Here is a 124,063-nt window from a genome sequence, read left to right on the forward strand (position 1 = left end):
CACAATTCAGATGCCCACTCTCAGCAGTGTTCTCAGAGCTGCAGCTTCCCACCTGCCTGTGCTCATCCTGGTCATGGTCCGGGTGGGGCACGTCTTCACTTTCCCAACCCTGGGTCCAGCCCCCTCATTCTCTCTTGCCAACCTGAAGCCTTCCACCTTTGACCCTGTCCCCTTCTGCAAGCCGGCTGCACAAGCCGATTTCCAGGCGACTTCCCAAGCATCCCCTTCTCACCGAGGTGGAAGCAAAGGAAGCACCCGGGGGCAGGGTGGTGGGGGTGGTGGAGCCGCCCTCCCCGGGGGGTGAAACGAGTCTCTGCAGCCAGAACAGAACGGGCAGGAAAAAGCCCGGTGGAGGCTGGGATTAGGGACAACAGGAAGTCCCTTCCAGATCCCATTCCCCACTCGGTTGCAGCTTTACAGGGTTCCTGGCTTCGAGGGTTCCGGTTCTGGGGTCCCTAGCCGCGGCTGCACCTGCTTTTGGCTTAGGAGATAGGGTCAGATGCACAATGTTGCCTCTCAAGGCTACCCAGCATTATCTATGAACACTGAAACAGAAAAACAAGATGCGCTGGGCGTTGTGGTACATGCCTTTAATGCCAGCACTCCGGCGACAGAGGCAGGTGGATCTCTGAGTTCGAGGCCAGCCTAGTTTAAAGAGTGAGTTCCAGGACAGCCAGGGCTACATAGAGAAACCCTGTCTCGAAAACAAAACAAGCAAATAAAAAAGATACTTTTTTTTTTTTTTTTTGACAGACTTGAGTATTTGATGACTCAAAGGCATTGCAGTCACCCTTGAAGGAGTGGTGCTGCACGGAGCTAAGTGGAAGAGGCAGGGCATTCTCTCCAGCACACCATGTCAGATGGTACACTCTCTTTGGAGTCCCTGGGTTCATTTACAGCTCTTAGGTTAAGAGACCCTCTGGGTCCTCCAAGACTGGCACAGAGTTCTTCATCCTTGAGTGCACTTAGGAAACAAGATGGGAGCCACTGCAAGATGCCCTCATCTATGCAAGATGGGGGGAGAAATTGGGTTTTTCAAGAGTCATTCAGGTTCATCAATAGAGGGGCATAGAGACTAGACCAGCATAGAGGCCCAGTAATAGAGAGGCATAGACTGGCCCAGGGTGGATTTGAGAGGAGTAGGGAGAGTGAGGGAATGAGCATGATTAAGCTACATTGTGCAAAATTCTCAAAGTGCTAAATAAAAAATATTACTTTTTGTTTGTTTGTTTGTTTGTTGAGGCAGGACCTCACTATGTAACTCTAGCTGTCCTGGAACTCACTATGTAGACCATGCTGTCTTCTAACTTGTAGAGATCTGAAAATATTATATTTTTTAAAAGACTAAGGTAGGAGCACGCGCCTTTAATCCCATCACTCGGGAGGCAGAGGCAGGTGGATTGCTGTGAGTTTGAGGTCAGCCTGGTCTATAAAGCAACGCCAGGACAGCCAAGGCTACCGAGAGAAACCCTGTCTTGAAAAACAAAAAACAAAATTAAACAACAACAAATAAAGACTGGGGTGGGATGGAGGGGTGGAGGGGTGGTAGGGTGGAGGGGTGGTGGGGTGGAGGGGTGGTGGGGTGAAGGGGTGGTAGGGTGTGGGGTGAGGGGTGGGTGGAGGGGTGGGGGGGGTGAGGGTGGTAGGGTGGAGGGGTGGAGGGGGGTGGGTGGGTGGTGGGTGGAGGGGGTGGTGGGGTGGTAGGTGGGGTGAGGGGTGGGGTGTGAGGGAGGGGGGGTGGAGGGGTGGTGGTAGGGTGGAGAGTGGTGGGGTTGAGGGGTGGTATAGGGTGGAGGGGTGGTAGGGTGGAGGGGTGGTGGGGTGGAGGGGTGAAGGGGTGGTGGGGTGGAGGGGTGGAGCTGAAGTTCAACCACCAGCAGCCACATCGTGTTATTCCCAGGAGATCTGACAGCCCCTTCTGAACTCCAAGTGTCCTGCATGCACATGGTGCACAGACGTATATGCAGGCAAAACGCCTATACACGATAAAATACTAATAGCTTTTTTAAAAAAGAGGCTGACACAGCTGACCCTGCAGACCTTGAGACCTAAGGCTCCAAAGAGAGATGAAAGAGGCTGGACTTCTCGTTCTGGACAAAGCTTGGGAGTGTCAGGAAAGGCGTGGGGTCCTAGCCTGGAGTGGGCGTCCATCCTGTGCCTCCTGGCTGTGGCTCGTCTTCTGAGACTGGCCCCTTCACCCTAAAAGGCAAATATTAATAGCTGAACATAGAGGCTTGTTCCTATAGTCCCAGTAATCAGGAGCCTGAGGCAGAAGGAGTGCTAAGAATTTGAGGGTAGCCTGGGTGGACTGCATAGCAAGACACTGTTTTAAAAATGAACAACAAAGCCAGGTGGTGGCGCACGCCTTTAATCCCAGCACTTGGGAGGAAGAGACGGGCAGATCACTGTGAGTTCGAGGCCAGCCTGGTCTACAAAGCGAGTCCAGGACAGCCAACACTAACACAGAGAGACCTTGTCTCAAAAAACAAAAAAAAAAAAAAGGAAAAAAGATCAGTACAGCCCTGGTTGTCCTGGAACTTGTTTTGTAAGTCAGGCTGGCCTCTTTCTATCTCTGTGCTTGGATTAAAGGCATATGCCACCACCACCCAGCCAAATTTGAATCTTTAATAAATCATACCATTGGGGTTGGTAAGTTGCCTCAGCAGTGAAGGTACTTGCTGTGAAATTATGGTAATTTGAGTCTGATGCCTAGAAACCTTATAAAAGTAGAAAGAGACAACAGACTTCACAAAGTTGTCCTCTAACACCTGCGTGCAAGCACACACATGCACACGCACAATTGTTAAAAATCAGAACATTTGCCAGCACTGGGCCCTCCACTCACGCTGAGCTTTGCAGTGGCCACAGCTGGCTGGCCCATGTAGCTTCCGGTTAGCAACTCTGCTCCAGGATTTCAAGATGTTTGTGGGGATGGGAGGTAGCTCAGTGGTTAACAGTGCTTCTGGATTGGTTGGTTGGTTGGTTTGGTTTTCGGAGACAGGATTTCTCTGTGTAGTCTTGGCTGTCCTGGACTCACTTTGTAGAGCAGGCTGGCCTCGAACTCACAGAGATCTGCCTGCCTCTGCCTCCTTAGTGCTAAGGTTAAAGGCATGCGCCACCACTGCCCGGCAGAGCGTTTGTTCTTACAGAACACCCAGCTTGGATTCCATTTCCAGCACCCAAGTGGTGTCTCACAACGGTCAGTAACTCCAGTCCCAGGGGACCTGATGCCCTCTTCCGACCTCCTTGGGCATCAGGCACACAAACGGTATACATACATACGTGCAGGTGAGACACATAGGCAAAAAAATAATAATAATAAGAGAGAGAGAGAGAAAAAGCAAGAGGAGGAGAGCACAGGAGTGAGTGCAGGGACCATCATGCAGAGAAAAAGGTTGTACTTGGCTTGATTCTACTGTCAATATAAAAAATAAATTTACAGCTGGGAGTGGTGACATACTCATGTCATCCCAGGACTCAGGAGGCAGAGGCTGACGAATCCCTGCGAGTTCAAGGCCAGCCTGGTCTACAGAGGAAGTCCAGGACAGCCAAGGCTACACAGAGAGACCCTGTCTCGCTAAATAAATAAATAAATAAATAAATAAATAAATAAATAAAATAAAATAAAAAATTTACTCTGGAATTTGTCTCTGGTTAGTATGTCCAAGAGTTTGAATCCTCAATGCAAAGAGAAATATACTTAATGCCATTTTCAAACCAGAGACAGCTATAAATACACACACACAAACCGGGGGTCCTAGCATAGACGGCACAGTGTACTCAGCCCATGAGGAGCATCGAGGATTATGCAGGACAAGGAGACTCACTCCTAGGGAAGGCCAGGTTACCTCATACAGTCCCTGAGGGACCAAGTCCAAAACTGTACTGTGCCCTAACCCCTAGGTAAAAGTTTGCCACCAAAAGAGGCTACTGCAGGTATATTGAGGGACAGGGTGAACAGAGGTGTGAATCCTACCCTGAGGTCCCCTAGTGTCGACAAAATGAAGTCTGAGCATACTTGATCAGAGAATTTGTTTTTATTTTTGTTTTGGTATTAGCCTTGGCTGTCCTGGACTCGCTTTGTAGACCAGGCTGGCCTCGAACTCACAGCGATCCTCCCGGCTGGAGAATATGTGTTGAATACTTCATGTACAAAAATTATTAACTGTTTTTTTTTTTAAGAATGAGAAAAATTAGCTGGATGTGGTGGCGCACACCTTTAATCCCAGCACTAGGGGAGACAGACACAAGTGGATGACTGTGAATTCCAGGCCAGCCTGTTCTACAAAGTGAGTCCAGGACAGCCAGGGCTACACAGAGAAACCCTGTTGGGGGACGGGGGAGAAAGAGAAGAATTCATTCCATGGCTATCTTTAGGACCCAGCAGGTCTGGGAGAAAAGATTAGCAAAGTTGTGTAAGGTGGACACCCTGAAAGAGTTGGAGATGCTCCAGGAGAAAGTGAAGGAAAAGATAGATAATTAAAAAAAAATGTGGCTGGGCAGTGGTGGCACATCCCTTTAATCCCAGCACTCAGGAGACAGAAGCAGGTGGATTGCTGTGAGTTCAAGGCCAGCCTGGTCTACAAAGCGAGTCCAGGACAGCCAAGGCTACACAGAGAGACCCTGTCTCGAAAAACAAAAAAAACAAAAAAAGAAAAACAAAAAAAGAGTGTGATGATAAACACCTGTGATTTCAGGACTTAGGAGGCTGAATGAAGTGAAGGCAGGAGAATCAAGGGTTCAAGGCTGTCCTCAGCTACATGGAAAGTTCAAGGCTAGCCTGGGATACATGGACAAACAAACAAATAAAAGAAGCATAGCACTCAGGAGGCAGAAGCTGGCAGATCTCAGTGAATTCAAGGCCAGCCTGGTCTACAAAGTGAGTCCAGGGCAGGGCTCTATTACACAGAGAAACCCGGTCTTGAAAAACAAACAAACAAAAATAATAATATGAAGAAGGAAAGATTTGAAGGACCTTCAAGAACCAAAATTTATTTAGAGGCAGCTGTGAGTGATCTCTCATATTGCCAAAGTAGGAATTTTTAATAAAGATTTCTTTCTTTCTTTCTTTCTTTCTTTCTTTCTTTCTTTCTTTCTTTCTTTCTTTCTTTCTTTCTTTCTGTAAGTGCTTCACCTGCATGTACATCTGCAGGCCAGAAGAGGGCGCCATATCACATTACAGATGGTTGTGAGCCGCCATGTGGTTTCAGAGAATTGAACTCGGGACCTCTGGAAGAGCTACACTCCTGCCCAAAATTTGAATATTTTTAAAGATAAGCAAAAGAAATTTCTATTTCCATGAGAAGTTTGACTTTTAATTGATGATAATGTTAAATTTGAGATCCCAAAGCCTGGGCTATGAGATGGTGGTGCATGCCTTTATTCCCAGCAATTGAGAGGCAGAAGCTGTTTGAGGCTAGCCCGGTCTACAGAGTGAGTTCTAGAAGAGCCAGAACTACACAGAGAAACCCCTGTCTCAAATAAGCCAACTGGGAGCGGAGTGGGGGAGGTGGGGGTGTGGGGGATGGGAGGGTGGTGGGTGGGGGGTGTTCCATAGACGTCTACTGCCTGCACCAGCTCACCGGTTACTGGGGTACCCAGTAGACAAAGGCCAACTCCAATACTCCGAAGCTGCTCTGAGCTTGAGTGAGAACAGGACACTGTGTTCAGTAAATAAACTACAAGAAACCTTCAAAGGTCTTAGGGAATAATGGGATGAGAAAGAAGAACCATAAGAGAATCAAAGAGAAAATACTTACTAGTTAAGTTAGCAAAGCAAAATTGGAGACTAGGACGATACAGGGAAGGCAAGTGATAAGAATGGGAGAAAATAACAGAATCTCAAAGAAATAAAGAAAAAGAATGGGAGATGGAGAGATGGCTCAGAGGGTAAGAGCGGTAGCTTTTCTTCCGAAGGTCCTGCTGCCATATGATAGCTCAAACCCATCCACAACAAGATCTGGTGCCCTCTTCTGGCATGTAGACATATATGCAGGCGGAATACTAAATACATACACAAATCTTAATAAAGAAGAAAAATAATAGGCCAGCTGGGCGTGGTGGCACACGCCTTTAATCCCAGCACTCGGGAGGCAGAGGCAGATGGATCGCTGTGAGTTCGAGGCCAGCCTGGTCTACAAAGCGAGTCCGGGACAGCCAAGGCTATACAGAGAGACCCTGTCTCGAAAAACCAAAAAAAAAAAAAAAAAAAAAGGCCAGACATGATAGCTCAGGAGGCAGAGGCAGGAGGATCTCTGTAGGATGGCGGGCAGCCTGGTCTACAGAGTGATTCCAGGACAGCCAGGGCTCTGTAGAGACTCGGTCTCAATAATAATAACAAACATATTATATTACATTTTATATATAATTATTCTACATTACATACGGTGATGATGATGACAATGATGATGGTGTTTCAGATGCTACCCAATAGGTATAGTGAACGTCCAAACCCCCTGGTTGGATCACCCAACCAAATAAGTTGGACAATGTGTATGCTTGCGATTTTAGCACCTGGAAAGTGGAGGCAGGAGGATCAGAAATGCAAAGTCATCCTGAGCTACACAGCATCCTCAAGATCAGCCTGAATAACAACAACAAAAGTAGTTGGACTGAATAGGCTATTTTTTTCCTTAAAGAACACGAATTTGGGAAGACGGGGATGGGGAAACCGTGGATCTGGGAGGAGTTAAGGGCAGGAGGGGCTGTGAATATGATCCAAATACATTGTATTCAGTTCTCAAAGAATTAATAAAAATATACTAAAATCATAAATTGGGGCTCCAGAAATAGCTCCTCAGTTGAAAGCATTTGCTGCTCTTTCAGAAAAGCGGGGTTCCATTCCCAGCACTCTCATGGTGGCTCGGGGTTTCTGTACTCAAAATGTGAGAAATCGAAACCGAGGGATACAATTTTAAAAGTAGAAAATCATATAGTTCAGCGGCACTGGTGTAGGCTTTTAATCCCAGCACTAGGGAGGCAGAGCCAAGAGGATCTCTGTGAGGTCGAGGCCAGCCCGGTCAACATAGTTGTGAAAGAGATGGAAGAGAAAAAGAAGAAAAAAAATCACTAAAATCTTCAAAGACCCTGAGATGCGGGGCAGCCCAGTGAGGTCCTCCCTGTGCTTTCACAGCACAGAAGCCAGGCCCAGAGCCCAGAGGACTCACTCTGGGGCCTGGAAAGAGCTCTTCAGTCTGGCGCACGCCTTTAATCCCAGCACTTGGGAGGCAGAGGCAGGCGGATCACTGTGAGTTCGAGGCCAGCCTGGTCTACAAAGTGAGTGCAGAACAGCCAAGACTACACAGAGAAACCCTGGCTCAGAAAAAAAAGAAAAGAGCTCTTCAGTCTGTAGAACACCCACTTGGGGGCTCCCAGAGCTAGTCTACTGAGCTACTCCGCCCTGCCCACGCTCCACAGCAGCCTCTCTGACTGGCTGCACCCCGGAGGCCCCGCCCCTCCTCTCCTCCAGGCCCCGCCCACTTGCTCTCCCTAGGCAGTCCTGTCCTACTGTCCTAGCAGCGGGCCCTCTCCGGTGTCTCCGCATTTCCTGTCCGGCTGCCCATTGCAATTTCCGGTTTGCCCATCTTTCTCTCGCGTTGACCTACGTATCCTGGAGAGGAGGATGGCTTGCGAGGATGGTGCTGTCCTACAAACCGAGGCTGTGTGCAAGCCAGAGAGCCCACCCCTAGAGAGCGTAGAGAGCCCTGCGGCTGTTTCGATGCCTGGGACATTAAGAACTAATTAAAGAGCCTTCAGGAACAGAATAAAAAAAAAAAAAAAAAAAATCGGTACAGGTTCGGCGCGCCCTCGAGTCTTCCGAACCTGCCTCTGTCCCACGCACACTTGCTCACTTTACATAGGGAACTGCTTTTAGAAAGGGAAGTGGGGATGGAGTGGTCCAGTTCAGTGATGGGAGACTACCCAACGTGTAGGGACTGAAACTCTGGATGCAAGCCCAGCACCTCAAATAAAATTTTAAAAACTAAAAATGGAACCAGAGGGGGTCGCTCAGTCAGTGATGTGCTGCTTGTCAAGCACGACGTCCTGAGTTCAATCCCCAGGACCCTAGGGTAAAAGTTTCCTCAGTTTTGTGTGCCTGTAATCCAAGCATACAGGAGGATCCCAGGGGCTTGCTGGCTAGTCATTCTAGCTTCTGCATCAGTGAGAGGCACAGCCTGAAAAAATGAAATGGAGAGTGACTGCCGAAGACACACATATACACAAAGGCACACAAATGCTTTTTTAAAAAAAATATAGTATCTTTTTATGATGTATTATGTGTACAGGGCTCTGCCTGCATGTGAGCCAGCAGGCCAAAGGAGGACACCAGATCTCATAGGTGGCCATGAGCCACCATGCTGTTGCTGTAAATTGAACTCAGGACCTTTGGAAGAACAGCCAGTGCTCTTAACCTCTGAGCCATCTCTCCAGCCCCCACAAAGTGTCTTTGGTTTGGTTTTGGTTTTGGTTCTTTTGAGACAAGGTTTCTCTGTGTAGCCTTGGCTGTCCTGGACTTGCTTTGTAGACCAGTCTGGCCTCGAACTCACAGAGATCTGCCTGCCTCTGCCTCCCAAGTGCTGAGATTACAGGCGTGTGCCCACCCCCACAAATTGTGTTTAAATAAAACAAACAAGCCAAAAAACAAAAAAACATGGAAGGTCTGCTGTGGTGACACAAGGTCACCCAGAACTTCTGGCCCTGAGGCAGAAGGATCTCAAGTGTGACACCAGTTTCAGCTACATAGCAAGACCCTCCGCAAACACTTAAACCACCATGGGGCACCCACGAGGGAAGACTACTCGGACACAGGGGTAAGCCAATAGAAAGGGTTCACTGTAGGAGGCAATTGTCGTCCTGCACTGACTACACTGGAGGTTCAGGATCCCAGTGGCGTGAGTTTCTCAGGGCAAGTGTTGAAATACAAAACCATACCCTGAATCAACACACCGCAGTCAGCGACAACAGTTAGCCAGAGGCAAAGAGTACATTTAGAAACGTTCTCCGAACGATGGACTTCAGTGGATTAGGTCTTTGTTTTCGTCTTGGCAGGTGGTGTCGTCTACTTTATGGTTTAGATGGTACTTCGGTGATGTTGTTGGTTGTGTTAAGGTCTGGGTCTTGGGCCTGTTCCGAAACCATATACGGCTGGCCTGCTCACTTTGAGTGTGTGTGACATACATCTTAGAATCATTCATCATTAAAAAAAGGAGAAGAAGAAAATGCTGGGCGTGGTGGCGCATGTCTTTGATCCCAGTGCTCTGGAGGTAGAGGCAAGTGGATCTCTGTGTCAGTTTGAGGCCAGCCTGGTCTACAAAGTGAGTCCAAGACAGCTAAGGCTACACAGAGAAACCCTGTCTCAAAAAATCAAACCAAACCACACACACACACACACACACACACACATATATGATAAATGCATGTTCTGCTTGGATTAATGATAAATAATATTCTATTAGAGTTAAGGCCACAACATCTTACTATGTTCCTTACTCCCAGAGAGCTGGAAATCCCCCAAGAGCTTCCCTACCCTAAATCTCGGGCAATCAGCTTAAAATGCTTTGTCTAGCTACCTGGCTCAGAGCAAAATTGATTCTTCTTGTGTTTAGCTAATCAAAATAATGTCATGCCGCCCTCCCCTTGCTTCCCACCTGGGCACCTGATTATTACCTGGTTATGGTTTTTCTTATAAAAAGCCTGCCTTCGAAGCAGACCAATATTACGGTCTAATACCCGAATTTGAACCATGGCTCTGACTGGTCAGTTGTTACCAGTGTCACAGTCTGAATTTACAAGGTACAGCCCTGACTGGCCAGTTGTTTGTTTGTTTGTTTTTTGAGACAGGGTTTCTCTGTGTACCCTTGGCTGTCCTAGACTCTCTTTGTAGACCAGGCTGGCCTTGAACCCACAGCCATCCACCTACCTCTGCCTCCCTAGTGCTGGGATTAAAGGGATGTGCCACCACTGCCTGGCTACTGGTCAGTTCTTGTTCATCGTTTAAATAAACTTCCATCAATCTGAATCTGGTGCTCGAGTGGTCAGTGTGTGGCTATTCCTGAACCCTAACATTTGTACCAGAGTTTTTACAATCACTTGGCCTTCCCTTGTCCTGGTCAAGCACCAAGAGGACAGGAGGAACCTTTCAGACAGCAACGTCAACGTCTTCTATTTCTGACTGTTGACCGCAGGGTCAGCTATGAAATTCTGGACCAGAAATCTCCAAACCTCTACACCCCAGTGCCCAGAATACTACCTACGCAATATCCTACAGTGCAGGCACAAAGGGACATCTGTTATGGAAGTTTTGGTTCAGGATGTGTAAACATGTTTGTGTTTTAATCCCAGGTGTGGGATATGGAAGCTGCTCCAGTTTTTCCACAGGTGATAACTGCCTCATGAGAGGGAGTGTGATGTTTGTCAGCTGGGAACTACCTCATGTGGGGGCATGGTCTTGGCCTGTGGGAATAAATGCCAAACCCAGAGAGAGACTGGGGGATCCAAGAAAGAAGAAGGCTGCTGGTGCTGCCCGCCTGCTGCTCCTGGTTGCTGTTGCTGCAATGTGATGAGTAGTCGAAAATATCCTGAAATGAGGATTGGACTTGCCTCAAGGAACCTGGGGACCCAGAACAGCAGGAATTAGCCAAGAAAAACTATGCCCTGTCTCCCAACTAACTGTGTTTCTCTCCTACCTGATGTAGAGGTGTTGGAAGGGATTAGGGTGAAGAAGGGAGAGAGACAAGAAAGTAAAATAAAGATAGATTTTACATGTACGCCAGCAGAAGTCACTGGAACTAAGCTCAAAAGCCACTCAGGCTTGAGGGCTGCCCTTCAGGGTTGAGAAGTCAGTACGTTTGTAGGAAGCCCTAATCCTGTCATCATCCTGAAATACTTTTTGTTGCTGTCACCACCTGCTATGTGATACCTAGAGTGTCCCCATGTTGGCTTGACTTTCAAGCTGTAGTCATAATTAAGTTAGACTCTGAAGCAGCTGGGCACGGAGGCCCAAGGGCACTCTGATCAGCTCAGCACCAGAGCGCAGGTGCCCAGGCACACACTGTGAGGCCCTCTTCAGCAGGGCTCCGCAGTCTTTCCCTTGCTGAGGTCTGTATTCCTCCTCTCAGCCTGTGACTCCCTTCTCTATATGTCAGGCCATTTGTTTTTCAAGACAGGGTTTCTCTGTGTAGCCTTGACTGTCCCGGACTCACTTTGTAGACCAGGCTGGCCCCAAACTCACAGTGATCCACCTGCCTCTGCTTCTCAAGTGCTGGAATCAAAGGCATGTGCCACCACACCTGGCCAGAACACCTATTTTTCAAACAAAGTGTGTGTGTGTTCATTCTTACCTTGGAATATAAAAACATGGGGACAATATTTTTTTACTGGTGTTTTTTTGTTTGTTTGTTGGACGCTAGGCCTTGCTATGAACCCCGGGGTGACTTCAAACTTACTCTATCCTCAGGTTGGCCTTAGCTCCTAAGGGCTAGGGAGACTGATTAGAAAGACTGATCTCTCTGGAGCATTAGACTGGTGTTAGGTACTGATAAAATCACTAATCGTGCTGGCTCACGTGCAGGCAGAATACTGTATAAATATAAATAAATCTTTTAAAAAAGAAAAAGAGGGCTGGAGAGATGGCTCAGAGGTTCAGAGCACTGCCTGCTCATCCTGAGGTCCTGAGTTCAATTCCCAGCAACCACATGGTGGCTCATAACCATCTATAATGAGATCTGGTGCCCTCTTCTGGCCTGCAGATGTGCATACAGGCAGAATACTATATACATAATAATAAATAAATCTTAAAAAAAAAAAAAGAAAGAAAAAGAAAACAGGCTTAGGAAGCCACGAGGAGCAAGGCAGTAAGCAGCACCCCTCCATGGTCTCTGTATTAGTTCCTGCCTCCAGGTTCCTGTCCTGACTTCCTCCTTCCTTGAGTGATGAACAGCAATATGGAAGTGTTAGTCAAATAAACCTTTTCCTCCTCAAGGTGTCAGGGCCTATGTGCTAGGTTTTTTGTTTGTTTGTTTTTTGTTTTTGTTTTTTTAGTTTTTCAAGACAAGATTTCTTTGTGTTATCTTGGCTATTCTGGACTCGCTCTGTAGACCAGGCTGGTTTTGAACTCACAGTGATCTGCCTGCCTCTGCCTCTCCGGTGCTGGGATTACAGGCGTGCACCACCATGCCCGGCTCAATGTGCTGGGTCTTAAGGTTAGAATGATGCCTCTAACACGTGCTATTGATTGTGCTATGGTCTGGGGCCCTGGTACAGTTGAAATCAGACTTCCTTAGAAAAATGGCTTGAGCTGGGCAGTGGTGGTGGACGCCTTTAATTCCAGCCATCAAGAGCAGAGGCAGGCAGATCTCTGTGTTAAGATGCCAGCCTGGCCTGCAGAGACAGTTCCAGGACAGCCAGGGCTACACAGAGGAACCTTGTATTGGGGGTGCGGGGTGAGAAGAAGCTGGGAGTGGTGCTGTACGCCTTTAATCCCAGCACTCGGGAGGCAGAGGCAGGCGGATCGCTGTGAGTTTGAGGCCAGCCTGGTCTACAAAGTGAGTCCAGGAAGCCAAGGCTACACAGAGAGACCCTGTCTCAAAAAACCTAAAACAACAACAACAAAAGAACAAGAACAAGAAAGAAAGGAAGAAAGAAAAAAGAAAAACGGTTGGTTCTAGAATAAGCCAGGAATATACTACATGGACGATCTAACTATACCAGGAAGCCAAAAAATGCTAAGTCAACAAAATAAAAAGGTGTTGTTTTAAAGAGATATAGGGAGCTGGGTGCTGGGTACATGCCTCAAGTCCCACCCACTCAGAAGACTGAGGCAGGAACACCTAGTCAACATAGAGAGCACTCTGGCAAAAAAAAAAAAAAAAAACCCACACACAAAAAAAACAAAAACAAAAACAAAAAAACAGGGAAGCTCGCTGAACTCAGTGACCATGCCCCGGCTCAGTCTCCAGCGCTGAAAAGTAAGTAAATAAAGTTAAAATAAGTTATGCAGTTATTGTCTTCTCCAAGACGGAGGGCATCACTCCCCACTCCTTAGACACTGGTGTGTAAGTGGCTTCCTTCTAAAAAGTGAGGTATATACTGGGTGGGAGTAAGTTCCCAGGACTGAAAGCTGAGAAGACTTCTGTCAGGTGACCAAGATCTACATCAACAGTGAGTGCTCAGACTGCTGTGCCCTTGATGTGATGCAAATGACACTTCATCTGTTGGCAATCTCCTCTACTCTGCGCCCTGTTTAATTGTGACAAAATGCCAAGACAGAATCCCTGAGAAGGGCCGGGCGTGGTGGCGCACGCCTTTAATCCCAGCACTCGGGAGGCAGAGGCGGGCGGATCGCTGTGAGTTCGAGGCCAGCCTGGTCTACAAAGTGAGGTCCAGGATGGCCAAGGCTACCACAGAGAAACCTGTCTCGAAAAACCAAAAAAAAAAAAAAAAAAAAAGAATCCCTGAGAAGCGCGGTGTGCCTTTGCTTATATTAGCTGTGACCACAAACAACTAGGGGAGGAAAGGGTCACCCTGTACCTTACAGCTCTTTATAAAGGGAAGTCAGGACAGGAAGCTGGAGACCTGAACGGAAAGCTGGAGACCTGAACGGAAGCAGAGGTCATGAAGAAACAAACTGCTCACTGGCTTGCTCCTCCTAGGTTGCTCAACTTACTTTCTTTTTTTTTTTTTCTTTTTCTTTTTCTTTTTTCTTTTTTTTTTTTGGTTTTTTGAGATAGGGTTTCTCCGTGTAGCCTTGGCCATCCTAGACTCACTTTGTAGACCAGGCTGGCCTCGAACTCACAGCGATCCGCCTGCCTCTGCCTCCCGAGTGCTGGGATTAAAGGCGTGCGCCACCACGCCCAGCTCGACTTACTTTCTTATAGGACCAGGACCCCTCGCCCAGGGGTGACAGCATTCTTAGTGAGTTGACTGGCCACACCAATCATTAATCAAGAAAATGCCCTACTGAGCTGGGTGCGGTGGCACACTCCTTTAATCCCAGCACTCTAGAGGCAGAGGCTGGCAGATCGCTGTGAGTTCGAGGCCAGCCTGGTTTACAAAGTGAGTCCAGGACAGCCAAGGCTGCACAGAGAGACCTTGTCTCAAAAACAAAACAAAACAACAACAACAACAAAAAAAAAAAAGAAAGAAAGAAAGAAAGAAAGAAAAAGAAAAAAGAAAACGCCCTACAGATGTAACTATGTGATAGAAGTATTTCCTCTACTGAGCTTCCTCTCCCAGATGACTCTATCTTGTGTCCATATGACAGGAAACTAGCCAGCACAGACACCCTCCAAGTAACCTGTTTCTTTTCAGAATTGGCCAGGTCATCAAAAATAACAAGTGGGACCCGGGAGATCCCTTAGACAACACGGTGCTTGCCGTGCCAATATGAAGTCCTGAGACCACACTTTCACCATCGACATTAAAAGCCTGAAGTGTCGGTATACTCGGCTTCCCTGTACTGGGGAAGCAGCCATAGGTGGATCCCTGGAGCTCACTGGCCAACGAATCTAGCCAGTTATCCAATTCCAGGTTCAGTGAGAGACCTCTCCAAACACAAGGTGGAGGGCTGGGCATGATGGCCAGCTCAAGGCCAGTTAAGACTACATATCTTAAAAAAAAAAAAAAAAAAAAAGCCAGGTGTGGTGGCCCAAGCTTTTAATCCCAGCACTTGGGAGGCAGAGGCAGGAGGATCACTGTGAGTTCGAAGCCAGCCTGGTCTGCAAAGCGAGTCTAGAACAGTCAGGGCTACACAGAGAAACCCTGTCTCAGAAAAAAAAAAAAAAAAGGTAGAAAGAGCCAAACATAGTGGTGCATGCCTTTAACCCCAGCACTTGCAAGAAAGGCAGAGGCAGGGGGATATCCTTCTGTGAGTTCGAGGACAGCCAAAGCTACCTAGTCTGGGGCGGGAGGTGGGGGGTTGTAATCAAGGAAGTCAACTTACAGATTTTCAGCCTGCACACACATGTGAAAACATGTGTACCCGTATACACATGTGCTCAGCAGAAACACACACACATAACCAATTTGGGTTTTGTTTTGTTTTTTCTGAGACAGAGTTTCTCTGTGTAGCCTGGCCTGTCCTAGACTCACTTTGTAGACCAGGCTGGCCTCGAACACAGCCATCCTCCTGCCTCTGCCTCCCGAGTGCTGGGATTACAGGAGTGCACCACCACGCCCTGCCGCATAACCAATTTATAAGAGAGTCGTTAGATGCCTTGCATCTCTATACCTGAGCACAGTGGAGGGTGTACCCACTCTGCCCCCATCCACTTCCTCAGTGTTTCTCTGGCTTGCCAGGCCGGAAGCAACAGTCTGGGAGGAGAGGCTTTTTTGACCCACCATTTCTCTGATCCCTCCCACCCATATGACCTTGGTTCTCCTAGGCGATCACACAAGATGGCTTCTGTGTCCCAAGGGTGGGCGGCTACAAGAAGCAGGGTAGGCCCTAATACAGGGCTAGTGTGTGAGAGGGCACATAGGCGGGCTTCCGCCATGCAGGGAGGGCGGAGTTGGGGGAGCCTGTTTACGTGAGTTTTAAACGCCTCAGGCTTACACTCTGCTCTCAGAACCATTGCTACGTCTCCCCTCCCCACCCAGGCCACCGCAAGAAGAGATAGGCTGGATTCCACCCTCAGCTACTCCAGCTGCGCCTCCCGAGAAAGCCACGCCTATTCCAGAACGCCCCACCTCTCTTGAGGTGGAGCTTCTAAAGAGGAGTCAAAGTTGCGGGATTGTGGGAGGAGTCTGCAGCCGGAAGGGGAGATGCTCTGAGATTGAAAACCTGGAAACATCTGGAGTACGGTAGCTGCGATCTGCTGTCGTTCACTCTTTTTCTGTGTCCTGAGTGCCGGGTGCTGGGCCCTGTGCCGAGGCCGTAATGCGCGTAAGAAGACTAGTACCTCCTGGGTGGTCCAGTGAGATCCATCCCAGACAGTTAAAAATAAGTTTTGGTGCTGATGCAAGCAGGGGGAACTTGAGAGCAGCCAGAGCAAGGCTGTGCCTAGTCACAACAGACTGAGTAATCAAGGCTGTGGAGCGACCAGCACCTCAGTTTCCTTGCCCCTCAGAGTAATGGAGAGCAGTCTGGGGCGTGGTGGACACACCAGACAGCACCACTGAGTCCCGGAAGTGCTCCTCTCTTAGGGAGCAAGGTAACAAGAGGGCCATCAAAGCAAGCAGGAGGGCTTGACTTAGAAGAAGTGGGTTCCAAAGCAGCCTAGGAGGTCACTTCCCCTGAGGGGCGGGGTGAGGCAGAGGGCAGTGTCAGTAGGACAAAAACCAGATCCCGGGGGGGACCTTAGAGAGCTATATAGACTGAGTAGTTCTTCCTTTGTTAACTCATCTTACGTCTCCCCCTGTGTGTTGGAAGTTTTACCTTTTCTTTCTTCTTACTACATGCATTTATTTAGGGGTGAGGTGGAGACACATGAGGAGGTCAGAAGACTTGTGGGGGGTCACTGGCCCAGTGTTTGTTTTCTGAGGCAGGATTTCACGTAGCCAGTCTTTTTTTTTTTTTTTTTTTTTTTGGTTTTTCGAGACAGGGTTTCTCTGTGTAGCCTTGACTGTCCTGGACTCACTTTGTAGTCCAGGCTGGCCTCGAACTCACAGCGATCTGCCTGCCTCTGCCTCCCAAGTGCTGGGATTAAAGGCGTGCGCCACCATGCCCGGCTCACGTAGCCAGTCTTATCCCAAACTCCATACTCAGCAGAGGTAGGCCTGAACGGCTAAGCAGACAGGATCTCATTAAGTCACTCGGTGTGACCTGGAACTCACTATGATAGACCAGGCTGGTTTTGAACTCGCAGAGTTACAGCTGCCTCTGCCTCGTGAGTCCTGAGATTAGTGTTCTGGCGCTCGGCCTGGCCTGGTTCAATTTCTTACTACTGCTGTCTTTCCTGTTCCTTGGCCTGCCCCTACACCCCAGAGGCAGGGTCCTGTTTCTCAGTTCCTCAGTTCCTCAGTTTAGCCCTTTGCTCTTAGAGCCCGCTGTTTGATTCACAATGTAGATTAATAGTGGTTACATGAATGAAAATCAAGCAAAGAAGCCTGCACACAGCAAGCACTTAAAACAGCAGCTCTTGTCCCCAAAAGGGCACGCATCTCTCCCAGTTTAGAAAGGGAAGCTCTGCCTTAGCGTAATTTGACTCTCACCCAGCCTTGGCAGAGTTGGAATCTGGATTCATCACCTTTGTCTTGCTCTTTCTGGCCCCGCCTTTCCCACCCCACCCACCCGAACTGGGAGATAAAGGGTTAATTCCTGGGAGCCCCTTTATCCCCTTACCTGAAAGGGATGGGGCAGGCAGGGAACTTCCTGTTCCATTTCCCCGGAGTCCTTCCCCAGGCTGGCCCTACACTGGCTCTTGTCCGTGATCCCTCCGAGGACCCTCCCCAAACATCTCAGCCTCGGGAGTAGGTAGGTACCTTGAGTGGTGAGTCGGAGCGCTGGGTTACCAGCTTACAGCAGTGTGGAGAGTGGAGGAGGGTTTCGGGCCCTACTGATGGGGGTTCCCAAGACTTTTGGGAACAAACAAGTGGGCAACTGTGCTGGAGACACCAAAGCCAGACAGCATGAAGCATTTGTGGCCTTGGGGACACGAGGGAGGGTTCCAGAGGTCACGGTGCCATGTGTTCCCAGGTGGACTGACCAGCACCAGGAGGGGAGCCAGGGTCTAAAGAAACCAGGCCAACAAGCTCAAGCAAATTAAACCACTCGCTGGGAGAGGGGGGCCTTTATTTCGGAGTACCATTCTAGCTTCTGATCCACTCTTCCCCCCTTCCCTCCCCCCTCCCGCACTCCCCAGTGTAGGCAGGTTCTATGGCAGTATCTACAGATAGATTTAGCAGCAGATTTCACTGAAGGACTTTCTCGCCCCACACCCAACCAACCCCCTACAGAGATGCATAGTAATAGGGCTTTTGTCCTGGAGACCTGAGAAGGGGGAGGGACAGACTTTCTACGGCCAACTCGCCTGAATTCCATCTCCTGGAAACCGATTTGGGGCCGCACTTAGAAATTCCAGCAGTTTTCTGTAACTAGCTGGGGTTTTTGGACATGAATCTGGAATTCTCCGTTTCTCATCCATGCTGTGATACTCCAAGCTAATCCTGGCAAAATCTCCCGGAGGGGGCCGGAAATAATGGACCCAGAGCCCCATTTTCACGTTAGCAAGCAGTGTAGCTGTGAGCGAGTCACTCTTGGCCTCTCTGAACTTGTTCGAGTTAAAGGTTGATGTAGCACGTGGGTTGAGCTGGATGAAGAGGGCACCAGAGCGCTGCTGGCTGGGCTGAGGAATGTTCGGTATTCACAAGCAATCCACTGCAACAGTGACGTCATTCTCTGGTTGTCTTTAAGGTTTCCTTATTTCATGTGTGTGGAGATTTTGTTTGCATGCAGGCCGGAAGAGGGCGTTGGATCCCATAAACAGTTGTGAGCCGCTGTGTGGGAGCTGAGAATTGAACTCATGACCCCTAGAAGAGCAGCCTGTGCCCTTAACCTCAGAGCCATCTCTCCAGCCCCTCTGTTTTTCATACGCTTCTCCAAATGGCGGAATGAAATCCTATTTCCTGTGTGTGAAAGAGAGATTAGGTTAGGGCTTGGTGTGCTGGCTAGGCAAATGCCCTACTTCTTTTTTGTTGTTGTTGTTTTGTTTGTTTTTATTTTTTTTATTAATTTATTCTTGTTAAAACGCCCTACTTCTAAGATGCGTCAACCCCTCTTTTGTTTTTTCTTTTGAGAAAGAATCGCACTACGTTGTCGGGGCCAGCTTTGTACCTCACTCTAGGTGTAGTCCCAATGTGGCTCTCAAAATGGCCTTGAACTCGAGCTTACTGTCTCTGCCCTCCAAGTTCTGGGGTTTGGGGCATGTTCCAGCACCCCTGGTATATGCACGCCGGGCATTGGGCCCAGGGCTTAGTTCATGTTTGCCGATTCATTGCACGTGTTCAGTCTTGGAAGTAAGTCACTTTAAACGTCAGGCAAAGACTTACTGAACTAAACACATGCCTCTTGCTCAGGGGAAGAGATTGCAGTGAACAGTGATTGGGGTACAGCAGGCAATCGGGTGATGTGTTTCGGGGTTTCGGAACAGAGGCTCCAGTGGCGGAAAAAAATTGCAAGCCGGGCATGGTGGCACACACGCCTTTAATCCCAGCACTGTGGAGGCAGAGGCAGGTGGATCACTGAGTTTGAGGCCAGCTTGGTCTACAAAGTGAGCCCAGGACTGCTGAAGCTACACAAAGAAACCCTGTCTCTCAAAACAAAACAAAACAAAAAATGGCAATAGAAAAAGCACCTAGGGAGCGAATGTCTGAATTGCACGAAAGAGCCGGGGTGTGCGTGGGCGGGAAAGGAATTTGGGGGGGGGCGGACTGTGACCAAGGGTTGGGGGCTAAGTCCGGGCGGGGGTCATCATTTCAGCACCACATGCCTCCTCTCTTTTCCCAAAGCCAGCTTAAAATCTGAATATCCTTTATTCTGTGACATCCCCACACGGTACAAGCCCTCCTACGAAGAACTCTCCACCCTGGACACACTTTGTCCTAAATTCAGGGCAGAGGCGCTTTCTCCTGATAGCCGGGGAGCTCCCTGTGTGGCGCCGCGCTGAGCCGCGGCCAATGGAGTAGAAAGTTATGCCTGAGGCTCTGGTCCCATCCCCCTTTCGGGACTCCCTCAGTTAATGGGAAGGCTTGGGGTCAGCTAGGGAGTGGCAGCCAAAGTGCCAGCTTGTTCTAAGGCAACTTAACCCGGTTGACTATGGCTTATAGATGAATATTTGCCTAACATTCCTGAGACTCTGGGTTCCATGCCCAACCTGGAAAGGGAAGCTTAAAGCCTTCTGAGTAGTACTGATGAACTGAGCTGGACTGAATTGAGAGAGTCCCCAGTCCTTAAAAAGGAAGGCGCAGGCCCTCTGAATTTAGAGGAAAATGAGGGAGGGGGAGGGGCCTGTGCTTGTAGAACTAGTGCCCCCTAGTGGACAGTCGTTGCTAGCTGGAGAGGTGGTGGACAGAGAGAAAGACCTGTAATCTGACTTCGGAGGTGAGGTGGGGCTGTGAGTCCAAAGCTAGGTGGCGGTACTCTCGTTACTGCACAGCCCACAGCTCTGTTGTAATGTACCCAATACACTATTTTTCAAAAGGAAAAAAAAAAAGGGTGTGTATGTGTTATGAATCTGCAAAACAGTGTCCACCTAGAGGCATGTATGTACATACGCATGCATTTATTCTTTTACTTACTGACTGTGAAGAACCCAGATTCCTTCTTGAAGGTCTATGGGGAAGACAGAACTTGTTGAATTGTTCCTCCAAGCTACAGACCTGAAAGGACTGAAATGAAAAACAAAATCTTTTTTTTAAAAGATTTATCAGCCGGGCGTGGTGGCGCATGCCTTTAATCCTAGCACTCGGGAGGCAGAGGCAGGTGGATCACTGTAGGTTCAAGGGCAGCCTGGACTACAAAGTGAGTCCAGGACAGTCAAGGCTACACAGAGAAACCCTGTCTTGAAAAACCAAAAAAAAAAAAAAAAAAAAAAAATTTTTTTTTTTTAAATCTATTTACTATTTGTACAGCATTCTGTCCACATGTGAGCCTGTATGCCAGGAGAGAGTACCATTATAGATGGTTGTGAGCCACCATGTGGTTGCTGGGAATTTGAACTCAGGACCTTTGGAAGAACAAACAATCCTCTTAAGCTCTGAGGCATCTCTCCAGCCCCAAAAAACAAAATCTTAAGAGATTTGTTTATTTTTATTTTGTATGGACACATGTTTTGCCTTCGTTCGTGTATGTGCGCTGCATGCTTGCCCAGTGGGGCCCAGAGGGTAGAAGAGAACATCGGCTGGCCTGAACTGGGCCATACGGATGCTGGGAACCAACCTGGGTCCTTTACAAAAGCAACACATGCTGTAACCACTGTCTCCAGTCTCGAGAGACAACCACTATTGAGTCCTTAATCTCTCCCTCGGGACTCCAGGCCCCCAGTGGCTGCATCAGAGGAAAGGGTAGGTGAAAGAAATGCCTTCTCTCTGTGGATGTACAACAGGATAGTCATCCAGAACGGTCCTGCTTCCTTTTGTGAGTGTGTGTGTGTGTGTGTGTGTGTGTGTGTGTGTGTGTGTGTGGTGTATGCACCTGTGTGTGCATACCTTTGAGAGTGCAAAGAAAGACAGAATTGTGTATGCTCCACTGTCACCATTTGCCTTAGTTCTTTGAGTTGCGTCTCTTCCTGACCCTAGTCCTGATTTTAGCTACACTGGCAGCCAGCGCGCCCCATCCATCCTCCGGTCTCTGCCTCTCACACTGGCAGGGTTTCAGACGTGTATGGGAACACGTCTTGCTTGTTAAGTGGGTCCTGAGATCCAAACCTCGCCCTCTCATGACAAATGCTCTCCATCACCAAACTATCTTTTTTCCTACTTTCACCAATCCCTGCCCCCTGCCATCCCAGACAAAGTCCTAGGCCGGGTTAGTCTAAAACGTCATGTGTAGCCGAGTGTGCCTGTGGACTTCAGGTCCTCTGGGCTGTAGACCTGCCCACCATGCCCAGTGCATGCAGTGCTGCTTGGGACTGAACCCAGAAGTTTGTGCACGCAAGGCCAGCATGCGACCAGCTAAATCACATCCCAACCCCCCAGAGCTACCTTGTTTGTTTGGTTGGGTTTTTGATACAGAGTTTCTCCGTGTAGCCTTGACTGCCCTAGAGCTCACTCTGTACACTAGGCTGGCTAGAACTCAGAGATCTGCTTGTCTCTGCCTCCCAAATACTGGAATTAAAGGTGTGGGCCGCCACCTCTGCTCTGGAACTGCCTGGCTTTTCCACCCGTGCATGATGGCTCTGTCTGGGCCTTCCTACCATTGTGAGTCTTCACCCTTGACAGTGGGAAAATGACTTCTTTTTTTTTTTTTTTTTTGGTTTTTCGAGACAGGGTCTCTCTGTGTAGCCTTGGCCATCCTGGACTCACTTTGTAGACCAGGCTGGCCTCGAACTCACAGCGATTCGCCTGCCTCTGCCTCCCGAGTGCTGGGATTAAAGGCGTGCGCCACCACGCCCGGCTGGGAAAATGACTTCTCAGAAAGCCACATTCAATTAAAAAAATTTTTTTTATTTTTATTTTTATCTTTTATAGGTTTGGTTTTTTGAGACAGGGTTTCTCTTGTAGTCCTGGCTGTTCTGGACTTGCTTTGTAGACCAGGCTAGCCTCAAACTTACAGAGACCCACCTACCTCTGCCTCCTGAGTACTAAAACTAAAGCCATGCACCACCATGCCCAGCACCACATTCGATTTTTAATTTTTTGGTTTTTAGATTTATTTATTTATTGTGTGAAGGTGTTTTGTCTGCATATGTGTCTGTGCAATGAGAGGTGTCAGAAGTCTGACAGTGAATTATCACAGACGGCTGTGACTTTAACCCAAGACCTCTGGAAGAGCAGTCAGTGAGCCATCTCACTAGACTCACCCTCTGCCTTTTTTTTTTTTTTTTAAAGATACGGTCTTTCTATTTATTTCTGGCTGTCCTGGACTATATAGACCTCTATGTGAGACCCACCTGTAACTCAGGTAGGAGTTAGCCTCCCTGCGTATATCTTGTTTTGTGAGCCCTTTTTTTTCCCCTTATGTAGATAAGGCTGGCATTAAACTCCTGATCCTCTTGCCTCCATGTCCTGTGTGCTGGGAAAACAGGCACCTGATTTTTTGTTTGTTTGTTTCTTTTTGTTTTTCAAGACAGGGTTTCTCTGTGTAGCCTTGGCTGTCCTGGACTCACTTTGTAGACCAGGCTGGCCTCGAACTTACAGAGATCCGCTTGCCTCTGCCTCCCGACTGCTGGGATTAAAGGCGTGAGCCACCACCGCCGGGCCGGGGCACCTGATCTTAATGCCCTTTCTTTGGGTCCACAGGTGTGGAAGGAGCTGAAGAAAGAAATCTAAGAGCCGGTCCGATCACAGGAGTTTTGAAAGATGCTGGCAGAACCAGTCCCAGGCGCCCAGGAACAAGAGCCGTTCGGAGCAGTGAAACTGGAGGACGATGAGATTGTCGGCGAGGAGGACCCCAGGCTAGCAGAGGCCCGGCCTAGGCCCGAGGTGGCCCACCAACTCTTCAGGTGCTTCCAGTACCAGGAAGATATGGGGCCGCGGGCGTCCCTGGGTCGGCTCCGGGAACTCTGCAACCACTGGCTACGGCCGGCTCTGCACACCAAGAAGCAGATTCTGGAGCTCTTGGTGCTGGAGCAGTTCCTGAGCGTCCTGCCCCCGCATGTGCTGAGCCGCCTGAAGGGCCAGCCGCTCAGGGACGGCGAGGAGGTGGTCCGGCTGCTGGAGGGCGTGCCCAGAGACACCAGCCACGTGGGGCCACTGGTGAGATTGTAGGGCCGGGGGGTTATGAGAGCTGTCTGGGTAGGGGTGAGCGGACAGAAACTGCTTACCTCAAAGAAGAAAGCTCTGCAAATTCCGCTTTGCCTCAGTCTGTGAACTAGAATCCTAGAGTTCGTCTGCCCATCACCACAAAGGCAGTGGGCAGAGCTCCGAATCCAGTCTTTTTTAGTGGCGCTTTTATACAGAGAGCTGCTGCTTAGAGGGCAGCCCACTAACAGCTTAAGCAAAACAGGAAAAGTGCCTCCCTGTGTCATCTCCAGGCGGCAAGAAGGGGGTGGGGCCTCCAGGCAAGCCTGTCAATCAGACTTAGTGTCACTATTCTGTGGTCACATTTCTTTTCGTTTTTTTGAAACATAGTCTCTCCATGTGGCCTTGAGTGTCCTGTATTCTATCTGTGTAGACTGTTCTGGCTTTGAACGCACAAAGCCAGCTTGCCTCTTGCCTCTGGTCACATTTCTAATGTTTGTCGTGCCTGAATTCTATCACCCCACACTCTTTTCTTGCTCCATTTCTGCTGCCATCAGTCTCGTCCTCCAGAGGCATCTGGTCCTGCACAGGGCTTAACTTGGAACAGACCATTAACAGTGTTGTGGTTGCTAAGCTATTACTAGAGTGTACGTGTAGATTCCTGAGTAGGAAGTACAAATGTGCGCCCCTCCTGCTCTCCTGTCCCTTATCGCACCCACCAACTCGTTCTTACCTTAAAAAAAAAAGATACAATATCTTGCCTGTATGTGAAGAGGACACCAGATCTCATTATAGATGGTCATGAGCCACCATGTGGTTGCTGGGGATTGAACTCAGGACCTTTGGAAGAACAGCCAGTGCTCTTAACCTCTGAGCTATTTCTCTTCTCCAGCCCCTCGATCTTACCTTCTTAAATGTGTGACTGACCTGTCTTCCTGTCCTGTCCTGGTAGACTCAGTAGACGATGGATGTAAGGCAGCCTGTCTGCCTCCTGAGACAGATGTTTTCAACAGGATTTTAGCTTCAGTGCTGGCAAGAGCGCCCCTGCTGACATCATCCCAGAGGACCAAAATAGCCCTTCCCAGGTCCCCAGCCACAGCCCCAAAAGGGAGATGCCCTCAGAGGACTCTGCAGCCCTGCGTCCATTGCATGAAGTGTCCCCGTCTCAGCCAGTGCCTGTCAGGCCTGCTGAACCCGAGGAGTGGACGCTCGCCCCAAGTTCAAACTGGCCAGTGAGCCCAGAGCCCCAGGAGACACTCCAGGACCCTCAAGAAAGCTGTGAGGAGCTGGTGACCCCGGCGTCCCCGGGTGTGGGCTGGAAATCAGGGAGGAGTGTGTGGTGGGAGAGGCCAGATAGGGCCATGGTTTTGGAGGATGGGTGGTCATGTCTTTAAAGCCCTACATTGCTGATAATACTGCCTTCTAACATCAAAGTCTTCTCCCAATGCTGTCAGACCCCTCCCAGGGCCCGTCATGGCTTGAGGAACATTCCAGAGACCAAGAGCTGGCAGCGGTGTTGGTAAGTTGAGCTAATCCTTATCGCAGGCTCTTCTCAGGCCCCAGGGTGTTCTCTACGCTCTGCCTTTTAGCGCTTTTCTTTTTTCTTTTTCTTTTTTCTATTTAATCCCAGAAAGTCTTTCCATCTCACTTAGGCCACAGAGCCTATTCTTCACTCAGAGGGATCTTGGCTCTCGTTGCAGGAGTCCCTGACCTTTGAAGATACCTCGGAGAAGAAAGCTTGGCTTGAAAACCCTATTGGTAAGTCCCTCCGTGGTCATGGCCCCTGAAGGCGCTTTGCTCACAGTTCCGGGCACCACCTGGCTTTCTAACCTTTTGATGGGTGGATGCTGACAGAGGCTTCTATTTTGTTCGCTGATTTGTTTACTGAATCTAGCAACTCTCCCCTTGCCTTTTTTGACAGCTCTTTGACAACCTCCGCCTCCCCCCCCCCTTTTTTTTTTGTTTTTTTTTTTTGAGACAGGGTTTCTCTGTGTAGCCTTGGCCATCCTGGACTCACTTTGTAGACCAGGCTGGCCTCGAACTCACAGCGATCCACCTGCCTCTGCCTCCTGAGTGCTGTGATTAAAGGCGTGTGCCACCACACCCGGCTCCCCTCCCCCCTTTTTTATAAAGCAGTTGTTATTCTTAGACATGGTCTCATTATGTAGGTTGCTCTTCAACTCAAGACCCCCCTGCCACTGCCATCTGCACACTGAACTAGAGAGGCCTGCACTGCTACGCCCAGCCATGCCTCCTGGCCTCCGTGGACACTTCATGCCCATGGTGTGTGCGTGCATACATACACACATGCAAAGTACCTGTACACTTACAAAGAGAAAAAAAAAAAAGGAAAAGAAGTGGTCAAGAAAGAGACTGCTGGGCTGGAGAGATGGCTCAGTGGTTAAGAGCACTGTCTGCTCTTCTGAAGGACCCAGGTTCAATTCCCAGCACCCACATGGCAGCTCACAACTGTCTGTAATTCCAATTCCAAGGGACCTGACACCCCACACCAAGGCACATAAAATAAAGTTAAATAAATTTAAAATAAATAAAAAAAATTAAAAAATAAAAATAAAAAAGAAAGAGACTGCTAATGGATGTGAGATAGCTGTGATTGTTGCATGACACTGTGAATTTATATATTTTTATTTATTTTGGCATTTCAAGACAGGGTTTCTCTGTGTAGCCTTAGGACACTGTGACTATGTTTAATGGGCCTAAGTTGTATGCTTTCAAAGGATGTGGTGGAGCCAGGGCGTGGTGGTGTATGATGTAATATCAGTATTTGGGAGGCTGCCGCGGTGGGACTTGTAATTGCAGGCAGTGTGGAGGTGCTGTCTGAGAAACAGCAGGAAGCAAGGAGTGGCGATCAGAGACCACCTTGTTTGTGCTGAGGCTCTGTCCATCACCGGCTTTGCAGGATCCTGGCTTGCTTTCTGCTTCTGGTCCCATCACGTTCTGATGATGCTACTGCTTGTTCTTATCCTTTGCTTCTTGGCTATTGCGTTGTGAGGCAGGGTCTCTATGCAGCCCTGGCCGTTCTGGAACTGTCTATGTAGACCAGGCCAGCAGCAAACTCACGAGTCTAGGGGCTGGAGAGATGGCTCAGCGGTTAAGAGCACTGCCTGCTCTTCCAGAGGTCCTGAGTTCAATTCCCAGCAACCACATGGTGGCTCACAACCATCTATAATGAGATCTGGTGCCCTCTTCTGGTGTGCAGGTGTACAAGCAGGCACAACACTGTATACATAATAAATCTTAAAACAAAAACAAAAACCCTCACAAGTCTACTTGCCTCTGCCTCCCAAATTGCTGGGATTAAAGGTATGAGCCACCATTCCCAGCTCTCTGCATTTGCTTCTTTTACAGGACTTGGGAACAGAGCAGCTGACAAGGAGGAACTGCACGCTGAAAAGCATAAAGTGACTGCTTGGCCTGTCGTCACCTTACCGGAGTCGCAGACGGAGAGCCCTGGAGTTGCAGGAGAGCCTCTTACCCAGACACTGGGGCAGGAGACAAGCAGTGCTGGCTGGGAAGGGACCCCTGCTGACAACAGTGAAGCTACAGCAGTCAGAGGAGTTGCAGATGTCCCACAGTCCCAGGCAGACACGCGGTTCATATGTACAGAGTGTGGAGTGAGCTTCCCGCAGCTGTCCCACTTAAAGGCCCACCAGCTACAATCTCATCCTAGCTCTCGCTCTCACCCAAGGTCCCGTTCCTTCCAGTGTCTGTGGTGCGGGAAGACTTTCGGGCGCAGCTCCATCCTCAAACTGCACATGCGCACGCACACTGATGAGCGGCCGCACGCCTGTCATCTCTGCAGCCACCGCTTCCGCCAGAGCTCACACCTGACGAAGCACTTGCTAACGCATTTCTCTGAGCCTACCTTCCGGTGTGCCGAGTGTGACCAGGGCTTCCAGCGTCGTTCCAGCCTCATGAAGCACCTGCGGGCACACGCCCAGGAACAAAATCCCAAGCCAGACTCAGATGGTAAGATAAAAGTGCCAGAAGTGACGGTCGTTCTCTGCACCCACTGCGGGCAGACCTTCCAACGACGCTCTAGCTTAAAGCGTCACCTGCGCATCCATGCTAAGGACAAGGACCATCAGTCATCAGAAGACCCTGGCAGCCTTAACTCTCGCCAGGAGAGCAAGCCCTATGTGTGCAATGACTGTGGTAAGGCCTTCCGACGAAGCGAGCACCTCATGACTCATAGGCGAGTCCACACCAGCGAACGACCGTTCTCCTGCCAGGTCTGTGGCCGCTGTTTCACCCAAAGTTCCCAGCTGATCAGCCACCAGCAGGTGCACACAGGTGAGAAGCCCCATGCCTGTCCTCAGTGCAACAAACGATTTGTGAGACGTGCGGGCCTTGTTCGTCATCTGTTGACCCACGGTGGCCTCCGGCCTTACCACTGTGCCCAGTGTGGCAAAAGTTTCCGCCAAATGCGAGACCTGACCCGCCACCTGCGCAGCCACACGGGAGAGAAACCCTGCCGATGCAGCGAATGTGGAGAGGGGTTTAGCCAGAGTGCCCACCTGGCACGCCACCAACGCATCCACACTGGGGAGAAGCCCCACGCCTGTGACACTTGTGGTCACCGCTTCCGCAATAGCTCCAACTTGGCCCGCCACCGCCGCAGCCACACCGGCGAAAGGCCCTACAGCTGCCCAACCTGCAGCCGCAGCTTCCGGCGCAATGCGCACCTGCAGCGCCACCTGGCCACACACAACGGGTCAAGGCAAGAATTGGAAGATCCCCAGGAGTGCCCGGAGTGTGGCAAGAGCTTCAATCGCATGTCCAACTTGCTGCGCCACCTGCTGGTTCACACAGGCGCAAGGCCTTACTCCTGTGTGCTGTGTGGACGTGGCTTCAGCCGCAACTCGCATCTGCTGCGCCATATGCGAACCCATGCCCGGGAGTTCTAGCAACTTTGTCCCGTATGCACATCCGTCTGTGCGTGCGTAAGATTCCCTGTGATGGCCCCTTCACACATACTTCCCTCCTGGTTCCTCCACATTTGGCCTCCCCAACTTTGACCTCTTTCCCTGACCCCAGGAATGTGTTTTCAGAGACTTAAAGTAAAGCTGCCGGCTCAAAATTGGTCCTCCTGATTTTTTTTTTCTTTCCTTTTTGGGGAACAGGGTATCGAGTAGCTGGGGTGACCTTGGGTTTCTAGTCTTCCTGCCTTTACCTTCTGAGTGTTTGGATTACAGATATGTGCCACCATGTATGGTTTATGCAATGCTGGGCATCAAACCTAAGACCTTCAAGGCCAGCACCTAAGCTACTGACCTGCTGAGGATCCACCCGATGTACTGTGGCACTGACTGAGCTATCCTCTTTTTTTTTTTTTTTTTTGGTTTTTCGAGACAGGGTTTTTCTGTGTAGCCTTGGCCATCCTGGACTCACTTTGTAGACCAGGCTGACCTTGAACTCACAGCGATCCACCTGCCTCTGCCTCCCGAGTGCTGGGATTAAAGGCATGCGCCACCACACCCGGCGACTGAGCTATCCTCTTAACAGCTGCTTTGTTTTGTTTTCCTGGCCTCACTCTGTTCACAGAGATCTGCTGCCTCTGACTCCCAAGTTCTGGGATTAAAGGCATGTGCCACCACCACCACCTGGTCGTCCCCCCCCCCCCCTGTCTGTTTTTTTTTTTTTAAGACCAGCAAAGTGCCATCAGTTACCACATTCCCCCCTGTAACATGGTTCCATTTTTCTCCTTCATGACTGCAGAAGGTCCTGTAGCAGGCTGAAGAGGTGAGGGTAACAAGCAGCTGAGGGTAGAAGGCCCAGCACTGCCATCCTGGGCTTTTCTCTGTCCTTTTCCTGAAGTCACAGTCTTCCTGTGTCTCTTGGAACTCATTAAGATAGACTGCAGGGTAAAAGTGGGTACAGTGGGAAACTTGGTGTGGAGCCCTTGAAACTTTCCCAAACTGAGCATGCCGGGAATTGAACAAAACCTGCAAGCAAGGCAAATGGGCTGCCTGTTGAGACCAGCTGACCACCCGTAATCCTGTAATCCAATGCTGGGTTCGACTTTGGCCCTATACCTGGATGCCACACATCAGGAAGTCTTGGCTGCCTCCTTGCCTGTAAGTAAGGTGACTTATGGGGGGAAAAACACACACAGGATAAGAAAAAGGAAGACACACAGACACCTTTAATCGCAGGAGGCAGAGGCAGCTGGATCTCAGCCTGGTTGACAGAGTGAGTTTAAGGATGGCCAGGGGTACACAGAGAAGCCCTGCCTCCAAAAACAACAACAACAAAGGAAGAAGCATGAATCTAGAACTCCTGTCATGTTCTGCTTTTGTAGTTGGCTACTTTTCTTTCTTTCTTTTTTTCTAGACAGGGTTTCTCTGTGTAGCCTTGGCTGTCCTGGACTCACTTTGTAGACCAGGCTGGCCTCAAACTCACAGCAATCCACCTGCCTCTGTCTCCCGAATGCTGGGATCAAAGGCGTGCACCACCACCTCACGGCGAGATTTCCTTTATAGCAGGACCTGAACTCTACCCAGGGCCCTGCACCAAGAACTGACCACAAATAATGAGGAAGTACAAACTGTGTGTGTGTGTGTGAGAGAGAGAGAGAGGATCTCTCTATGTGGCCCTGACTGTTCTGGGACAGTCAACTATGTAGACCAAGTTGACCTCAAACTCAGACTCGGGGGCTTGGGCTAGAGAGAGGATGGCAGTGTCTGCCCTCCCAGAGGTCCTGAGTTCAATTCCAGGCAATTACATGGTGGCTCACAACCATCTATCATGAGATCTGGTATGCAAATGTACATGCAAATAGAGCACTCGTATACATTAAAACAAACAAACAAAAAAGAGCCAGAGGCCTTTTAAGATGTGGTTCCCACATCAGAGCTCTGTTTAGTTAACTCCAGAAAGCCTCACCATAGCTATGGTTTTTAAATATACCGGAAAGATGCCTGCGGAACCTAAGGTGGTGGTTCACCGAATTAGAGTCATGCTTTCCGATCGTAAAGTAAAGTCACTGGTGAAGGTGTGTGTCAATCTGACCAAAGGCACAAAGGAAAAGAACCTGAAAGTGAAAGGATTGGTGCGCATGCTTACCAAGTCACTGAAAAAGGTCAAATGTGGTGGCGCATGGCTGTCATCCCAGCACTCGGGAGGCAGAGGCAGGCAATCACTGTGAGTTCGAGGCCAGCCTGGTCTACAAAGTGAGTCCAGGACAGCTAAGGCTACACAGAGAAACCCTGTCTCAAAAAAACTAGAAGAAGGGCTGGAGATATGGCTTGGGAGGTTAAGAGCACTGACTGTTCTTCCTAAGGTCCTGAGTTCAATTTCAAGCAACTGCATGATGGCTCAACCATCTATAATCAGATCTGGTGCCCTCTTCTGGCATGCAGGCACACATGGCAGAATACTGTATAAATAAATAAAATCTTTAAAAAAAAAAAAAAACCTGTGGAATGCAATCCATGTATCATAACGATGAACCTTAAAAAAGAAAAGAAAAACACCTTGAAGCAGAGGCCTTGACAGGTAGGGAAGCAGGAAAAGAGTTTGTCCTTGCAGAATGGGGCTGCAGCCATCAGGAGGCTGGGACCTCCAGCAGCTCTCCCTGTGCTGGATAGAGGGGAGCTGCCTAGGAGCTGTAAACAGAATGCAAACCGGTGGCCGTGCTTGGGGGAACGGGTAGGGTGTGCAACAGCCTGGAGCTCTTCGCAGGTCCTGCCACCAAACAACACTGCCTATCCCCACCATCACCCTAACTCTGAGAGGCAGCAGGATGTCCAAGATTAAGTCATTTTCTGGACCGAGTGTCCTCAAGGTATTAACGTGCTCCGTGCTGCTGCCACAGGAGGCTATGATGATGTCCATGATCAAGTTGCCAGGGATCAAGTTGATGTCACGGATGTGGAAGTCCATGATCACATTACACGATCACATTACAAATGCTTGTGAGCCGCCATGTGGTTGCTGGGAATTGAACTCAGAACCTATGGAAGAAGAGCAGCCAGTGCTCTTAACCTCTGAGCCATCTCTCCAGCCCCAAAAGGAAGCCTTGTTTCCAGTAATATCTATGACTACAGTCTCATAATTGAGAATTAGAGGCATTGAAAGATTAGTTGACAACCCCCAGGCCCCAAAGGAAGCCATTGAAAGCAGTCCTTTAAATCGCTTCTCAGCCTTTTGGCTAAGATCAAGTGAAAAGAGTCCTTTAAAATTGTCAGAGATGCTGAAGTGCGGTTCTTCACAGTTGATGGCTTCTGGTCGGGGAGGGGAAGGAATCATGTTCCTTTTTTTTTTTTTTTTTTTTTTTTTAAGATTTATTCATTTATTATGTATACAATGTTCTGCCTGCACATATACCCGCAGGCCAGAAGAGGGCATCAGATCTCATTATAGATGGTTGTGAGCCACCATGTGGTTGCTGGGAATTGAACTCATGACCTCTGGAACAGCAGTCAGTACTCTTAACCTCTTGAGCTCTCTCCAGCCTTTTTTTTTTTTTTTTTTTTTTTTTTTGAGACAGTTTCTCTGTGTTAGCCTTGACTGTCCTGGACTCACTTTGTAGACCAGGCTGGAAATCAAGTATCTTTAAGAGGTTGGCCGCTGGGAGTTTGACCAAGCTTCAGTGACTATATGGGCAACACAAATTGGACTCGGTTTGGCTTTGGGGGTGTGAGGGGGACTTGGGAGGAGTGGGAAGTGAGTGTGATTGGGGTACATTGTTTGGCATTCCCAAATAATTAATACAAATATTGTGTTGAGGAGAACACCTTGTGGTGAAGGTTCCAAGATGTGGGATCATTTCCAAATGAGAATCCACAAGCAACTCATTGACTTACACGGTCCTTCTGAGATTTGAAACAAATTACTTCTACCATTACTGAGCAGGAGTGAAGGTTGAAGTCACTATTGCAGATGCCTAAAGTCAGCTTTTTTGTTTTTCGAGACAGAGTTTCTCTGTGTAGTCTTGGTTGTCCCGGATTCATTTTGTAGACCAGGCTGGCATCGAACTCACAGAGATCCACTTGCCTCTACCGGAGTGCTGGGATTAGAGGCATGCGCCACCATCCCCAGCTCTAAGTCAACTATATTAATAAATTGACTTATCAATTTTTTTTTAAATCCAGAGGGTCAGAGAGTTTGCTGTAAGATGTAATAATATCAGAAGCTAGACCCACAAAGTCTCATCAACATGACTGCCCAAGTGTGAGCTGAGAAGAGAGGCCACCAGTGAGCATGCCAAGTGACACGGCGTAAAGCCCGTGGGACTTCAGCCCTACACAAAAACTATAGGCAGCAGAGTAAGGCTGGGAACAGGAGCTGGTCTTGCCCAGAGAAGAGCACACCAACCAGATCTCAGCAGCCAGTCAGCTCTGAAAACACACATCCAAGTAATATTATAAAGACTGAGTAGGTTATATTCAGGACCATGTATGCATATACAAATACACACATATGTAAATGTTATATATGCATATACATTCATATATGTATGCAATAACAGTCGATTTTTTAAAAAGATACCAAGCTGGGCGTGGTGGCGCATGCCTTTAGTCACATTACTTGGGAGGTAGAGGCAGGTGGATTGCTGTGAGTTCGAGGCCAGCCTGGTCTACAAAGTGAGTCCAGGACAGCCAGTGATATACACAGAGAAACCCTGTCTCCAAAAATAAAACAAAACAAAAACAAACAAAAAAACAAAGAAACAAAAAAAAAGCCAAGATGGGCATCACTGCCCTACACATCAAACTCCGGGCCACAGGAGGAAACAGAACCAAGACTCCTGGACCTGGAGCCCAGTCAGCCCTCAGAGCTCTTGCTCGCTCAGGGATGAAGATTGGGCCAATGAGGATGTCACTCCCATCCCCTCCGACAGCACTCGAAGGAAGGGAGGTCGTCGTGGTCGGCGTCTGTGAACAAGACTTCTCAAGTTATTTTCTGTTAATAAACGACTTTGTATGAGCTAAAAAAAAAAAGCCAAGAAGTTGAAGGAGAGTAGCGAGGGTTATATGGGAGTGTTTGGAAAGAGAAGAAATGTTGTGATTAAAATAAAATCTAAAAAAAATTATTAACTAGAGATAGAGAGATAAACAGAGACAGTCTTCAGACAGGGGCGGATTCAGACCCACACAACAGGCAGACAGAGGATGGAAGACACAGGGAGCCTAAAGTAGAGAACTCAAACCCGGCCTTGCTCATGGTTAAATAAAGCCAAGGCAACCTGCTTCAATTTCTTTCCTTACTGTGACAATGACGCACTAGGGACTCAGAATTAATAACCAGTGCTTTTAATCCACGAAGTGGCACTGTTGGGGTAGGGTATGTATGCAGCTTTTCTGGAGGAAGCATAGCACCAGGTTCAGACTTTGAGAATTCATAAACAGTCGGGTTTTTTTTTTTTTTTAAAGAATGCTAGGAGATAAAAGGGGACCAGCACTAATATCATTATCTGCTGTTTAGAGTGAAATCTAAGAACAATTAAACTTTTTTTTTTTTTCAAGACAGGGTTTCTCTGTGTAGCCTTGGCTGTCCTGGACTCGCTTTGTAGACCAGGCTGGCCTCGAACTCACAGAGATCCACCTGCCTCTGCCTCCCGAATGCTGGGATTAAAGGCGTGCGCCACCACTGCCAGGCTAAAGTTGCTCTTGTAGAGGATCTCAGCCCTATATCCATGACCCAGGACTCAGGACCACTGCAGCTCCAAGAGGACCCAGCACCTTTGGTCACCTCAGGCTCCTGTATTCACAGGCATATAACACCCCTTCTTCCCCCCCCCACCCCCGACACAGAATTACAATTAAAAGTGTTAGAAGAGGGAAAGGCAAGCAGAGGAGGACGCAGCAGCAGCAGTAACATCGCTGAGAGGGTCCTGTTGATGCTTTCCCAGCTGCACTGTACAGATGAGAGCCAAGCTGTTCTAAGAGGCATCATAGGATTCCTTCCATTTGAATTCGGGCAATCTTGAATTCATGGTGAACCCCCAAGTTGTGTTCTGGCCTGAGGCTGATCTGACATGAGATCCCATGCACGTCAACGCTGATGTCAGCCAGGATTTGCAGCATGCCTGCTTGTTCTATGTCCCGACCCTCTGGCAATGACTGTAAAGAGACGCGGAGGGAGTGGAACACGGTAAGAAGGCTCGGGGACATATTCGGCGGCTTCTGGAGGTACTGGGGTTCAATGTCCAACCATTTAGTCAAGGTACAGTCACCGTCCCACTGTCACCAGTATGACCAGTTGTGGAGAATCAGAGGAGTGGACAGTCCCAGAAAACCATTCAGCTCAGCCGAAGGCAGCACACAACCTGGGGTGCGGTGTCCCCTTCGTTTGAGGGGCAAGCGCTGGGTGCCCAACCTGCAGTTCTGGCGGGTTCCTAGTTCCAGCGGCTGACAGGGGCGTGTCCTTCTTAGCGACGGAGAGGAAGGGTGCACATCGCCTCCTGGCGGCCATCCCGACTGTGGCCACAGCTCCTGGGCCCTAACTGCAAGCAGGCTCCGGGATCCCCGCGGTGTCTGCGAGGCTTCTGCTGGGAATCTCTGTCCCGCGGTGGGAACAGATAGCGAGTCTCACGACCCTACATTATGTCTAGCTGAGGGAGACTCCTGCTCCCCGAGCTGATCCGCCAGGAAAGACCAGGTTTCAGCAAGAAAAGCCGGCTCCAGCCAGCAGGGGCAGGACGGGCAACAGGAGGGTGGACAACCGCTGCTCTGAGGCTTGATTAAGTTCACAGTGACAATCACAGTTTCCGGTTTGAGGTGTCGTTTTGGGAGGATTGGGGACCTGAGGGTCAGAGTTGGGGGCAGGACAATCCAGCCACTTGGGTCCCATGGGCTGGGGGGAATCCGGCTCAGATTTGACACTGCCCTTCGTAAAGCGCCAGAAATGAGTGCCTTTGAAAAAGTAGGTGTCACCTGTAAGGGGAGGAGACACCTCAGAGCCTTGGTCCAGGCCTGCCTCAAAGCCTCTGCTCCGTTTTTTCATTCCAATTCCGGGTCCCACTCCGTAACCTCCCATTCCTTCTCCAATACCCCTCGCGCCCCCCCCCCCCCCGCCACTCCTTTCCCTCAGCCAGGGACCACAGCTTGCAGATTAGGACTTCCAGAGCACCCCACACCTGTATTGCTGACGGTGACATCATCCGGAGCGGGAGGCGCGCCCTCCCAGAGACTCAGGACGCGAGGGTAGCCAGGGTCTAGGCGAGCGGCCACTTCGTCATACCGCCAATACTGCTGGCCTCGGATCAGGTACGTCTTGCCATTGAGAGGCCACGAAAACACAGCATCCACTTCTTCTCCCTGGGGCAGCCCAAACTCTACCAGTGGCCGCGCTGTGCCCTCCAGCTGTCGGTCTCGGAACACCCAGAACTGCTGGCCTTTGGAAGGAGGCGTGTTGGTTACTGGGGAGGCGGGGTTGGGAGAGCTACCTAGCCCTGACCCATGACCCCTACCCACCACTGAAGAGGATGATGCGGCCATCTAGGGGCCGAGCATAGGCAGCCTGGATGACCTTCACGTAGGCTGGCAACCCCTCCCAAAAGCGGTGCAGCCGAGCAGGACGGGGTGACACTAGCTGTCCTGAGGGTTGGAGGCGCCAGAACCATGGGCCTGTAGGGGAAGAAAGGGATGGGGAATATGACATGGCAAGACATCTTGTCCCTTCCCTAATGTCGCTCTATCCAACCCAGGGAGGGGCTGGGTAGGGGAAGGATCACTCTATATATTAAATAATCAGATTTATGATGACCACCCATTGCATGGCTTGCCCAGGATAACACCTCTGCCCCCAATGATCCCACCTCCCAGGAAACTTTGCAGCCTAGGTGTGTAAGAAGCCATTTATGCAGATCCAAGGGCCATTCAAAGGGACTTACCTTTGAAGAAGAAGATTTCCCCTCGGATGTTGGCAATAGCATCAAAATTGCCCTCACAGCGATCAGGCACAGGTGTGGAGGGCCTGGGGAAGAATGGGAGTGGGCAGGAAGTAAGGCTCCCCTGTTCCTTGCTCTTGACTACAGTGGGGCATGGAAGATTGCTTCCCGTGCCTGTCTTTTGTATGCTGGTGTGCATGTGTGCGAGCCAAAGGATGACAATGTCTGTCTTCCTCGACTGCTCTCCACCTTGTGTTTCTTGGGCTTGGCTTTGTTCTTTGAGACAGGATCTCTCTGTGCAGTGCTGGCTGTCCTGGCACTTTTTAAGGAGACAGGCAAGTCTTGAACTCACAGACATCCGCCTGCCTCTGACTCCTGAGTGCTGAGATTAAAGGTGTGCACCACCACACCCGGCTTCCACCAGCTCGCTTGCTGATTCAGCTAGGCTGGCCCTGCCAAGGAGCTTCAGGGCTCTGCCTGTCTCTGCCTCCCTATGTTATGGGATTACAGACTGACACTTCTGGCTGTCACATAAGTCCACAGGCTTGTGCAGCGGCCACTTCACTAAAGGGACCATCTCCCTAGCCCTGACATTTTTTTTCCATTATGTTTGTGTATGCAACAAGCCTGTGGCTGTCCGAGGTCACAAGGAGTCAGATCTTTCAAAGCTGGAGTTACAGGTGGTTGTGAGCCGCTTGAAGAGGGTGCTGGAAACTCAACTTGGGTCCTCTGACCAGGGAAGCAAGTGCTCTTAAACTCTGAAGTGTCTCTCCACTACTTCCGGCCCCTTTTAATGGAGGACCTTGAGCCAGGATCTGGTCACACAGCTGATAGGGGACTCACCTGTCAGGGGGTAACACTGGAGGTTGGAGAGACGGAGGCAGGGGTTTCCTTGTGGGCTTGTCACCCGGAGGATGGGACACTTTCCCTGTGGGGAGGTTCAGACAGACAGATATGGCTTCCCTGCATCTGCTGTATAGACCACAAAGAAGCTACGCCTGGGGACTGGTTTCAGGGCACCCCCTTCCCATACCATAGAGCTGCTGCAGTCCATCACGGTCATCCTGAGACAAGCGGTACTTGTCAGGGTCACCTACTGGGCCCTGATAGAAGGGCCGCATAATGGAGTTGGGGGCAGATGAGTGGCCGAGGCCCAGGGCATGGCCAAACTCATGAACTGCTACTGCAAATAGGTCGATTCCTTCACCGTCTGAGGAGAGAGGACAGGGGGCTGAAGCTGAGGCCACCCCACAGTGGGAAGGGAACACAGGGATTGGGGCTTGCTGGCCAGAAGACCCAGGAAACCCTGGGTGGGAACTCCACCTCCCATGCCCTGACCCCTTCCTGGGTGGCATCATTACTCCTGTGGTCCTTCAACCATTCACCAATTTTTGTCTGTTTGTTTGTTTGGTTTTTCGAGACAGGGTTTCTCTGTGTAGCCTTGGCTGTCCTAGACTCTCTTTGTAGACCAGGCTGGCCTCGAACTCACAGAGATCCACCTGCCTCTGCCTCTCAAGTGCTGGGATTAAAGGCGTGCGCTACCACGCCTGGCTCTTGTTTTGTTTTTCAAGACAGAGTTTCTCTGTGGAGCCTTGGCTGCCCTGGACTCACTTTGTAGACCAGGCTGGCCACAACTCACAGGGAGCTGCCTGCCTCAGCCTCCCAAGTGCTGGGATCACCAAATATTTTGAGTAGGTTTTTGGCAGTAGTGACTCTGGGATTTGGGGTGAAAGAAACACAAAAGGACATTAGAAAGGTCCCCTTATGCTTTTGTAGCCCTTCACCAGGATGGGAAAACTTAGGGGGCAGGAACTGGGGTACCTGGTACTTGGACCATCCTCTCCAATTTCACCCTATGTTAGAAACCCCCCTTCTAGCCAGGCAGTGGTGGCATCCTCCTTTACTCTCAGCACTTGGGAGGCAGAAGCAGGTAAATCTCTGAGTTTGAGGACAGCCAGGTCTACAGAGCAAGTTCCAGGACAGCCAAGGCTACACAGAGAAATCCTGTCTCAAAAAAGAAACACACACACACACACAAATAAACAACTACCAAACAACAACAACCCACTCTCCTGGCTGTAGGCACCCACACCTTTAATCTCAGCACTCAGGAGGCAGATGTAAGCAGATCTGAGTTTGAGGCTAGCCTGGTCTAAATTGGGAATTAAAGTCTAGCTAGAATTAAACTGGGCAAGGTGGCACACTTTAATCCCAGCACTTGGGAGGCAGAGGCAGGCGGATCGCTATGAGTTTGAGGCCAGCCTGGTCTACAAAGTGAGTCCAGGACATCTAAGGCTACACAGAGAAACCCTGTCTCAAAAACAAAATGAAAAAGCCAGTCTAGCCAAGACTACATAGAGAGACTGTGTCTAAGAGAGAGGGAATGGGGGGATGGAGAGGGAGAGAGAGCCCCCCAGCCCCCACCTTGCCCACTATCTTTACTCCAGGGTCTGTTTCATCCCATTCCAAGTCTTTCCTCAGACCTCACATCTCCTCTCCCCAGGGCCCTTGCTTGTCCGATTTGCAGCCCTCCCCTACCTTCCGGAGAAGACAGAGCTCCCCACAACAGGCACTCTCAGACCACAGAGCACTGCTCTGGCGCCCTGTCTCACTCCCAACCTCTTCCTAGCGCGGTGCTTCTTCCCTGGGGACCCCGCCCAGGTCAGGGTAGAGCCTCTTCAGGCTTGGCTTCATCGATCCATTGGCTAAGGCCTGCCTGGAAGAGACTCAGACACTTACCACAGTCAGGCAATCCCTCAACAAGGCCCAGATTTCTGGATGGTGCTCCACCTCACAGTTTCTAACCAGTATTAGTGACAGTGAACATGAGATTATTGGAAATGGCTGGTGAACTGAAGAGCAACTCTCCCTCAGCTACTGAGTCTACAAGTGAAATGACAGGGGAAACTTCCCCTTACCCCCGCCTTTTTCTTTTTTAACAATAAGCCTGTGTCAGGCGTGGTCGCGCACGCCTTTAATCCCAGTACTTGGGAGGCAAAGGCAGGCGGATCGCTGTGAGTTTGGGGCCAGGCCTGGTCTACAAAGTGAGTTTAGGACAGCCAAGGCTCCACAGAGAAACCCTGTCTCGAAAAACAAAACGAACAACAACAGCCTGTGTCTTCCTATGTAGCTGTGCTAAATGTTAATCCACTTTTCAGAACAGGCAGACCTTGATGCAGTCCTCCTGCCTCTGCCTCCAAAGTGCAAGTACTACTGGTACCTGCCGCTATACTCAGCGTATTAGGCAGATTGTAAGAATAGCAAATGCTGGGCCTCATATTCTCTCAGACCTCAACCTTCCATCATTTTACAGAGGGAAAACAGAGTCATCAAAATTGGAGGCAGAGCTGGGCTGGAAGCCGAGTGCCGTGGCTGTGCCCCTGCCCTTGGCAGCTCATGTCTTCAGACGAACCCCGGTTTTGGACCTAAACCTGAACTTCTATGATGGCTGCAGGCAGCTTACGGCTCTGATTGCTTTACTGAGAAAACAGAGGAAGTCCGGTGTCTCAACCGGGGCAGTCTCTGTATTCTCTCACGTTCCTTATGTCACCTCTCTTGGGACAACTTGTGCCTTCCGGGCCAGGAATCCCTTCCTGCACCTTTCCTCACTCTATGCCCACGGGGGGTGGGGGGGGTGTGGGGGAAGCGTTGCCTAATCTCCTACATTAACCCCAACGGCGCCCGAGAGCCATTGTTCAGGGTTCCTGTCAGCACCTGTCTTTCTTGTCTCTGGCCTAGCAGGTGGCTCCTTTGATCCTGTTAACCTCTATTCTAGGTCCACAGCCCCTCAAAGATGACACCCAGACTCAGTCTCCGCCTTCCATGTGACATATGCTGGCAAGAACACTTCCTATTTCATCAAGACAGGCAAGGCAGGGGATGTAACTCAGTTGATAGAGTGCTTGCCTCGTGTGTGTAGAGTCCTGGGTTTGATCCCCAGCCCAGGACAAAGTAGGCATGGTGGGGCATGCCTGTGGGGGAGATAATGACATGGAGAGTGATCAGGAATTTAAGGTGATCCTTAGCTCACAGAGATCTTCCCAGCTCTGTCTGCCAAGTGCTGGGATTACAGGTGTGTACCCCACACTCTTTCTGTTTTTTGTTTGTTTGTTTGTTTGTTTTGAGACAGGGTCTCTCTGTGTAGCCTTGGCTGTCCTGGACTTGCTTTGTAGACGAGGCTGGCCTCGAACTCACAGCTATCCGCCTGTTTCTGCTTCCCGTGTGCGCCACCACACCCGGCTCCCACACTCTTTCTGTCCACACGTAGGCATCCATCCTTCTTTCTATTAACTTACTGGTAGAACAGATGTTAAAACACTCATCCCAAGACGCAATTTGGACCTGGTTCCTAGTGTCCCAGCCACACTAGTTTCTGACCTCCCTTCTTGGCTATCCGTGATCAGTTTTCACTTCCTCTAGTCTTCTCACGCCTAACTCTAGTTTGGGAATCTTCTCACACCCTGGGAGCATGCAGGCACGAAAAGGTCACTTGTGCCCACGTAACCAAATCCTGGCCCTGTGACATACTGGATTTGTTTGCCTGTTGCTGTATCTAACTACTTACTCTGGTTCTTATAGTTTTGGTTGTGAGCCTAGCCTTTGCCGGCTGAGCCATCTCTCCAGCCCGGTCCTCTGATTCTTAGTCATCACCTTCAGCCAGTCTTCTCCCCACCTCCATTGTTTTAGGGTTTTCCCCCCAAGACGGTCTCTCTCTTTCTTTGTTTTTGTTTGTTTGTTTGTTTTCATGACAGGGTTTCTCTGTGTAGCTCTGACTGTCCTGGACTCACTTTGTAGACCCAGACTGGCCTCAAACTCACAGCAACCCACCTGCCTCTGCCTCCCAAGTGCTGGGAAAGACAGTGTCTCTTGCTTGCTGGCCTAGAACTCTCTATTGTGACTGTTCACTGGCTGGTCACTTGTATCAATCACCCTGCCTTTCCCTCAAACGCTGAGATTACAGGCGTGGACCACCACGGCCAGTTCCCCATCTCTCTTAATTCCTCCTCCCCAACCACCTCTTAGTTTTGAGGCTCTCCACTGCTCTGTTCTTGTCTTTCAAATTCTATGCTTTCTTCCGGGCAACCTCACCCATGCCTCTCCCCAGCCTCAGGGCTGAGAGCAGCTGCCGATGCAGTTGAAGGGTCCATATCAGGTGCCCACAAGCAGGAAGAGCACAGACCACTCAGCCAGCAGACACTCTTCTTGCCTCACTTCCCAGCTGAGGAAATAGTGCAATGTCATCTGCCCTTACTGTAACTGGAGGGACCAAGTTGATTTAGCTTTGAAGTTGACTTGCTTGCACTGGAGCTGAGGCTCAGCGGTGGAGCCTTTGCCACATTTGCACAAGGCCCTGGTCCTCGCCTCTAGCCTCACAGTGCTGCAGGATACTTACTGCCGTGTTGTCACAGTGACTGGCTGCCTGTGCCTCAGAGCCTGGGCACCAGACCCAGCTATATTCCCTCCCCACTCATCCTACCCTAGCATGACAAACGGAACAGAGAAGAGCTGACCCCAGATCCTTGTTCAGCTCTGTTCCCCATCCTGCTTCCCTTTCCACTGAGAAATCACTTGCTTAAGAATTTCTATCACCGGAGGCTGGAGAGATGGCTCAGAGGTTAAGGGCACTGACTGCCCCTCCAGAGGTCCTGAGTTCAATTCCCAGCAACCACAGGGTGGGTCACAACCATCTCTAATGTGATCTGATGCCTTCTTCTGGCCTGCAGGTGTGCATGCAGGCAGAGCACTGTATACATAATAACCAATAAATCTTGAGAGAGAGAGAATGAATTTCTATCGGAGCCAGGCGTGGTGGAGCACACCTGTGATCCCAGCACTTAGGAGGCAGAGGCAGGTGGATCTCTGTGAGTTGGAGGCCAGCCTGGTCTACAAAGTGAGTCTAGGACAGCCAGAGCTGCACAGGGAAACCCTGCCTCAAAAAAAATAAAATAAAATAAATAAATAAATAAAATAAGTATGTTTGTCTTGAGTTGGCGGCTTGCTATATGCCTTCAGCTAGTGTCAACCTCACAATCGTGCCTCAGCTTTTCAAACACTGAGATTGCAGGCATATGTTGTAACCCTCAGGTGCCACCACATCTGGCACTTGTAAATATTTACACAGAAAAAGTCACCTCTTCGAGGAAGCTCAAGCTGAGAACTTCCTCTGCTGTGACATCTGGTGATTGTGTAACCGTGTGCTCAGTAAGTGCCAGCTGCTCTTCTGCCTGAACTGATGGACAGAGATGCGGTGGCAGTTTCCACATCAGCTCTGAGGCGGGCACCTGAAAGGCCTCCATAGTGGTAAGCTTGTGTTGATTTGGTTGTGCCCCAGATGTTGCTGTGAAGGTAGGTATTCCAGAGACTTGCCTACCATCTACTCTCAGTGAAACAAACAGGCCCAGTGCAGACGACCACCTCCCAAAAGGCCTGGAGAGCAGACACTGAGGGTTCTAGCAGGGAGGGACTTCTGTCGCAAGGCTAGCGGAATCTGGCAGATGCTCTCATTCTGCCTTTACACATTTTGGCCATGCTACCTCCCATAATCCCCACGCTCCACTTCCTTAAAGTAAATCGCCTTTAGGACAGCTTAGACTAGTGATCTCGAGGCCAGCCTGGGCTACAATAAAACAAATCTCTTTCTAAAAGATTTTGTGGATGGAGGAGGCTGGGGACTGGAGAGGTGGTTTAGTGGTTAGGAGTACTGGCTGCTCTTCCACAGGACCCAGGTTCAACTCCCAGCACCCACATGGTACATCACACCCATATGTAATGCCAGTTCTACACTCTCTATGGCTTCCTAGGGAACCAGACAATACACATGGCACATGGACATACTTGCAGACAAAACATCCATACACATAAAATTAATAAACTTCCCCCCCCCCCAGGTTTTGTTTGTTTGTTTGGGATGCAGGCTCTCACTATATAGCCCTGTCTGGGCTCACTATGTAGACCAGGCTAACCTCAAACTCAGAGAGCCATCTGACTCTGTCTCCTGAGTGTTGGGATTAAAGCTGTGTGTTACCATGTGGCGCATGCTTGTGTGTGTGCGTGCATACATACAGATATGGGATTGAAGCCATACATGCTAGGCAAGCAATATACCACTGTACTGCATTCTGTCCGACTCCTCTGGGGATCCCTGACTGACACAGCTTTTGTTGATCCATTAATTTAAACCTGGCTCTTCAACAAAAGCAGATCTGAAGAGGGGACCCCCCTCTGAAGATGGAAAGTTTTACCTTTTGACCTAAAAGTCCAGGTTTCCTCATCATCAAAGTGAGTGTCTCCAGAGATGGGGTGCTCCCCAGGGAAGAAGGCATGAGCCAGGGTGCCACCAGGGCCATCAAAGGGGTAACTGTCCTGGTGGTAGGACCTGGCAAAGTGGATGAGGATGTCGGGGTCCTGGTGCTGAGAATTCACCTCCTGGAATCTAAGGTCTGACTCAGCAGCCCAGACATTCAGGGCATAGCTCATGAGGGTCCGCACGATCTGCTGGCTCAGCTGGGAGCTCTGAGAGAAAGACTGGATACTGAGGAGAGAGCAGAGGATGCAGTGACCGTAGAGGAAATGGCCAGCCAAGCAAGTTTAGGACCTAGCCAGCAGGCCAAGGAGAGGGGCAGACCAAGGCCTACCTCCACGTCAGGGTTCGCTTCTTCCATACGCTGCCACTCAGAGCATAGCGACGTCGGCGCCGGACCAGCCCGGCAGGCCCCAGGATATCAGGCAGGGAGCAGCGGGGTTTGTGCATGGCGGCTATTGTTGCTGGGTCTGTGGGAGACAGATTGGCAAGGCACGGTGAGCAGTAGGACAGTCTGTCACGGTGGCACCAACTAAGAAACGGACCCAAATCCCAAATTCTAATGGTGATGAGAAGTCGGTTCAACAGTTAAGACCACTGGTTGCTTTTCTATAAAAGACCGGAGTTTGCCGGGCGTGGTGGGACACGCCTTTAATCCCAGCACTCGGGAGGCAGAGGCAGGTGGATCCCTGTGAATTCGGGGACAGCCTGGTCTACAACGTGAAGCCAGGACAGCCAGGGATATACACAGAGAAGCCCTGTCTCGAAAAACCAAGAGGGAGGGGGAGAGAGAAAAAAAGACCCGAGTTCCGCATGCATATCGTGGCTCACAGTGGTCTGTAAACTCCAATTTCAGGGGATCTGATACCCTCTTCTGTTCTCTGTGATGCCCAGACATAAAACAGGCCAAACATCCAAATACATGATATTAAGGGGGGAAAGAAACTTTGAGAAGGAAAGAAATTGGTAAGGCAGATAAACATACTCATGAGTGCACTGGTCACTGTAAGAGGCACTTAGAAGCTTAAGCTGGGTCTCTTGTCCCACTTCCCTCGCCCCAGAGGGTGGACGCTGGAGAAGGGCACTCCAAAGGTGAAATGGATGGTACATGTATGTGTACGGGGTACATATATGTACCTGTGAGTGTGGAGAGCAGAGATCAACCCCAGGTGTCATTCCTCCGGTGTTATCATCCTTGGGTTTTAAGACAGGATCTCTCACTTGGTCCAGAGCTCCCCATCAGGGTGAGCCTGGCCAGTGAGCCCCAAGGATCTGCACTGCTGCCTCTCCAGAGCTAGGGTTACTGGTGCACTCCACCAGGCCCCTTTCCCGCTGCACTCTAGAGATTAAGCCCCAGCCCTCAAGCAAGGCAATCACTTTGCCAGTTGAGGCATCTCCCCTCTCCTTCAAGACCAGAATGCCAAAAGGCTGCCCTTTCCGCTTAAAAGTGTCCTCACCTCCCGCTCCTCCCTACCCGGGTTTTTCGAGACAGGGTGTCTCTGTGTAGCCCTGGCTGTCCTGGACTCACTTTGAAGATCAGCCTGCCTCTGCCTCCTGAGTGCTGGGATTAAAGGGCTGTGCCGCCACCACCCTTCAGGGGCTCCAGTCTTCATGGGACGCTGCTGATCAAAGTCTGAAAACCAGTCGGGATCTTTAGTCCCCAGTAGCGAGCCATCCCTTCTCAAATTAGGTCTATCTGTAAACCCCCCTTTCCAGCAGCACCCCATTTTCAGAAGTCATTTCACCTTCAAGTGAGGTCCAGCCACATCTCCCAGGTAGCTACAGCCAGTGGTAACTGGGTTCTACGTTCTGGGCTGTTTGGGAAGGAAAGGGCAAGGGGAAGGTTTTTCCCTTGTAGCTATGGAAGGATCTCGAAGTTCCCCTGCCTTTCTGTTTAACTGACTCCACAGGGGAGCCCTCAGCTCTACCTCCGAAATAAAATCCCTGAACTCAACTTCTGCCATGCCCCCACCCCTCCTCCCCAGCACCACCTGCAAATGTCTCCTCCAGGTTCCCCACCCACCCTCCAATCCCTACCAGTGAAAGAAGCTTAAGACCAAATCTGAGCTGAGCACCAAAAAAGTCCCATCTGCTCAATGAGGCTGAAGCAGGAGGACCAGCCCAAGCAACACGGAGAGGAGTACCCACCCCCTCAACAAAACAAACAGCAAGCCCTGCCACTTGGAGGAAGTTGCTGCCCTTTTTTTGAGGCTTCCGCCTCTTTCCAGGTCACCTGACCCGAGCTCTTGCCTAAGCCCCTCAGCAGGCCTTTCTTTCCAGGCAGATAAACTTGTTCCCTGCCACAGTTCTTTTACAGTTCCGGGGACTTTTTTCCCCCCCCCTGTGGCTGTGTCCTCCTATTTATGACCTCAGTTTATAAGCTCATGGGATGATATCTTTCAGACTGGCCTACTCAGCTGGATGCAGTGGTACAAACCGTGCTGGAATTCCAGCACTCAGGCAGAGGCAGGAGGATCTTGAGTTCGAGGTCAGCCTGTGCTACTGTCTCAAAAACAAAAACAAAAACAAAAAAACGGTGGCCCACCCCAATCAGACTACCTCTTAGCATCAGAATGGTACCATCTGAAATCATTTGCATATTGATGTTCTTGGTCTGTTTCTTTCTTCCTCAGAATGTCGGCTCCAGAGAATGGGTACCTGACCTGTCCTATCCCTGCGGCACCAGAGCATCTTCCTACTTCTGGAGATACAGGCAGTTCCTGCGGTTTAAAGACTCCCAGCCAATCACAGAGGCAAGATTGCCCCCGCGGCGTAGTGGGTGGGCTACCTACCCATTTGGCCAGTCTCGGGCAGCCCGGCAAATCTCTGCATGACTTTGATCGCATCCCGCAGCTTCGCAAGGCTCTGCAGCTGGGCTTGGCTAGGATCTGGCGGCGGCAGGTAGCCATAGCGAGTCAGCCAGTCCTAGGCCACAGGAGAGGGCTGATGGAGCGCTGAAAGGATAGGTCTTTCTCTCTTCACTAGTCCGCCCTCCAGAAAATACAAAGCCAGAGAGCTTCGAGCCCTGAAAGGTAGAACCTATCTATCTCCCTTATACAACAGAGCCACGGTCGTCGCCGTCCCCCAGGCCCCCAGCTCTGGGTTTGTCAGTCTTTACAGATCCAACAGTTGAGCCCCCAGCTTCCCATTTTAGCTCCTTTCCAGAATTCCGAATCCCAGGCACCAAACCTCCAGACAGAGCCAGTACTCCAGAGCCCCCAAGAACCCACCCACCCTCGGTCACTCTTCAAGACGTTTGAAGGCAACCTCTCTCTCCTTCAGACCCAGAACTCTGCCCTCTCCTTTACTTTCACAGGTTCTCTGTGATCCCAGGAGCCGGCGGACCCCAGCTCACCACTCCCAGGCTCACGTCCTGCGCTCTGGGATTCCGAGCGCGCACCGGCCGCAGCAGAACCAACAGAAGCACCAGAAACCGGAGACCGAGCGCCCGCGGCTTCATGAAGCGTTCAGCTTGGACAAACCGCGGCAGCACTCGAAGGGACTCTCCCTCTGGCCACCCTGAAGGTAATCCGGCGTCCTGGGAGGCAGGTCACGGGCTGAGCGGCGATTGCTGAGGGGCGAGGTCGGGTGAGGAGTGGTGGGTACTGGGACGTGGAGAAGGCAGAGGAGGGGCCAGAGGTCTGGTAAAGAAGACCACTACCGTGGCCTCGCCTGTCTTCTCCAGGTGCTGTCCGGCCTGGGCACGCCGCCAACCGCTCCACCTGCTAGTGGAAGCCTGGATGGGGCGGGGCTCGCCCGGATAAGCTCCAACTAAGGGCGCGACAGGGGAAGTACTCGAATCTTCCAATGTTCAGCTTGAAGAGTAGGGCCAGGGGTGGCCCTTGTTCCCCATAGGGACCCAGGGACACTCCTAGGAGCTCAAGGGCTAGCGGTGGGGCAAGCCGACTGACGTGTCCTCTCCTCCACCGCCTCCGTCTGAAAGTTTCTGTTCCCAGATCCGCACTCTGTAGGGACTCCTGGAGCAGCCTCGCTTCTGCTTCCTCAGGACCGTGGGCTGGGGGGAGGGGTGGCCGGAGCTCCCTTCCCCCACACATCCTGCCGCCCTGCAGGGGGACCCCAGGCAGCAAGCAGTCTGGGCTCCGAAGCTTCCTTTCTTTCACTGCGGGATCCCAGCCCGGGCCAGCTGTGTGCAGTGTAGTTGTCCCAGGCCATTGTCCCTACCCACCTAGATGTGCAAGGCTCGGCTTCAAGCATAGGGCGCTGGCACCTCCAGGCCCCAAACTCAGGTCCTGTTCCCACCTCATGACACACACACACACACACACACACACACACACACACACATTAAGCATTTAAACGCAAAACCTACACGCAGAATGATTGATTAAAACGGAATGAGTTAATCAAGGCAGAGTTATATAAATGCAGGTTTGTTGGGAGCAGCGCGGGGAGGGAAGGGAGAGAGAGGTAATCCTTGAGGGGTACAGCCGGGGACCAGCAGAGCCTTCCCTCCAACCAAAGAAACACAGAAATGGATGACCAGACGAGTGGAGAATGGCTGACAGAAAAAAGGAATCAGTCTGCGGGAGCTGCTGGTCAGAAGGAAAGGAAAGTGGCCAATGGACTGTGTGCTGACTGCTTGTTATCCGGAGCATCGAGAGGAGAGCCATCTGCATTTTATTTTATTTTCATTTATTTATTTTGTTTGTTTGTTTGTTGTTTTCTCTAGAGAAAAAGAGTTTCTCTGTGTAGCTTCGGCAGTCCTGGACTCCCTTGTAAACCAGGCTGTCCTCAAACTCACAAAGATTCGCCTGCCTCTGCCTCCCCGAGTGCTGGGATTACAGGTGTGCGCCACCGCTCCGGTCCATCTGCGTTTTAGACAAAAATAAATAGTGGGTTGGATGAACAAGCTGCAGATATAAAAACAAAAACAGTGGTATCCCGTATCCTTGCAGAGCCGTGGACAAATATCACAGACGAGGTGACTTTCAGAGTCTCACAGCCCTGGAAGGTCAAGGGGGCCAGCACGTGGGTTTCCCCTGAGGCCTCTGGGCTACCTCTTCCCACGGTCATATCTGGTTGCATGGCACCCCTGGTGTGTATTCCCCTTGTGGGGACACCAGCTTGCCCTGACCATCTCTCTTGGTCTAAGCCCAGCGTTACAGTGCAGGCCTTGAAGTAAACACATTCTCAGGCAATGGGAATGAGAGGGTCAGCTTAAGAATACATAACATAGCCTCTAACTATTTTTGTTTGTTTTTCAAGACAAGGTTTCTCTGTGTAGCCTTGGCTGTCCTGGACTCGCTTTGTAGACCAGGCTGGCCTCGAACTCACAGCGATCTGCCTGCCTCTGCTTCCCCAGTGCTGGGATTAAAGGCGTGCGCCACCACGCCCGGTTTAATTTTTTATTGATTCTTTGTGAGTTTCACATCATATACCCCAATCCCACTCATGTCCTTGGCCCTTCATATCTTCCCTCTACCCTTTACATCCTTCCCCCAGAAGAAAACAAAAATAGAATAAAAATAAACAAAACAGTCGGGCAGTGGTGGCGCACCCAGTACTCGGGAGGCAGAGGCAGGCGGATCGCTGTGAGTTCGAGGGCAGCCTGGTCTACAAAGCAAGTCCAGGACAAGGCTACACAGAGAAACCCTGTCTTGAAAAACAAAAATAAACAAATAAATAATAAACAAAACATAAAAGCATCTCAACGTGGAAGCTATAGTGGGTCAGTGTGCCCCACAGTACATCCTTTTGTCCACACATCTATACTTGGAAATGTTCTTTGCAATGAGTCTTTGGTCTGGTTTGAGGCCTCTGACTTCCTACACTATCAATACTGGATCCTCATGTGAACTCTTCTAGGATATCCTGTTGTTGCCCTGTGTCACGGAGGTCCTACAGCTTTGGATCTGCAGGACCGGCCCTTTCATACACTCCCGCGGTTCGGGTAGATGTTGGGGTGGCCCAACTCAAACCCCTGGGTCTGGGCCTGCGCAGTAGCTGAGCTAATCAACCTGCCAGCTCTCCTGCACTCACACCACCAGGGGGCGCACTCGAGCCCTCAGGCCGGCTTCCGTGCACCCACACCACCAGAGCCAGGTCTAAACTGTGCAGCCCAGGCAAGGTGCAGGGTTGGCTCTCCTGAGTGCTGCAGCTGGCAAGAAGTGGTTCCAGCTCTCCAGAGTGCCACAGCCAGTGAGGGGCGGAGGCAGCTCTGCACAGCCCTTGGGCATCAACATGGTCCCGGGTGGCAGCCCAGAGCAGGGGCGTCCTCATGGTCTTACGTGGTAATGGGAGCCACGGACATCGACCCTGCTGCTGACTGGCCACGGAGCCAGACATGGCCCTCAGCGTCAGCGCTGGCTGGGACCTCACCATGGCCTCAGGTGGCAGAGCTGGCCACTCACAACAGGCTGCTCCTCTCCACCCTCGAGTCTCCAGTTCCACCCTTCTTCATGATACACAAACTTTTCCAGCTCTCTTTCCCTTCCGTCTGTCCACCACAGACTGGCACATTGTAGCGGCTGCCACTGCAGGTAGGACAGGTGGCAGGCAGACCTCCGGGTGTCCTCTATTCACCCAAGACTCGTGCTATGGAGGCTGGCTGGCGGGTAACTACAGCCGGCCCATGCCAAGTGAGTTTGAAGCCAAACAGGTCTACAAAGTAAGTTCCAGGACTACCCAGGGCTACCCAGGAAAAAAACCCTGTCTTGGAAAATGAAACCAACTAAATTTCACTCTGTAACCTACTCTGAGATAGACCTTGAGCTTATGGCGATTTTCCTGCCTCAGCCTCCGGAGTGTAAAGATTGCAAGTGTGAACCACTACACTCATCAAGGAATGGCTTTTTTGTTTGGTTGGTTTTGATTTTTTGAGACAGGGTTTCTCTGTGTAGCCTTGGCTGTCCTGGACTTGCTTTGTAGACCAGGCTGGCCTCGAACTCACAGCAATCCACCTGCTTCTGCCTCCTGAGTGCTAAGATTAAAGGCGTGTGCCACCACTGCCAGGCAAGGAATGGATTTTTTTTTTTTTTTTTTTTTTAATTTATTTTGGTGCCTAGGTAGAGAGGCTGTGGTAAGAGTCCTTTGAAACTGGCTGGGGCTTTCCAGGTTTAAGTTTGTCTCCAGAGTGGAGGAATACATTAATGCCTCAGCCTGCTCGGATGGGAGGAAGGCACAAAGTTTTAAAGCCATTAGCAAATAAACACTTTATTTTTGCTTGTGGTCTGAGCCATCTCTCCAGCCTGAAACTAAATCTTTTTTTTTTTTTTCCGGGGGCGGGGGTGTGTGTTTGGGTTTTTGAGTTTTAGAGACAGGGTCTCTCTGTGTAGCTTTGGCTGTCCTGGACTCATTTTGTAGACCAGGCTGGCCTCGAACTCACAGAGATCCGCCTGCCTCTGCCTCCCCGAGTGCTGGGATTACAGGCGTGCGCCACCGCTGCATCCAGCTTGCAACTAACCATTTTAAAAAGAAGTTAGAGGTAAGCAGCTATCGTCTAGCACACCTATAATCCCAACGCTTGCAAGCTTTAGGCAAAAAGAGAGAGATGTCTCTTGTCATCAGTCAAAGGCACTGGCTGCTCTTCTGGGAGGACCAGGGTTCAATTCCCAGTACCGCTTGGTGGCTCACAACTGTCTGAAACTCCAGCTCAAGGGAATCTAACACCTTCTCTGGCACCTCCTTGTGCACGGCACCCACTTGGTGCACAGATGTACATGCAGGGGCAACGCCCAGCAGCATACACACAAAAATAAGAAATGTAAGAGGTCAAGGTCATCATCAACAAGGTAAAAAGTCTGAGGTCAGCATACGGGGTACATCAAGTCCTGTCTCAAAACAAAAACAAAAGCAGGCATAGTAGCACGTGCTTTTGATCCCAGCCCTCGGGACACGGATCACTGTGAGTTCAAGAGCAGCCTTGTCTACATAACGAGTTCCAAGCTATCCAGGGCTACGCAGTGAGACCCTGTTTCAAAATACAAACCTTTAATCCTAGCCCTCAGGAGGCGGATCTCTGTGAACTTGAGGTCAGCCTGATCTATATAGCAAGTTCCAGGCCACTTAGGACCAGACAATTGAGACTCACTCTTAAAATAAACAAAGAAGAAGAAAAGAAAAAAAAAAAAAAAAAAAAAAAAAAAGAGCAGGCGGGGAAGAAAGAGAAAGAAGGAAAAGTGAAAACTGTTGTAGCCTGGCTGACAGAGTGCTTGCTCGGTATTCAGGAGGCTTTGGATTCCATCCCCAGCACTGGATAAAATGAACATAGTGGGGCGTGGTGGCTCACACCTTTAATCCCAGCACTTGAGAGGCAGAGACAGGTGGATCACTGTGAGTTCAAGGCCAGCCTGGGCTACGTGAGAACCTGCCTCAAGAACAAAGGACAAACAATAAAAGCTGATGAGTCAGGATCCTTATTACTGGGCAAGAGCGGAACCTGTGCTCAGGAGCTAAGGAGTTGGGATCCTTATGAGGAGAGAACGGAACGGGTGCTGCGGACCTGTGATGGCGTACAGACCCTTATAATGGGGAAAGAGCAGAACCTGTGCTGGGGAGCTACTTTTATACTTGACCTTTCGCAGTGCTGAAGAGTCTAGGACTGAGGATGAAGGATGCTGCAAATTCTGGGCCACTTTCGAGGTGGCATCTAATCTCTCCATCCTGTACTGATCTAGCCAGCCAGTCCAGACACCAGGTGTGGGTGTGGAGAAACCTTCCACTGAATTCAACACACACCCCACAATCTGTTAGCAATCTCATTTTGAACCACCGGGGTTCTGCCAATACCACAACTGTGAGAGATTTAAGAACTGTTATTGATCTAGGGGTGTGACTCTAAGGCTACGTACCTAGCATGCGAAGAGCCTTGGTTCATGTCCTCAAACGGGGAAAAAAAGAAAGGTTGTTAAGCATGTTGGTTGTAATTATTATGCAGCAGAGCCTGGAACCATCTGCCCATTAACTCCACCCTTATGTATGAGACTGAGTGGAACTTCCTCCCATGTGTCCAAAGAGCTGTTCATTAAATATTGACTTTGGTTTTGTTTGTTTGTTTTTTCTAACCAGGGTTTCTCTGTGCAACCACCCTGGCTGTCCTGGAACTCCCTCCGTAGCCCAGGCTGGCCCTGAATTTACTGAGATTCCCCTTGCTGCCTGTTCCTGCCTCTCAAGTGCTGTTGTCTTTGTTTTTGACAAAAGGTTTCTTGAAGACCAGGCTGGACTCAAATTCACTACGTAGCTATCACCCTGTCTGACTTTATGCAGTGCTGGAGGCGGGAGCCAGCATCTAGTACATTCTACCTAAGCACACCATTGAGCCATATATTTCTAGACCTAGAAATGTTTACACTAGTGAAATTATGAAGAACCCAGCACTCAGGAGACAGAGGGAGGCAGATCCCTCCTCTGCATAATGATTTCCAGGCTAGTGAGACCCTATTTCAAAAAAGAAAGAAAAGGAAGTGTAAAGAAAGCCAACTGAGCTGGACAGTGGTGGCTCACGCCTTTAATCCCAGCACTCAGGAGGCAGAGGCAGGTGGATTGCTGTGAGTTTGAGGCCAGCCTAGTCTACAAAGTGAGTCCAGGACAGCCAAGGCTACACAGAGAAACCCTGTCTCAAAAAACCAAAAAATAAAAAACGAAAAAGAAAAAAAAAAGCCAGCTGTTCAGTGGTAGAAGAACGGGTTAGTAAACAGAATCTTAAACACCGTGTAATTCTACCCAGCTGCTGAAAGACACAAAACAAATCCAAAGGCGTCTCTCTCTAGATCTAGCTTGGGGACATTTTAGGGACAGGAATGTAGTAGTTCAGTGATAGACTACTTTCCAGTGTGGCCCAGGCCTGGGTCCTGTCCCCAGCTCTACTAAATGAGAAAAAGAAAGAGAAAGAAAGGGGCAAAAAAGATAAAAAGAGGGCTGGAGAGATGGCTCAGTGGTTAAGAGCACTGCCTGCTCTTCCAAAGGACCAGGGTTCAGTTCCCAGCACCCACATGGCAGCTCACAACTGTCTGTAACTCCAAGATCTGACATCCTCACACCAACACACATAAATTAAAATTAAATGAATTTTTAAAAAAAGATAAAAAGAAACATTTTAAGATATGTGAATGGGCCAGGCATGGTGGTGCACACCTTTAATCCCAGCACTCAGGAGGCAGAGGCAGGTGGATCGCTGTGAGTTGGAGGCCAGCCCGAACAGTGAGACATGCCGTCCCCTGCCCCCAACCCCCACACAAAAAAGAAAAAAACAAACAAGCAAAGTACCTACCAAAAACAAAACCACAAATGAAAGAAAAGATAAAGGGGTGTGGCTCGGTGGTCAGGAGCACTTGCCGCTCTGCGGAGGCCGAGATTTCAGTTCCCAGCTCTCAGGTTCAGCAGCTCACAATCACCTGGGGCTGAGGCTGTTCTTGAGGCCTGATGCTCCTGCTTCCACTTCCCAGGAGCTGCGGGATGCGCTATCACGCACACGGCTTTCTCAGAGTATTATAAGTGGGAAAGTGGATCTGCAAAGGACAAAGAACATTTTTTGATGGCCTAACAGAACTGGAAAAGGTCCTCATGAAACAGAAATGAAAACGAATGTTTCCCCTGAGGGGGAAATGAGAGGGATCTGAATGTGATTCCAGAGGCTTTCTTGTCTTGTTTTCTTCTGAGTTACTGTCTCATTTAGCCCAGGCAGGGCCTTGAACTACTGACCCTTCTACCTCCACCTCTCCGAGTGCTGGGATTGCGGGCTGTGCCTCCAGGACTTGTTTCCATGGTATTGGGGACTGAAGTTAAAGCCTGGACTATGTTAGGCAAGAACACTAAGAACTGAGCCACAGCCCCAGTTCTTGTTTTTTAAGATGAGACGAGGTTTCATAATGTAGCCCAGGTTGGCTTGGAACTCACTCTATGTAGCCCAGGCTGGTCTCAGACTCCCAGCAACCTCCTTGCCTCAGCCTTCAGAGCGCTGGGACCACAACAAAAGCCACCACAGCTGGTCTCCGTTGGCTTTCTTCTGTTCTGACGTTAGCCAAAAAGTCAAAGGAGCGCTATATAATTTGATAGTGCGAGCCTGTGATCTTAGTGCTCGGGAGGTTAAGGCAGGAGGATCAAGAGTGAGAGGCCAACCTGGGCTACAGAGTGAGTACCTGTTTCAAAATAGTTTCCCTGGTTTGGGGACATTTAAGTAAGATAGTTAAAGATGTGTAACATGTCAAAAAGCAAAAGGCCTTTGTGATATAGTGAAGAAGCAGGGAGCGCTTAGGTAAGGCCACCTGTCTTCAGAGAGTTATATAATGAGACAGCCTGAACTCTCCTGGGTCCTGGTCACCAAAGGAAGCTGGGGAGCCACTGCTACTGAAGTGCGGTTGGCTATCAGCCAGACTCTGGCTCAGGCGAAGGGCGGCGCTCTAAATCCCCAACATTGGGTTTCTCAGGCTCTGGTGGTCATTACCTGGAACAGAGAGATCTGAAAGAGCTAAGGCTTTCCTGGAGATGCCTGGGGCTACTTCTCACTTGCAGGTTTAGGAAGCCAGCCAGGGTGCTCTTCCTCCTGCTTCAGGAAGCTCTGTGGCCCAAGTCAGGAAACCACAGGGCTCAAGTTCCAACTGTCCTCAGAGAGGTGGCCCAGCTTTGACTGCAACAGGCGGTGACCTGACCTGTGGGGTTCGATTAAAACTCGGGAGGGAGGGTCACCTGTTGAGAATGCAAGACACAAGAAAGGAGAGCAAGTCTGATTGATCAAGCTCTCAATCTTTATTAGTCAGGCAGCAGCTTTTATAGTTCAGAAGGCAGGGAAGCATATTGCTATAGCAACCCAGCTGCAGGCTTTTCTCAAAACATAGGGAATTCTAGGCAGAGTGATAATGTCCTGCCACACAGGGCATCTTGCTTTGTCTTCATCTGTCTTTAGTCTAACTGCTGACTCACAACAGGGTCAGCTAGTTTCTGGTGAAAGACAAGCTTTGGGAAAGACAGAGACTTAAGTTGCCGACTTAGACAAGATGGCTGAACATTGGCCATATGGCCTATCGTCCCCAACAAGGCGAGATTAGGGATCTCCTAGGTGCAGGTCTCAGGATTACAGGCTCTGAAGCCTGGCATCCCTCCCACAGAGCTGGCAGTGCTGCTGCACAGCATCCTTTTTAACAGCAGGTGACAGACAGTAGGCACTTGATATCCCAAGGGCTCCAGAGCTGGCATCTTTATTCTCTTGATGAATAGGTGGCCCTGCGCCCACTGGGGCATAAGAGGTTAATTGTAGCAGTGGATTCTACCCACTTTGAACTATCAACTTGAAACGTAGACCCATTTTAGGATGAAATTATCCAAAGTCAAAAAGAACTGAAGCCATGAGTTGGTGGCGCATGCCTTTAATTCCAGCATTCTGGAGGCAGAGACAGGTGGATCGCTATGAGTTCAAGGCCAGCCTGGTCTACAAAGTGAGTCCAGGACAGCCAAGGCTACACATAGAGACCCTGTCCTGGGGAAAAAAATAGAACTGAAGATGAATTGGATCAGTGGCTGTGTTGGGTATCCAAAGCAGAAGTAAGCTGAATGTGGTCTGCATAGCCTGGTTGTTCAGTCCAGAAGGCTCGCTGTCTCAGCAGTCCCAGTCGGGAGCTGAAGGCCTGGAGGATTCCTGCAGAGGTGCTGATCTTTAGTTTACATTGAATCCAGAAGTTGGTTCTAATATTGGTGGAGGAACGCATCAGCAACAGGGTAGATGAACCTGCCAGTGAGAGTAAGGACAAGCAGGCAAAAAGCAAAGTTTCAAGCCCGGCGTGGTAGCGCATGCCTTTAATCCCAGCACTCCGGGAGGCAGAGGCAGGTGGATCTCTGTGAGTTCGAGGCCAGACTGACTTGTCTACAAAACAAGTCCAGGACAGCCAAGGCTACACTGAAAATGTCTTGAGATGTCCCCCCTTGGGGCTGGAGAGATGGCTCAGAGGTTAAAAGTATTGTCTGCTCTTCCAGAGGTCCTGAGTTCAATTCCCAGCAACCACATGGTGGTTCACAACCATCTATCCATCTATACTGGAATCTGATATCCTCTTCTAGCATTCAGGAGTACATGTAGATAGAGCACTCATATAACATATAATAAATAAATCTTACAGAGAGAGACAGAGAGAGAGAGAGAGAGAGAGAGAGACAGAGAAAGAGAGAGAGAGAGAGAGACTCACTATGTAGCTCTGTCTTGGAACTTGATTTATAGACCAAGCTGGCCTCAGACTCACAGAGATCCATTTGCCTCTGCTTCCCAACTGCTGGGATTACAGGTGTGTGCCACCACACCTGGCTCAAAATACTTTTTTAAAGGGGTGCTGTCAATATTGTCTCAGTAGTCAAGAGCTCTTGCCTACTATTTGTGAGACCCTGATTTCTTTTTCTTTCTTTCTTTCTTTTTTTTTTTTTTTGTTTTTGTTTTTCGAGACAGGGTTTCTCTGTGTAGCCTTGGCTGTCCTGGACTCGCTTTGTAGACCAGGCTGGCCTCGAACTCACAGGGATCCACTTGCCTCTGCCTCCTGAGTGCTAGGATTAAAGGCGTGCGTGCGCCACCATGCCCTGCTTAAGACCCTGATTTCAATATCTGGTACTGAAGAAAAAAGTCTGTTAAACCAAAGAAAATACAGGGAAAGGATATTATTGTACACAGGGTTAAAGGAAAACCTGGAGTAGGAAAATAAAAGGGGGGGAGGGGCAAGGGCTCAACGTTTGAAAGACAGGAGGACAAAGAAGAGGAAGACAGGTGCCTTGCTTCTAGAAGGATTTTCCCCTTGTCTATGAGGCCTCTCTTCTGTCCCAACACAACACATTCTCCGATGCCCAGGGTTTTGAGATTAAATCTTATACTATAGACCTAGATGGCCTTGAACTTCCTATGCAGGCCATGCTGGCCTGAAGTCAGCTGCCTGAATACTCAAACTCTGGGTGTGAGCCACTATACCTGGAAATAACTCACTCTTTCTAAAAAAAAAAGTGAAATCAAGGCTGTGGAAGCTTGTTTTGGGGTGAGCCAGGGTCTCACCGGGTAGGTCCTGCTGGACTTGAGACCACCATTCTGCAGCCTCGGCCTCACTGGTGCAGGTTTTGAAGCAGGTTCTTGTTGATGTACAGAACAAATTAGCTATGTATGGGGACGGGCCTTTCTTCTAGTTATCCTTTATGTAACATGCATGATATCACTGTACCACCTAAATGCTCCTCTAATTGCAAAAAAAGATTGTAGCTATTTTCTTGATATTCTGAAAACTTCTAAGTAATTTTGTTTTTGTTTTTATTTTTTTGAGACAGGGTTTCTCTGTGTAGCCTTGGCTGTCCTGGACTCACTTTGTAGACCAGGCTGGCCTCAAACTCACAGCGATCCACCTGCCTCTGCCTCCTGAGTGCTGGGATTAAAGGCGTGCGCCACCACCAGCCTAAGTAGTTTATTTTTAAAAATAAATTAACAGTGCATTCAGTGTGAAATAGTTCATACAAAGGTTAAACCCTCCTCACAATATGCCCATTGTTCATAGACTTCGGGTCAGTGCGGCCGGGAGGCCCTGTGGTGTGGAAGAAAGCCCTCTACTCCCAGTTGCCTGAGTGGAAGAGAAGGGAAGACTCTAGAGATCTGCTGGCCTTCAGGTGCCCAGCAGAGCTTGGCCACGACGACGCTGTAAGATCTGGGAAGGCTTTCCCAAGAAGGAGACTCCCTCCTCCCTCCCCTCCTGGTCATGTTCACTAGGAGGAGGGGAGAATGGGTGTTGACATTGCCCATGGGCCTCCAGGAAGCTGGCTTGCTTGTGAGCCCCACTGAAGAACAGAAGAGGGCTGTTGAATGACCCCCCTCATAGCCAGCTTCTCCAGGGCCTCCCAGGGCACACTGTCCCTACTGCCCATCTTCCTCCACAAGAGTAGGAAAAGGGAAATGCTGGCCTTGACGGTGCACACCTTTAATCCCAGCACTTGGGGAGGCAGAGGCAAGTGGGTCTCTGTGAGTTCAAGGCCAGCCTGGTCTACACAGTGAGTCCAGGACAGCCATGCCTCTGTCTCAAACCTGTCTCAAAAACAAACAAACAAACCAAACAAAAAGCCAGGCGTGCTTATTCATAATGGCCAGATCATGGAAACAGCCTAAGTGTCCCTCAGTAGAAGAATAAATAAAGAAACTGTGGTACATTTACACTATGGAATACTACTCAGCTATTAAAAACAAGGAATTTCCAAAATTTGTGAACAAATGGATTGAACTAGAAATGATCATAATGAGTGAGCTAACCCAGAAGCAGAAAGATTCACATGGTATATAACTCACTTATAATTGGACACTAGCCCAAGGGGCAGGTCCCATGAAAGTCTTCACTTACCAGGAAAGTGGGATAGATGTGAGAACATCCTATTGGGACTCTAGGTGAGAGAAATATAGGAGATAGGGAAATAGAAGGATCCAGAGGGTCGTAGAAACCTACAAGAAGAACACTATTATGGGCAGATCTGGGCCCAGGGGTTCTGCTCGATCCATGGCACCAACCAAGGCTCACGTGCAGTCACCATCAAACCCCTACCCAGATCTAGCCAAGGGACAGGACATTCTCCACAGTTAAGTGAAGAGTGGGAACAGACTTTCACACAAACTCTGGTGCCCCATATTTGACCACGTCCCCTTGATGGGGAGGCCCAATGGCACTCAGAAGGAGGATAGCAGACTACCAAGAAGAGACTTGATACCCTAGGATCATATTCAGGGGGAGGAGGTCCCCCTCAGTCACAGTCATAGGGGAGAGGAATAGGGTGAAAGCTGAAGAGAGGGAGGAATGGGAGGATACACGGGATGGGATAACAATTGAGATGTAATATGAGTGAATTAATTTTTAAAATTATAATGAAAAAAAAAAAAAAAAAAAAAAGCCGGGCATGGTGGTGCATACCTGTAATCCCAGCACTTGGGAGGCAGAGGCAGGCAGATCTTGGAGTTCGAGGCCAATCTGGTTTACAAAGCAAATCCAGGACAGCCAGGGCTGTTACACAGAGAAACCCTGTCTCGAAAAACCAAAAAAAAAAAAAAAAAAAAAGTAGAGCCGGGCGGTGGTGGTGCACACTTTTAATCCCAGCACTTGGGAGGCAGAGGCAGGAGGATCGCTGTGAGTTCGAGGCCAGCCTGGTCTACAAAGTGAGTCTAGGACAGCCAAGGTTACACAGAGAGACCCTGTCTCGGAAAAAAAAAAAAAAAAAGTAGGAAAAGGGGACAGAATTGCAAGTCTCCAATTGTAGGGTGGCCCACAACTAGGAGCAGAGCCTGGGGACTAGATTAAAATGTCTAAAACCTCTGGTGCTCTAGAGACTAAAGCACAAGAATTGAGGATTCCAGGCCAGTCTGGATGACACAGGAAGACAACAACAATAACAAAAAAAAAAAAAAACAAAAACACGTCTAAACAAACAAAGAGTGTTTGGGACCCAGAGCTAGGCAATCTGGGGTGACAGTCCGTATATACGGACAATTGGCTTTATCTCTCACATCTTGGTTCCTCACTATGACTGGATGACCTCATAGGTTTGTTCCAAGGGTGGAGGGTGGAAAACAATGGAACACAGGTGAGTCACCAAGTGTAGTCAGTTCTTTTTTTTTTTTTTTTTTTTTTTGGTTTTTCGAGACAGGGTTTCTCTGTGTAGCCTTGGCCATCCTGGACTCACTTTGTAGACCAGGCTGGCCTCGAACTCACAGCGATCCGCCCGCCTCTGCCTCCCGAGTGCTGGGATTAAAGGCGTGCGCCACCACGCCCGGCGTGTAGTCAGTTCTTTATTGTCATTGAATCTTTACACTACTGCAAGCCAGGAGTTGCTGGTGCCCCCTTTTACAGATCAAGAAACTGAGGGCCAAAGGGGTTAGTCAGCTGAATGGCACAGACGCACACCTCTGGCCAACAGCCATACTGGAAGTAGAGCTGGAGCCATGTGATGCCAGCACCCCTGAAGAAGATGCTTTGCTCTGTTGTTTTATTGGTTTGTTTCTAGTTTATAGGTTTACCCCCCTCCCACACCCTGGGATTGCTGTGAGCCTCCCAGGGAGAGGGCCCTAGTCTCAGCCTGTCCAGATGACCTCAGAGTCTGCCTAATTGGAGGGCCCCTGCCATAGTGGGCTGAGTGAGGCATGCTGGATGCGGTCCGAGCAACCGACCAACGGAGGGGATGCTTTGCTTGATTTCCAAAAGGGTCAGGTGGTACCTAGGAGAGTCTTCAGCAAAGTCTTCAGCTTTCCGAAGTTTGCTCTTATGGGTTCTGAGTTGGCTTGGGAGGCAAATGACATCCTTGCAAGAAGGCCAGGCAGTTTGGGGTCTGTAACTCCCTTTGTGTTCCACTCACCATGCTGGCAGGAAGCCTTGTGTCACCCCAAGGACCCCAGAGTCCCAGCCCCTCAACTACCTGTTCAAGTAGTCCTTGTGGCCCTATTCCTATAAGTTATGAGTCCCAGCTTCCAACTCGTTTGTTTGTTTTGTTTTGTTTGTTTGAGATAGGGTTTCTCTATACAGCCTTGACTGTCCTGGAACTCATTCTGAAGACCAGGCTGGCCTTAAACTCATAGAGATCAGTTTGCCTCTGTCTCCCATGCCACCACCACCCAGCCTTGGTTTTGGTTTTGGATTTTTTGGTTTTCTGAAACAGGCTTTCTCTTTGTTACCCTGGCTTACCTGGAACTTGCTCTGTAGACCAGGCTGGACTTGAAGTCAGAGATCTGCCTGCCTCTGCCTCCCAAGTGTTGGAATTAAAGGCATGAACCACCACCGCCTGGCCTACCTCTTATTTTTCAAGATCCAAAGCCTCTGACATCCCAAGACTCAGGAGTCCTAAGCTCTAGCCAGAGACACACAGGGCAGATAACAATGGCTGTCTGGAAAGGCTGGTGATGAGGAATATGGCTCTTGGGTAGATTGTAGAGGCTCTGGCCTCAGTTCCAACATGTCTCTCCCTTCCACTTCCACAGCGCTCTCTCTCTCTCTCTCTCTCTCTCTCTCTCTCTCTCTCTCTCTCTCTCCCTGATCATGTATATTCCTTCCTTCCTACACTCAGCTGTTATCCTAGCAGTAGCTTCAGGGCACCCTAGAGGGAGTATTCATACCACAGAAACAGGTAAATGTAGCACGTTATGGTCTTTATTCTCCTCAGAAACCCTGTTGTTAAACATCTGCCAGCAGACCACTTTCCCAGAGATCTGGTGTCCTCTTTATGAGCTCTGGAATTCCTGTATCTCAGGAGGCCCTGGTGTCTGAAGACAATTATGACAAGCCCCAGGGCCAAGGCTAGGGTTCTACTGTGAGCTGGTCCTACATCACCTGCCTTGGATTCTTTCCCTCTATACTATAGCTGCTGGCCTTGCTGGACCATGAGACAGAACTGTGCAGAATGAGAGAGCTGAGAGCACACATTTGGAGCCACACAGACTCAGGTGTGCTTCAAGGCAAGCCATCTTAGTGCCCTGGCATCAGTCTCTCTCTCTCTCTCTCTCTCTCTCTCTCTCTCTCTCTCTCTCTCTCTCTCTCTCTCTCTCTCTCTCTCTCTCCCTGTTGTTATGTTCCCTGCCATGGTGGTCATGGACTTTAACCCATAAGCCCCCAAATTAAATGCTTTCTTTTATAAGTTGCCTCGATCATGATGCTTTGTCACTAAGACAGTAGCCAACTTGTGCCCCCCAAATAAAGCCTGAACCTCAACTTGCCCCTCTGTAAAATGGAGTGTCAGTAGCTGCTTCTTCCTTAGGATGTCACAAAGGTAAACAACGTGTTCCTATAAAAAAGCTTTCTTAGTGGAAGGCTTACCGTGTCATTTTTACTAATAATTTCCTATCCCAAGGTCAAGCATGAAGAGTAAGAAGCTGACCTCTATACTCAGCCTATGATCCGCGCATAGTAGGTGTTCAATTAATGTTCCCACTAGGAGCAAGATGGACCTTTAAGGTGGAGGTGACTTTTCCTTTGACAGTGCCTAGCCATTCCCACCACCAGGGGACGCCCCAGCCCCTCCTTCGGCACCGCCCCCTCACCTGTGCAAGCCTGCACCTGGCGCCACCTCCGGAAGAGGATTTCGGGGATCGGGGAACCTCGTAGGCAGCCGGGTGGCGACAGGTGAGAGCATAGGGGGTGCCGAGGGCGGGACACCCAGGCTTTGGGCATGGATGAGGAAGATCGGTGGGCAAGGTAGGACGCGGGAAATCAGGATCGTCCTCCAGGGACCCTAGCAGAAACTCCGGGAAGCCAGGACACCAGCAGCAAACAGAGTAGTGGCCAGGCGTTGGATATCCAAAGCAGGGGTCGGGGGACTCCCTGGATCTGGCCCTGGGACAGCTGGACTGGGACATCTTTAACACCTGGGATTTTCCGGCCCAGCTGTACTTGCACCTGCGGAGAGCACAGAGACAGGTGTGTGTGGGCTCCGGGGTGAGTAAGGGGCGGGACCCTCCGGGGGTTGGCATGGAGAATCCAGAGTGTCGGGGTCTTTCCTCCTGAGCCCCTGAACCCCTCTCCCTGGGCGGCCCTCGGAAAGCACAGGGCTTCCATCCCCAGGGGCGGGCCCGGGAAGTAAACAGAAACCCGGTGACAGCAGTGGCGCGCTGGCTGGAACAACCTGTTACCTCGCCCTGCACTGGGTCAGCGCCAGGACCCAGGGAAATTGGGGGTCTGGGGACGAGGGCTACTAAGCAGGGGTAGCGGCAGGTGTACCAGGGCGGTGCTAAAATGAAGACTTCAGAGACTACACTTGGAGTCCAGGAGAGAGGGACACGATGGCCATGAAGGCTGACCCGGCTAAACAAGTCTAAAAAACGCCTGGGTCCTGAGGAAGTAGAGTCAGTATATGGGACGGCAAAGGGCTAGAGATCTGAGTTTCTGAAAGGGGAATGTGTTGTGTCCCTGTGGCTAAAGGGTCAAGACATAGCTATTCCCGCTGGTGAGAGCCCTGCTTGCTCAGGGTAAGGAGCTGGTTTCATCCCTAAGGCTGAGTCTCCGTGAACCTGCATTCTAGGCTGAGTGGTGAGGTGGTGAGGGACCGGGAAGGGGAGCAGGGTCTGTCAGTGGGTGGCTTGTGGGACCGGAGTGCAGGGACAACGTTTCCTAAAGGCAAAGAATGTGTGGCAAAGGCAGAAGATAGGAGGTGGGAGGCAAAGCGGCTGGTTTCATTCTGCTTCCAGCTCCAGTCTACCCTGAGGTCATTAACGGAGCAGAATGGCCAGCATGGATCATTAACCCCCGTTGGCCCAGGGAGGCCCAGGCTGCAAGATTAGGAGGCTTAGGTGTTTGCCACTAGGGGGCGAGCTGGGGGCTGGTGCGGGCGGCAGGTTCAGCCATAACCTGTCTTCCCAGATGCACAGGTCCCATGGACTCCGCTGGTGGGCCAAGCTTCCCTTCTGGGCTGCTCTCAGGGGGCACTTCTCCTAGTGGCGATGAAGGATTTTTCCCCTTTGTGCTGGAGCGCCGAGACTCCTTCCTGGGAGGGGGCCCAGGGCCAGAGGAACCAGAGGACCTGGCCCTGCAGCTACAACAGAAGGAGAAGGACCTATTGCTGGCCGCCGAACTTGGCAAGATGCTTCTGGAACGCAACGAGGAGCTTCGGAGGCAGCTGGAGACGCTGAACACTCAGCACTTGGAGCGCGAAGAAGTGAGCTGGCACATGGAGGGTGGGCTGGGTTGGGATGAGCCAAGCATGAGAACTAACCAAGGAGAGGAGAGTGGACACGTGGGCAGAGTAACGCCCATCAAACAGATCCGGGCAGGCAAACCAGGGACAGTGCAGGCCTGTAGTCCCAGCACTCTGGAGGCTAAGAAAGGCTATATTCATAAGACTTCGTCCTGCCAGAGGTGGTGGTGCACGCCTGTAATCCCAGCAGAGGCTAGTCCAAGTTATCCAGGGCTACACTGAGAAATCCTTTTTCGAAAAACAAAAACAAAGCCGGGCGGTGGTGGCACATGCCTTTAATCTCAGCACTTGGAAGGCAGAGACAGGCAGATCCCTGTAAATTCGAGGCCAAAACGGTCTACAGAGGAGTTCCAGGACAGCTAGAGCTGTTACATAGAGAAATACTGTCTCAAAAAACAAAAACAAAAAAGTAAGACTTGGTCCCTAGAAAAAACAGAGTCATCCATGAGGTCAAAAGCAGAAAGAAAAGAAAAAGAAAGAAAACACACATATACATTAATTTTAAAAATAAAATGTAAAACAAGAAGAGTGGACTGAGGTATAGTTGGTAGAATTCGTGTCAAGTAAATACAAATCCCTAGGCCAGTGGTGGTGGTGGCTCTCCTTTAATCCCAGCACTTGGGAGGCAGAGGCAGGTGGATTTCTGAGTTCGAAGCCAGCCTGGACTACAGAGCGAGTTCCAGGACAACCAGGGCTACATAGAAAAACTTTGTCTCAAAAAAAAAAGAAAAAAAGAAAAACCCTGTCTTGAAAAACAAAAACAAAGCCCCGAGTTTGGTGCCCAGCCCCACATAAAGCTGGCGTGGTGGGGCCAGTTACCCAGCCCTTGGGAAGCAGAAGCAGGAAGTTCAGAAGCATCCAAGGCTATCCTTGGCTACACATTGACTTTGAGTCTATCTTGAGCTACAGGAGACGCTAAAAAAGCAAGAAAGAAATCCAGCAAGAACTCTAGCCTGGAGGTATAGCTCAGTAGTAAGGCATTTTTATAACACATCCAAGGCCTTGGGTTTAATCCCTAGCACAGCAATAAATAATAAATGAATAATCTGGGGCTGGAGAGATGGCTCAGAGGTTTAAGAGCACTGAATGTTCTTCCAGAGGTCCTGAGTTCAATTCCCAGGAACCACATGGTAGCTCACCAACCATCTATACTGGAATCTGATGCCCTCTTCTGGCGTGCAGGTGTACATGCATACAGAGCACTGTATACATAATAAATAAATAAATAAATCTTTAAGAATATATATAAATGAATAATCTCAGACTGGGAGTGGTAGTACACACCTTTAATCGTAGCACCCCAGGAGACAGGGACAAGCAGATACGTGAAGCCAAGCTGATCTATATGAGTTCTAGACCAGCTATGGCTACGTAGTGAGACCCTGACTCAACAACAAACAAAAAAATTTAAGGACAAACAAGATCTGCATTCAGATTGCTGTCTGGCTGTGTGGCCCTGGGCACACTGGTCGCCCTCTCTAAATCTAAGGGCTATCCCATAAACAGGAAGCCCAGTCCTTAGGAGCCACGCCCAGCCTGTCCCCAGCTAGATGGTCTCCATGTATCTTCTGTTTGCACTCTTGTCCAATCCTGGGATGTAGGATCAGGTCTTCCCTCTGCCCAGTCTGTTGTTAGCCCCACTCTCACCCTGAGTCCCAATATCTATTTGTATACACCCTCATGTAGACCTGGATCCCTGATCTCAGCTGATAGCCAACTACCGTGCCCCCTCCCCCACCAGGCCACCCATCAGCATCTGCACATAAATGGTGTTCTGCGTCCACCTATAAGCCTTGGGTCTCTGGCACTTCAGCACTGATGGCAGGCCCGGGCCTCTGCCTCAGGCTCTGCAGCATCCCCACACTGACTCCAGCATTCCTGGACTCTGGTAGCCAAGGAACATCAAAAGTGTAATCAAGTGGGACATGGTGGCTCACACCTCTAATCCCAGCACTCAGGAGGCAGAAGCAGGAGGATCCCTGTGAGTTCGAGGCCAGCCTGGTCTACAAAGTTAGTTCAGGACAGCCAAGGCTACACAGAGAAACTCTGTCTCGAAAAACAAACAAACAAACAAACAAACAAACACACACACACACAGAGAAATCAGATCACTTTATTTCTGGACAAGGAGCTCCCATCACAATTAGAATGAAACTGAAAGCACTCACTATGGCCTAAAACTCCAGGGGACTCCTGGCCTCTAGTATCAGTGACACCATCCCTCTTTTTTTTTTTTTTTTTTTTTTTAGACAAGGTTTCTCTGTGTAAAAGCCCTGCCTGTCCTAGACTCACTTTGTAGACCAGGCTGGCCTCAAACTCACAACGATCCGCCTGCCTCTGCCTCCCAAGTGCTGGGACTAAAGGCGTGCCCCACCACTGCCCAGCACACCATCCGTCTTCTGACAGGGTCTTTTTCAGTTCCTCCAGTGACTTAGGCCTGCTTCCCTTAGGGTCTTTACATTTGCCTGCCTGCCCCACTTGTGAGTCAGGTTTGCTATGCAGCCCAGGACTGGCTTTAAACTCATCGCCCATCGCTTTTCAGGGGCCAATGCAAACATAAGCCCTCCTTCTGTGAGCCCCAGCTCGGCTTCTCCTCCTTACTTCCTGTGTTCCTCCACAGCCCTCCCTCTCTCTCTGGAATTGCCTGATTCAGCCACGCACCCATTTGCTTGTGACCCTCTGGCAGTGAAGGTCTCCCTACTTAAAAGCCAGACCCTAAGCCGGGCATGGTAGCACAGGCCTTTAATCCCAGCACTCCGGAGGCGGAGGCAGGTGGATCGCTGTGAGTTCAAGGCCAGCCTGGTCTACAAAGGGAGTCCAGGACAGTAAAGGCTACACAGAGAGACCCTGTCTCGAAAAACCATTAAAAAAAAAAAAAAAGCCAGACCCTAAAAACCATTAAAAAAAAACCAAAGGCAGACCCTAGAATAGACTGGAGCTCAGGAAATATTGAATAGGGATGGTGTCCCTTTGTGGGGGTTGAAGGACAAAGAACTTGGGGGTGTTAGAGGGACCTGAAAATATTAAAAGGACTTGTCAAAAACACACAGCAGCAGCATACTTCAGCACTAGCCAGGACAACTGGGCCCCAACCTGCCCTGGGTTTCATTGCCCTAGCAATGTTGAGGTAGAGTTTGCCTACCTAGATTGCTATCCTTGTGCCTCTAGTTTCTGCCGGGTTCCTTATTTGAGGATGTTGATGTTCTCCCTCTAGTGGACAAAATGAAGTAACGCAGGTAGAGAGCCAGCAAAGCACCTGGCAGGAACACCTGCTAATGATGGTAGCAACTGTGGTCAAAGTCATCTGGCCCATCCCTTCCTGCTTTGAGGACTCAGGCACAGTGGGACTCCAGACTTGTCTCTCTTCCCCTGCCGGGTACCTTAGTGTCTCAAGTGTGTGTGTCCACCCCCCCACCCCCGGTCCAACAGGTTTGGAGGAGGGCAGATGGAGGGGTGGGGCTCTGGGCGGGACAGCCCAGGTTTAATTAGAGGGAGATGGGAAGAGGGGTTGGGCCAAGCTGGCGCACAGAAGTTCCAGGAGACTGCGACGGCGGCGTGTAAGGCCATGGGCCGGGGCTTAAATTCTACCCGACTCAGGCGCCAAAAACGGCGCTTACGACTTCGGGTCCAGAAGCCCAGGCGGCCGCAGGAGGTGAGTGGGCACCAGGGCTATGACTCCCAAGTCTGTCTTGTGTCAGCTCACCTGTTTGGCCTGGACCCTTCTTTCTAGCTCTCTCTGGGTTTTGTTTCACTCACTCTTTCTGCTTCTTGCTGACTTGCCCTCTTTGCTGACTCTTTCACAGATGCGTCTGTGTGTCCCTCCCTCCACTCGGTCTCTACGACTGCTCCAATCTTAGGCGGCTCTCCCTGTCTTTCTCCTCCCCACAGAGGCTGCAGCAGGAGAACCATGAGCTCCGCCGTGGACTGGCAGCCCGGGGTGCCGAGTGGGAGGCCAGAGCTGTGGAGCTGGAGGGAGACGTGGAATCCCTGCGAGCACAGCTCGGGGAACAGCGGTCGGAGCATCAGGACAGCGGGCGAGAGCGAGCAAAGGCCCTGAGTGAACTCAGCGAGCAAAACCTCAGGCTCAGCCAGCAGCTGGCCCAGGTGGGAAGGCCCGGGTTCCTGGAGACGTGGGTGGCTGACGCCCAGGTCCTTGGGGGGGGGGGGGGGAAGGCAGGTCAGTGGACAGTCTGGGTTGGTGTTAAAACCCAGAATGTCAGATGGCGCCACTGGCAGCTTCCCCTTCCCAGGCCTCCAGGACCGAGCAAGAACTGCAGAGGGAGCTTGATACCCTTAGGGGACAGTGTCAAACTCAGGCCCTCGCAGGGGCGGAGCTGAGAGCCCGGCTGGAGAGTCTGCAGGCAGAGGTGAGTGAGGTGCAGCCAGGTCTCCCTGAGACTAGCCAAGGTAGCCCCACACCCCAGCCTCTGCCTCATCCATGACACATGTCCCCAGAACCAGATGCTTCAGGATCGCAGGCAGGACCTAGAGGCCCAGATCCGAGGCCTTCGTGAAGAAGTGGACAAAGGCCAAGGCAGGCTACAGGCCACACATGAGGAGCTGCTGCTGCTTCGGAGAGAGAGAAAAGAGCACAAGCTGGAGGTGAGCAGAGGGGCTGGTGGGGGAGGGGAGTGGGGTGGGGGGGTGGGGGAGTGGGGTGGAATGGGGGAAGGGGTGGGGGGAGTGGAGTGAGGTGGGGGCAGGGTGGGAGGAGGGGAGTGGGGTAGGGGGTCAGCCAGCTGGGCCCCTTGGCAATGACCTCAGGACTTTCTGGGAGATGTGGCCAGTTAAACCACCAAGGGGAAGAGGCCTTGTGGCCAAGTGGTAGCCAAGAAGGAGTATTGAGCCATGCGTGGTGTGCACGCCTTTAATCCCAGCACTCGGGAGACGGAGGCAGGTGGATGGCTTTGAGTTCGAGGCCAGTCTGGTCTACAAAGCGAGTCTAGGTCAGCGAAGGCTACATGAAGAAATCCTGTCTCAAAAAAACAAAAATAAAACAAAAACAAAACAAACAAACAAAAAAAGGAGTCTTGAGCAAGGGAAGTTTTACTCTTAAAATGCATCAGAGCTGGAAGGCTGGGAAGAGAAAGGGCTGAGGCCAGAAATACCTGACCCAGATGGTCTGGGGCTGTGGACATGGTGAAAAAGAGAAGAAAGTCTGAGTTCAGATGGTGTGGCTTCTTAGCCCCACCCTGACTCAGTTTGCCCATTTGTGAAATGGGGTGGTATTATACACCTCAAAGGTCTGTGGTGAGGGTGTGAGACTCAGAGAGATCAATAAATGCTAGATCAAAGCAATTAGTGAATTAGAAGGAAGCTTGTGCAGGGGAGGGCACCCACTCGGTGAGATGACCTGATGGGGTCAGGCTTGGGGCGGAGGACGATGCCAGGCACGCCCTGCTTTATAGGAGAGGAAATTGGTGCCTGCAGAAGGGAGGTGGAGCCTCAGGTCTAGTCCACCAGGGTACGGACCCTTGCCTTCCCTCGGGCGCCCCCTGTGGGCCCACCGCAGTAACGCAGGCTTCCTGCTGACTGCTGGAATGATCTGTATGACCTGCAGCTGGAACGCGCTCGCTTCGAAGCTGGAGAGGCACTGAGCACGCTGCGGAGGCTGCAGCGGCGGGTCTCGGAACTGGAGGAGGAGTCGCGACTCCAGGACGCCGAAGTGTCGGGTGCTTCCCTGCAGACCGAGCTTGCCCACAGCCTTGACAGCGACCAGGACCAAGATCAGCATTTCAACGAGTGCGGAGGCGCCCAGGTGAGCTTGTGGCTTACCAGCCCAATATTGGAATAACTAATGAGGGATGTAAGCTCCGCCCCTCCGGCATTTTCCCAAAGGGTCCAGGCAGCACTGACCAGTTCCTTTGACCTACAGACCATCTTGTCCCCGGAGACTGAAGACGAATCCAGTCCCCAGGCTTCAATCCAGGAAGAGAACTTGGAGCCGCCTAAGAAGCGAGCATCTCTGAGCCCAGGGGAGATACTGGAGGAGAAGGAGGCAGAAGTGGCCAGACTGCAGGATGAGGTGGGAGAGGGCACGGTACTGCACACAAAGCCGGCAGATGCCCAATCCTTTTCCATCTCCACTGTCAAGCCCCTCCTCCATGAGCCTGTAGTCTTGCTTCCTGGGGTGACCTGTACCTCCAGAAAGCCTTCTGGGGCTCTACTGCCCTCCTGAAACTTCTCCCTGTATCCTTCCTGTGGATGACTTACCCCACCTCTCCATTACTAGCTCTGCCCTAACCCACCCCCACCATTCTAACTGACTTCTGAGTCCGAACACAGGCTGCGTCGCCTGCAGGGTTTATGGAGCAGGCGCGGGTTTGGGGAGGGCAGGTTGTCCTGCAAGGCTCTCCTGCTAGTTAGTCCTACCTTCTTTCCCGGCCTGTAGATGGCGCTGCACCGCACAGAGATACAGTCCTTGAGGGATGAGCTGCAGCGACAGAAGGAGTTGAGGGCGCAGGACAATCCCGAGGAAGCCCTGAGCTGTGCGCTCTCTGACCGGGACGAAGCAGTGAACAAGTGAGCCTGGCACTGTCACACACTGCCTCAGAGGGGTTTGGACTCTGGTCCTTCTGGGACCCCGATCTCCATCACCTTGACAAAACCTTCATGTTGAAATCAGGAACTTCAGCCTTCCTTAATCTTGGTGTTAATAGGCCCCGCCGCCCCGCCCGCTTTATCAGGGTCCAAGAGGCCCCGGTGCCCCCCTTGCCCCCCTCCCCCACCAAATTCTCCACCCCTTTCATTTGTAGAGCCTTGAAGCTGTCGCTGGAGCTCAGCCGTGTCTCCCAAGAGCGGGATTCTCTGTCCCGGGAGCTGCTGCGCGCCATCCGCCAGAAGGTGGCGCTGACGCAGGAGCTCGAGGCTTGGCAGGTGAGAGGGTAGAGTAAGGCCTCCCTGTGCAGGACTGGTGGACAGGCATCCTGGCCTGACCCCACCCTGATACCCACCCCCACTGCTCCGCCTCCCGCAGGATGACATGCAGGTGGTGATTGGACAGCAGGTGCGGTCCCAGCGCCAGAAGGAGCTCAGTGAGACTGCAGCGGGCCCACGACGGGCAAAGACCCGCTTTTCACTGCGCCTGGGATCCGGACAGAATGGAGGCTTTCTAAGCAACCTTTTCCGAAGGACCTGAGGGCTGGACAGCAGGGCTATCTTTTCTTACTCTGAGCTGCTTTCCTAACAGTTGATGGAACCACAGGGCCTGAATGACTTCCAAGGGAGGCCATTGTCTTCTGTGCCCAAGAGGTGGGCAGAGGCAATTTGGGAGCAGGGGCCAGCTTTGGGGCAGAAGCCCATGGTGGGTGGCGGGGCAGAACTGTTTATTTTTTTTCAAATCTGTATAGGTCTATGTTTTCTAAGCACCAGGCCCTGCCCTATTTTGGGAGAGAGGTGGGGACGGGTATTTATGTGTAAGGATAAGTCAGAGCAATATATAAATCACTATACTTACTCACTCGCGATTTTTGGGTAGAAAGTGCAAACATGAAAAGCCTAAAACTTTATTTCAACAGGAAAAAAAAAGCTGAGTATAATAGTTTACAGGTATAAATCTCAAATCTTTGGAGTTTGAGACCAAGCTGAGGCAGAGTGAGTTCCAGGCGAGCCTGGGCTTAAAGTATAAGACCCTCCGTCCCAAAACTCAAACATCACTCTGGCTCCTGAAGTGGTGGATCATGACGTCAGAAAGACATGGAGAAGGCTCGGTAGCCCAGGTTAGTGAAGACATCCACTCGGCAGCTGTTGCCCGATGCAGTCAGTACCTGAAGGCCGAGAAGATATGCATGGCTGACCCACCCATCTCACGGCCCCAGGAGATCCCAAATCACTTCCAAGACCCACCTTGCACTCTGGGGCTGCGGGCTGCTGGTTGAGGCTTAGGCTGAGCAGCCCTGAGGAGGAGCCAGGCACCTGGGCCTTAAGCTCCCCGCTCAGTTGCCAGTGGTTGACACAACAGCCCTGGCCAGCAGACAGGATCTGTGGAGGACAAGGAGCGGGTACAGGGGTCAGGTCTAGACAGGGGCACTGGACAAGGAGACAGAACCAAGACAGAGGGCCTCACCAGGTCCTGGTAGAAGGTGACATGCTTCTGTGGTGCCCGAATGGGAAAGACAGTGGTGGGTGTGGAAGACCTGAGGTGCCAGAGGGTGAGGGCTGGGCCCCCTCCACAGACCTGGGCAGAAAGGAGGCAGGCCCCGGTCACTGTGAGCTGTGGACTCCAGTGAGCACTGCATCCCACACCCTGCCCAGCTCACCATCCAATCTGAGTCAGTAGCCAAACAGCCAATCCAGCGCCCGTTGTGCGGCCTGGAGCACTCCTGGGAAGGAGAGAAGGTGTGAGGAATTTGAGGATGGACAGGTAAGGGCACAAGAACGTAGGGCTCTCCTCACCTCATGCTTATACACTTCAATGGTCTGGACCTCTTTGGCTACACGGAGATCTGTGGGGAGATAAGACTCTCAGGAATCTCCTGAGCCACAAAACCTGAGCCCCACCTTCTCAGGTTTTGTTTAGTTTTGTTCCTGTTTTTTCTTTTTAATGATTTATTTATTATGTATGCAGTGTTCTGCCTGTATGTACACCTCCATGCCAGAAACAGTCATCAGATCACATTATAGATGGTTGTGAGCCACCAAGAGGTTGCTGGGAATTGAACTCAGGACCTTTGGAAGAACAGACAGTGTTCTTAACTTCTGAGCCCCTGGTTTTCTTTGTTTTTTCCAAGACAGGGTTTCTTTGTGTAACCCTGGCTGTCCAGAAACTCGCTCTGTAGACCAGGCTGGCCTTGAACTCACAGAGATCTGCCTCCCCAAGTGCTGGGACTTTGCTTTACCCCAAAGCCGCACTGCTCCATCCTCTCCACCGGACAGCACCTCAGGGCTACGGTCCCTCAGAGCCAGGCAATGGATATAGTCTGTGTGGCCCCGGAGGGCCCGCTGCAGGGAAGATGGAAAGCTCAGGAGGAGATCCAGGAAGCACTACCCTTGGTCCAGACTTGCCCTATCTCCAGACCCCTACTCACTGTGAAGGTGCCAGTCTCCAGGTCCATTGTGTGCAGTTGACAGTCTCCCCCAGCTAGGATTAGTGAGTTCTCCTATGGAGGGCAGCAGGACAGAGCTGAACGTCAGTGCCAGTCAGGGTAGGGGAAGGGTCAATGTTTAGCCTAGAATGATCACGAAGAACTCAGACCTTGGGGACAAGCAGCAAGGCATTGATTTCAGGTATTTCCAGGCTGGTCCTAGGTAGAGGAAGCGAAGGGTCAGAGTCACAGAGGTGGTGGCCGTGACCTTGCATGTCCTCCCACAGCATGGTCCTGGCTCACTTGTATGGAGGCTGTGACCTCACATGCCCTCCCAGAGCATGGTCCTGGCTCACCTGTATGGAGGCTGACGACGCCACAGTTCCTTAGAGCCCTTCATAAAGAAACACGGGAGGAAACCCTGAGCGATCCCCATGCCTCTCCAGGTGGGGGCGCCCAGCTCCTCCCCAGGCCCCACACTCCTTACCTTCTTGAGGATTTCTGCCCAGAGCCAGCCCTTCACTTCCCCATCCCCCGCACTGAGTAGATGGCGATCTGTGGAGACCATGCTGTACACGGGCCCGTCATGGGCTAAAGAGACAAAGAAAACTCTAATGAGCCCCCGTGGCCCCTTCTCTATCCCGATGAGGTCTCCTGAACCAGACTTGACAGTTACACCTACCATGGAAGGTCACCATGGGTTTTTTGCTCTCTTCTTTGGCCTCTGAACTCAAGGCAGCAGACAAACTGAAAGAGAGGTGGGGAACCACCGAGAGTCAGAAGCAAGGAGCGCTGACCGCAGACGGCACAAGTGCTAGGGCTCACGTGTGGGGAGAATATCAGAGCAGAGGGTACCTGAAGATGGCGATCTGCCCATAATTGTTGCCAGCTGCCAGAAACTTCCCACAGGGAGACACGCTCTGGGAGAAGATGGTCATGTGCAGCCGCTGCAGGGCCTGAAAGACCTCAGCCTGTGGGAGGGGGCAGACGAAGAGTCTGAGAAGTCTGGGGCCTCTTCCTACAGGCTTCTGCCTGCCTGCCTGCCTGCTCAGACTCCTCAGCTACAGCCACAGGTCGCCCCATACAGGAGTGGCTCCAGGAAGCAGCACTGGGGAACCAAGCCTCTCCTATCAGGTTAACAGGCAGATGCACTCACAGGCACATCTACCACAGATATATGAACTAATAAATATTAAGTGTGCTGTGGCTAGCCGGGCGTGGTGGCTCACGCCTGTAATCCCAGCACTTGGAAGGCAGAGGCAGGTGGATCGCTGTGAGTTTGAGGCCAGCCTGGTCTACAAAGTGACTCCAGGACAGCCAAGGCTAACACAGAGAGACCTTATCTCAAAAAACAAAACAAAACAAACAAAAAAAGAGTGCTGTAGCTGGGTACAGTAGTGTACAATGTGATCTCATCATTTGATAGCTGGGGGCAGGAGGACCAGTGGTAATTCAAGGTTATCCTCAGCTATAGAGTGAATTCGAGGGTAGCCTGGGCTACATGAGATTGTCTGTCTGTCTGTCTGTTTCTCTCTCTCTCTCTCTCTCACACACACACACGCACACGCACGCACGCGTGCGCACACCCGAGGATGTAGCTGGATTGGTAGAGTGTTTGATTAGCATGCACTGAGCCCTAGGGTCAATCCCCAGCATTGCACACCGTCACAGAAAGCGGGCACACACCTGTAGCCTGTGATCCCCGCACCCGGAAGGTGCAGGCAGGAGGACACCCTTCACCACATAACAAACTCCAGGCCAGTTTGAACTATCTTTGGCCCTGAAAAAACTAAGTAGCTCTCAAAAATAAATCAATCTTTAAAACATACGGGTGGGAGGGGGGAGTTCTGGTCAGATGTCTTAGCTGGGGGGTGGGGGAGAGACAGACAGGAGGAGGAGGAGGTCTGGACAGATGGACAGCAGGTAAAGGTGCACTACTCTTGCAGAGGACCCTCACAGCGCCCATGTGGCAGATCCCAAAGCCACCTGTAACTCCAACTCCAGGGGACCTGATGCCTAGCCCCTCTCCTGGAAAGAGTCTCATAAGAAGCCCTCTCTGGCTGGGCAGTGGTGGTGCAAGCCTTTAATCCCAGCACTTGAGAGGCAGAGGCAGACGGATCTCTGTGTTCAAGGCCAGCCAGGTCTACAAAACGAGTTCCAGGACAGCCAAGGCTACACAGAGGAACCCTGTCTGGAAAAACAAAACAAAACAACAACAACAACAAAAAAGCCCTCTCTGGCCTAGAACTCACTGTAGAACAGGTTGGCCTCCTAGAGATCTGCCTGCTTCTGTCTTGCAAGTCCTAGGATTAAAGGCATTAATTAAGTCATCAGGTTATTTTTTTCCCCTAAAGATTTGTACGTTTGTGCCTATGAAGACTGGAAGAGGGCGTGGGTCTCCTGGAACTGGATTACAGGCAGCTCTAAGCCCACCCCTATGTGGATATTAGGAACTGAACTTGATTCCTCTTAAGAGCAGCAAATCGCCAGACACAGTGGAGCATGACTGTAATCCCAGCATTCTGGGAGGCAGAGGCAGGTGGATTTCTGTGAGTTCAAGGCCACCCTGGTCTACAGAGTAAGTTCCAGGACAGCCAGGGCTACACAGAGAAACGCTGTCTTGAAAAACCAAAACAAAAAATAAAATAAGAAGCAAAGCGTAACCAGTGAGCCATCTCTCCAGCCCCTTGATGGCTCTTCTGGCTCTGACGGTACCATAAACACACACAGGGCACATACAACAATATAGGCAAAACACTTATATACACAAAGCAATGAATACAGCTTACAAGAAAACAAATGGGCCAAGTGTGGTGACGTGCCTTTAATTTATCCCAACATCTGAGAGACAAAGGCAGGCAGATCTCTGTGAGTTCTGGGCCAGCCTGATGTACATTGTGAGTCGTTGTGTATGTGTGTGAGGGGAGTCTGTGCAAATGGCTGAGTACAGGTGTCCACAGAGACCAGAAGTTTAAGATCCTCAGGAGCTGGAGTTAACAGGCAATGGAACTTGAGTGCTGGGAACGAAACTCAGGTCCTCTGCTCTCTCTCCAACCCCTAAAACTTATTCTTACCCAAAGCCCTGTGTCTGAGCACCAACACTGTACATATTGGGTGTTGAGGCACACCCAATAGCCTGTAACACTCAAGAGGGTGGTGAAGTCGAGGAGGAATGGAAGTGCCAGGTCATTCTCCATTGTATAACAAAGTTCAAAGAGAACGCAAGATATATGAGACTGTCTCACAAACAATAAGCTGTTCTGGGGCTGGGGTGGAACTAAGTGATAAAGCACGTTCTTACTACACCCAAGACCTGGCCTGGGGGGTGGGGGGCGGAGCTTGTGTACAATTACCATTAACATTTTGAGTCAGGGTCTGACTATGTGTCCCTGGCTGACCTGGAATTCTTTATGTAGGAGACTAGTTTCTAACTCACAGAAACATGCCTGCCTCTTTCTCCTCAGTGCTAGAATTTAAGTGTGGTACCACGACCAACGTTGCCAAAAAATGTTTAAGTGGCTTTATTATCCTATACAGTAAAATGTACTGATATCTAGTCCTTCTGTCACGATTAGATCCCAAAGTTCGGGGTCACTTTGGGGGAGGGTCAGAGTCTGAGTCCCACAAACCACCTATGAACACTGGGTATACTGGAACACTCCTTAGCCAGCCGGTCAGAGCAAGACTACAAAGCCCAGAAGGCACTGTGTGCACACTCACCTGACCCAGAGGAACCGCTAGCGGTGCGGCGTGCTCCATCTTCAGAACTACAAGTCCCAGAGGGCTCTACGCGTGACACAACCTCTCGACTCCCGACGTGCCTGAGAGTGGCTCTTCCCGTTGCGCCCTAGGACCCGGCACTGTCTGCCGCTCAACAACTAAGGCGGCAGGTTCTTGCAGTCTCGAACCACAGAAACCTAGGAGGGCTCCGCGAAGCACCCTTATACTAAGCAGGGTCCCCGAGCTGTCCAGCTACACCGGATCCCATCCCCCACCCCGCCGACCTGTCCCGCCTTCTAACCTCGCGCCGCTCGTCTTCCGCGCCTGCGTAAAACGTCTCCAGTGCGCACGCCTGAGGCCCCGCCCCTCGCGCTGTGCCACGCCCTCGAAGGCTCCGCCTCTGCCGCCTGGATCCCACCCCTCTATCTGCAGGACCCCGAACCATAATGATCCTGCAACAGCCCCTGGAGCGAGGCCCCCCAAGTCAGGACCCACGGGCCACCACTGGGGTGACTCGCGGCCTGGACGCCAGGTGCGTAAGCGGTGGGCCGGACTAAGGGAGGGCAGGAGCTTTGGCTGGCGGACTGAGGGCCGTTCAGCAGGGTGAACCCGGGAAGTGAGGAAAAGGCGCTGTAGGAAACCGTGGTGCGTGAGCTTGGGTTGAAGCTGGGAAGCCAAGGTCAGAATCAGCTAGGTTGCCTGGTGGATGGCCTGGGAGAAAAAGCTAGCTTAGGCCACACAAGACAGGACTGATTCTGGAATTCGGGCTTACCCTGCAGGCTCAGGTGAGCAGATCTTTGGGAAGAGGCAAAGAGGGTGGGCTACAAGCAACCTGGTTGTGTTTCCCAACTCCCTTCTCTGAGGGGCTTGTGCCCATGAGTATGGAGACCCCTGGAGAAGCAGCTACTAAGTTTGGGGGCAGATGGGACTCCGAAGATATTACCTTCGGCCCTCATCGGTTTGCCTCCACTTTGAACACCCTTGCCTCTATTCCCCTCTGGTCTTTCCCCGCAGGGAACCCTTGCACAAGCAGTTCCTGTCTGAGGAGAACATGGCCACCCACTTCTCCCGACTGAGCCTACATAATGACCACCCCTACTGCAGTCCCCCCGTGACTTTTCCCCACGCCCTGCCACCACTCAGGTAGGCACCGCCCCTTACAGGGCTTTCTAGAGGAACACATTTGGTCCTCAGAGCCCCCCCCCCCCATCTCCTCATCAAGCTATTTTTAGCTTCTAGCCAACTTCTGTGCTGGTTTCCATCTTTGGCTCCAGGGGGCCTGGACCTGGTAGGAGGTGGCTCGGCCACAGCAGCCTTCTGCTCCGCACTTTCACTGTCTTTCCTCTTCTTTCAGGAGCCCTTGCCCAGAGCTGCTTCTCTGGCGCTATCCTGGTAGCCTGATCCCTGAGGCCCTCAGGCTGCTGAGGCTGGGGGATACTCCAAGTCCCTACTACCCAGCATCTCCATCTGGGGACATCATGGAGCTCTGAGTGCTGATGGCCAGTGGTTCCTCCTCCCCCGCCTTGTTCCAGACAACAAAAACCAGCAACCCCAAGAGAAGGATGAAGTCCTTCTCCAAACCAGGTGCCTGGGCACCAGGACCTTCCCCTGCCATGACACTGAGCTCAGTGGAACCCTCATCAGGAGGGGCAGCAGTAACGGGGGTGGGGGGTGGGGGGGGGTAGGGAGGTATCGCCTCATTGGTGAATAAAGATTTGTGAGCAGTTGAAGGTTTCTCTGCAGCCTTTGGGAAGGGTGGAGTGCTGGATGCTGGGGTTTTCTCCTCAAAAATCTTCCCCGGAAAACGGTGAGGACAAGCCAGGTCCTGGCAAACTGGGCTCCAGGCATTGAGAATGTGTGAGTCAGAGCCTCGCCCCCGCCCCCGCAGTGGCCGACTGACTGACTCCCTCCCTCCCTTCCTCCAGTTCTGGAGAGTCAAGATCAGGCCATACTCCAAACCATTTAAAGTTAAAGATTCTTTTATTAATAAGTCTCCCTCCCCTCCAAACTTTATCCCCAAAATAAATATCACCCCCCAGCCATGGGGGATGGGTTTGTGTGTGTGTGTGATTAGGTCCAGCCCTCCCAGAGGGCCAGCCCCCTTAGTGTTAAAAACAGGTCCCTAAATCTGACCCACTCCCAGGGCGTTGTTGAATCTCAGTCCCTCTGAGTGGGTGGGACCTAGCATTGTGTCTGCCCCTCAAGACAGCCGGGCTTCCAGGACTTGGGGGAGAAAGAGACTCTCTTGTGCAAATGCTGCAGATCCTTGGGCATCCGTCTCTTGTAACCTAGTTTGAGGCTCTCTGTCCCGGAACCAGAGACAGGGCAATCAGACACCCTGGAAGACTCTGCTGAACCCTAAGCCCAGTCCTTGGAGGTGAATCACCACCTCACCCCACCCCCTTGTGGTTGGAAGAGTCTGGCTCGCGCGGTGTCTAGAAGGCCAGGCTGGCACCAGAAGGAATGAATGGACGATGAGTGGGCCCCAGCACGGTGCTCCTCACTGGATCAGTGCCACACCTGGGCAGCCCTCTCCACCCGTCTCCTCTATAGGGGCTGGAAGATAAGAAGTGGGGTTGTCATGATTAGGGGACAACTAGGGGTGTGATGAGGGAGGTGGGAGGAGTGAGGGTCGGGAGTTCACTTACTGGTAAACTTTTCTCTCCTGCGGCACCGTCTCCAGACCAGGAAAGCAGAAAGCGCCAAAACCAGGGCCAGACTAAGAGCGCCTCCCAGAATGGGCCAGAGCAGTCTGAAGGGGGCAGGAGGTGCTGCAGCACCTAGTGGCCAAGGCTCAAATCAGCTCTCGCCCTTGGGACGCCCGCCCGCCCTCAAGGGGGGTCTCAAGCTGTACCCTACACAGTATCCCCACCCTGATAGAAGCCCCTTCCTCAGTCAATCCTTCCCTGATTCCCTATATCCTTATATAAGTCCACGACCCTCCTCCCCGCCCCAGGTCTAGAATCCGCTCGCCACCGGCTCCGCCCCCCACTCACAGCCCAGGCAGAAGTCGCTGTGCGGTCGCGCTGGACACGAAGCGCAGTCCATGCACTTGTCGAGATCCGCGCTCCAGGAGCTGCCGCTAGAGCATGGGGCGGTGCCTGGGGAGGGGGCTGCAGGTCAGAAGCTGGCGGCTGGGCGCGGCTATTCTGGGGGCTGAGGTCAGGGTCAGTCGGCTCAAATAACGTGAGTCACCATCGCCCCCCTCACCCCCGCATTCCTCACAGGTGACCGCACCGCCTGACCCAGACACGGCAGTGCGGGAGGGGGTCGGGTAGCGCGGGACTTAGGACGGGGGGGACAGGTTCCTCCCACCCCCCGCGACAGAGTGTGACTCACTCCTGGGCACCGGGCCCGACCCCAGTCCCTCCCCCCCGCATAACTGGGCATTGAAGTCACCGGATGGAAGGGGCACCCCCACATGGTATAGAGGGCAACGTCCCCAGTGCCCCTTCGCGATTCTTAGATACCCACACTGGGCAGGCCCCATTACAGACCAGGGTGAGCGTGTGCCCCCTTCCCAAAACAAACCTCCTGCCCTGGAGTTTATTTTCTCTCTCTACTCTGGCTCTCACTTGTGACACAGAAGACCCCACACCTCAGTTGGACAGGTAGCGAAACTGAGGCTCGGACCGTGGATAAAGCTTGGGGTGAGACCTCCCCCACTTGGAGCACACCTCCTGCAGACCACGGATCACAGATCCTCACGTCTACCGGTTTCCCCGGTTTCACTCAGTTCTCCAGACACCCAAACTCCGTTTCTGGCCACCCCCAAGTCCGAGGTTCACCGTCCCCTGAGCCATGTATACCTGGTGCTTGTTCCCCAGCCGCGGCACGCATCAGCACCAACCCGAATCCCAACACGAGGATCTGCGGCAGAGGCCGCGGCCAAGGCGGAGACATGACTGCCGGTCCCGAGGCAACAGCGGTCTGCTCTCACCACCCGCGGGCCAAGACTCAGGCCTGGGGCCCCGCCCCCGCCCCCGCCTTCCGGGGCGGAGCCCTTGCCTCTGCCCGCCCCACGAGAGCAAGCAGTCGGCTAAATTAAGTCATTCATTCAATACTGTCGCTCCAAAAGTCTCAAACGCTGCCTGTAGGCTCTGCTCCGCCCTCTGCGAGTTTCAGTCCCTGTGGTGTGGAGCGGGGAAAAGACATAACTGCACACTTGGGTTTTTCTCCTTTTTTAAGTCCAAATAAACTTTCTTTGTTTGGTTATCTGTTATTTTGCAGTCTGGGGTGGAGAACAGAGGGTCTGACATACTAGGCAAGCACTGAGCCTCACCGCCTTTATGTTTGATTGCTTTGTTTGGTTTTGGGTTTTTGACATAGGATCTCATATTTTATCCCAGACTAGCCTCGAACTCAAAACACTTTTTTTTTTTGAAGATTTGTTTATTTATTATTATGTATACAGTGTTCTGCCTCAATGTACACCTGCAGGACAGAATGGGGCATCAAATCACATAGATGGCCGTGAGCCACAATGTAGTTGGTGGTAATTGAACTCAGGACCCTTGGAAAAGCAGGCGATGCTCTTAACCTCTGAGCCATCTCTCTAGTCCCCTCAAAATACTTCTATCTCAGCCTCCCAAGTGCTCGGATTCTAGACTGGCGCCACCACGCCCAGATTTTCTTTGCTTTGAGGTTTTTTATCTTTTTTTTTTTTTTTTTTTTTTCTTTTAAGGATTGTGAGACAATCTTGCTGTATAGCTCGGCTGGTTTCAATCTCGGCATCTCCAGTATCAGTAAACAGTACTGCAAGCACACACATGCTACTTCCTTTTCTTTCTTTCTTTTTTAAATTTATTATTATGTATACATGCTCTGCCTGCATATACACTGGCAGGCCAGAAGAGGGCATTAGATCACTCTATAGATGGTTGTGAGCCACCATGTGAACTGAACTAAGGACCTGTGGAAGAGCAGACAGTGCTCTTAACTTCTGAGCCATCTCTCTCTTTTCTTTCTTTCTTTCTTTTTTTTTTTTTTTTAATTTTTATGTATTATTATGTAATGCAGTGTTCTGGCCAGAAGAGGGCATCAGATCACATTACAGATGGTTGTGAGCCACCATGTGGTTGCTGGGAATTGAACTCAGGACCTCAGGAGGAGCAGTCAATACCCTTAACCTCTGAGCCATCTCTCCAGCCTCCTCTCTTTTCTTAAGATTTATTTATTTATGGCTGGGTGTGGTGGCACAAGCCTTTAATCCCAGCACTTGGAGGCAGAGGTAGGCAGATCGCTGTGAGTTCAAAGCCAGCCTGGTCTACAAAGTGAGTCCAGGACAGCCAAGGCTACACAGAGAAACCCTGTCTCGAAAAACCAAAAAAAGAAAGAAAAAAAAAAAGACTTATTTATTTATTATTATGTATACAGTGCTCTGCTTACATATATACCTGCAGGCCAGAAGAGGGCTTTTTATCACATTATAGATGGTTGTGCGCTGCTATGTGGTTGCTGGGAATTGAACTCAGGACCTCTGGAAGAGTACAGTGCTCTTAACCTCTGAACCATCTCTCCAGCCCTTACCCCCTATTTTATTTTCTTAAAGATTTATTTTATTTGTCTGTGTGTCTGCCACATGTGTGTGGGTATCCCTGGAGTCCAGAAGAGGGCGACAGGTCTCCTGGAGATAGAATTACAGATGAGTAAAAATAAATAAATAAATAAAAGCTTGGTCACCTAGTAAGACGGCTTAGGGGTTGAGAGCACTGTCTGCTTTTCCAAAGGACCCGGGTTCAGTTCCCAGCACCCACAGGGCAGCTCACAGTGTTGATAATTCCAGTTCCAGGAATTCTGACACCTTCAGACCAATGTTCTTAAAATAAAATTAAGTCAATTATAAAATAGATAAATAAATAAATCTTAAAACAAACAAACAAACAAAACCCATGAGCCATCTTTCCAGACCCACATGCTGCTTGCTTGCTTGCTTGCTTTTTGTTAGGATTCTGCTTCAGCCTGCCTACCTGTGATGTCACTGCTTATCTACCACGGGGGCGTGGCCCTGCCCCGAGCCATATAAAAGACACCCTCCATGTGGCCTCGAGCACATACTCGCTCTATCTCTCTACCTCTCTCTACCTTTTTACCTCTTTCTCTTTCTACTCTTACTCTCTTTCTATAATTTCTCTCTCTTTCTCTCTCTTTCGTACCTGCTTCCCCCTTTCTTCACCCCCCCCCCATGTTCATCTAATAAACTCGATATAACATAATATCTGCCTGGTACCTTGTATCCTAACATCTGCCTTTTATCTTTAATTTTTATATATAACATTTTTTTTCTTCGAGACAGGGTCTGCCCAGTGCTGGGAGTAAAGGTCACAGGCTGAGCATGGTGGTGCATGCCTTTAATCCCAGCACTCGGGAGGCAGAGGCAAGCAGATAGCAGTGAGTTTGAGATCAACCTGGTCTACAAAGCGAGTCTAGGACATCCAAGGCTACACAGAGAAACATTGTCTCGAAAAACAAACAAAACAAAACAAAAAAGGTCCCATACTGCTCTCTTAATGACCTCAGGGGCATACCAAAAACAAAAAATGAAAGGGCAGGGCTGGATGGCTCAGCGGGTAAGGATTCTTCCTGCCAGACCTGGCAATCAGAGTTTGATCCCCGGGGCCAACAGAAGCTGAAGACACTCACAGGTATGCAGTGTGACATGTCCCCCCCTCAAAATAACAACATCAACAACAACACCACAAAAGTAATGTGTCTTTCGGTAACGTGCATAGCTGTTTCCATTCGTAAAGTAATAAACTGGGCCTGGAGAAGGTTGAGTGAATTCTCAGACACAGGGCAGGGTCTGGAACTCAGCAGGTAGCAGGCGCTGCCCCGGGAGTCGCCAGCAACTAAGAGACCAAGCTGAGAAACACTCTGGCTGCCGTCGGGGAGGGGGTGGTGGTGTCTCTGCCCCTCCCAGAGGGAGGTGGTCCAGTGACGTCATGGCGACTTTAAGACCCCTTGCCTCCGCTCCCCTCCCTACTTTCCGACCGGGGAATCTTTGCATTGTCTTTTGCAGGTGTTCCTGGGGGTAAGTATGTGCATTGCGGGTGTGGAGATACGCAGGCAGGGAATGTGGCAGGGTGCGTGCGGGCGTTGAGTACGGAGCTGAAGCTCTGGTCCTTGTGGCGGCCACCTGGGTCAGCATGTCCCTAGGCAGGAGAGGGTTACTTCGAGCCCCGCGAGGTGATCGGGTCCCTGCGGCCCCAGTAAAGGTAAGCGCCCCTCCCCCTCCCCTAGGACAAAGGCACCGAAACCCGGGACGCCCCTCCTCCACCTTCTTAGCTCTTTGGGGCGGAACTCCCTTCCCCCTCACCTTCAGGCGCGGACCTAGCTGCGGGCGCCGCCATTAAACCCCTCCTTGTCGCTCATTCCTAGGCTTGGATAGCCAACCTGTCCGGGGTCACTGAGCGGGACGGGACGTCGTCAGACAAAGCTAAGTGAACACACGGTAAGTGGAGAGGGACAGGGATGAGAAGGAGCGAATGTCCCTCCAGGAATTGACCCACGTCCCCAGCGTAAGACTGCAAGTGAGAGAGGAGTCGAAAGGGGCCTATGCCATTCTTAGGGGCAAGGTGCACATTTAGAACCGAGGGTAAGTGGGGAGCCACAGCATGGCGCCTAGTAGGGCTGATTCCCTTTGTGCCAACTATGGGAAGTGCGACGTGAGGACACAGGTGCGGCCTGTCACAGAAGGCCCTGAGGTCTTAAGAAGCTGCGTTGAGGGAGGAACAGCCGTACCGCCTTTGGTCTAAAACTCCCCGAAAGCATTCCCGAGCCCTGAGGGCATGCACCTTGCTTGACCCTTAGGGGTGGAGGCTGGTAGCCTAGAAAAATCTGCTTTTGGGTGAAAGGGTTTGTTTTTCCTGGTCTCTCTTGCCCTCCAGGGTGGGCTGAACCTGACTTGGCCAGGAAGGACTTCCAGCAAGCAACTCCAGGGTTTGGGAGATGAGTGTCCTGCCTAGGGATGGGGGTGGGGATATGCCTGGGATTTCAAGGCATTGGATCCACCTGAAACAGAGCTGGGGGAGTGGGGGTGTCCATTTGAACCTTGGGTGGTGGGATCTCATCTGAATGCTGGAATTTGTAGCCAGACCCGACTATTCTGAAATTACACTCTACACACACACACACACACACACACACACACACACACACAGAGGTCACTCTTTGTTTTGACAAGACAGCACCTTGAGGATGTGTTTCCGTGCAGAGTGCTTGCCTGGCATTCACAAAGCCCAAGTTCAGTCACCAGCACTGCATGAACTGGGTGTGCTGTTACATGCCTCTGGTGGGGAAACCCTGTCATCTGCATGCAGTACAACAGGATTTAGCAAATGCTAATCTTGCTCTTGATTGGCCCATGGAGTATATCTAACTCACACTGCAGGACCTTGTAACAACAGTCAGGGGGGTACCTGATGCTGGTATCACCAGCTAACTAGAGAGGACGTCCAGGCCTGCCACTCTTTCATACTCCTCTGCTTCTTTCTCCCCACCCTAAACAGCCCCCTCAAGTTCATCATGGCCTCTGCTGGTCTGCAAATCCTGGGGATCGTCATGACCCTGCTTGGCTGGGTCAACGCCTTGGTGTCCTGCGCCCTGCCCATGTGGAAGGTGACCGCCTTCATCGGCAACAGCATCGTTGTGGCCCAGATGGTGTGGGAGGGGCTGTGGATGTCCTGCGTGGTCCAGAGCACCGGGCAGATGCAGTGTAAGGTGTATGACTCACTGCTGGCCCTACCCCAGGACCTCCAAGCCGCACGAGCCCTCTGTGTCATCACCCTCCTCCTCGTCTTGCTTGGCCTGCTGGTGTACCTTGCTGGAGCCAAGTGCACTACCTGTGTGGAAGATAAGGATTCCAAGTCCCATCTGGTGCTCACCTCTGGGATTATCTTTGTCATCTCCGGGATCCTGACCCTCATTCCTGTCTGCTGGACGGCCCACTCCATCATCCAGGACTTCTACAACCCCTTGGTGGCCGATGCTCAAAAGCGGGAGCTGGGGGCCTCCCTCTACCTGGGCTGGGCAGCCTCGGGACTTCTGCTGCTGGGTGGGGGCCTGCTATGCTGTGCCTGCTCTCCTAGAGGGCCCCGGGGACCCAGCCACTACATGGCCCGCTATTCTTCATCTGCCCCACATTCAGTTTCTCGGGGACCCTCCGAGTACCCCACTAAGAATTACGTCTGATGCCCACTGGGGAATGTGGCTCTATTAGCCAGGGAACCCTAGGAGGCTAAGCTGAGCCATCAAGAAATGGTGCCTGGTAGTTTTGGGGGTTGTTTTGCTCTTTGTGTGTGTGTGTGTGTTGCAGTATTGGTATTGAGCCTGGGGGCCGTGCGTTTGGTAGGCAAGCGCTCTACCTGTGAGCGGTGCAGTACCCTGCCGCTAGGGTTGGTCCCGTCTGCTTTTGAGACAGGCTCTCACCATGGAGCTGGAGTTCTAGTTTTCCTGCCTCCACCCGCCTCCGGACCCCACCTAGCTCCACAGCTAGCATTCTCCCCTCTTCCACGGTGCAGTTGGAGGGTGTGACACTTGTATCTCTGTGCCTTTCTTCACTCTTGAGGATCTTCTGTGGAGCCTTTTTGGTCCTCAAGATGGGCCTGTCCCAAGAGTTCCTGCTGTGCTCGAAGGACAAGCACAACCCCCCTCCTAATCAGACTTTCTCAGTCCTTGAAGGACAGGTGATAAGTTACCAAAGAATTTGCTGCCCAGTCTTCCAACCTTTGGCCCCTGAATCCCATCACCAAAGTTACTATGTACTCTTCCCCAAATAAGGTCCCAGCTGTGCTGTAGACTCCGCCCTCATCTCTAACCTTGCACACTTCCCTGCCCACAATGTTGTACTAAATAAAAGATGATTTTTTAAAAAAATAATGTGCTTCCAACGTTGCGTGCTGTTCAGTTCGAGCCTAGCTAGAGTTAAGTGGCAGTTACATACACTTGATGCCAAGCTTTGCTGGCTCAGACCCCATGGTCTAAGCAATCTGCTCCTTGAACTGGAGCAGCTCACCCATGCACCCCTCACAGATCAGAGGAAGTTCAGTTACAATGCGCTTTTATTCCTAGCTCTGGGGGTGGGGGGCGCCGAGCAGTTTGGGTTCAGGTGGCAGTCCAGCTAGATTTGACCAGCTGAAGGTTGTTAGGTCACAGTCCATGTCTTATTTTGAAGGCAAGGAAGCTGAGGTCCGGGTTCCTGGGGGGTAAGGCAGAGCTCCACGAGAGAGAAAAGTCAGGAGAGCAACCCACAGCAATGACTTGGGAGGCAGGTATGGGTCTGGGTACCAAGTATGTGGAGCTTTCTAAGGTTGCAACCATGGCAGAGGGCTGGCTCAAGCCAGGCTAGCTGAGACAGCCCTAGAGCCAAGTCCGGGCCAAATGAAGTGAACTTCCCCGGGCACAGGAGAGTGATGAGATGCGAGGGTGCAGCCCAGTGCGGGATTTAAGGCCGCAAGGTGGGAGTTTCCGGAGCATCACACATAGTCCCTCTTATCCAATCCCGAAGCACCTGAACGGGAAGGGATGGAATAACCCAGCCTGGGTCCACGGGGCCTCTCGAAATGGGACGGGGGACACGTGCAGCAGAGAAGCCCTCCACCCAGCATAAGCAGCGCGGCGGCTGCCCAGCCCAGGTAGAGGGAGGCTCCCAGCTCTCTCTTGAGGGCTTCGGCAACCAGTGGGTTATAGAAATCTTGGATGATGGCGTGGGCTGTCCAGCAGACCGGGATGAGAACCAGGATGCCCGAGAGGAGGAGCAGGACCCCTGCGGTGAGTACAATGCGAGCCTTGGCACCTTCGTCCTCCACACATGTGGTACACTGAGCACCCGTGATAGCCACCAGCAGGCCCAGCAAAGCCAGCAGGAGGGCGACAACACAAAGGGCTCTGGCAGCCTGCAGGTCCTGGGGTAGGGCCAGCAACGAATCGTATACTTTGCACTGCATCTGCCCGGTGCTCTGGACCACGCAGGACATCCACAGCCCCTCCCACACCACCTGGGCCACAACGATGCTGTTGCCGATGAAGGCGGTCACCTTCCACAGCGGCAGGGCACAAGATACCAAGGTCCCTAGCCAGCCTAGCACAGCCAGCGTCATACCAAGCAGTTCAAGGCCGGTGGAAGCCATCTGCTCCTCGGGTCTTCTCAGCTCTCAGCCTGTAGTCACTCAACAGGGTTGAGAACACCCCGCGTTGGAGTTCCGGGTGGGTTTCAGTGCTCGGGAGGGGATCTGTTGATCTCAGGCCCAAGCAGACCTTACCTCTGCGGGCCTCTCACACATCAGATACTCACTGAGTACAGAGAAGTCCTGGGGTCCTGCTCTTTCAGCTGGATTGCTTGAGTCTCCTTGGAAGCCTTGGGCCCATCACAGCCCCTCCAGATCTGTCTTGACCCAGGAACAGCCGTGTTCCTCTCTGCTGGCTGCTCACGTAACTTCTTGGTTGACTTTTGAAGTCCTCTCTCAGCTGGTATACAGCTTGTCGCAAAACAGAGGTGCCACCTGGGGCATCTGAGGGCGCTGGCTGCAGGCGGGGTTTTTAAGGCCTAGGCAGGGGAGGAGCCCTGCTAGGGACCTGGAGGCTGCCATTGGGTGGCAGAACTAGAGCAATGGTGAAAGGGGGTGGGGGTGGGGGGTGGGATGGGCCTTCGGAGTTAGGGTCCGGTGCCAAGACCAAGTGGAAACTCAGGAACAAAGGAATTCCGGGAAGACAGGACAAACAGAAAAGGGAAGAGAGCAGCCAATTAATTGGCTTGGGACAGAGAAACGAGCAGATGAGCTCTCAGCCCCACCCTGCACCCCTTTTTCCACCTCTCTAATTCACTCTGTTATGGCGGGGCAAATACGCTGGCTCCCACTATCCATCATCATTCTCCCTCCCCATCCCCCCCATCCTTTAGGGACTCTCTGGAATCTGATCTGTCTCCAGTCTCAGCTCAATAACCCTGGCAGTTCCTTGGGGAGAGGCCCCGCCTACAGTTTCCCAGACAACAGGTGCCTGGCGCCCAGCTCAGGTGGCATTACCAAGACAACGGCCTAGAAAACCACACCCCCCCCATACAGATACACACACACTTCTACCTCAGCTCAGGTGTTCCCACCCCACCCCTGCAGCCGAAACCAGGGGGCTGAGCTGAGCCGCTGAAGGTCTCTAGTGGCCTGGTGATGATAAAGAGCCTGTTGTGGAGAAGGGGAGGGGCAGAAAAAAGCCTGTGGCAAGAAGGGACAAGCGGGACCCTAAGCAAAGGTGCTCTTTCTGATAGTCACAGGAATAGCTGGCCAGGCTGTGGTGACACAGAGGTGGGCAAGGGAGCGAGGCCCAGAGGACGTCTAGCTTCTGTGGGCACCTACACACACATACAGTTACACATGACATTAAATAAATTTTTTTTTCATTTTTTTTCCAGAGACAGGTTTCTCTGTATAACCCGACTGTCCTGGAACTCATTCTGTAGACCCAGCTGGCTTGAACTCAAGAGATCTGCCTGTCTCTGCCTCCTGAGTGATGGGATTGAAGGCATGCACCACCAAAGACCAACTTGAAATTAAATAAATCTTAAAAAAAAAAAAAAAGAACGGAAGGAAGAAGGAAGGAAGGAACTGGGCATGGTGGCACATGTCTTTAATTCCAGCACTCAGGTGGCAGAGGCAGGCTTATCTCTGTGACTCTGAGGTCAGCCTGGTAGTGAGTTAGTTACAGGGCAGCCAGGGATACATACAAAGACCTTGTCGCAGAGAGAGAAAGAGAGAGAGAGAGAGAGAGAGAGAGAGAGAGAGAGAGAGAGGGAGGAAATGGGTGGCAGTAAAGCACATGATACACATTATGAAAAGGCCGTCTTGATACCTGTAATTTGGACAACAAGTTAATAAAAAGAGAGGTGCTAGAAGTGTGTCAGGGATGGAAAACTTGGCATACACCAGGCCCAAAGCACCATCCCCAACACCGAAAAAAGACAAAAAGAAAAGGGCGTGGGCACTCCCCTCCTCCTCCTCCTCCTCCGCCTCCTCCGCCTCCTCCTCCTCTTCCTTCTTTGTCTTCAGCTTCATCTTCTTTCGTGAGAGGGGCTTCTTGAAGATACAGAGTAGAGCAATCTCTCATTTTAGAGAAAATGCTGATGGGACAGGGCTGGGACACACACACACGCACACACACACACTCTTAAGGTTTTACTTATTACTCTTATGTTTTACACCTTTACAACGTTTAAAAAATTTTTATTATGTATACACAAACCACTGGTTTGTTTTTGTTTGTGTGTGTGTGTGTGTGTGTGTGTGTGTAGCCTGCTGGAGTCAATTCTCTTTTCATCATCTGGAACATGGAGCTAGAATTCAAGTAGTGTTGCTTGGCAGCAAGCACCTTTTAACAGCTGAGCCGTCTTGAGGCTTTGTATTTATGCCGTTGGGTGCTGGAACCCAGGGAATGGTGCATTCGTCGCTTCTAGGTGTAGGTCTCAGTAATTTCTGGAAGAGAAGTTTGTCATCATCCGATTACGAAGAGATCTGTAACCCCAAAAGTCTGAGAGCCTCTCTGTTAGGATTCGGCTTCTGTCTGCCTACTTGCCACAGGGTGTGGCCCTACCTAGGGCTATATAAAAGGAAAAACTCACCCACCGCTATCGCTCTTCCTCTCTCTCTCTCTCTCTCTCTCTCTTCCTCTGTCTCTGTCTCTCTCTCTGGGGCACCCCTCGCCCCCTCCCCCCTTTCCTTCTCTTCCCCATGCTCATTTAATAAACTTCCCCTTCTAGTATCTGTTGCCTGGCATCCTATTTTTTTTAATCACTAAACTTCCCCACCAAATGAATAGTCCAGTGCTGGTCACCTGATCTGAAAGGCAGGCTGGGACCACCCACCTACCTCTCCCTACCGAGGGGCCTTCTCAGACCCCAGAAGGCTGGACCATCCATCTATCTCTCCTTGCTGAGGGGGACTTCCTCGACCCCAGAGTATTAGAAATCTCTCCTTTCTGGCCCCACATGGTGGTGTGCGCCTTTAATTCCAGCACAAAGGCAGAGGGACGGAGCTCTCTTAATTTGAGTTTAGCCTGGTCTACAAAGGGAGTTCTAGGACAACCAGGGCTACAGAGAAACCATGTCTCAAAAAACAAAAACAAAAACAAAAAAATAGAAAGTCCCCTTTTTGTTCATTTGTTTTTTGTTTTTTTGTTTTTCTAGACACTGATTCTCTGTGTAGCCCTGGCTGTCCTGGCCTCTGAACTCACTTTGCAAACCAGGCTGGCCTCGAACTCACAACGATCTGCCAGCCTCTGTCTCCCTGAGAGCTGGGATTAAAGGCATGCATCACCACTCCTGGCTTCCTTTCTTTTTTTTTTTTTTTTTTCTCGAGACAGGGTTTCTCTGTGTAGCCTTGGCCATCTGGGCTCACTTTGTAGACCAGGCTGGCCTCGAACTCACAGTGATCCACCTGCCTCTGCCTCCCAAGTGCTGGGATTAAAGGCATGCACCACCATGCCCGGCTCCTTTCTTTCTTTTTTTTTTTTTTTAAGTTATTGTGTCATTTAATTAAATTTTTTTCTTAATTCTGGGGGGAGGAGCATGTGTATGTGCAGGAGGCTGGTGCCTGTGGAGGGCAGAGGAGTCCGATCCTCCTGGAGCTGGGGTTACAGGTGGTTGTGAGCCAATCAACGTCCTCTGGTTCTCTGGAAGAGCTGGGTGCACTCAGAACTGCTGAGCCATCTTTCCAGCCTCTAAGCTAATACGGCCTTACTATATTTTACTTATGTGTGTGTGGTGTGTGTATGTGGCACCCAGGTGTCACTGCGTGTGTGAGGAGTTAGTTCAGAGAACATCTTGCAGTAGTTGGTGAAGCTCTCCTTTCAAGACATGGGGCCCAGAAATTAAACTCAGAATGTCAGGCTTGTTAGCAAGGTGTATTTTTACACACTGGGCCATTTGATGGACAGTGGGGATCTCGTTTTTTCGCAGTGGCTGAGTCAGGACCAGGAGGCTCTTCAGACCAGTGGCAAGTTTCTAGCCCTCTGGTGACGGTCAGACCTGTCTGGCTCACCTGCCTCCTGGGGCATGGATTTCACGGGATGTTGTGAGGGAGTGGCTGTGAAGTAGGGCCAATAGAGTCCAATCTGCCTGGAGGCTTCTTCTGAAGGCTCCCAGGGGCCTCCCGGAATCTGGTCGTGCAGGTTTGGTTAGGTGTCTGAAGCGGAGGCCAGCCTGGGTCTAGGGGCCGCCAACTCCACCCTCAGCAGCCCCAAGCCTGGAGAGTCTTCCCCAAGGACGGAGAAAGTCCTCTGGCCTTGGGTCTTCTGCATCCAAGATTAGGAGAGTCGGTTAGCCTACGAAAGGCTTTGCCAAGGAGCCCACCAGTTCTACCGATAACTCTAGACCGCTTGGCAGCCCCCCCAATTCTTCTGTAGCCCCAAGGTGTGGGGTGCTGTCCTCTATCTGGAAGCACATAGGAAGGCACCCACGCTGCCAAAGACTCGCCAACCACAGGAAAGTTTGTGTTGCAGACATGGACACGCCGTCCATCATCAGTGGCCAATTTTGGTTGGACTGGCTGTCAAGTGTCTCAATAGCAAGTCTCCCACTGTTCCTCCCTCCCTCCCTCCCTCCCTTTCTTTCCTTGTTTGAGACAAGGATTCTCTGTGTACCTCTCTAACTGTCCCAGAATGCTCTCCCTGTAGACCAGGCTGGTCTCAAAATCCATCCACCTGTGTCTGCCTCCTGAGTGCTGGGATTAAAGGTGTGAGCCACCACCGCCTGACCCCAACTGTTCCTTCCTAACAAAACTCCATTCAGTTCTCAGGGAGAGCAAATGTGGGGAGGAACGCCACGTTCCAGAAGCCTGAAGGCGTAGGCACTGTCCCTTGGAGGACTCCCTAGGCCTGGTAACGAAAGCCTGCTTACTATACTTGGTGGGTCCCTTTTCTTTCCTTGGGGCTACCTGGGTGGTTCTAGATATCTCCTTCCCAGTCTATCTCAGCTCAGCTGGGCCCTGGGAAATAAAGGGTTAATTAACCAAGTTTGGACTTACTGATTGGAATGCAGTACCATTGATATGGAGAGGCGGGACCTCTCTGAGCAGTTATCACCTCAGTGGGACTTTAACAAGTCCTTCAGACCCCCCACCCCTACCCCCCATCTCGGTAGGCTGGGAAGGACACGGAAAAATTTCCCCCAAAGCTCTAATTGCCAAAGGAAACAGGTGTGCCCTACCCCCAGCCCAATCAAGAGTACTTAGACAACATTCTTCCTCCCAGCTGAGTACATCCAGGGCCAGTAGGCTCTGAAGGGCGGTACAAACTAGGCTTCACCTTACATGAATGGGGCCTAAGTGGGCTTCCTCAGAGGGGAAATTGGCTTAATGACTGGGGGAAGATTAGAGCCCCCAGGCTACATCCCTGGCCGCCTCTAGAAGAGCCTGAGAGTCCACCTGGCTTTACTGGTAGAGGAGCCAGTTCCCTAGCTCCTGAACCTTCAATGACTCGGAGGTAAAGACTGAAGCCCCTGTAATTCTCAGCAGCTGACTAGCCACCTACTACCCGGCTAGACAGGAAACAAGGCCAGAGCACTGAAAAGGCTACACTGTGTTTACGTACAGGCAATGGGAGGGGCATGGAGCAAAGACCCTAGGTTGTGTATACACACAGGCAAGGGGGGGGGGGGGGAGGCAGGAGAGGAAGCAAAGACCTTCGACCCTGCTTTCCAAATCTGTTGCTCTCTCAGTAGGTCAGGCAGGTGAGCCTCTGATTACCCACCCATCAGCAGCAGGGCAGACAGTAAGGTAGCTTCCCCTTTGGAGTTTCCCTTACACCCCCAGGGAAGGTCCCTAAGACGTGTGTGTGTGTGTGTGTGTGTGTGTGTGTGTGTGTGTACGCACCAATTCCCATCTTGGGTTCATTCCCAGTGCTTTTTTTTTTTTTTTTCTTCAAGACAAGGTTTCTCTGTGTAGCCCTGGCCGTCCTGAACTCACTTTGTAGACCAAGCTGGCCTCAAACTCACAGTGATCCATCTGCCTCTGCCTCCCGAGTGCTGGGATTAAATGTGTGGGCCACCACCGCCCGCCCAGCTTATTCCCAGTGCCTTTATCCCTAGTGTGGGAAGCCTTCGCAAGCAGAAGCCCAGGCTCCCACCACAGAGCCTCTCTGGGTAAAGTCACACTTGTTTAATTTACAGTGCACCTCTGAATTGTAGAGGGAAAGGGGACCCCACATGGGGCCACGGTGAGCACTTTCCCGGGCGATGCCTCAACCCCCCATCCCCCCACCCCCACCTCCCCACGGGCTCAGACAAAGGCATTCTGTCGAGAGCATAAAAGTAGTCTCACTTGTACACCTGGAGAGGTCACAACCACAGACTGGGTAACAATTAACTTTATTATCAGGTTTGATCAGCATTCAACCCCCTGCAGTAGTTATGGCTCTCAGGCCTTGGAGAGCTGGGCTTCTATCAAAGTTGTCTTTAAAAGATACATTCACTGACCCTCCCTGATATGGTCTGCTTCTTAGCAGGGACAAGAGAGCTCTATAACACGTGAGGAGAGCGGAAGGCGGTAAGCCGATAGGGTGGGGACCAGGGTGGAGATGAGGCTGCAGGAAGGACAATAAAGCAAAAAGACAGTCACCCGGGAAGACAGGCACATCACTGTCTTCCTGTTGGGGACAATAGGCCGTATGGCCAGTGTTCAGCCATCTTGTCAGAGCCTGTACCTTTAAGTCCCTGTTTTTCCCAGAGCTTGCCTTATCACCAGAAACTAGCTGACCCTGTTGTGGGTCAGCAGTTAGACTAAAGACAGATAGGGATGGAGCAACCCTGTTATGGTTTAGCAGTTAGACTAGACAAAGATGGAGCCAGATACCCTGTGTGGCAGGACATTATGACCCTGCCTGAGAAAAGCCTGCAGCTGGGTTGCTATAGCAATATGCTTCCCTACCTTCTGACTTATAAAAGCTGGTGCCTGACTAATAAAGTTTGAGAGCTTGATCAATCAGACTTGCTCTCCTTTGTGTCTTGCATTTTCAACAGGCGAACTTCCTCCTGAGTTTTGGTCGAACCCAGCAGGCCGAGGCATCTTCCTGTATGTACCCTTGTTAGTGTGACGGCCACTGCCCACTGTCTCTCAGACCACTCAAGGCCCTGGCTCGGCCTAGAAAACAGTGAAGCTTTGGAGAGAGAGGTAGGAAAGGTGGGACAGGGTCGGGGAAAGACATGCCTAGGCCAGGCTTGTAGCACAATTCTGTAACCCAGCACTTGGGTAGCAGAAGCGTTCAGACTCAAGTTCAGAGGTAGCCTGGACTATGGAAAAGGCTGAGCCTGTGTCGATGGGATGCTGACGGAACTCGGGAGTGAGACCTCATGTGATAACCGTCTTCTGTTTGTTTGTTTTGTTTTTTTCTTTTTGGTTTTTTCGAGACAGGGTTAATCTGTGTAGCCTTGATTGTCCTGGACTCTCTTTGTAGACCAGGCTGGCCTCAAACTAACAGAGATCCACCTGTCTCTGCCTCCTGAATGCTGGGATTAAAGAGGTGTGCCACCACACCCAGCTCGGTTTTTTTGTTTGTTTGTTTTTTGAAAGGTCTCACTATATACTTCCGGGTAGCCTTGAACTCACTTCGTAGACCAGGCTGGCCTTAAACTTAAGAGATCCACTTGCCTCTGCCTCCCGAGTGCTGGGACTAACAGCCTGTGGCACGGCGTCTAGGTGATAAAAGTATCTTTTGCAGACAGGATTCAATGAAGGATCTCAATCTGAAGTCAATTGGATTCAAGAAAGGCGATGAGCAATGTCCTCACCCACTGGGACAAAGGAAATCCTTTCCTAGCACCAAAGGAAGAAGCAAGGTCCCGCCAAAGCAAGGCAGCAAAAAGGCACACCAGGTCTCTGCCTGCTGCGGACACTGCAGGTCGTCTTTTCAGCCCCCTGGCCACCAGCACTGTTAAGAGAACACATACCTGTTATCCCAGGCCATTCATTTTGCATAATCTCTTACTGCAGTCACAAGAACCTTAATAAACTAATTGATCTTGCTGATGGGCCCTGGGCTCTCAGAGGTCCCTCAAGGTCAAGGCTGGCTTCCTGATACTCCTGAGTGCTGCAGAGGTCTGCCATCCACTTGGTTACCTGAGCCTAGGCTACCTGCGGAACAAAGAGAACTTTATATTAAGTTGTACTGGCTGCACAGAAACCGGCTGTGGGGGTGAGGAGGCAGGAGAGAGGAGTTTCTCCTCAGGACTGACTGGAGCTCTCTTCTCCCCAGTGGCATGACTTCATAGCCCTGGCCCCAGTATCAGTTGTCCATCAACACCACTTTGGAGGCAGGGGGGACCCCAGGATCTATTTCAATCGCAAGTTTGACTCATAAGACTTGGGCGTTTCGAGAGGCCCTTAACCATACACCCACATCCTGGATGAGGGACAATGTGCCACTCAGGACACTGGCTGAAGCGTTCGAAATGTTTTTCAATGCCCAGCTAGATGGCTCCCGACTAAATTTTCTTTCTTTTTTTTAAAAAACAGTTTTTCAAGACAGGGTTTCTCTGTGTTATCTTGGCAGTTTTAGGCTTGCTTTGTAGACCAGGCTGCCCTTGTACTCACATCAATCCACCTGCCTCTGCCTCCCAAGTGCCGGCATTAAAGGGGAGTGACACCATGCCCACCCGCTCCTATTAAAGCCAGCACTCAGAAGGCTGACGGGACAGTGGAATTGCTGAGTTCAAGGCTGGCCAGTACTTAGCAAAAAAGGTCTTGTCTCCTCCAGGAATCAGAGGCAGGAGGGTCTTTGTGGGTTTGAGCTGAGCCTGGTCTACAGGGCAAATCCAGGACAACTAGAGCTGTTACACAGAAAAACCCTAGCTTCAAAAACAAAAACAACTCACAAAAACAAAAGAAAACAACAACAACAACAAAAAACCCAAAGAAACAAACAAAAACCTACCACCACCTGTAACAACAAAATGAGGCCTGTCGCAAAAACAAAAACAAAAATGAATCCAACTTTGTTTTCATCCTCTTGCCCCGGGTTTCGTTCGTGAGTGCAGGTGCTCTGGGAAGCTCTGCAGTCATAAGCAACAGCAAGTTTTATCAGTGTTCTCTAACCCAGGGAGATGCTGCAGGGCAGGAGAGGCGGCAAAAGTCCTTAGTCTTTTTCTTGTACCTACTATTACTGTTTTATGGTTTTGAGACAGGGTCTCACTAAGTAACAAAGGCCTTTAATTCGCGATCCCCAGCTTAAGTACTCCTAATGTTGGGGTATCCCTAATGTTGGGATTAAAGGCGTGTGTTGCCAGCCCTAGCTGACGTCCCTCATCTTAAACAGAATGTCAGCTTTACTTCCTTCTCCCGGTGCGGTCCTGGTACTCTACTCTTGTCCCTAGCCGAGCTCTGGCCCTTCGGAACCTGCGGGTGTCCAGGTTCGGACTCACCCGTAGCCCTGAGGAGCCAGGCGGTCAGCAGGGCGGCGAGAGGAAGAAGTAGGGTGGCGGGGGCGGCAGCGGCGGGGGAAAGGCGGGGAGCGGCCAGGGCTCGCGGGGCAGCGGCGGCGCCAGCAGGGTGAAGGGCGAGGGTCGCGCGGGCAGCGGCGGCAGCGGCTGCGGGGGAGGTTCTGCGAGCAGCGGGGGCCGGCCGCGAGCGCCCACTGGCCCCGGGGTGGCGGCGATCGCGGCCTCGGGCAGCGGGGGCAGCGGTAGGTGGGCAGGCGGCGGCGCGGGCGCAGGCAGACGCGGCAGGTCCTGCAGGGCGAGCGCGGCGGCGGGCGGCGGGGGCGCGCAGACCTCCGGCGGCAGCTCCGGCAGGGCCTGGTAGACCCCGGGGCCCCAGGGCGCCAGCAGCTCCGGGCGCAGCGGGAGTGCGGGCAGCGGCGGCAGCTCCGCTAGGGCGAGCGCCGAGGGCGGCGGCGGTCCGGAGTTCAAGCCGGGCGGTAGCCCGGGCAGCGGCGGGTGCGGCAGGGACGATGCGGGCGGCGGGGTGGGCGGCAGGGATGCGCGGCCCCGGCTGAGCCGAGAGTGCAAGCGGCCGCGGTCGCGCCGCGGGTGCGAGCGGGAGCGAGGCCACCGTGCCGCCAGCTTGGCCGCCGCTGCCACCCTAGGGGCCCTGTGCACGCTGCCCGCTGCAGCCTGGGAGCGAGGGCTACGAGCCCGCTAAGTCCGCCCGGCCAATTGGAGTCGCCTGCAACGCGTTCCAGCCAAACACAAGTTGGTGCGCTTGCCTCCTCGGCACCCCAACCAATCACCGTGTCCCCCGAAGTCCTAGTCGTCTCCCGCTATCCTTGGTGGTGCGTACGCGCCCTGGGCGCCCCCTCCTGGTCCAACGGTGCTCTGAGCGGCTGCAATCTTCAGGCTTTGTGCTACCAGTAGGTGCCACAGCTTAGCAACTGTTGCTATTTATCAATGGTGACTCTGGAAGGATGCTTTTTTTGTTTTGTTTTGTTTTGTTTTTCGAGACAGGGTTTCTCTGTGTAGCCTTGGCCATCCTGGACTCACTTTGTAGACTAGGCTGGCCTCGAACTCACAGCGATCCGCCTGCCTCTGCCTCCCGAGTGCTGGGATTAAAGGAGTGGGCCACCACGCCCGGCAAGATGCATATTTTTACTCCATTTTCTTTTTTGAGACAAGCTGTCCCCGGTTGTTGTCAATACGAAGCCCAGGATGGTGCCCCACTCGTGATGCTCCTACTTCCCACCTCTTGAGTCTGGTCTTGCAGACCACCACGATCCACTCATTCCACATACAGAAGAAGGACTCTCATAACTTTTAAAAAGATTTACTTATTTTATTTATTGCATATGAGTATCAGATTATATTGTAGGTGGCTGTGAGCCACTATGTGGTTGCTCTCGGAAGAGCAGGTGGCGCTCTTAACCACTGAGCCATCTCTCCAGCCCAGGACTATCATAATTGAAACAAATATTGGGCCGCTGAAGTGACTCAGCCGAAGCTGCTTGCTGCCAAGCCTGACAGCCAACTTTCAATCCGGAGACCCACGTAGTGGAAGGAGAGAACCAACTCCTATTTGTGGTCCCCTGACCCCCCAAACCCAAGGCATGAACACACCCACACACTCATCATATACGACAGCACACAAAATAAATAAAATAAACTGTAAAGAAAAGCACTCAAGCGCAATGCTTTGGATTGAGTACGCAGCTCAGCTGAAGTGCTTCCTTAGCTGCCTGAGGCCCTGAGTCCAGTCGTCAGCCCCACATAAACCAGATGTGATGTTTGTAATTCCAGGACTCAGGGGCGATGGAGGCAGGAGAACGAGATGAAGCTCAGCCACATAGGGTCGAGGCTAGTGTGAGTCAGAAGAGATCCTGGGAAGGGAGTAGGGGTGACTGGTGGCAGTATGCAGTGTATATGTTGAAGTTCCCAATACCTGTGAGTAGCAAAGGGGTGAGATTCTGGTAAAGAAACAAAGAAAGAAGTGGAGACTCAAGCCGAGCAGTGGTGGCGCACGCCTTTAATCCCAGCACTTCAGAGGCAAAGGCAGGCGGATCGCTGTGAGTTCGGGGCCAGCCTGGTCTACAAAGCAAGTCCAGGACAGGCAAGGCTACACAGAGAAACCCTATCTCGAGAAACAAACAAACAAGGAGACTCAAGCCTGTAACCCTAGCACTTGCGAGATAGAGACAGGAGGGTCAGGAGACCAAGACCAGCCTCAGCTACACAGGAGGTTGGAGGCTACCTCAGACTTCCTGAGACTCTGCCTCAAAAATGGAATGAAACAATGAAAGAAAGAAAAAAAGAAAAAGGGCAATCTCTTCAAAGTTGGAACTGGAGGACACTGGATAGATAGATGGCTCAGTGGTTAAGAGCACTGGCTGCTCTGGCAGGTGACCCAGGTTCAATTCCCAGCACCCGCGTGACTGCTCACAACTGTCTGTAGGTCCTGTTCCAGGGGATCAAACAACCTCACACAGACATATATTCAGAAAAAGCACCAATGTACATAAAAAATTAAGTAACTAGTTAAAATGATGGTACTCAAATTTTATATTACATATCTTTAAAATTAAGAAAAATTTGGAATATAGGACTTAATTAATTAATTAATTAATTTTTGAGACAAAGTTTCTCTGTGTAGCCTTGACTGTCCTGGACTTGCTTTATAGACCAGGCCGGCCTCTAACTCAGAGATCTGCCTGCCTCTGCCTTCCAGAGTGCTGGGATCACAAGTGTGTGACACCGTGCCAGGCTAGAATATAGGAATTTTTATTAGAATAATTAGTAGCACAGGGTGGTGGTGGCACATGCTTTTAATCCTAGCACTTGGGAGGCAGAGGCAGATGGATGCCTGAGTTTGAGGCCAGCCTGGTCTGCAGAGCAAAATTCCAGGACAGCCAGGGCTACACAGAGAAACCATGTCTCAAAAAACCAATAGTAACAACAACAACAATAATAACAATAATATCATCATTATTAATAGTAGTAGTAACAAACCCTGTCTCAAAAGACTAATAAAATCATCATCGCCCTCATCATCATCAGAACGGCTCTAGGGCTAGTGATACCGATGGGCCCGGAAGTGTGGCTGTGACCTCGGCCATGTTGGAAGCCCTGGGCTCCACCTCCAGCATGGGGACATTGGGCTACCATCCAGTGACCTTACCGTGAGCTGCCACCGTGAAGAGGTGGCTTTGCCTCAGACTGTATTCTCCAGTAAGGAGGAAGCCTCGTGAAGAGGAGCATATGGTGAGATGAGGAGGAGGAACACAGAGGTAATTATTTGAGGCCAGGGCTTCATTTCATAACCTTTAGCTGGAACCCTTCCTTCGAGGACCGTGTGTCCACATGTGCAGCCCCAAGAGGAAGAAAGACGAAGACATCATGTGCCATGAGCTAACACAGGACTAGGACAAGTGGCTGGCTTTAAAAATGGAAGTATTTGGGAGCTGGAGAGGTAGCTCAGTGGTTAAGAGCACTGCTTGCTCTTCCAGAGGTCCTGAGTTCAATTCCCAGCAACCACATGGTGGCTCACAACCATCTGTAATGAGATCTAGTGGGCAGGCACACATGCAGACAGAATACTGTATAACAAACAAATAAATAAATAAATCTTTTTTTGTTTGTTTGGGTTTTGGTTTTTCGAGACAGGGTTTCTCTGTGTATCCTTGGCTATCTTGGACTCACTTTGTAGACCAGGCTAGCCACGAACTCACAGTGATTTGCCTGCCTCTGCCTCCCGGGTGCTGGGATTAAAGTCGTGTGCCACCACTGCCCAGCATAAATCTTTTTTTGTTAATGGAAGTATTCTATAATCTGGTACTGTAAGAAGCTTTAAGTGGGCCGGGTGTGGATCACTGTGAGTTCAAGGCCAGCGTGGTCTAGAAACCTTGTTTGGGGGGCAGGGATGGGGAGGGAATCTTTTTTTTTTTTTTTTTTTTTTTAAACAGAATGGCATTTTACTGGTAAAGCTCTTCGAATCAAGAACGTTTTTGTACAAGCCGGGCGTGGTGGCGCACGCCTTTAATCCCAGTACTCAGGAGGCAGGGGCAGGAGGATCACTGTGAGTTCGAGGCCAGCCTGGTCTACAAAGTGAGTCCAGGATGGCCAAGGCTACACAGAGAAACCCTGTCTCGAAAAACCAAAAAAAAAAAAAAAAAAAAAAAAAGAATGTTTGTACAAATTCAAAGTTTAAGCCACAACAAACATTCATATTTTCTAAAAAGTATGGAACACTTCACGAATTTGCGTGTCATCCTGGAGCAGGGGCCATGCTAATCTTCGCTGTATCGTTCCAATTTTAGTATATGTGCTGCCGAAGCAAGCACAAGGGAGGGAGTCTTTTTTTTTTTTTTTTTTTTTTAAGATTTATTTATTTATTACTATGTATACAATGTTCTGTCTGCATGTACTCCTGCAGGCCAGAAGAGGGCATCAGATTACATTATAGATGGGTGTGAGCCACCATATGGTTGACTGGGAATTGAACTCAGGACCTTAGGAAGAGCAGGCGGTGCTCTTAACCACTGAGCCACCTCTCCAGCTCCCAAGGGAGGGAGTCTTAAGTGCTTGTGAAAGTATTGTTTGTGGGATCTGTGCCCTTCAACAGTTACTGAGTCAAGAAGAGGGTAGTTGTAATCCAGGGAATTTTTTGTTTACTTGGTTTTTGGTTCTGGAGCCTAACTCCACAGACTTGTTCTCTGTGACTGAGTTACATCCAGGTCCCTGGTGTTCATAATTATTTGAAATGGATAATTTAGTCCATCAAGTTTGTAGGCTATCTTAAATATCTAACTTATAATTTAGTTGAACATTAGCCAAAGCATGTGAAAGTAAATTTTATATCTAAATTATTAATTCAGTGATACCTGACCATAACTATAAATCTCAAGGAAAAAAAATATTTTTGATCCTGGTGCCGTGGCTCATGCCTGTAATCCCAGCACTTGGGAAATGGAAGCAGGAGGATCAGGAGTTCAAATCAAGCCTCAGCTATATTAGAGCTAGCCTCGGCTATATTAGAGCTAGCCTCTAACTTATGTAACTCGCTTACATGAGATCCTGTTTCCAAAAGACAGAGAGGGGGCCAGTGAAACGGGTTGACAGGTACAAGTGCTTGCCATAGGAGCCTGACATGCAACCCATTTTCTTTTGTTTTGTTTTTTCGAGACAGGGTTTCTCTGTGTAACAAGCCCTGGCTCTCCTGGAACTTATTCTGTAGACCAGGCTGGCTTCAAACTTCCAGAGATCCACCTGCCTCTACCTCCCAAGTGCTGGCAATAAAGGTGTGCGCCGCCACACCCGGCTTGACACGCAACCCAACTTGAAGGCCTAGAACCCACAGTAGGAGAGAATTGACTCAAAAGTTGTCCTCTAAGCTGAGCAGTGGTGGCACACACCTTTAATCCCAGCACTTGGGAGGCAGAGGCAGGCGGATCTCTTTGAGTCAGAGGCCAGCCTGGTCTACAAAGTGAGTCCAGGACAGCCAAGGCTACACAGAGAAACCCTGCCTCAGGAAAAAAAAAAAAAAAAAGGTTGTCCTCTGACCTCTGCTCTTGAGCAGTGATATGCAGGCACCCACTATGACACAAAAGTCATACATATCCAAATCACCATCATTATCATCATCGTCGTTGTCTTAAGCTAGAAAATATTTTTACTTTAATTATTATTTTATGTGCATGGGTGTTTTGCTAGCACTCCTCCATGGCACACAGAGGCAAAGGGGGAAATCACATGGCTTTTATTAATACTTCAGCCCAGAGGAGACTCCTGGCAGGGCAGTGCCTTTGGCAAGTCTTGAGATCCTCTTGCTGTGCTCCTCCAACCAGGCTCTAATGCAGAGACCCTCCGGTGGGCAGGAGATGGGCTCAGCATTTCCCAGATGGACAGTGTCCTGTGGAGAGGCAGAATAGGGTCTAGGGCGTTGGTGACATGTCTGACGTCGCCGCTCAACAGTCTATGGGCCTTGGAGCCTACTATCCCTGCCAAGGTCTGAGGACCCTTGCAGTGACGACACTGGTGGCCTCCAGGTCATCCTACCTCTGTTACTGTTTCCCAGCTGGCTGCTGGTATATGCCTTCACTTCAGGACCTCCTACAGCACAGACCACAAGACAGGGGCACGTGGGACACCAGGGGACTCCTGCCTACCCAGCTCCTTCACCCCAGGATCACAGAGATGCTCACTCACCAAAATGCTCCAGACCCAGGTCTGGCCCAGGCTGCCCATAGGGCCCTGGAAGGGAGGGGTTAGGATGGCTAACCGACATCACCCTGGCTACCGTCTTTTCCTCCAAATCTCATTACAGTATTCCGGCTGGGCTCAGGGCCTCCCCTTAGCTTTAGTCTTCCTTTTCAGTCCCTCCTGCCCCCTGATGCCATACCCTCAGCCATGGGAATGCTATACACTACACACACAGACACACAGACACACAGACACACACACACACACACACACACACTGTGGGTTAGGTCTGGATTCAGGGCCCCCTCACCCCTCATTCACACACTCCGTTTACCTGCTGGGTTCCCATGGCCTGCATATCCATATCCTGGCTTCATCCCAGCCCCCCAGGCCTGGAAGGCTGGCCAGGGGGAGCCCTGCAGGGCTCTAACGTGACCTGCAGGAGGAAAACTAGTGTACACTATCCCCCAGAACTGGGGATTCAGGAGGCCCCAGTCCCTCTGGGCTTTGGAACTCTCTTGACACCCTCCACCACCCCCTGCTAGGTTGTTGTTGTTATATTATTTATTTATTTATTTTTACCATTTCTCTCAAGGGTTGGCACTGTTGCTTTAGGGTAGCGAAGGGTCTCTTCTCTGAGTCCTGCAAAGGATTGGTTAGTTAGCCCCACCCAGCTCCTGGCTATGGCCCATCCTCTTCCTCATTGTATCTGGTACCCTGGGTCCAACTCACCATTCCTAAAGCCATTGGCTATGGGGAACCCTGGAGCATCAAAGAGAAGGTTTTAGTGGGGGGTGGTGCTAAGCCTAGCTTCCTGTCCCGATCCCAGTCCCCAGCCTCACCCCCTCCCCAGGCACCTGACTGCAGGGTCTCTGGAAAAATTCTGGTTTCCAAAGCTCCATTCCCATAGTGGAAACCTGCAGGAGAGAGACTGAAGCAGGGAGGGCCAGGCAGGGCAGGGCAAGCCAGCTAGCCAGTTCTCAGCAAGGCCAAGCGTTAAGACCGATTCAGATTGCGGAGGCAGAGCGCCCCCTGGTGGTGGAGGCATGTAATTCCAGCTACTTGGGAGGCTGAAGCAAGTCATTGAAATTCTCAATATGGGCTTGGGCTATGCAAGACGGAGTCTCAGAGTGGAAAGGGCAAGTCTGCGGAGATGCTCAGCCAGCAAAGTAAAGCAGCCTGAATGTGAAAGCCTGAGTTTGATTTCTAGAAGCCACGTAAAGCTGGAGAGAGATGATTCCATAAAGTTGTCCTCTGGCTCCATATGTATGGAGCCATTCACCATTCACCATACACCATACACCATTCACCATACACATTCACCATGCCCCTCGTAATGGTACATTTTTTAAAACAGGAAGTAAAAAAGGCCTGGTGTGTTATTGCACGCCTTTAATCTTAGCACCCAGGAGACAGAGGCAGGTGGACCTGTGAGTTCTAGGATAGCCTCATCTACAAGAGTGAGTTCCAGGACAGCCAGGGCTATCTATCTCAAAAGACCCAAAACAAAACATTATCATCAAAATAATAGGCTGGGCATGGTGGCGCATGCCTTTAATTCCAGCACTAGAGAGGCAGAGGCAGGCGGATCGCTGTGAGTTCGAGGCCAGCCTGGTCTACAAAGTGAATCTAGGACAGCCAAGGCTACACAGAGAAACCCTGTCTTTAAAAACTGAAAAAAGAAAAAAAATAATGTTAATAATGACATTGATACAAAAGTAGAAAGTAAAAAGAAGGCTGAGGTAGCTGGTGGCCACATCCACCCAGATCACTCTTCTCACCCAACTAACCCCAGCTCGGTTTCCTGCTGCCACTTCCAGGAAGCCTTCCCTGACTTTCCTTCTGGGAAATTCCTTTTTTTTGTTGTTATTGCTTTGTTTGTTTGTTTGTTTTTCTTTTCTGAGACAGGGTTTCTCCGCATAACAGCCCTGGCTGTCCAAAACTTGCTTTGTAAACCAGGCTGGCCTCGAACTCACAGAGATCTGCTTGCCTCTGCCTCCCAAGTGCTGGGATTAAAGGCATGCGCCACCACCACTCAGCTGGGCAACTTCTAAAGCAACTTCCTTCTGACTGTCACTGAACCTTCACCTCAGACAGGGTCACCACTTGGCCACCATTGTAGAAGAGTGGGTGTTGGGCAAATAGGGAACAGAACAGTTGTGGCACATGCCTGTAATCCCACAGTGCTCTGGACAGAGAGGGACAGAGGTAGGCAGACCTCTACAAATTCCATGCTAGCCTTGTCTACTTAGTGAGTTCCAGGTCAAACAAGTCTGTATGGTGAGATTCTGTCTTTTCAAAAGGAGGGGGGTAGGTGCTGGAGAGATGGCTCAGAGGCTAAGAGTACTGACTCCTCTTCCAAAGGTCCTGAGTTCAATTCCCAGCAACCACATGGTGGCTCACAACCATCTATAATGAGATCTGGTGCCCTCCTCTGGCCTGCAGGTGTACATGCAGGTAGAGTACTGTAGACATAAAAATAATATTTTTTTAAAAGGAGAAGGGAGGAGGAGGAAGAAAGAAAGGAAGGAAGGAAGAAAGAGAAGGGAGACAAAGACAGGAAAGGCAGGAATAAATAGAAAAGGTCTGGCCATAACATAGATTCTTTGAGGCCAGATGGGCTCAGACTAAATAGGAGAGCTCACCGACTTTCTGCAGCTTGAGGCTACCACGCAAGCCTGAGGGCGAGAAGACTGTGGGTCAGACATGTCCCTGGCCTCTCCCTCCCCTCTTCTGGACGTGGAACTAAGAGAAAGAAACAGAGGAAGGGAAGGGAGAGAGGAAACAGCCTTCTCACCCAGTTCTGCTTCGGCTCCATAGCCGTTGGAGGGCTGGTAACCTGTGAAAGGGGTGGAGGTCGGTGATGCCGGATAGAGATATTGCGGATCTCCTTAGGGGCCAGGTAGGGAACCTTGAGGAGGAAGTAGGAGCTGGCGCTATGTCCATGGAATAGACCCAAATGAAGAACTCAGAAAGCAGCAAGAGCCTTTGAAGGTAGACTGTGGGAGGGCCTTCCTGGCTTTAGGGTATCTGAGGCAGCTTGAGAAGAGAGGCCCTGATACCCAGAGACAGGGAGAGAGAGGTTGGGGGTTTGTCTCTCTGAGACACAGGACTTGAAGGCAGACACTCACCTGCTTTCTGAGGCTTAAGCCCCCACTGGATGGCCGGAGTTGGTGCTAAAATGAGGCACACAGAAGTACGCCCAGCGTGGGCCTCTCTGAGCTTCCGCTCAGAAGACAAGACATCAGAACGTGCAGCCCAGCCCCACCCCCACCCACCCCCAAAGCCACAGGCTTCCCTGAATCTTCCTACCACCAAGCTCCACACTGACCTGGGAGTTTACCATTCTGCACCGGGGGTAGGAGCTGAGATTTCTGGCCCCAGCCACCTCCTCCATCTGAAGGGACTGGAGTGGGAGGCCTGGGGAGGAGCTGCGGTGGAGCAATCCCATCACTGCAGGGACCTAGATTAGGGAGGGAGGGAGACAAAGGATAAGAAGCTGATTCACGGGCTGGAGAGATGGCTCAGAGGTTAAGAGCACTGGCTGCGCTTCCAGAGGTCCTGAGTTCAATTCCCAGCAACCACAGGGTGGCTCACAAGCATCTGTAATGAGATCTGGTGCCCTCTTCTGGCCTGCAGGTGTACATGCAAGCAGAACACTGTATACATAATAAATGAAGAAGGAGAAGGAAGAAGCAGCTGCGCCACTCAGGACACCTGAGCCAGGACAAGCCATGATTTGCGGTGGCTTCCAGGACATTCACAGCCTTCCCAGGAGACATCTACCAGGCGAGAGACAGCCCAGCTCCTGTGGGCCATATTGCTCAGAGCAACAAGGTAGCTCAAACAGGCAATAGGATCCCAGGCCCCTCCACCTCCCAGCATGCCATCTGAGCCCTCTTCCAACTTGGCTGGAGTACTTACCTGGCTGGGCTGCCATTCCATTTCCATTGTTATATCCTGGAAAAGAGAGGTGGTAAGTGAGGGGCAGAATGAGTGGCTCTGCAGGAGAGGCAGGGGGGACGGAGGCAGAAGTGAAGGGTCTCTCACTTGCCTGTCTTTGGAGATTTCATACCCACTCCTAGGCCTGGGAGAGACAGAGAGAACTGATCACAGATGTGCCCATCCCCAGGAGTGAAACTTCTGTCCTCTCTCTTTCCAGTGCTCACCTATGGGATCCCCAGCCTGTTCCCTGGCATGTGCCCTGGGAAGGCTATGATGGCAGGGCGGACATTAGGGCTGGGAATACCAAGGAAGACAGGGAGATGGACAGAAAGGACTTGATCTGGTTTCAGAAGTTCTCCAGCCCCTCCCAGGCCTGAGTTGAGATGAGCAAGGCGTGGGTACCCCACCTCGCTCCTGCCCCCCCTTCCCAGGACCATCTGTGCCTAAGGTGCCTTGTTTCCCTTTCTGGGCCCCTTACCTGGTCGTGGTCCTTGGCCTTGGAAGGCTCTAGGTCCCAGCCCATTTCTGTACCCTATGGAGACAAAATGGGGTTACCCCTCCTCTGAAGACCTTTCCTCTCATCTCATGGATGGGACCTACAGCACCTCCCTTCCCCTTCCTAGTCCATGGTTGATGGGGACTGCAGAGGGCAGAGGGCGGGGGGGGGGGGAGTCCTCTTCTGGTTTTGCAGAAGTCAGGGGGACCCTCAGACAGAGTTCGATTGAGTATTCACTTGCTCCCTTTTCTCACTTTCTCAGCCCCCCACCCTAGTGCCCAGGACCTGCCTATTTATTGCCTTTCTGAACTGGGAGCAGGAGGGAGAAGTGAGCAGAGGGAGGAACTACAGTTAGGGAAGAGAGGACTTTGACCTCCCCTTTAGACGCAGGCCCCAAACTAGAGACTCCCTTGGACGTGCCCTGCAGACCCGACAGGGGACAGTGACAGGACAGCCAGACACAAACTCCCTTACCCAGCTGGATTCCAAGCCCATGGCCATTCAGAAACCCTGGGGATGCAGATGGAGGGAATGTTAAAGAGGGGAGGAAAGTCCAGGGCTTGGGGACAGGCAGAAAGACAGGACTCACCTGGCTTCTGGGCCTTCGTGCCTGCTCCATAACCTGAAAGATAGAGGGGTCAGGTGACAGCTGCTGGGCCCCTTGCCTCTCAGCCTCATTGGCCGGGCCCTGTTCCTACCTTGTCTATAGCCATTTTGAGCAACAGGGCCTGTGGGAGGACAGGGAAACTGCTATCAGTGAGGCATAGAAGAAGAGGGCAGAGTGAGGGGTCCCTTAGTCTCCCTCACCTCCCTCCCTAGCTCCAAGATCCCCCCACTATTCCTATTAATTTGCATACTTCCCTCCACTTAGGAACCAAGGCCAGCTTCTCCTTGGAGTCAAGCACAGGAACACGTACACACACACACACACACACACACACACACACACACACACACACACACTGAGCGTAAGGACTAAGGGTGGTGAGGACAGAGAGAGAAAAGACAGGCTATCCTTTTCTGGCTTCCGAAGCTTTCTGCCTACTCCCACCTCTGGCAAGAGACAGAAGGGGGGGGGGGGGCTAGAGAGATGGCTCAGTGGTGAAGAGCACTCGCTGTTCTTCCAAAGGTCCTGAGTTCAATTCCCAGCACCCACATGGTGGCTCACAACCATCTGTAATGTGATCTGATGCCCTCTTCTGGTGTGCAAGCATCCATGCAGGCAGAACACTTGTATATGTAATAAATAAACAAGTCTTTAAAAAAAAAAAAGAGAGAGAGAGAGAGAGACAGAGAGGGGCTGGCTGGAGTGGTGTCAGGCAGGGAACCCCCCTCAACCCTCTGTCCTTCTGATGTCTGTCCCCAGCCCTTTCCTCCATCGGGCCCATCGTCTCAACACCACTGCAAGACTCGTGCCCAGAAGACCACACCTGGCAGGGCATCCAGTCCATTTCTATTGCCGTATCCTGGGGAGAAAAGGGGGTGAGGTGAGATGCAGGGATGGCATGATGTAGCGCCTCAAGAGGAGGCAATCTCTGAAGTAGACAGGGGAATGAGGGGGCCGTCCCCTCCTTTGGACTTCTAGGTCTCCGCTAGGAGGCTTCATACCCTCCCAGGTCTGTGAAGAAAGACGCAGAATTCGAGCCTCAGGTTAGACCACCCATCTGTCCACCACTCAGTGAGGCTCTCTCTACCTCTGTGATCCCAGCCCCAGCCCTCTGGGAGGCCCGTCTTTGCCTTAAGGTTTTCACTTGGCTGGGATTCCGTTCCAGGAAAGGCCCCAGCTCTCAGCACAATGCCATGAAGAGAGTCCAGGATTGGGGGAGGTGGGGGGGGTGTTTATTGATTTAGGACTACGTGGTGGGGCACTAAGCTGGTTGGTCTTTGTCAACTTGACATAGCCTAGAGTTTCTGGCAAGAGGGACTCTGAGTTGAGAAAACACCTCCATCAGATTGGCCTATGGGGCATTTTCTTGATTAATGATTGATGTGGGAGGGTCTAGCTCACTGTGGGCGGTGCTTCTGGTCCTGGGTTCTGTAAGAAAACAGGCCAAGCAGTCCAGGAGAAGCAAGCCAAAAAGCAGCATTCCCCCATGGCTCTGCATCAGTGCCTGCCTCTTCCTTGCCCTGTCTTTCCTTTATGATGGACTATGACCAGGACATTTAAGCCTAAATGAACCCTTTCCTCCCCAAGTTGTTTTGGTCATGGTGTTTTATCACAGTAATAGAAACCCAAACCAAGGCTGGGACAGACCCAAAGTAGACAAAACTCACCTGCCTTCTGGGGTTTCCCACCCCCTCCAAAACCTGCAGGAGACATGCACAGATGGTGAGCCTTACTTGCTCACACGCACTCCCATCCTTATACACACACCCAACATGAAAGTCTAGCTTTTCCTATTCCTCACCCTACCTGCTCCAAATCCATTCTGGGCAGCCAGACCTATGTGGAGGGGAGAGTATGGGGTTCAGTAGAGGTAGAGGTGAAGGGTTTCCTCTCTTGGTCAAAAACTAAAACCCTAGAATCCTGGAGGCTTACTCTCAGTAGCCCCTCCCCGCTCTGAGACCTGGGAGGAGATCACAGAAGGGCACCCTAGATGTGTATCCCCGGGGTCCCCATCTTACCGGGCTGAGCTCCAACTCCTGGGAAGGCCCCAGCTCCCATTCCATTCCCATTGCCAAACCCTGGGAGACAGCAGAAAAGAGTAAGGGGGGGGCAGGTTACAGAGTGAGTGCGGTGCACAGGGACATTGGGACAGGCACACCTCACCTGGCTTTGGAGGTTTCATGCTCCCCCCGGTGCCTGAGGAAGAAATAGGGACTAGGTGAGGAACTAAGAGCTCCCCAGAACCCCAACCTTAACTCATACCCCAACTCCTCCCGTCCCTCCTTTACCTGGTCCATGGCCATTCTGGGCTGGAGAACCTGTCGGGGAGGGAGGGATGAAGGAAGGGCACAAGGCCCACAGTAAGTCCCCACTTCATGCCCAGGCAAAAAACAAGACAAACAAACCAACTAGGGTCCTGGGCTGAGCGTAGTGGCACATGCCTATAATCCCAGCACTTGGGAGGCAGAGCCAGGTGGATCTCTGTGAGTTTGAGGCCAGCTTGGTCTACAAAGTGAGTGTGGTTCCTGAGGACTTCCCCCAACTCTCCCTCATTGACTGGCCCTGTCCTCCAAAGCCTGAGAGGGGAAGATGGGCTTTGGGCATGTAAACTCCACCCCATCACCACCACCACCACCATCATCATCATCACCACCATCAACATCACCTGGCTGGACTCCCAGGCCAAATCCATTCCCGTTCCCGAGTCCTGGGGGCACAGAAGGGTGTGACCGAAGGGAGGGGCCTCAGGGCTTGGGGAGAGATGGGCAGAGAAACAGGTCAGGACACGGCTCACCCGCTTTCCAGGGTTTCACACCTTTGTAGTCTGGAGGAGAGACAGAGATCAAGGTGAGGGACCTGGATTCCCATTTTGGGGCCTCCCAAGGAGCCCAGCCCTGCTCCTGCCTGGTCCATAGCCATCCTGAGGTACAAGGCCTAGCAGGGGAAAAGAAAGAGACTCTAAATGTCAGGCTCCAAGGTCTGGAGCTCCATCTCCATCCACCACAGACTGCCGTGCGTGGGCCTTAGGGACTGTCATCCTGTGTGCTCTCCTTAGACCTTTCCTACTTTCCTTGCCCCTTCCTGAAGCATCGAGTTCTAGAATCTTCTTGCTATGTTCCTAGTGGCCTCTGAGTATTCAGACTCCCAGTGCATATGGCAGCCCTGCCTGAACTTGTCCTACCACTCCCCCAACTCCCCCCCCCCCCCCCCCACCCCGCCTCACCCTGCAGGTCTGGCTCTGGCAATCCCTCACTTTCTGTCCCCTCTTCTGTGCTCTGTTGCTTCTTGGTCTCTTTCCTGGGTTCATTTCTTCTGCTCATGTTTTAGAAGGTGATGGGTCCGTGATGGGCTTTGACCGTCTTCAATCTTGCCTCTCTAAAGCTCTGCCTACCATATCCAGTTGCCTGGGTCCTTCCTTGGGTATCTCAACCAGCCAGAAAACTCTCCTCTTTCATGAACACAATCACCTGCCTTGTTGGCCCCTCAACCATTTCTAGAGCCTGCGACCTCTTTCTATGGGCCTCTCTTCAATGCTCCTCACACCTCCAACCAGTGTTTAGTGGACCATAGCCTCCTCTCCAACTTCTGCTTCCTCTCCACTAGAATGCTCAGAGTGGCTCTTCTGACAGCCTTAGTACTGTGCTGTTGTCTTAGCTGCCTTCCCATCATGCCTTGGGCTAGCCCAGAATGGGCGTGGTTTGTTGAATGAGTGTCTGCTGTGTGAGGGATAACACTGGAGAGTAAGAAGGTGGGTCTCACCAGGCTTCCGGGGCCTCAGTCCTCCTCCAAGGCCTGGGGGAAAAGAAAGACTTTCAGGCCACCACATTAGCCTTCACACCCAAGGGTGCTTGAAAAAAAATCACAGTGCTTCACCTGGCTGGGCTCCAGTTGCTGGGAAGGCCCCAGCTCCCAGCCCGTTTCCATTTCCACGTCCTGGGGAGACAGCGAAAGGAAATGAGGTTGGAGTCTGAAAGGCAGACAAAAAAAAAAAAAAAAAAAAAAAAAAGAAAAGAAAAAAAGGGGGGTGGGGTGGGCACAGCAAACGTCTCACCTGGTTTCTGGGGTTTTCCAGCTCCTCCAAAGCCTGGCAGAGATGCATAGGTGAGGCACCCTCATCTCTGGGCTGGCTTCCTTCCAGAAGCTCCGCCCAGGATACTTTGCATCTGCCCCTGTTCCTGTCCCCTCTTTACCTGCTCCAAAGCCATTCTGAACTGCGGGACCTGGATGGGGGACAAGGGAGGCCGACATTGGAGCTGTGGGTGTACTTGAACAGGAATAAGGCAGCTGCTCAGCTCCCAGCTCTGTCTGCCTTGCTGTGGAACCCGTTCCTCACTCTTTACAGTCCTTCCCAGGTGGATGTTTGTTTTGAGACAGGGTCTCACTACATGTAGCCCTGACTGGTCTGCAGCTCTCTATGGAGAGTAGGCTGTCCTAGAAATCAACAGACATAAACCTGTCCCTACCTCCTGAGTGCTGGGATTAAAGATGCCGATCACTATGCTCAGCTCTGTTTTGTTTTTGAGACAATGTTTCTTTTTGTTTGTTTGTTTTTTGTTTTTTTCGAGACAGGGTCTTTCTGTGTAGCCTTGGCTGTCCTGGATTTGCTTTGTAGACCAGGCTGGCCTCGAACTCACAGCGATCTGCCTGCCTCTGCCTCCCGAGTGCTGGGATTAAAGGCATGTGCCACCACTGCCCGGCGAAACAATGTTTCTTATAGCTGAGGCTAGCCCCTAACTCACTATTAGCCTAGGATGACCTTGATAGAGGGTCTCTACCTCCCAAGTGCAAAGATTATGGACATGTGCCACCATGCCCTGCTTTGTAGCTCAGACTAGCCTGGAATTCACCTTGACTTCCAAACTGTCCTGCAACTCCTGACTCTCTTGCCCTGGCCTCCTGAGCTCTGAGATTACAGGTGTAAGCCACCATGCCCAGCAGGAGTTTTGGCTCTTGGTTCATAAAGTGAACTCACCAGCCTGTGCAGAAGTTGAACTTGAGCTACATGGCGTCCAACCCCAGGTCTGGCTCAGGGATGCACTTGGGAGATTGGTTAAATGAATGAGCTCCTAAAAACTGTGGCCTCAGGCCCCCCGGGGGTGAGGGTGGGGGCTGTGGACTTGCTTCCACCAGCGCACTTACCTGGCTGGGCCCCCAGGTCGGCTCCATTGCCAAATCCTAAAGGGAAAAGTGGCTGTGAGTAGAGGGTTTGAGGAGGGCTTGGGAGGTGGGTGGGGACAGAGCAAGAGGACAATGGCACACTCACCTGGCTTCTGAGGCTTCATGCCAGCTCCCAAGCCTGGGGAGAGACCCCAGGAGACTGAGCCATGCACAGATCCCTCACCACTCCTATTGTCCCAGAAATCAACTTCCTTGTTTCTTTTCTTTCTTTCTTTCTTTCTTTCTTTCTTTCTTTCTTTCTTTCTTTTTTAGTAGAGATTAAATTTGAGGCCCTGTGCACACTGAGGAACTGCCCTTACCACTAAATTATATCCCACAATTTTATTTATTTTAAACGTACTTTTAAATTCTTTGATAATTTTAGTCATGTACTTAACGGATTTGGGTTATTCTCTCTCTCCATCTCTCTCTCTCTCTCTCTCTCTCTCTCTCTCTCTCTCTCTCTCTCTCTCTCACACACACACACACACACACACACACACACACTACCTTCTCTTATCCCCTTCCCAGCCTCCTCCCACTGTTTTTGGGACACACAGTGTTTTTCTATGTAGCCCTGGCTGTCCTGGAACTCACTCTGTAGACCAGGCTGGCCTCAGACTTCCTGCTGACCCACAAGTGCTGGGATTAAAGGCATGCAGTACCAATTTACTTTTATGTATGTATTAATTGAGAAAGTATCAATAAATACCTGGCCTGGAACTCTCTATAAATACATATAGTAGGCTTGCCTCAAGCTCACAGCGATCTATCTGCCTCTGCTTCCTCAATGCTGGGAATAAAGGCGCACACCATCATTGCCCACTTGATCTATTTTCTGAGACAGGGTCTCATATAGGCCAAATTGGCTTCCTTCTCATCCTCCTCCTCTTCCTCCCCTTTCTCATTTTTCTCCTCTTCCTCTTTCTCCTCCTACTTCCACTTTTCCCTTTCTTCTCCTCTTCCTCCCCCTTCTCCTTTTCTTTCTCCTCCTCTTCCTTTCTTTAATGCAGCCTTGGCTGGCCCAGAATGCAGAGAGCCTCTGCCTCCTGAGCAGTAGAATTAAAGGCCTGTGCCCCACCACGCCTCAGAAAGCAGCTTTTGCTCTCCCAGTCTATGACCTCCCCATGGTTCTCCCTCACCCTCATCCCCAGGTCCCCAGTTTTTCCCAGGTACCCTCACCTGGCTGAGTTCCAGCTCCTGGGAAGGCCCCAGCTCCCATTCCGTTCCCATTGCCAAACCCTGGGAGACAGCAGAAAAGAGTAAGGTGGGGGGGGGCAGGTTACAGGGTGAGTGCACTACACAGGGACATTGGGACAGGCACACCTCACCTGGCTTTGGAGGTTTCATGGCCCCTCCGGTGCCTGAGGAAGAAATAGGGACTAGGTGAGGAACTAAGAGCTCCCCAGAACCCCAACCTTAACTCATACCCCAACTCCTCCAGTCCTTCCTTTACCTGGTCCATGGCCATTTTGAGGGGCAGGAGCTGTTGGGAGATAGAGGCAGAGGCTAGAGCCAGGCCAGTGTGAGGCTAGACTGAGGTGATCTGGACCACTCCCATGGTATCCCTACCCCCGATTTGTGTGTCCCAAGACCCCAACAGTTCCCTTAGAGGACATGACCAAGGAACAGCCTAGAAGACCCTCCCTAGGATGGAGACCACTTCTCAAGCAGTAGGCCTGGGAGGCCAGTGAAGAGACCTATTCTTGAGAGGTGACAGAGCTGGGGACAAGGAGAGTTGAACAGGGAGAGATGACAGAGCTGAGCTGGGGATACAGTACCACAGGGAGAAAAAAAAGGGGGGGGGGGAACCCAGCACAGAATAAAGCAAGGAGCAGGCCTTTCCCTTACCTGGTTTCTGAGGCTTCATGCCCACTCCTAAGCCAGAGAGAGACAAAACAGGGTTGATGTCCCCAATCCTCAGATTAAACTGAGCCCTGAGCCCTCTTCACCACCCATACCCCCACAGTCCCTGCCCCAGTTACTCTCACCTTGCAAGCTTCCTGCCTCAGTGAATGTATTGGTGCCCAAGACATTTCTGCTATAATACTAGGGAGCAGGTGGTAGGCCATGGGTGGGGATGTGTGGGGGATACAGGGAGCCCTGGGCAGAGCTGGAGCTAAGACACAGGCAGGGCAGGAGCTCCAAGCACCTAGCTTGGAATCTTCTCCCCTCCCAGGCCTGGGTTAGATGGAAAGCTGAGCCCTGCCCTTCACTCAGAACCAACCTCTCTGCCTTAGGTCTCAGAGTCCTTACCTGGCTGAGCTCCCACTCCTGGAAAGGCTCCAGCTCCCAGCCCAGGGCCATATCCTGGGGTGAAAGAGCCAGAAAGAAGAGTAAAGAAGAGATAAAGACATGAGGCTAATAGCGGAACAGGCATGGAGCGGGTGCTCACCTGATTTCTGGGGTTTCACAGCCCCTCCAAAGCCTGGGAAAAGACATGCAGCAAATGATGGGCCCCCAGTGACCAAGCCTCCCTTGTGGGTTCTCTGTTTCGTACCCACTCTGAACTGAGGGGCCTAAGGCGGGGTCTGGAGCCCAGCTGAAGTAGTGGTGAGATAGTGGGGGCCCTGTTCTCTTCTCCCCAACACCTGACAGCAGAGGCTGCCATGATCTCTCTTGCCCGCCTTTCCTTTTTTTTTTTTTTTTTTTTTTTTTCGAGACAGGGTTTCTCTGTGTAGTCTCGGCTGTCCTAGACTCGTTTTGTAGTCTAGGCTGGCCTCGAACTCACAGCGATCTGCCTGCCTCTGCCTTCCGAGTGCTGGGATTAAAGGTGTGCACCACCACACCCGGCATTTTTTTTTAATCTTTTTTTTTTTTTCCTGCCTTTCCTATACCACCAGTTCTGTGTCCTTCAGGTCTAGAGGAGCTAACCCAGTGGCACTATATTCTCAAACAGGAACATTCCCTGTTTCCCTGCACTTCACCAGGATGCTATACTTGGGAAAGCCCCTGCTTTTGGACCTCTGGCTTTCTGTCAGGGAGATACAGGGGTGGGGGTGGGGTGGGAGAACAGGCAGCATCTGAGGAGGGCTCACCTGGCTTTGCGGGTTCCATACCCCCACCAATGCCTGAAAAAGAGGTGACAGTCAACTGAAGGTCACAGGATTCCTCCTTCCTAGGGACAACCCTTGGTTCCAGTCTCCCCAAAGGCAGCCCCACCTCTCTACCTGTTCCATAGCCATTTTGAGCTGGAGAGCCTGTGAGGAGAGAAAGAGCTGAGTGGAGGAAGTGTGGGGTCCCAGCTGAAGTGGGGGATATCAGAGCCTTGAACTTCTTCCCTGAGATCAAGCTAGAAACAAACAATCCTAAATGTCTGCTCAACTCCAATCATTCACCAGTTTGCCTTAGAGGCAAGAGAAGAATGCCCGGATGCTGACATCCTCCCAGTCCTGTGATGCTTACCTTTCTGGGTGTTCCTTTAGTCTGCTTAGATAGGTAGATGGGAGGGTGTGAGAAGGAGAGACAGAAACACAGAGAGGAAGGCTGGTAGAGCTCACTTGGTTTTTGAAAGCAGGTGGGTTCCTAGGGACACTGGGCTGAGGGTCTCCCCAGAACTACCCATTACTCACATAGTCAGTCTCATCAGTGGGTCTTCCCACCTTCTGGGATTATGCTCAAATCAAAGGATGTGAGGGACGAAGAGGAAGAGAAGAAGAACGAAGAAGAACAGAAGAAGAAGATAGAGAAGCAGAAGAAGAAGAAGAAGAAGAGAGCAGAAGAAGAAGAAGAAGAAGAAGAAGAAGAAGAAGAAGAAGAAGAAGAAGAAGAAGAAGAAGAAGAAGAAGAAGAAGAAGGAAGAAGGGGCATAGCATAAAACGTCCCTCCTTCCTCCCATCTTCCCAGTTCCCAGTGTCTATCCCTACCTTCCTTCCTGCCTCCAGCTCTGGGTTTGAGTTTTACTTGTGTGGACCACCACACCCAGCTTCCCACAATTCTGAGATAACTGTTTGCCTATCTCCTTTCTCCCTACTGCTGTCTTGTCCTCCATTGTTGGGGAGAGAGGCTAGAGTGTCCTTCACCTGACCCTCAGCTCTCACTTCACCTCACCTGTGAAGGGCTGTAGCCTGGAGGAGAAATGGGACGTTTAGTTTGGGGGTTGGCAGAAGGGCGGGAGCCTCTGGGCCACTCTGCCTATGCCTCTGACAATTTAACCCCGGATGTAGCCATTTGGACTGCCAAAGCCTGTTGAGTTGGGGAAAATTTAGAAGGGAGCCAGGAGGGCTAAATGTGGACACCACATCTCTGTTTCTGAGCCTCAGTTTCCCCTCTGGTCACAGGAAGTGTAAGGACAGAATGGGGGGGGGGGGCTGCAGTCTGGGATGAGGAGACTGTAGTTGGGTTCCTGGCATGGATGAAGGTGTCCCCTGGAAGCTACACCCCTGGATAGCTGAGGGCCAGAGCTTCCCTTGCACACCTCTCCACTTGTGTCTACAGCCCTCCCCTCCAGTCCAGAGACCCTCATCTTTGGACCTCTCACCTCCTCTTTTCATCCAGTCTCCTCCTACCTGAGACCCCCCCCCCCCCAGGCTCCCTCATGACACTCAGTCCCCCCTCCCAAAGCCTTGAAGCTTCTCAGGCCTCCAACTCACTAGTCCCCCAATCTTGTCCCACCTTAGCACTCTGCCTTTTGGGGGGCCAGAAACCTCCTTCTTCCCTTCTGTCACAGCCTGTTCTCCATTCTAGACCAGCTCCAGGCCCCTCTTCCAAGGGTCCTGTTTTCGCAGGGGGCTATGCTTCCTACCCTCAGCAGACCTTGCTAGTGTTGCCTGCTGGGAGGAGATGCCATGCTTTCCTGGCCTTCATATCTGGAGTCCCAGAGCTGGGGGACATCTAGGGGAGTTCTTAGACAGCTACAAAGTTCCCTGGGGTCAACAAGGGTCTAGAGGGCCACTTACCTTTCCCCAGGTTGGGAGGGAGTCTGGGCAGTCCTAGGGAAGCGAAAGGTGCTAGTAAGGGGCTAGGATCAGAAACTGAAAGGAGGCAAGACCCAGACATCTACCTCCAATGGCCCTAAAAATCCCCCTTGCTGGAATTCTCTGCTGCTTTCCTAGGCTCCCTTAGCCCCAATGCCCACCCCACCCTGATCACTCTGGAACTCCCGTCCCCTGGGCCCCCACCCCGCCCTTTGGTTTTTCAAGACAGGGTTTCTCTGTGTAGACTCACTTTGTAGACCAGGCTGGCCTCGAACTCACAGAGACCCACCTACCTCTCCCTCCCCAGTGCTGGGAATAAAGGTGTGCGCCACCACGCCCGGCCACCTTTGTTTGTTTGTTTGTTTTGATTGGGGCTTACATACCCCAGAGTAGCCTCATACACCATGTGTAGCCCTATCTCCACGAATCCAAGAATGACCTTGAACGTCTGATTATACTGCAAACATCACCATCCCCACTCCATCCCCAGGCCCCCAACTCAGACATCTAGCTCATTATCTGGTCAAACTTCAGCCCAGGTCCCAGCTTCTCAGCCCCTCTCCAGAAGCCCACCCTTACCGCCTTGCAGGCTCTCAGAAGTCAGGCAGAGAAGGAAGAGGACAATGGGACCAGCCCAGACGCCCATGGTATCCTGGGAGTGGGAGGGCTCAGCACCCTTTGGACCTTTAAACAGTGTCACTGGGAGGTTCCTTCATTCAGGCCCCCAGCTGTGAAAGGTGAAGGCTCTGCTTGTAGACCCCAGGAGGCCAATCCAGGGACTCCCCCTGGAGCAGAACAGGCACCTGGTCCTCTGGGCCTCCCTATAATGTACCCCCTCATCCATCATTGGTGTTGACAGCTGGAATAGGCCACCCTGGGGCTCCTCCACCCTGTCAGTAATTCTGGCCCTGGCACTAAGCTGGAAGGGTTCAGATGTCCCCATCGCCCCCGCCCCCGCCCCCCCCCCTCGTGCCCCCAGCAGCTGGGGAGGAGCAGGCTGGCACTCTAGGTCCAGCCCAAACACAGCTGTGGAAAAGGTGGGAGCAGAGCCAGAGATTTGTGCATGACTGGCACAGAGCCCTAGGAAAATGGTGTTACTAGAAAGGTAGGTGGCAGATGCGACACTGTCTCAGAAGCTGTCAACTCTCAGATTGTATCCGACAGATACAAGCTATTGTTTTTGTTGTTATTGTTTGTTTGTTTTTGGTTTCTGGAGACAGGGTCTCTCTGTGTAGCCTTGGCTGTCTTGGACTCACTTTGTAGACCAGGCTGGCCTCGAACTCACAGCGATCTGCCTGCCTCTGCCTCCCGAGTGCTGGGATTAAAGGCGTGCGCCACCACGCCCGGCTACAAGCTATTGTTTTGTCTGATTCCTCTAGGATCACTAGAAACAGATCTTTCTCCCCCAGCTGAAGACTGGCTTGTTAGAGGGGTACTCCAGGTTCCAATCCTCATCCTGTGCCCTTCCTTGTTCCGTGGGGGACAGTGGCACACAGAGCACCCATTGCTCTCCTGTCTCCTCTGTCGTTGCTGATATTAAGGGTAAACTCAGGATCTGCTGCTCAGTGTGGATGGGGCAGACTGTGCAAGAGGTTTGAGGACTAGGATCTCCTTTCATTCCTGGGGCCTAGGCATCTGAACCTGGAGCTGGGCTTGGGGCAGGGGGCCTGGCAGGGGGTGCTTAGGAAAGGCAAAGCCTGGAATACGCTGGGGTGGGGTCTGGCCATTAAGTGCTTCCACGCCTAGCAAAGTGATTATGTGGACCCCACTGAGCTGGCTGAGAACCGGCACTGACTCAGCCCCTAGCCCCTGGATTCAAGTCCAGAAAGCCCCACATCCTGTCTGTCTGTTGGCTCTTCACAAACCTAGCCAGGCCCTCCTGGAGCTGCGAGATGAGGAGGCTGCTTTGCCAAGGCTGGCTTCCAGACAGGGTGGAGGTCTGGAGAGCAGCAAGGAGGAGACAATGCGGCCTTCTTGACATGAGGCCTCTGAGCCCACCACACTTGGAAGCCCAGTTTAGCAGGCAGCAGACTAGTGCACAGCACTCTTCACTCAGGCCAGCCCTACCACCTGACCAGTCCTGTAATATCTCTCTGCCTTCCCCAAAAGACCTATCTTTTGTGCAAAGCCGACTGCAGGGCCCCTCAGCCCAGCACCTTAGTATACAGCACCCAGCATGCCTACTTCCACCCTGTTTGGAGTCAAGTGGATGCAGAAATCAGACAGGACTCCAAGTCTACCAGTCACTGGGAAGGACACAGGGGTGGTCTGGCCCCAGCTACTCCCTAAGAGCCCAGGACAATTGGATAGAGAACTTTCCTGCCATGCTGCCTGTTTTGCCCCCAAGGCCTTGGGCACTGGTTCCCTGATTTCACAGAGGCCAGCTGAGTGGGTTATAGGTAGAGCGATGAGTTGACCTTGGACCCTTGGCAGTCATCTGGCCTTTCTGAGGCTGGGTAGTTTCCTTCAAAGTGATGGCAGTAAAAGCCCACTGGGTCAGGGCTATTGAGACTTCTTGTTTTGTAGATGGGGAAACAGAGGCAGAGAAGGAAAGGCCCTTGGCCCAAATGGTACAACTCCTAAGTTGGGCTAGAGTCTGGTCCCAAGCAATCTAAGGGGTTCTGAGCCCTTTCCCTTGCTCTTAGCTGTCCCTGTGCCCCTGAGCAGGCACAGACCCAGTTACGTCAGTGTGCTTCAGAGCTGGGACAGCTGAGCCCCACCTCCCACCCCCCCCCCCCCCCCCCAAGCAGAGCCAGACATACAGACACACTAGACTCATTGCAGGGTGCCAGGGAGGTAGGGGGAGAGATTCCAAAGGGCTGCATGGGAGGTACATTCTGATTGCCTGCTTGGCCAGTGCCAGGCTGCCTGGGAGCTGGCACAGGCCTGTGGAAAATACCAGCCCAACTTGGGTCCTTGGACCAGCCTGATGTGGGCTCAAGCTCTGCAGGATCACCACTACACCCAACTCCATCCAGGTAGTCTAAGAACAGAGTTGGGAGCTCAAAGAACCCCTGATAGAGCACTAGTCTGGGCTGCTGAACACCCTGAGCTGAAGGCACCATGGCCTGGTATTTAGACAGAAGAGGGGGTTCGGCAGGGACCAGGGGCAAAGAAATAGCTGCTGGAACAGTGCAGGGGCAAGGAGACAGCGCAGGACTGACGCCCAGGACACGTGTTCCCTAAAACGGCAATCGGTGTCCAAGGATTCCCTGACAGTTGCTTGACCCCTACCCCCACCCCCAGCAGCACCTGTGAAGGGGGGGAATTTGAGAGGACAGCTGGAGACACAGCCAGGCGCCTGTGGCCAGACACCTCCTGTACCAGCAGCTGTGCAGCTGCCCCTCAGCTATACATACCTCCCCCGACCCCACCCAGATCTGAGCTTCCGAGTCCTCTTGGCTGCCTTTGAGACACCTTCCCAGACATTATCCAGGCACTCACAAATGGGCCAAGCTGACCTCCTCCGTTAAACCATTCTCCCACCCGCCTGTCAATTATTAGAATGTTCGCAACTATGAAATACAATAGGCGTAGAGAAGCTTACACCAGACAGAAATGCATGGTTTAACAAACACTCATAAACACTACGCCACTGACATAGAATGCAGCCAGCTCCCAGCAGTGCCCAGCACAGTTTCCTCCCCCCCCCCCCCCCAGTGGTTGCATATGAGGCCATCATTTCTTCCCTTTCTTGTCATCTCATCCCTTTTGTGATCCCATCTGGGTGAGAGAACCCACCACAGTCTGGGAGGTGTGTACAGTTCTGTGGTACTGTTGGGGTGAAATGTCCTGCTGGCGTGTTTGGAGCTTGCCCCTGGGTGTGGGTGTGGGGCCTGTGGAATCCAGCGCCTGGGGCGGGGGTAGGTTTGGGGTCTTCCAGTGTTGAGAGTCCTAGTATTTTGTCTCATTTGTTTGTTTTTGTTGTTGTTGAGACAAAGTCTCTGGATGTTGTCTTGCCTGGCCTGAAACTCGCAATGTAGAGCAGGCTGCCTACCTCTCTACCTCTGAGTGCTGGGATTAATGGTGTGTACCACTGAGAGTGCTGCGTTTGATCCCTTTGGGGAACGTGCCTCTGTCTGTGCCATTGCAGTGTGGATAGGGGTAACTCCTGACTCAACCAGCAGTTGCTCTTGGTCTTGACAGATGCAGCCTGTGGACCCATTTTACATCAAAGGGAGAGAAGACGCTTGCACTAAAGCAGGGGTTCTCAACCCTCCTAATGCTGCAACCCTTTTGTACAACTCCTCTGGTGTGGTGACCCCAACCATAAAATTGTTTTCTTTTTCTTTTTCTTTTCTTTTCTTTTTTTTTTTTTTTCCTTCTTTTTTTGGTTTTTTGAGACGGGGTTTCTCTGTGTAGCCTTGGCTGTCCTAGACTCGAGACAGGGTCTCTCTGTGTAGCCTTGGCTGTCCTGGACTCACTTTGGAGACCAGGCTGGCCTCGAACTCCCAGCAATCTGCCTGCCTCTGCCTCCTGAGTGATGGGATTAAAGGAGTGCGCCACCACGCCCGGCTCCCATAAAATTGTTTTCATTGCCATTTCATAACTGTAATTTTGCTACTGTTGTGAGTCGTAATGTCAATGTCTGTGTTCTGATGGCCTGCAGCTGCCTCTGTGAAAGGATCATTAGATGGCTCCAACTGGGTCATGACCCACAGGTTGAGAGCCACTAGCAGCTCTACCATTTCTGTGATAAAAAGTGTTAAATCAACGGTCCCTAGGGTCCTCTGCTGCTACTCAGTGTATACTTTCTAAATTAAACGTTTGTTCGCTGGCCTGCTGCTTCCATTCTTTTTTTTTTTTTTTTTTTTTTTTTTAATCAATGAGACCAAACGAACCTGAACAGAAGAGGGCTTGACCTCTCTGGTCAGACCTCCTACAACCAAAGCAATTCACATGTATCCTCAGCTTGTGCTCCTTTCTTCAGGTTGGGAGGAACTATGGTTCATGTTATGCATGTGGAGGCTGGCAGAGCAGCACTCTAGCCTTTATTTCTTCTTCTTCTTCTTCTTCTTCTTCTTCTTCTTCTTCTTCTTCTTCTTCTTCTTCCTCTTCTTCTTCTTCCTCTTCTTCTTCTTCTTCTTCTTCTTCTTCTTCTTCTTCTCCTTCAAGTCTCTCTCTCAGATTTATTTATTTATTATTATGTACATAGTGTTCTGCCTGCATATATACCTGTTGGCCAGAAGAGATCATTAGATCACGTTACAGATGGTTGCGAGCCACCATGTGGTTGCTGGGAATTGAACTCAGGACCTTTGGAAGAGCAGACAGTGCTCTTAACCACCGAGCCATCTCTCCAGCCCCAGCTTTTATTTCTGCACAACCTCTGCACACTCACCTGTAACCTCTACTATTGTACATCCACTGCATGTGTAGCACAACCTTTCCCTGCAGAGTGAAGTGTTCACTGACATATGCTGCTGACCTGAAATGTTTTTATTTATCTCTGTAACGCTGGGACCCAAGCTAGGGCTTCATACATGCTAGACAA

The 124,063-nt window shown here is 51.3% G+C and overlaps 9 protein-coding genes, 1 non-coding gene and 1 pseudogene across 11 annotated transcripts; 6 read left to right on the forward strand and 5 right to left on the reverse strand.

The window, feature by feature from the left end:
- Nucleotides 1-22,899: 22,899 nt before the first annotated feature.
- Nucleotides 22,900-28,434, forward strand: Zscan10 (zinc finger and SCAN domain containing 10). Its single transcript, XM_051168002.1, has 5 exons — nt 22,900-23,349; nt 24,348-24,612; nt 24,789-24,853; nt 25,035-25,092; nt 26,704-28,434. Exons 1-5 carry the CDS (start codon nt 22,954-22,956, stop codon nt 28,260-28,262), a joined length of 2,343 nt encoding a protein of 780 aa, XP_051023959.1. The 5' UTR covers nt 22,900-22,953; the 3' UTR covers nt 28,263-28,434.
- Nucleotides 28,435-30,247: 1,813 nt separating this feature from the next.
- LOC127208496 (40S ribosomal protein S20-like) lies at nt 30,248-32,220 on the forward strand. The gene is made up of 2 exons (XM_051167981.1): nt 30,248-30,433; nt 32,075-32,220. The coding sequence occupies exons 1-2, from the start codon at nt 30,248-30,250 to the stop codon at nt 32,180-32,182; spliced, it is 294 nt and encodes a 97-aa protein (XP_051023938.1). The 3' UTR covers nt 32,183-32,220.
- LOC127208862 (uncharacterized) lies at nt 31,488-31,705 on the forward strand (annotated as a pseudogene).
- A 2,740-nt stretch (nt 32,221-34,960) lies between the features above and the next one.
- On the reverse strand, nt 34,961-62,590 carry Mmp25 (matrix metallopeptidase 25). The gene is made up of 12 exons (XM_051168109.1): nt 62,461-62,590; nt 47,152-47,261; nt 46,846-47,028; nt 46,283-46,415; nt 43,825-43,960; nt 43,432-43,721; nt 37,224-37,400; nt 37,034-37,118; nt 36,194-36,276; nt 35,775-35,927; nt 35,438-35,695; nt 34,961-35,234 (listed from the first exon to the last, which is right to left on the reverse strand). The coding sequence occupies exons 1-12, from the start codon at nt 62,588-62,590 to the stop codon at nt 34,963-34,965; spliced, it is 2,010 nt and encodes a 669-aa protein (XP_051024066.1). The 3' UTR covers nt 34,961-34,962.
- Nucleotides 62,591-63,318: 728 nt separating this feature from the next.
- Nucleotides 63,319-71,562, forward strand: Bicdl2 (BICD family like cargo adaptor 2). The gene is made up of 10 exons (XM_051167625.1): nt 63,319-63,445; nt 63,776-64,070; nt 67,998-68,213; nt 68,360-68,476; nt 68,565-68,711; nt 69,670-69,867; nt 69,985-70,134; nt 70,501-70,631; nt 70,865-70,985; nt 71,086-71,562. Exons 2-10 carry the CDS (start codon nt 63,789-63,791, stop codon nt 71,245-71,247), a joined length of 1,524 nt encoding a protein of 507 aa, XP_051023582.1. The 5' UTR covers nt 63,319-63,445; nt 63,776-63,788; the 3' UTR covers nt 71,248-71,562.
- A 14-nt stretch (nt 71,563-71,576) lies between these two features.
- On the reverse strand, nt 71,577-77,124 carry Thoc6 (THO complex subunit 6). Its single transcript, XM_051167626.1, has 13 exons — nt 76,853-77,124; nt 73,988-74,103; nt 73,815-73,879; nt 73,620-73,723; nt 73,489-73,526; nt 73,303-73,351; nt 73,136-73,207; nt 72,947-73,049; nt 72,504-72,553; nt 72,368-72,430; nt 72,175-72,285; nt 71,955-72,089; nt 71,577-71,875 (listed from the first exon to the last, which is right to left on the reverse strand). The coding sequence occupies exons 1-13, from the start codon at nt 76,889-76,891 to the stop codon at nt 71,795-71,797; spliced, it is 1,026 nt and encodes a 341-aa protein (XP_051023583.1). The 5' UTR covers nt 76,892-77,124; the 3' UTR covers nt 71,577-71,794.
- A 92-nt stretch (nt 77,125-77,216) lies between these two features.
- Hcfc1r1 (host cell factor C1 regulator 1) lies at nt 77,217-78,499 on the forward strand. Of its 2 annotated transcripts, none has more exons than XM_051167623.1 (3): nt 77,217-77,384; nt 77,867-77,995; nt 78,207-78,499. In XM_051167623.1, exons 1-3 carry the CDS (start codon nt 77,299-77,301, stop codon nt 78,340-78,342), a joined length of 351 nt encoding a protein of 116 aa, XP_051023580.1. In that variant the 5' UTR covers nt 77,217-77,298; the 3' UTR covers nt 78,343-78,499. The 2 variants fall into 2 exon arrangements, with proteins under 2 accessions (XP_051023580.1, XP_051023581.1); XM_051167624.1 differs by lacking the exon at nt 77,217-77,384 and adding an exon at nt 77,414-77,637.
- A 501-nt stretch (nt 78,500-79,000) lies between these two features.
- Tnfrsf12a (TNF receptor superfamily member 12A) lies at nt 79,001-80,821 on the reverse strand. The gene is made up of 4 exons (XM_051167996.1): nt 80,662-80,821; nt 79,849-79,953; nt 79,501-79,632; nt 79,001-79,408 (listed from the first exon to the last, which is right to left on the reverse strand). The coding sequence occupies exons 1-4, from the start codon at nt 80,753-80,755 to the stop codon at nt 79,353-79,355; spliced, it is 387 nt and encodes a 128-aa protein (XP_051023953.1). The 5' UTR covers nt 80,756-80,821; the 3' UTR covers nt 79,001-79,352.
- Nucleotides 80,822-84,210: 3,389 nt separating this feature from the next.
- Nucleotides 84,211-86,149, forward strand: Cldn6 (claudin 6). Its single transcript, XM_051167717.1, has 2 exons — nt 84,211-84,302; nt 85,360-86,149. The coding sequence occupies exon 2, from the start codon at nt 85,376-85,378 to the stop codon at nt 86,039-86,041; it is 666 nt and encodes a 221-aa protein (XP_051023674.1). The 5' UTR covers nt 84,211-84,302; nt 85,360-85,375; the 3' UTR covers nt 86,042-86,149.
- A 1,175-nt stretch (nt 86,150-87,324) lies between these two features.
- Nucleotides 87,325-87,988, reverse strand: Cldn9 (claudin 9). Its single transcript, XM_051167828.1, has one exon. It carries the CDS (start codon nt 87,976-87,978, stop codon nt 87,325-87,327), a length of 654 nt encoding a protein of 217 aa, XP_051023785.1. The 5' UTR covers nt 87,979-87,988.
- A 13,495-nt stretch (nt 87,989-101,483) lies between these two features.
- On the reverse strand, nt 101,484-101,590 carry LOC127208886 (U6 spliceosomal RNA). Its single transcript, XR_007833150.1, has one exon. It is a non-coding gene; the product is annotated as a U6 spliceosomal RNA (small nuclear RNA).
- Between the last annotated feature and the right edge of the window lie 22,473 nt (nt 101,591-124,063).

Source organism: Acomys russatus, chromosome 25 (assembly GCF_903995435.1).
Source record: "Acomys russatus chromosome 25, mAcoRus1.1, whole genome shotgun sequence".
NCBI lineage: Eukaryota > Metazoa > Chordata > Mammalia > Rodentia > Muridae > Acomys > Acomys russatus.

Coding starts and splice junctions, on each gene's coding strand:
- Zscan10 (XM_051168002.1), top strand. CDS start 22,954: ATGCTGGCAGAACCAGTCCCAGGCGCCCAGGAACAAGAGCCGTTCGGA. Junction 23,350..24,347: donor CCAGCCACGTGGGGCCACTG/GTGAGATTGTAG, acceptor TGTTTTCAACAG/GATTTTAGCTTCAGTGCTGG. Junction 25,093..26,703: donor TTGGCTTGAAAACCCTATTG/GTAAGTCCCTCC, acceptor CTTCTTTTACAG/GACTTGGGAACAGAGCAGCT.
- LOC127208496 (XM_051167981.1), top strand. CDS start 30,248: ATGGTTTTTAAATATACCGGAAAGATGCCTGCGGAACCTAAGGTGGTG. Junction 30,434..32,074: donor TGCTTACCAAGTCACTGAAA/AAGGTCAAATGT, acceptor ATTAATACAAAT/ATTGTGTTGAGGAGAACACC.
- Mmp25 (XM_051168109.1), bottom strand. CDS start 62,590: ATGCCCAAAGCCTGGGTGTCCCGCCCTCGGCACCCCCTATGCTCTCAC. Junction 35,928..36,193: donor GGAAATCTTCTTCTTCAAAG/GTAAGTCCCTTT, acceptor CTTCCCCTACAG/GCCCATGGTTCTGGCGCCTC. Junction 35,696..35,774: donor CCGCATCATCCTCTTCAGTG/GTGGGTAGGGGT, acceptor CTCCTTCCAAAG/GCCAGCAGTTCTGGGTGTTC.
- Bicdl2 (XM_051167625.1), top strand. CDS start 63,789: ATGGACTCCGCTGGTGGGCCAAGCTTCCCTTCTGGGCTGCTCTCAGGG. Junction 68,477..68,564: donor TGGAGAGTCTGCAGGCAGAG/GTGAGTGAGGTG, acceptor ACATGTCCCCAG/AACCAGATGCTTCAGGATCG. Junction 70,986..71,085: donor AGGAGCTCGAGGCTTGGCAG/GTGAGAGGGTAG, acceptor CGCCTCCCGCAG/GATGACATGCAGGTGGTGAT.
- Thoc6 (XM_051167626.1), bottom strand. CDS start 76,891: ATGGAGCACGCCGCACCGCTAGCGGTTCCTCTGGGTCAG. Junction 74,104..76,852: donor TAGCGGTTCCTCTGGGTCAG/GTGAGTGTGCAC, acceptor CCCCTCCCACAG/GCTGAGGTCTTTCAGGCCCT. Junction 73,724..73,814: donor ACCCATGGTGACCTTCCATG/GTAGGTGTAACT, acceptor TTGTCTCTTTAG/CCCATGACGGGCCCGTGTAC.
- Hcfc1r1 (XM_051167623.1), top strand. CDS start 77,299: ATGATCCTGCAACAGCCCCTGGAGCGAGGCCCCCCAAGTCAGGACCCA. Junction 77,385..77,866: donor ACTCGCGGCCTGGACGCCAG/GTGCGTAAGCGG, acceptor CTTTCCCCGCAG/GGAACCCTTGCACAAGCAGT. Junction 77,996..78,206: donor CACGCCCTGCCACCACTCAG/GTAGGCACCGCC, acceptor CTCTTCTTTCAG/GAGCCCTTGCCCAGAGCTGC.
- Tnfrsf12a (XM_051167996.1), bottom strand. CDS start 80,755: ATGTCTCCGCCTTGGCCGCGGCCTCTGCCGCAGATCCTCGTGTTGGGA. Junction 79,633..79,848: donor CAGCGACTTCTGCCTGGGCT/GTGAGTGGGGGG, acceptor CTTGGCCACTAG/GTGCTGCAGCACCTCCTGCC. Junction 79,409..79,500: donor CAGGAGAGAAAAGTTTACCA/GTAAGTGAACTC, acceptor CTTATCTTCCAG/CCCCTATAGAGGAGACGGGT.
- Cldn6 (XM_051167717.1), top strand. CDS start 85,376: ATGGCCTCTGCTGGTCTGCAAATCCTGGGGATCGTCATGACCCTGCTT.
- Cldn9 (XM_051167828.1), bottom strand. CDS start 87,978: ATGGCTTCCACCGGCCTTGAACTGCTTGGTATGACGCTGGCTGTGCTA.